Source organism: Capricornis sumatraensis, chromosome 2 (genome assembly GCF_032405125.1).
Source record: "Capricornis sumatraensis isolate serow.1 chromosome 2, serow.2, whole genome shotgun sequence".
NCBI classification, from domain to species: Eukaryota; Metazoa; Chordata; class Mammalia; order Artiodactyla; family Bovidae; genus Capricornis; species Capricornis sumatraensis.
This window is the reverse complement of record NC_091070.1, coordinates 78,874,849-78,979,365: the sequence shown is the minus strand read 5'-3', so window position 1 is coordinate 78,979,365 and position 104,517 is coordinate 78,874,849. Positions and strand designations below refer to the sequence as shown.

Genomic DNA, 104,517 nt, shown 5'->3' with positions numbered 1-104,517 from the left:
GACCTTGAGAAAATTGTTTAACTTCCCTGTGCTTCTCAAAATGGGGTTGCTGCTGCTGCTGCTAAGTCGCTTCAGTCGTGTCCGACTCGGTACGACCCCATAGACGGCAGCCCACCAGGCTCCCCCATCCCTGGGATTCTCCAGGCAAGAACACTGGAGTGGGTTGCCATTTCCCTCTCCAATGCATGAAAGTGAAAAGTGAAAGGGAAGTCACTCAGTCGTGTCCGACTCTTAGCAACCCAATGGACTGCAGCCTACCAGGCTCTTCCATCCATGGGATTTTCCAGGCAAGAGTACTGGAGTGGGGTGCCATTGCCTTCTCCGCAAAATGGGGTTAATAATGTACAATTCCCTCTTAAGGTTATTGTCAACATTTAGGCAGGTAATGGATATCTAGGAAGTGCGTCATACCTGCTAGCCATTATTATTAGTCACAAGAGATATTTCTAATTTATGTGGGCTTGGGATTGCTGATTTCCTGTGGCACTTACAGGTAATAATAGTAAACAATAAGAATAGCAGATAGTTTTTGAGCTTTTTTTGTACATTTCAGCACAGATCTAAGCACTTTTCAAGATTTCCTCTTTTAATCCAGGTGGCCATAGTGGTACAAAAAAAAAAAAAAACCCTCCTGCCAGTTCAGGAGCCATAAGAGATGTGGATTCGATCCCTAGGTTGGGAAGGTCTCCTGGAGGAGGGCATGACAACCCACTCCAGTATTCTTTCCTGGAGAATCCCTTGGACAGAGGAGCCTGGTGGGCTATGGTTCATAGAGTTGCACAGAGTCTGACACGACTGAGGCAACTTAGAACATCTGCATAGTCTTGTGAGGTACTTATTATTGTTACTCCCATGTCACAAGTAAGGAATCTCTGGCACAGACAGGTTTAGTATTGCCCAAGACCGTGGATCTAGTAAATGCTGAGACAAGGGTTTGAACCTAGTGTACATTCAGAACCTCTCTACAAATGGTACAAACAGTTTTCTGTTCGTGACATTTGTTGTTGATATCAGTTTTGATGTATTCAAAACAGACCTCAGCAGGGCCTGAAGCCATAAACTTGGCCATAAAAAGGCCCTTCTTCCACTTGGATCTTGGTCCCATGCCAAGGAACTTGGTTCCTTGGTCTCTCTATGCTCCCTACTGCAACCCTTGGGATTATGATAGGTGAAATTGAAACCTAAATGTGGGAGGATGGTGTTGAACAGCCAGAAGCAGGGCAGAGAGGCTGGGGAAATTAAAAATATTTAAGTTCTGAAAGTGATCATGGAAATTTTAGTTAAATGCTGGCTATGTTCTCTATGCTGGGTACTTGGCAGATGCCTGGAACTTGTAAGACTTCACTTTAATGTCAGGGAACTTACAGTCTAGTTGAAAAAAGAGAGGTCAGACACATAAATTTAAAGTCAGACAGCCATGGTAAGTATCCATGGAGGCATACTTGTGGGGAGTTTAGAAGTTAATTTAGAAGTGAAATAGGAAAAGTGATGGTGAGATGGGTAGTGTTTTAAGGGGGAAGAGGAGGAGGAAGAGAGACCATGGTCTGTGATACTGAATAAGAGTTGGAAAAAAAAAAAATCAAGAGCTAGGCTGTTGGGAGCAGTCATCATCAGAAAGAAAGAAATGGCACCAAGTTAGAACAAACTTTCACTGTAAATATTTATTAGAGTGCCTTCAAAGTGCAAGGCCCTGTGCTAGCCATGAGGATTAATATTTAAGAGTGAATTTGAGCCAAAAGAAGATGAGAAGAAATTAAAGAGAACTTAGGTACTTATAACGGGTTTAAGTTTTGATTTGTTTAGTGAGTTGAAGTGTTCAGGCCCATATAAATCCCCGTAGATCATCAAGTACATTTAGAAATGGATCTTTGTTGGGAGGGAGGTGGGAGGGGGGGTTCAGGATGGGGGAACACAGGTACACCCATGGCTGATTCATGTCAATGTATGGCAAAAACCACTACAATATTGTTAAGTAATTAGCCTCCAATTAAAATAAACTAATTAATTTAAGAAATGAGAGAGAAAAAAAAGAAATGGGTCTTTGAAGATGTTCTTGGAATACTCTGAGAAATTGTGAAAAATAGTGGAAGCACTGAAAAATGGGCAGATTTCTGGTTTTCAAGACGACAGTATCTAACTTTGAAAGAGTACTCACCATATGCTTGGTACTGTTTTCATCATTGCACATGTATCACCTCATTTAATCCTCACCACATCTCCAGGAAGTAAGTATTGTTTTTGTCCTCATTTTATAATTGAGGAAACTGAGTAATAGATAGTCATAAACTAAGCAAGTCATTAGATAACTTGCTCAAGATCAAACTACTAGCATGTGCAGCCGCCAAGATGCTCAGGTCTGAATGTTTGTGTCCCTCCCCCCCATTCATATGTTGATTTCCTACCCTCCAAAGATCATAGTGGACATCTTGGAGATCAAACCAGTCAATCCCAGAGGAAATCAGTCCTGAATATTCATAGGAAGGACTGATGCGGAAGCTGAAGCTCCAGTACTTTGGCCACCTGATACAAAGAATTGACTCATTGGAAAAGACCTTGATGCTGGGAAAGATTGAAGAAGGAGGAGAAGGGGACGACAGAGGATGAGATGGTTGGATGGCATCACCGACTCAATGGACATGAGTTTGAGCAAGCTCCGGGAGCTGGTGATGGACAGGGAAGCCTGGTGTGCTGCAGTCCATGGGGTTGCAAAGAGTCAGACACGACTGAGCTACTGAACTGAACTGAACTGAAAGATGATAGTATTAGGGGTGCGGCTTTGGGGGATGCTTCCTTCCGAAGGTGGAGCCCTCAGAGTGGAACTAGTAAGAAAGGCTCTAGAGAGATCATTAGCCCTTGCCATCATGTGATGAAGTTCTGGCTGTGACGGAATGTCCAGAAAGCACTGGCTGTGAACCAGGAAGAGAGCCCTCACCAGAAGGGGACTATGCTGGCACCTTGATCCTGGTCTTCTCAATCTCCAGAACTGTGAGCAATAAACTTCTGTTATTTATAAGCTACTCGGTTGTATTTTGTGATAGTGGCCTAAGACCAAAACTTGGTACTACAACGCTGGGATGCTGCTGTAACGAGTTCATACGAATGTGGAAGCAGCTTTAGAAGTGAGTGATGGGCAGAGAATGGAAGACTGGAGGTGCATGCTACAGAAAGCCTATATTGCCATAAATGGACTGTTAAAGGTGATTCTTAATGAGGGCTCAGAAAAGAAAAGCTATTGAGAGAGCCTCAATCCCTCAGAGAATACCTAAGTGAACAGGATGTTGGTGGAAATATGGATGTTAAAGGTTGTTCTGATGGGTCTCAGATGGAGATTAGGAACACATGTTGGAAACCGGAGGAAAGACAATCTTTTATAAACAGACAGAGAGCTTGGTTGAGTTGTGCTGTGTCCTAGTGTTTGGTGAAAGTTATTAATAGAACTTGTGAGGAATGAAATTAGATATTTGGCTGAAGAAATTTCTAAGCAAAGTGTTGAAGAAGCATCCTGGTTTCTCTTGGATGCTTATCAGTTCAGTTCAGTTCAGTTCATTTCAGTCGCTCAGTCGTGTCCAACTCTTTCCGACCCCATAAATTGCAGCACGCCAGGCCTCCCGGTCCATCACCAACTCCCAGAGTTCACTAAGACTCACGTCCATCGAGTCAGTGATGCCATCCAGCCATTTCATCCTCTGTTGTCCCCTTCTCCTCCTGCCCTCAATCCCTCCCAGCATCAGAGTCTTTTCCAATGAGTCAACTCTTCACATGAGGTGGCCAAAGTACTGGAGTTTCAGCTTTAGCATCATTCCTTCCAAAGAAATTCCAGGGCTGATCTCCTTCAGAATGGACTGGTTGGATCTCCTTGCAGTCCAAGGGACTCTCAAGAGTCTTCTCCAACACCACCGTTCAAAAGCATCAATTCTTTGGTGCTCAGCCTTCTTCACAGTCCAGCTCTCACATCCATACATGACCACAGGAAAAACCATAACCTTGACTAGACGGACCTTAGTTGGCAAAGTAATGTCTCTGCTTTTGAATATGCTATCTAGATGCTTATAGTAAAAGATGAAAATGATTTAAAGGTGCAATTGTTTATCAAATAGGATTCAGAACTTAAAAATTTGGAAAATTCTTATCATTATCTAACATACTATATTTTACTCATTTATCATGTTTGTTCCCTGCACACTCACAAGAATATAAGTTCCATAGGGGAGACTTCCCTGGTGGTCCAGTGGTTAAGAATCTGCTTTGCAATGCAGGGGACACAGGTTTGGTCCTTGGTCAGGGAGCTAAGATCCCGTGTGCCACAAAGCAATTAAGCCCGTGCCACGACTAGAGAATCCTCCATGTGCCAAAATGAAAGATCCTTCATGACGCCACAAAAATCCTGGATACAACCAAATAAATATGTTTGTTTCTTTTTTAAATTTTATTTATTTATTTATTTGGCTTCTCTGGGTTATGGCACACAGGATCTTCAGTCTTCACTGCGGCATGTGGGATCTAGTTCCCTGACCAGGAATTGAACCCGGGCCCCTGCACTGGGAGCTCAGAGTCTTAGCCACTGGACCACCAGGGAAATCCCCAAATAAATATGTTTTAAAAAGAGAGAATTCTTAAAAAAAAAAAGAAGAAGTAAGTTCCATAGGGGCCAAGGGCCTATTCATTTACTGGTGAATCCCCAGTGCCAAAAGCAATGTCTGGCATAAAACAAATACTCAATAAATGTCTGTTGAATGAATGAATGAGTGAGTCGTGACTGCCAATCGTAGGCATCACATAGATTATGTCTTTTAATTCACTCAACTCCCTTTTGAGTTATTAACCCCATTTTAAAGATGAGGAAATTGTGGGAGGGGGTTTCATGTTTGGGAACACATGTAAGAATTAAAGATTTTAAAATTAAATAAAAAAATTAATTTAAAAAATAAAATAAAATAAAATAAAAATAAAAATAAATTAAAAAAAAAAATAAAGATGAGGAAATTGACGCTCAGGGAAGATACATAACATGCTGAGGGTCACCCGACCAATAAGTCATAAAGGTTGGATCCTCACCTGGATGTAACTCTAGAGTCCTTGTCCTAACTGCTGTGTGGTACCACTTCTCTATGAAGCTATGCTTTTAAAGACTGACTGGTGATGGGAATAGTGAGGGGGGTCTCTAAGCTACTTCATGTGAAAGCTGTTTATGGGACAAGAAAGGCTCTTCACCTATAAAAAGCTTAACTTCAGTGAGCGTTTGTATATATGGAAACTACACCCAAATATTTGAAGAGCTGTAGTGTGGAACAAGAATTTGTTTATTCTGTACAGTCTGAAGGGCAGAAACTGGAATTAACAAATAAAGACAGTCCCTGAGCAAGGTACAGAAGCTGAGGGTGCAGGTAGGGTCGAGGCAGAGGGACACAAGTCTTGGGCTTTCAGGACTCCTTGACAGCAGTGTGATTCATGGACTATAGGATGGCAGAACTTCTCAGAAGACAGAGGCATGGGAGCTTCTTGAAGCAAGTCATGTTAAATGCTGATACAAGGCCAAAGAAAATGAAAGCAGAATAGGCCGGGGGTTAGACGAAAGGGGTCATCATGAGGGCCTCTTCGGGAGATGTTTCAGTATATTCCTGATTGGGATGCAGACGTAGAGGTTGGATTAAAAAGAAATGACAAGGGGGACTTCCCTGGTGGTCCAGTGGTTAAGACTCAGTGCTTCCAACGCAGGGGGTGTAGGTTCAATCCCGGTTCGGGGGACTAAGGTCTCACGAGCCACTAAGATGTCACATGCCACACAGCCAAAACATTAACGAAAGAAAGAAAGAAATGACTGGGGAAGGAATGCAGATAGCTTTTGGAAAACTGGCTTGAGAGAAAAGGGGAAAATGAGAAAAATCATTCAAGGCCGCAGCAGAATCCAGGAGAGCTTTTCAAGATGGGGAAACCTCTGTGTTGGAAGCGAGTAAGGATTAAAGACTCTACCATATGGTGTCAGGAGCAAGTTTCCTTGTGCTTTGGAAAGAATGAGATGCAGGGTTGGGGACACCCCTTGGAGGTTTGAGAGAAACCTCAATCATGTCCATTTAGAGGGCATATTAAAAAATTTAAAAACTAAGATTGTTTTGAAAATATTTGGTGTATTTTAAATGCTTATTTAACAAATGAAAATTTTTAGCATAAACAGACAAGAATAGAGTGATATTCACAATATACCTCCAGGCATTTTTTTTGAACCACAAAATTTAAGACTTTTATCAATGTAAGACAGGGAGTAAAGGAGTCTCCTGGCCCCCGAGTGTGGATGACTTTGGAAGGATGGGTGCAGGTCAGAAACCCCCCTAGAAGGCTTGGGCATGATCTCTAAAAGCCTCAGAGAAGCGGCACAGAAATGGCCCACTCTTACAGGAGTCGCAGAGGCCTGCTTGGCTTGGCCAGAGGCGGTTCTGCCCCAGCATCCTGAGATCCCTGAGTGCAGCTCCACCGGCCGCTAACCTGAAGCGCCCAGGATTCAGGCATCCTGGAGAGGTCAGTGCCTGAGGCGTCCACGGGAGGGCAGTGTGGCAACTCAGAGCCCGGGACTCCAGGGCCCCCTTTACCTCCTCTATCAGAACCCCTCTTCTGCAACCCCTCCCCTCCCCTCTTCCTTCCTGGAGTTATTCCAGGGCTGTTCACCAACCTCCATAAAGGGGCAGACGACGTAAACTCTTGACTTTTCCCTCTCTGCAGGTGGAAGACTAAGGCTTGTCATCCTGTCGCGCCCATAGTCCCACCCGTTTAAGTACAGGTGGCCTGGGTGGAAGTGTGGAAGGTGCGAAGTGGGAAGGGACAGGCCGGCGGTATCCTTGGCCCTGAGCGTGGCAGGCTTTGCCTCCGCCTCTCAGTTCTCCGGGCTTGGTTTGCAGTGCCAACACCTGGCACGAGGGGGCGCTACCACCCTGCAAACCCTGCCCAGCTGGTCTCTGCTGCAGTTTGGGCCGCTCCCAACCTGAGAGGATGGGGTGGGATCCTCTGGTCCCCTTCTCCAGCTTTCCTCCCTCCAGAATTTATGGGCAGTTTGGTGCAGGCGTGAGGTACTTGGGAGGACCTCTGGAGCACAGGCCAGTAGAGTGGAGAAGAGACTCTGAGGACACCTGGGATGAAGCTTAGAGAGATGAAGGGAAGAGAGACCTTCCTGCCGGAGCTACAGGGCCCTGGTGCAGGCTGTCCTGAGTGTGCAGCCTAGAGGACTGGTATTTCCATAAGAGCTGGGCTGACACAACCCAATACCAATCATCTTCCGATTAAGGGTAGGCTGTGGGGTTAGGGCTTCCCTGGTGGCTCAGATGGTAAAGAATCTGCCTGCAATGAAGGAGGACCTGGGTTCGATCCCTGGATTGGGAAGATCCCCTGGAGGAGGGCGTGGCAATCCACTCCAGTATTCCTGCCTGGAGAATCCCTATGGACAGAGGAGCCTGGCCGGCTACAGTTTATGGGTTGCACAGAGTAGGACAGGACTGAGTGACTAAGCACAGCAGTGGGTATGACTGGCACATAAGGAGGAGGTCTATAGGGACAGAGCTGCTGTTGCGGAGTTATGAATCTCTTCCCTCAATACAGTTTCTTTCTTTTTTGAACCTTTTAAAGATTGAGGTGAAATATACAGTAAAATTTCTAAAAATGTAATAAACTTGAGTGCGTATAGCTCATATAGGTTTTTTTAAACCTATATATTTACTATGTCACATACTTCTTGCACATGTATAGAATACTTATGTATTCACAACTACAGCTGATTTTTAAAAATATTTATTTATTGAAAACTTTTAATTTTGTATTGCATGTGCACGTTAGTTGCTCAGTCTTGTCCGACTCTGCAACCCCATGGACTGTAGCCCATCAGGCTCCTCTGTCCATAGAATTCTCCAGGCAAGAATGCTGAAGTGGGTTGTCATTCCCTTCTCCAGGGAATCTTCCTGACTCAGGGATCAAACCTGGGTCTCCTGCATTGCAGGCAGATTGTTTGCCCCGGTAAGCCATTTTGTACTGGGGTATAGCGAGTTAACAATGTTGTGATAGTTTCAAGGGCACAGCAAAGGGACTTAGCCATACATATACAATATTTATTTATTTGACTGTGCTGGATCTTCGTTTCGGCACATGGGATCTTTAGTTGTGGCATGCAGGATATGGTTCACTGACCAGGGATCAAACCTTGGCCCCCTGTACTGGGAGCATGTAGTCTTAGCCTTGGGACCACCAGGGAAGTCCGTAACTACAGCTGTTTATGTATGTACATCACAGCTCTCACTGGCAATTCAAGTCAGCAAACTTTTATTAAGAGGGGCTCTTGTGTACCTAGCACCATCCTACTCTTTTATAAGGAGTGAGAACAGAATGTTTGTCTGGTGGCTGTGATGGGATCAGCTGTGTTAACGAATCTTGGTCATTCCTCCACAGGAAGGGCAATGGCTGGCTGTATGATCTCCCCGCAGTGCCTGGATTCTTGGAATCCAAAATGGGATGACATTTCTGCTGTGTCTGAATATACAAACTCATGGAACCTCAGGAAGATATTGTGGGACCCAGGGTATTGGGTCAGGGCAGCCACGCTCCTAGCACAGAGCCAGGCACTGAGCGGCCCAGGAGAGTGTTTTGAGGCATTGATCCTGCTTGCTGGCCTGATCTTGCTTGCTGGCCTGGGGCTACATGTCTCTGGAAGCTGGGTGCAGGGTGACGTCTTTGACCACAGGCTGGATCGAAATGAGCTGGAGCCTGTCGCGTGTGTGTGAATCTGCTGGGCCCTTCCGAGGCCCCCGTCTTTCCCCTGCTTTGTGGTCAGCCTGGCCTTGCGCTGCCCAGTCCCCATCCTGCCCCAGAGCAGGGAAGTGGCCCTAGCGGGAAATCAAGTGAGGGTGCAGGAAGTGATCCATGGTGAGGCAGCTTCCAGACCTGGCCCGGCCGCTGAGTCAATGAGCTACTTCAGGCTAAGGAAGTGCTTCCTTCAAGTCACTACAGTGTGGCCACCTCTTCTTTCCCCTCTACGGCCCCTCGCTATCCAGGTGTGAGGCTTTGGGCGCAGGAAACTGGTCTTTTCCTCTCTAAGCCACAAAGTCCCGTTGGAGTTAGGGAACCTGGGGAGACCTGGCCTTAGTCCGGAGGCAGAAAATCTGCTCCCTTGGGGTGTGGTGACAGCCCTGGGCCTGGGGTGCCCAGTCCTGTTGTGGAACCGCAGGGTCCAGGTCTGGTGAGGGATAGGGGAGGACAGAGGGGGCCGGGCCTGCCTGGGGAAGGCTGGCCTGGAAGGCACCCAGCCACGGCCCTGGGCCAGGGTGGAAAATATGTGTGTGAGCTCATTTGGAAGGTGGCTTCTGGCCAGTCAGGCCCGCCTCCTTTCCAAGCCCTGGCTGCTCAGCCTCCTCGAAGAAGGCTGCCTCTGGGTCTCCCCAGCCTCCCAAGACTGTTTGAGGGAGGCAAGCAGAGATTTGGGGGGTGGGTTAGATGGGGGTGTGGGGACCACAGGACAATGGAGCAACCTCACCTGGGGTTTCCCTGGAGCCTCAGGGTACGGGAACCACCCTGAAGGCCTCCTCCTCCCCCTAGGCCCCTGCCTCAGACTCTGGCCACCCTCATCCCTCCCCCACCTTCAGCACAGGAGCTTCGGGAAATGTGGGTTCCATCTATCTCTGGGTCAGAAAGATCCCTGGAGGAGGAAATGGCAACCTGCTCCAGCATTCTTACATAGAGAATCCCATGGACCGAGGAGGGCTGCAGTTCATGGGGTCACAGTGAGTCAGACACGACTGTAGTGACTTAGTACACACACTCATCCCTCCCCTAGCTGCCGCCTTTGTCCCATTCAGTTCCTCTGGCTTCTCAGTGCTATGCCTCTTCCGTTCCATCAGAATACCTGTTCTTGCCCCTAGGAAGGACGATGACTCCTGGCCAAGCAGATTCCTTGGAACGGCCCTTCTCTCCTGTGCTCCTGTGACATAGCACAGCAGGCAAGCGCACACATGCTGACAGAGTCCACAGAACACACGCTGCCCTGCCCACGCCCAGCTACGTGGGGGTTCACACTGGAGGGGACCCCAAGAGACATGGTCAGAATCTGCTTGTATAGGAAAAAAAGTCAGACAGGACTGGGTTTTACTTTTGGACTACCAAGCTGGGAGCTTGAGCAAATCTTATCTGGGCCTCAGTTTCCACATCTGTAAAATGGGGGCAATGTCAGTGCCTGTGTCCTTGAGTGTTGTGTGAGGACCTCAGCAGGTATTGGTTTCCCACCACCTCCCTTTAGCTGGAAAAGGGAGTCAGGGGACAGAGTAAAGAGGACTGGGAAGTCCGTCAGACTGTGGGGAGATGAGGGCTGAGGGGAAGGACGGGGAAGGACCAGCACAGCTGCCAGATTGTGGGTGGGGGTCGCTGTGCTCAGTCCCCTCTCCTCTAGAGAGCTCCGCTCCGCTTAGGGCTTCCCCTCTCTTTTCCATCCCATGGACCCAGTACCTGGCTGGCAGCCTTGGAGGCACAGGCCCAGGTGGTGGCAGGAACCCCCAGGAGGGAGGCGAGGCCAAGGGTGTCCGTGGCTCCCCCTGGAAACGTGCGGGGCGCTGTGGTGGGCAGAGCATAGCCTGTGTTCTGTGTTTGCCCCCAGTCCAGTCTCCCGAGAGCCCGCTTCCCTGGGTTTTGCCCAAACCTCCTTGCAGATTCCCCTTGGCTCCCTCCTGGCTGCTCTAACTCACATGTGCTGCTTTCGAATAAAGGAACTTGGAACCATAGAAACTGGGTCAGGCCCAATGGACAAAGCAGGGTAGGGCCAGTGAATGCAGTTTGCAGGTCTCTCGGGAGCCACGGGGCCTCTGGTCTCCCCTCACCCAGCCTAACCTGATGGTTCACTCAGCTGGGGCCGGGTGGGGTCCCCCAGCTGCCTCACTGGGCTGGATCCCTCAGACCCAAGGCACGTCAGAAGCACGGGACTTGTGGCCTCCACCCTGCAATTCTCCCTGCTTGCGAAGCCTCTTCCACCTCTTCCCCCTTTGTCTCTGGTCCTCCATTCCATCTCTCCCCCTTGGCTTCAGAGAGCATCTTGTGATTCCAGAATCAGGGCCAAACAATTTCCTCGTGATGGGGAAACCACAGTCCAGCCACGGGAGCCCCAGGCTCCCCCCGCTCTTCCCTCTGGCAGCCCCCCCTCCCCGTGCTCCTCCGCTGGCTCCAGCTGTGTTTTGCAGAACTCCCACTGGATAACATCTGTAATTGCCTCCAGATGTGAGCCACAAAAACACAAAGGGGCCATGAGCTCATCTTTGAGCTTCTTGCCACACGCATGGGCCCCACTGCCCCCAGACGCCCCTGACTTCTCAGGGTCCCCATCCCCTCTGGTGAGAGTGGCAGGGAGGTGGTATCCAACTCCACGGAGATGCACAGGCTGTGCCAAACAGCTGTTGGCAGGAGAGGCACAGGAGGCCAGGCGTAGGGTCAGGGTTCCTGGCTGGCAGGAAGGTGGGGTACCCCTTCTGCCAAAGCAATCACACCCGCCAGCCCTGAATAGCAGCTGGATAGAACGCCTGGCCTAGGTGGGGCCAGGGCTCTTGGAGGCAGGCCGTGGAGGGGGCCTGGGCTGGAGCCCGGGGAGGGCCGGGCTGAGGCAGGAAGGGAAGGAGGGAAGAATAAGCGCTGCTCCCCTTCAGCTGAGCTGACTCAGCAGCTGATTCTTCCCTCCAGGCTGCTTTGGTGGAAGGGTGGGTCGACAGCCTGGGAACCCTGTCTAGGGCACCAGTTTCTAGGGAAAGAGGAAACAAAGCCTTGTCATCCTGCCCTTCCTACCTGACCATCCTGCCTCTCGTAGGCAGCTGGGGTGAGACTCTCATTTGGCCAGATAGGCTGCTCCTAACCGGCCGTGCGGCAACCTTCTCCCTTCCTGTCTCTTCTGCCCCTGCAGGGGAGCCCCGCGCCTGGTAGAGGCTGAGGTCCTGAGGGCTGGGGAGAGGGGCCTGCCCCCGAGCCTTAGGCCGACTGTGGCAGGGGGATCCCCCAGCAGCCAGCACGTGGCCTGAGGAAGCAGAGGGCCTGCGGCTGGGTCACACGACAGGGTAACGCAATTTAGGAAGATTTTCCGAGTAGCCTCAGCTTGGCCACTTCCTCTTGCCTTTGCAGTCCTGGGCCTCAGAGGCCAGGTTGGGGTACAGTAGCTGGCCTCTGTGGACCACTCCCCTGCCCCCCAAAAGCATGCCCACCTCCCCCCCAGCTCTGGCGCCTGCATCCCTTTCGTCCACTGAGAATAAACATATTCCTTTATGAAAAATACCAAAAACCCACCTCACGGAAAACACTGCAGGGCCCCCTGCTTTCCATTCCCCTCGCAGCCACATCCAGGCACACAAACTGCAGCCACACAAAGAATGTGAAACACTGTTTATTCTTTGTGGAAAGGTTGAACAAGGTCAAAAATGTCCTTAGAGGGCAATGACCCAGCCCCGCCCTGCAGGTTCCTGGGGTCGGATGCCTCTGCCCCCACCCCCACCCCACCCCATGCCCCTTGTTAACAAAAAGGAACGATTTGAAGGGAATTCATATATAATAATTATAATAAAAATATACATTAAACAAAACAAAAACCCCAAACAAGACAACTTTAGCCGAACTGCCAGCACCGTTCACCCCATTTCTCCCACCCCCCCAGCCCCCCCCACCCTGACATCCCTATCCTCTCACTGCCCCCACAGGGCCTCTCACGCTCCCGAGTCTCTGGTACCATGACCACCCTCGGTGGCCGAAGGAGACTTCAAACGGGTGGGCTGGGTGGGAGTGGGGGCAGGACACCTGTAGGAAGGTCTGAGTGGCGGGGGGCATCGGGAAGTGAGGGGCTAACCTGACGCAAATGCCCAGGCAGGTGCCCCTTTGCAGAAGATGGCTGAGGCCGGCTGATCCTCGGCTCCCTAACTAGGTGGCTGCTCTCACCAAAGTCCCGAGCCGCCGATCCCCGACAGGCACCCTCTCTGCCCCTTTCTCTGGCTGCCTGCCTTGCCCTCCACGCTGTCTGATTGAAGCCAGGGCACCCAAACAGGAGCAGGTGTGCCTCTCTCGAGCCCTTCCTGAGAGCGCCAATGAAAAGTGCCCTCCCCCGGGTGCCACAGCCCACTCTGTGGCGTCCCTGCCTGGCCCTCAGCCATCCACTCCTGTTGCGCCTCCCTGGTTTGCCTTTTGGTCCTGCCCTGTCCCCTCTGACTACTCTGCCCCTGGGTCCCTACCCCAGCTGCCTGCATTATGAGCGAGGTTCTTTCTCTGTGGCCTCCAGGCTCACCCCCTGGGGCTCGTGGGCCCCACCCCAGTGGCTGCACCCCTGGTCTCAGCTCTTCCAACCTTGACATCCCCATCCGAGGCTAACGTTTGGGAGGGTAGGGCTGTCAAGGGTTTCTGCAGCCCCAGTTTAGTCCTAATGGCTCAGGCTCCTTCTGTGGAAGTTCTCAGGGGCCGGTGGGGCAGAGGCATATGTTTGTGGAGAGGACTGGCCCTCACTGAGCTTTCCTCCCAGGGTCTTAGGGTGGCTGTGTAACCCACACTCTCTCACTCAGGGTCTCCTCCCACCACAACAGGATTAGATTTCTTTTAGCCAGAGGGAGTGGTGGGAGGCTGCCAACTGGGTACACCTAGGGGATTGCGGAGCTGAAGTGCCCAGAGCCTCCTGAGGTCAGAGTTCAGAGGTTAAAGGTATGTCAGGGAATGGAAAAGGAGCAGATGACCCCATGTGACCTTTACCAGCGAGGTCTGAGGGTCCTGCCTTCAAGTGCAGAGCCCAGACATTCAGATGGGGCTGAACACACACCAAGCCATGGGGGCCCCTGAGGGGCAGGGGCTGGGAGGGCGGCCCCTGCTCAGCCCCCGGGGGGACCCATCTAGGGAAGAAGCAATGCCAGCGTGGAGGGTGGGAGAGGCCAGTCATGGGACAGAGAAAAAGGGACAGGGGGAGGGCTGGGGCTGGGGCCGGGGCCGGGCGGGAGCAGCCCACCCACCACCACCTGCTGCCACTGGCCTTCAGAGGCAAAGTCCTTGTGGTAGGAGTGGGCGGGCGGCAGTGGGGGTCAGACCTTGTCCAGCAGGGAGCGCTGGCAATAGAGCAGTCGCTTGGGGGTCCCGTGCCGTCTGAAGAAGAAGACGGCGAGGCCCACCGCCAGCACCAGCAGCAGCAGCAGCACCGGGAGCACCACGGCGGCCGCGCTCACTGCCCCGCTGCCTTCCTCGTCCACCTCGATGATGATCACCTCCGTCTCCTCCTCAGTCCCCTCATCCGGCTGGCCCCCCGATGACGGGCAGCCCATCCAGTCCCGCAGGGCTGACTTGGGGTAGCCCGGCTCAACCTTCAGCTTCTGGTTGTTGAATTTCCAGTACTTGTTCCCCTTGTAGAAGTAAGTGAAGACTGCAGGGTCAGCAAGAGGGTGGCATGGAAGCCGCGAGGTGGACGCGGTGTCCGGAGCAGAGCCAAAGAGAGAAGCAGAGGGGAAGAAAACCGGTAAGTGTGCGAGGCCACTGAGCTCATCCCCTCACCTTTCTGAGCACCCGTCTCCTCAGCTGTGAAGCCAGGTAACTAGAGCACCAGGCTCAGAGAGTGGGGCAGATCGAAGGGTCTGAAACGCAGGAAGCACTTAGGGCCCGGCACAGGGCTCCCCGGTTCTCAGCATCATCCATTTTCTGCCCAACGCTCTCGGTCTTTCGTCCTGCTCTTCCTTAACTCCCTGTTCCTGTCCTCCCTTCACCGACACCTCCCGTGCCCCTCTCACCTTCGTCGCTGCCCATGAACGACCCTCTGGGAGACTCAGGGATTCCTTCCCAGACCTTGATGTTTTTGGGGTATTCACTTTCCACTATCCTGAGCTCCTCGTTGAAACGGTAGTACCTAGAGGAGAGGTGGGGAAAGGAAGCGGCTTGACACTGGGCACATCCTCCGAGGGGAGTGACCTGGGACTGAATTCACCAGTGAGCGAAGGGTGGGGGACAGGGGTTTTGACTAATGAGGGCCTGGAGCTGAAAGCAGCGGAAGCTGGGGGTGGAAGGGAGGGCCCAGGCTGCAAGGAGCCTCCAGCAGCCCTTAATGACAGTGCCTGGCAGCTGGGGCGGAGGCATGGTGCTGGGGGCAGAAGGCGTCAAATGACCAGGTCTAAAATAATGGTGACCGGGTCATATCCCACTCACTCAGCACCCAATGGAGGCTGCCTGTTGCTAGGCAACAGCGGAGGCTCAGCCAGTGCCTTCTTCAGGGAGACATCTCGGGGGGCAAGTGGGTCTTCCACTAGAATTGAGGGAATCTGGTGGGTGGTGTGTGAGGAGGAAGGCGAGGTCTTACTTGTTTCCTCGGAAGAAATAGGTCTTTCCATTGGGCATCCAGAAGAGAGCAGCATCAATCCTGTCAGTAGGCAGTCCTCGGCCCAGCTCCTTAATGTGCTTGGGGTAGCCAGGCTCCAGGGAAGCTTCGTCAAACACCCAGTGCTTGTCTCCTGGGGCGGGGAGGGGAGGGCAGGATCTCATTCCACCTGGGTCTTTGGAGGAGCCAAGTGGAACATGCTCCTTCAGGGAGCCCCGCCCACACCCAAAGACTACGGTAGAATGTCTGGTTACCTTTGAAGAAGACAAACTTGCCATCCTTCCTCTCATAGGCAGTGTTGATGGATGCGGGCAGGCCCCGCCAGAACTGGCCGATGGGCATGGGGTATCCATCCATCACCTGGTTTTTCCTCACGCGCCAGAACCAACGCTCCTGGGAGGCAGTTCATTCAGTCTTTAGCTTTGTCCTCCAGCTCAGTCCCCAAAACTCCCCCATTGCCTCAGTTTTATAGGTTGACATCCCTGGTGGCTCAGATGGTAAAGCGTCTGCCTACAATGCGGGAGACCCGGGTTCGATCCCTGGGTCAGGAAGATCTCCTGGAGAAGGGAATGGCAACCCACTCCAGTACTCTTGCCTTTAAATCCCAAGGATGGAGGAGCCTGGTAGGCTACAGTCCACGGGGTCGCAGAGAGTCGGACACGACTGAGCGAATTCACTTTCACAGTGTTTCGTCCTCCTGCTTCTGTGCCCACCCTGCCACCCGGTCATAGAGCCCTTTTGTCCCCCACACCAGCCCACCTCTTCCTCTTACCTTGAAGACAAACATCTCCCCTCGAAGCATGGCCACGGTGTCAAAGTTCCCGTCACAGATGTTGGGCCCGTAGGTGGGATTTTTGGGCTTATCAGGGATGGAAGGCCTGGAGGTGGTCCTGGGTTGAGGGGGGATCTTGGTGGGGGATCCTGACTTACTCCCTGGAACATGAGGGGCATTTCAGACTTTGGCAGAGTAGGAGGAAAGGACAGACACATGGGCAGAAAACACCTTGGGGGGAGACTGAAGCAATCAGCTGGGAAAGGACAGAAAGGGTGGGGTCAAAAGTGGGGCCGATGGAGGTGGAGTCATGGGGCAGGGGTGGGGGAACGGGAAGACTGTAGGGCATGAGGGAGGGGGAAATGCCCAGGCCAGAGAGAGCTGGAGGAGACAAGCAGCAGAGAGAAAGGAGCAGATGTGGGCATAGGTTAGTTACCATAAAGTTGCTGGATGCCCCGGCGGTCGTCATCGGGCAGCACGAAGTTCTCTGTGTCCATCCACTGGTAAAAGGGTGCCATGATGGCCGAGGGATCGTTGGAATGCTCAAGGCCCAGGGCATGGCCCAGCTCGTGCACAGCCACCAGAAAGATGTCATTCCCTGGAGGGATGGGGCTGGTTATGATGGCAGCCTAGGTCCCTCCCCTCAGACTCGCTGCTTCCCCATCAGAAGTTTCCCAGTGAAGCCTGCCTGCCAAATTTTCCACCCGAAGTGACCAAACCCTGAGTTCCAGACTCATATCTGGCAAATGAGGCACAAAGCCAGTCAGCAACTCCTCTGGGTAGAGGAGAGACTGGCTGGATCCCAGTTCCAGCGAGGGTTGTGTTAAGAGAAGCCGAGGTCCTATCTGGGCCTCAGTTTCTCCCAGGAGCCAGACATGACATTTGCCTGGAAAAGTGGCTGATGCAGACGCTTCAGAGTCTTTGACTGGGAAGTTAATTATTGGGCGAATGGAGGGACCAGATGTAAATAGGTCAAAACAGGATTCCTGCCTTCCTTGGAAGCCAGACCAGGAGATCTCTGTGGTTCCCAACAAGCCCTGTGATTTGGGGGCAGGGAGTCTGAGTTTTGGGGAGGAGGCCAGAGAACCCGCATGCAAACGACTCTTGACTCTCCGAGGGATAAGAGACCCAGGGCTACCTCGCTCACCATTTAGATCCTCATTCCGGACAGTCCAGGGCTCGGCAGAGTCAAAGTGGGTGTCCCCTCCAATGTTGGGGCCTGGGAAGTAGGCATGGGCCAGGAAGCCGCCCTCGCCATCGAAAGGCGTGCTGTCACCATGGAAGCCCTCAGCAAAGAAGATCATGATGTCGGCCTGCTTCTCGTGGCCCTCACGGATGTAGGCATAGGGTACCTCTCGGAAGCGCAGTGGCGTGGCACTCTCCCACACTCGGAATGCCTTGCGGATGGCCTCAAATGTGGCATACTCGCCCACCTTGGGGGTGTAGTTCTGGATGCTGAGGTCCAGCCACGTGGGGAGAGGATGGGAGTGTGTTAGGGGCAAAACTCTCCTTCCCTGTACTCTCCCAGGTCTGACTGAGCCACCCAGCCATCTTTGTCTGACCCGGCGCTTCCTGCCGTCTCACGATGCCTCTGCCCCAAGAACTGAGGGCCTTCTGGCCCTGGAATATACCCTCCAGGGACTGCACCTCTCTCCAGGACGGGAGCCATTTTCCTCCCTACTCCCAAGGATGCTTTGCAGGAACAGGGGTGAGTAGGGAAGGGGGCCTCTGAGTCTCTAAGCATCCCTGATAGGGAAGGGTAACGTGATGTGAGAAAGGCCACTTGCCTGTTGGACTCACCAGAAAGTGATCTCGTTATGCTGCCATTTGAGTCCCTGGATGGCATAGCGCTTCCTTCGAACATTGGCCTTGATTTCAGCCCCAAACTTGTCTGGAACACCACAGCGGGGGCGCCTCATGGCCCTGGGGTGGGTTGGAGTGTGGGGATTGTGGTCAGGAGAGTACATGAAAGAACGCCGGTCTTCAGAGGAGAGGGGGAATGTCTGGCCCCAGGGTCAGTGTGGGAAAGAGGTAAGATCATGAGGTTCGGGTGAGCAGGAGAGCGTCAGGATCATCTTGTGGGGATGAGGTGCAGGGGCAGGGCTAGGCATTCAGGTGGCAACCTCTCTGCTGTGTCATGTGGGTGGGTGCTGGGCAGAATTCCCGCTAGGTTCTAGCACTTACTTCATGGTGTCTGCATCAGCCTTGCCTGTCACTCGCAGACCGTAGAACCTCTGCATGGCAGCGATGGCAGCTGAGAGGGACTGGGGTGAGCGCTGTGTGTGGGTCCGCAGGTCTCCAGGGGGCAGGTAGCCATACTGCTGCAGCCAGGCCTGTGGTGAAAGGGGTGTGGCTTGGAGCATCCCCACCTGGCCCAAGGGGAGCCCCTGCCTCCTCACGGCACCTGGAACACACGCTTGGCTTGGCGTGGAAAGGGCCATGAGCTCCCAGCCTGGCTCTGGCAATGGGTCTGGAAGAACTCCCAGGCTGGACCCAAACTCTGGCCCAGGTCCTAGTATGGCCGATCCCCTTGGAGGGGTGGAGAGCCACAGCTCCGCGCTTTGGCTGTAACCCTTCTGATGGAAGCCCTGGTGTTTAATTGAGTTCTGGGATGTCTTCTAAGAGCCGAGATCCCTTCCAGCTCTCTCCTCCTCTGTCAGTGTTCTTGTAAATACTGCATGTTCTACCTGAGGCTGGGGTGTGTCCCATGGTAGATGGAGAAGGGAGAGGCTGAGGGGGCTCCACTCTGAGGCCTGGCACGAGGTTCTCCTGGGACAGGCATGCCTCCAGGATATGCACAGCTCTGAGATCTTTTTGGAAGGAGGGCAGAAAAGAAGCTAGGGCTCAGGCTGACTGCTGACAGAGGAAGCTGGGGTCTTTGGAGGTGGTGGGGATGTGACTAGACCAAGAGCCAGGATCCTGCCACTGTCTCTACCCAGGCAGCATGAGACCGAGGACTTGGGACCTAACATCCCATTTAAGGTTCTCAAAAGAGGAGTGGGAGATTGAGGTGGTGGTTAGCATTAGGGTGAGTGTTTTATTTAGTATTTTGGTGACTGTAATTTATTTCAGGTATGATTTGAATTGTTCATAATATAAAGGGTGGCATATTACCTTAACATACATTATATTTTTGGTGTTTGATTGAAAGGTACGCACACTGCAAAACCCTGTTGAGGAAAAAGTCAGCCTTTATTCTAAGAACAATAGAGTGTTTTCCTAAGGTTGGAAAAGTAAAATGAGTCAAGTTATATATGGAACATAAACATGCTCAGAGCCTCGATGGGGAGATACTTCTAACCCTAACTCTAGTCCCTGCTCCAGCTTTGTTCTTAGAAGAGGCCAGGGTAGGGGGGCTGCAGCTTCCTGGGAAAGGAACTTGGAGCAGAGGTGCATCCCCTACTCCAGGTCATTAGGATGGCTCTGCATGTGACCCTTCCCTCCAGGGCCAGGCCTTAGGGATGGAGCAGTGCACTTGCATTGGGGCTGGGGGTGATTCAGGAGCAGCTGACTGGGGACCTGAGCCCGCAGGGACAAGAATTGCAACATGGTTCTGGGAAGTGATCCCCCAAGGCTGATGACGGGGAGTTAGGGATCAAGATGTAAACAACCCAGCTTTTCCTCAGCCAACAGGCCTGGCCAGAACAACCCCAGCACCACCCGCTCTGAGAGCCCCTCCTCGGGGTGGGGGAGGGGGAGCAAAGTTTAACCTCTGGGGAGCAGAGCAGGAGGCTCCTATCCCGGGCTGCTCTCTGGGGAGCTCTAAACCTGCCCTGACCTGTGCTGACTGATGCCACAGCTAGTGCCTGCAGGAGACCTGCGGTGGCCCTGTGCCCAAGTATGCAGGAAACTCCCTCTGCCCCTGGCCTCACCTGTAGGGTAGTCACACCCCTGGGCTTATGCCCTCTGTTAGGGGAGCAGCTGCTTCAACTTTGAGAAAAGATGGGAATGGCCCACTGCTGTTGGAGCTGGCAGGAAGACGGAGGTCAGGCCCTGAAACCCTCAGGGGGGCAAAGCTCCTAGGGCAGGAGGACAGAAGGGAGGGCAGCAGAAAGGTGGGGGAAACCCACATCGGGGAGCTCTGGGATAAATCCCTCACCGTGAAGAGTCTTTCAAGGAGGCAGACAGGTCTGAATATTCACACCCATCAACCTCTACCCTATCCATATCCAGTAGAGAAAGGTGGGGACTTAGTCAAGAAAGGGACTTTCTGGAGTCGAGTGAGCCGCAAGTCCTGGAAAGGAAGTGCCCCCCATTCCTCTCCTCCTCCCAGGCCTAGGCTCTGAGCAAAGCAAGAACCACAGAGGAGACTATGAGGTCTGAACCACAGAAGAGAGGACTCTTGTGTCTGCGGCCTAGTGGGGGAAGGGCCGAGTGCCAGATTGGCCAAGGGGAGGAGAGGGCTGTCCATCCGGGAGCTGGTGCAGGACTCCGGAGGTGCTAGAAGGGAGACGGCGCCTGAGGCCCGGGCCATCCCAGCTCTCTCTCCCTCCAGACAGGCCCGGAGAGAGAGCAACTCAGTAGGATCAGAGAACTCAGTTGGCTGGCTTTGTCTTGAAAATCGAGAGGTGCAAGGTATTCCCCTGGGGGAAGTCAAGGACAAGGAACCCCTTTCCACTCCTGGCCCACTTCTCTGGCCTAAGCATCCTGAAGAGGAGTTGGGGGGATCTCTGGCTCTTCTGCAGGCCCTGGATCCCAGCCTCTGGGCCTGCTCCTCTCTCCTTCTGCCTCCCATCCCTCCATGGCTCAGACGCAAACGGTGGTTCTGGCATCGCGAATGCCCATGATCCACTTAAAACAGAGCCAGGTCTGCCGCCCCTCCTCTGGGGGACCTAGTGGGGCAGGGAAGGGAAGGAAGGCAGGGCTGGCGAAGTTGGCAGCGGGAAGCCCCCCAGACGCCCAGGCTCCTTTTGTTAGGAGCTCTCCCCTTTAGGCCTCTGATGAAGACTCCAGGCCTGGAAACAGGGTGCCTCTTCCTGGACTAAATCAGGCTTAGTCCGGGCAGATTTTCACTCTCCCTGGTCGCCCCCTTCCGAGGGCCACACTTCTGTCAGCCTCAGATCCCTTCAGGACAGAGAGAGTGTGTTCTTTCTGGAGAGGTTTCCTCCGGGGGTGGAACCAGAGCCGGGACAAGGAGGGAGGAAGCCAAGTCCAGATCCCCTCCCCCTGCTCAGGGGCCCTTCCCTGCCCCTCCCGACCGCACCCAGGCCCTGGCCGAGCTGAGTGGGTTGGGATGGCCCAAAATAAGAAACTGATCAAATCCGTCTCCCACCTTCACCCCAAAATAAAAGAGAGGGAGAGGAAAAACTTCCTCAGACAACTCCCACGCGGCTTCCTCCCGGGCCCGGTGGGCCAGCTTCGGGGTGGAGAGGCGGGGGCAACGGAGTCAGCGAAGACCTGTGCGGGCGCCCTGGACCAGGCCCTCACCCCGCTCCCCGTACAACACCCCCAAGTCTCCGTGCAATTAACACAAAAAAGCAATTAACCAAAAAGCCTAAAGGCGCCGAAGGGGGAGCGGGACGAGGAGGCGGCGGCCGGGTCGAGCCCCCAGCTCACAAGGAGAGCTTTGTGTGTCCGGAAACGCGGGCTAGGGCGCCAGCGCCGTGACCCTCGACGCCAGGGCTGCTGCCGGGACGCTGGGGGACCTCTCGCGGAGGCGGGGGTGGGTTGGGGACCAGGGCCGCTCCGCCGTACGCCCCCGACCGCGCCTGGCAGCCGATGTGTCCGAAGAGGGTCGGGACCGCCCGGGAGGCGGCGGCGGAGGGCGCAGCGTGGGGGGCCCGGGCCGCGATCCCCTGAGCCTCGCGGCCGGCCGAGCGCCTGCGAGCTGGAAAGGTGAACAACAACTAGCACAGGACAAGAAACCAGGACAGCGCGGGCTCTGAGCGGAGTCCATGTATTTATCAGGCTCCCGACCCGTTCCGGAACTGAGCTTAGAGCCCAGGGGAGCTGAGGAGGGGTGGGGAGTGGGCTCCGGCTGGAAAGCTCTTCCAAGGAAAGGAACGGGACAGAAAGTCGGCAGCGCGCAGTGGGGTGGGGGGTGGTTGGAGGAGGCAAAGTCGATGGACTTGAAAGTTTGGAGATGAGGACGGAAGGGAGAGGAAGTGGAGAGGAAGGGGTAACCTGCAGGCCGGAGGAGCCGGCATCCCGAGCGCTCGCCCCTCCGATCCGGGGCTGTTCTCTTGGAGACCCCCGGGCTCGCCTCCCCGGGCGCGACTCTGGACAGGGCCGGAGGAGCTCACTTACTTCGGGGCTGAAGCTGCTCTGGGCAGAGCTGAGGGAGGCGAGGGCGGAGGCGAGCGTGAGCACGGGGAGCAGCAGGCTGCAGGCGGGTCGTGGGGCGGGAGACATGGTCCGCGACTGTCCGGGCAGCCGGGCCAAGCGGGCTCCGCGGCCGGGCCCAAGCCCTGGGGTCGCGCCGCCACTCCCTCGGGGCGCCTTTGTCCTCCGTAGGCACTGAATTTGGATGCCCAGAGCGCTGTCCACGTGGAGATGAGGGGATCGGTCTTGAAGACGCCTGTTTGCTCGTCCCCTCTTTCCCGTTTTTTGATCTTTCTTCTGCTTAGTCGGCGAACTGGATTGCGAGCCCTCTCTTGCTCTCTTCTCTGGTCCCTCCCTTCTCCCACAGCCTCCCTCCGCCCCCGCCCCTATGCCCTCCTTTCCCAGTGCGGACGTGGTTGTTTCAGCCTGAATCCAATTACAGCCAAAAGTCGGGTTAAAAAAAAAAAAAAAAAAAAACTCCTAAGTTGCCTTTCTGTGGTGGAGGCTGCCATCTGCAGGGGTTGAGGCCGAGAGCGGGGGGCTTGGGGGGACTCGGGACGGGATGTGGGACACTTTTTCCTTCTAAGCATATTTTGGGTGGCTTGATTCCTCTGCTTTCAGCATTTGTCTCACTTCCGTGGGAAGTGCTAGGCTCAGTAGTGGGGCAAACATGGAGCTCAGTCTGGGATGGTGGTGGTGGGGTCTTCCATGTTCAAGAGACCTGGTTTGGGGGTTTGTCTGCTGGGACCTGTGGCTTGACCATATCGAATTTTTTGCCCCTTATTCTTGACAACCACCTGTCCCTCCCCTGCAGGGGGTTGTTGGGGGGAATGCAACAATAACAAAATGCAACTACCCACTGACAAATCCCACCACACTGGATCTGGGCGTCCTGTCTTTGCAGAAAGACACACGTGCTCCCTTTATTATTGTCCTTTGTGATCTATTGCCCCTTAAACTACAGCGGGAAAGGGGTGCAAGGCCATGGCATCTGGGGAAAGACAAATGAAGTTTGGTAAGATTGCAGACAAGAGGGGCTGGGAGTCAGGACTATGGGGGTTCTACCTCTAAACTGGAAAAGGAGATGGTCCCTTAGAGAGCATACCCTCCTCCTTCAAGGGCAGCCTAGACTCAGAACAAAAGATGGAGGTATGTAGAGAAGGGGGAGGGCCGGCCAGAGCAGGCAGTGGGAATGGGAGACAGATAGGAGGTTGAAGGCTAGATCTGGAAAAGCAACACAACAGAAGCAGGAAAAGTGTGGGAGACAGAAAAGGCGACCATCAGCAAAATCTAAGATCCAAGAATTGCACTGGTCAGCCAGAGAGGAAGGAGGTAGTGGGGGGCAGGGGTGGAGAAGAGGGGAGGGCAAACAAGGGAAGGAATAAAGGAGGCTGGACAGAAATTATTTCAGGTAGAAAGTTCCATAAATCCTAGAGATCCAGGAACTATCACATTTTGTGGCAGGAAATTGGAAAAGTCCAGTACTCTGTACTGTAATGGGTCCTTTTTCTCTCAGAAATCCATGGGGGGAGCCATGACCAATAAAAGGAAAGGTTTCCCGGGGCCTGTGCAGCTAAGGGACTTATGGAAGTACATGGTGGCTACTAGGTGCCCATTACACAGTAACTGTTTGGGGACTGAGCACCTCAGGGCTCCCCTACACAAATGGAAGTCGGGAAATCTGGACCAACCAACCTTTGGAATTCAATCAGAACCACAGAAACCTCAGGATCCAACTCTTCAGCAGAACATGCAACACCCAAGCTGGCTCTTCCCATGTCTGCCTTCCCAGTGGGAGTATCCTCTAGGGCCAGCTATCTGAAGTGTAGGAAAACTGATACTATTTTCTTGCCAAAAAGTAGATCTCAGCTGGAAAGCCTTTTTCATCAAAACATTTATTAAATGCATTTCTGCATGTGGCCTCAACTGTGTATGGGCTGTTAAAGGCTTGAGTGCCTGGCTAAAACCAGGAAAACTGTTGCCCCCTTTTTCATGTTTGCAGAGCAGCTACTACTACTGCTCATAGTTGGGCCAGTATGGCTTGTAAAAGAGGCAGTAAATACTCCAGAGCAAGATTCTGCTGAACTGGAATGGCGCTGGGGGTGAGGGGACTGAGTCAACCCTTCCAGGCAGTGGTTTTATAGCCCGTTCTTCTTGGTATCCATCCTTTTGCCCTGATGGGGAACATAAGGCTTTCTTCTGGCAGGGAAGACACATCCAGGTACTAGAAAAGCAAGCCAGAGACAGGCTTGGGAAGGGAGACAGGAGTTGCTTTTTTATTGACTTGGTCCTGGGTTTTGTAGTAGAGCCCCTTTGGGTTTAAGAGCATTCTGCTGCTTCCTTTTTTCTTCCTGCAATTTCTCCTGCTGTCTGAGCTGCCATGCCTGTAATCCAGCATCCATTTCCTGTGACAGCAGTACAACTCGTCTCTGAAACAGACAGGAAAACAGTGTGGATAACATCTGGGGCTTGAGCTCTGCACCATATATCCTTTCATTCACAGATCAAAGTCAGGTTTCGGCTGGAAAGTGACACCACTGACTGGGGAAGGGGTGGAACAAGGTCCTGGGCTGGCAAGCAGGAGGAAGGAAGCAAAATGGGTGTCTCCCATTGGTTCCTGCCCTAGGAGTGCCCCAGTCTATTCTCCCTTCTCACAGGACTGTTAAAACTTTCAGTGCATAAAACCTCCAAGTCAGCAGTCAGCTTAGGTGCCAACTCAGGACAAATTGCAATTTAAATGTTCTCCAGCCAGTTACAGTTTGTCCTGGCTGGAGATCTAGCCACTCACCGCAAACTTTTCCCTTTGGGCTTTTCTTCGAAGCTGGCCTTTCATTGGAGGAGCAGGGCGGCCATCTGCAGATAGACGTGAAAAGAAAGGCAAGTGTTAAAGCCTACAGTACCCTGGCCAAGTGGCTGTGACAGCAAAAGAGGGAAGAACCAATCTCAAGCTCCTCTCTTCTATTTCATACCCACTATAGCCTCATTCCCGTAGAAAACTTCCTTCGTCTTCAGTGGTGAAGTATGCCAGAACCACCAAGAAGAAACTCCTAGGCATGTTCCCGTTCTACTCTACTCACCCCTCATTAGCCTAGAATTCAAGGTCCTTTGTGATGCTGAATCTCCTGTTTTATCTTCAGAAACCCTCCACTCAAGCAATTGGATTATTATTCTACTCACCACTGAGTCCTTGCTGATTCTATCTCACTCCATAATGAAATATCCTCTTTTCCTTTCCTTTCAGCCAAATTCTCATTCTTAGGCCTACCCCTAGCCCTACTTGTCCCAGAATCCCTTCTCTAACCTCTTCAACTCTGTCACTCTCTTCTGAAACAAATGCATCTCCATCATTTAATATTTATCTATCTGGGGACATTTAAGGGCTATATGCAGGTCAGGAAGCAACAGTTAGAACTGGACATGGAACAACAGACTGGTTCCAAATAGGAAAAGGAGTATGTCAAGGCTGTATATTGTCACACTGCTTATTTAACTTCTATGCAGAGTACATCACGAGAAACGCTGAGCTGGAAGAAGCACAAGCTGGAATCAAGACTGCCGGGAGAAATATCAATAACCTCAGACATGCAGATGATACCACCCTTACGGCAGGAAGTGAAGAGGAACTAAAAAGCCTCTTGATGAAAGTGAAAGAGGAGAGTGAAAAAGTTGGCTTAAAGCTCAGCGTTCAGAAAACTAAGATCATGGCACCTGGTCCCATCACTTCATGGGAACTAGATGGGGAAACAGTGGAAACAGTGTTAGACTTTATTTTTTTGGGCTCCAAAATCACTGCAGATGGTGATTGCAGCCATGAAATTAAAAGATGCTTTCTCCTTGGAAGGAAAGTTATGACCAACCTAGATAGCATATTCAAAAGCAGAGACATTACTTTGCCAACAAAGGTCTGTCTAGTCAAGGCTATGGTTTTTCCAGTGGTCATGTATGGATATGAGAGTTGGAATGTGAAGAAAGCTGAGTGCCAAAGAATTGATGCTTTTGAACTGTGGTGCTGGAGGAGACTCTTGAGAGTCCCTTGGACTGCAAGGAGATCCAACCAGTCCATTCTAAAGGAGATCAGTCCTGGGTGTTCATTGGAAGGACTGATGCTAAAGCTGAAACTCCAATACTGGCCACCTCATGCGAAGAGTTGACTCATTGGAAAAGACTCTGATGCTGGGAGGGATTGGGGGCAGGAGGAGAAGGGGACGACCGAGGATGAGATGGCTGGATGGCATCACCAACTCGATGGACATGAGTTTGAGTGAACTCTGGGAGTTGGTGATGGACAAGGAGCCCTGGCATGCTGCCATTCATGGGGTCGCAAAGAGTTGGACACAACTGAGCGACTGAACTGAATTGAACTGAAGGGCTTCCCTGTAGCTCAGACAGTAAAGAATCTGTCTGCAATGCAGGAGACCTGGGTTTGATCTCTGGCTCAGGAAGATCCCCTGGAGAAAGGAATGGCAATTCACTCCAGTATCCTTGCCTGGAGAATCCCATGGACAGAGGAACCTACTACTTGGGGACATTTACTGTACTACTGATTATTTTTAGTCTTATTTAGCTATCTCAAATTCTTCTGGAAAGGGGCAGAGCATTGAAATATTAATTAATCTTTAAAATGTCATGCTTTGTTTTACCAGCTAAGACTTTAAGTTCCTTGGGATCAAGGACTATATCCCTTTTCACTGTAATATAAATAGTGTAGGCATATAATAAAAATCTCATAATCATCTGCTGATTTGCTGGAAAAAAGAAAAATGCAGTATCTTGATCTCAAGTAGTTTATAACGGAGAATAAAAGGATACTTTCTGCAAAGAAAGAGAGTGAAAACGCTGCCAAAGTTCTAAGGCAAGACAAATAGATATTATTCATCAAGAAAGGGAACCAATGCTGTGTACATCAGGTATTTTACATTGGATGTTTCATTTTCTCCTTACAAGAACTACCTGAGATAGGTATCCTTTCACAGAAGTGGAAACTGAGAGATACAATTAAGTAACTTGTCCAAGACCATAAAGTTAGCAAGTAGAGAAGCAAGCCTGGATTAAGAATCAACTCTAGGACTTTCCTGGTGGTTCAGTGGTTAAGAATCTGATTTCCAATGCAGGGGACATGCTGTGGGGCAACTAAGCCTGTGCTGTGCCACAACAGGAGCTAAGATCCCACGTGTCTTGAGGCCAAAAAACAAAAAGAAAAAAACCACCAAGACATAAAAAAACAGAAACAATACTGTAACAAATTCAATAAAGACTTTAAAAATGGTCCGCATTAAAAAAAATTTTTTTTTAAATCATTTCCAGTCCTTCCAATATTTCAAGAAATCCTAGACTTCCTACAGTAAATAACAACTAGAAAAAATCTTCACCATCCTCCGCAGCCACCACATATCTGATTAACCAGGTTTATATCCCTATAAATGGCAACCCTCTCCAGGACTCTTGCCTGGAGAATTCTAAGGACAGAGGAGCCTGGCGGACTAGAGATCACAAAGAGTGAGACAGGACCGTGTGACTGACTTTCACTATTTTTCTTCACACTCCTATAAACTATACTCCATGCTGTTGAAGGGGGCCTGGTCTCTGCCCAGTTCTAGTCTAGGCTTTGCTATTACCTAGATGTGTGCTCCCAGGCAATTTACTTCTTTAGGCCTCCATTTTCCCACCTCTGAACTGGAGTTCCAGTGGAGTGGGGAACGGCTTCAGCTTTTCTAAGGTCCTTCTTTTTCAGGGCTTTTTTTTTTTTTTTTAAAGGAAGAAAGTTTTCCCAAAGGGAACCCACCATGCTCTGCCCTCACACTTCTAAGCCTCTCTCAGAGAATCATTTAGGCAGCCTTTCAAAGAGCTCTCCCTGCATTTGGTAACAAACTCTCAACAATATACTGCTCACACAGAAGAGCAGTTCTTTGTAACTATCTAAAAATTTTTATTATTTACTTGGCTGTACCAGGTCTTAGTTGTGGGTGGCCCGCCCCATCTTTAGCTCCTGCAAGCAAACTCTCAGTTGTGGCACGTGGGATTTAGTTCCCCGATCAGATCGAACCCAGGCTCCCTGCATTGGGAGCACGGAGTCCTCGCCACTGAATCACCAGTGAAGTCCCCTTCCTAACTTTGAAAAAAATCACGTCCCTCTTTGACAACACAAAGTCTTGTCTCTCGCCGGTGACCCCCTAGATCAGAATTATTTTCTGCTTATCCCCACAAGCCGAGAGGTTCAGTCCAGCTTTCCTTTCCACAGGTGTAGTTTAATTCACAAAGTAAACAGCAGGGCTTCTTTCCTCCCAACGCCAAACTCAAAGTTCAGTAAGTTGTCCGCTCAGACACACCTCCACTTTGACACTCCTTCCCCCCACTCCCCGCTCCGCTACGTCCAGGGGCGTTCCCGCAGGGTGAAAATCTCCGAAGTGGAGTTAACTGTCAGATCAGCGCTCACCCGCGTACGACCAGTCTGGGAGCTCCGTAAGGGGGCCGTAGCCGGAGGGGTTGGCAGCAAGGCCCTGCCTGGATGGAAAAAAACAGTTCGGTGAGGACTCAGGCCAACTTCTGGCCCCCCAGTTTCTTCCAGACGGGCACTCACCGGAGTCGCCACTGGCTGCCTGCCCGAGCCGCGGCGCCGCAGTGCAGCCTCCGGACACCTGCTGGGAAAACGGGGCAGAGCTGGGAGAGAGGCCGCGCAGGCAGCCCAGGGATCCGCGGCCCGCCCCGGCAAACTCCGGAGCCCACCGACCTCACACCCACTTACTAGAGAGCAGCATACCCAAAGCAGCCATGCTGAGGCGCAGGAGCCGGAAGTGGGCGTGGCCTCGTTGGCCACGCGCGACGCTGCGCGGGAAGCAGGAAGTCGCCATCTTGAATCTAGTTTTCAAACACGGGCCCCGCCATCTTGGCTCATCGTACGGAAGAGAGGGGCGAAACTGCTTCCAGGGTGTGTTGGGGGAGAGCGGTTGTTCTGAGTATGTGTTCTTAGTGTTGGGTACGACTTTGTGGAAGTCGCGTCCTCTCAAACGAAACCATTCTGAATTGTTTTCCCACAGCCTTCTATCTCCTCGCTGCGGTCACTAATCCATTGAAATTTATCTCAGTTGAGTAACATCCACGTGACCTTATTCTGTCTTGTAGCATCACTGTAACATGTTTTCCTCAGCCGGAGTGAAATCTACAGTGTAGGGTTTCAGTTTTCACTCATTTATCAAAGTTGAAGAGCTTACATGTGAAGAGCACTGTAGTCAGTGTGGAGAGCAAAGCAAAGGTCCCTATTCGGATACAGCGCCAAGTCTAGAGAAAGAGAGAGGACAGTAATCATACACATTCCAGTAATATTATAGCTGAGATGAGTACTGGGAAGGGAAGTAGGTGTTGCTTGTAAGCATATGAAAACTTGATCTGGAGTATAGTGTCAAAGAAGGCTTTCTAGAGGAAGCCGAATTGGCGCTAAGCTCTGATTCCATTTTTATAAAGCTACCACCGCACATTGTGTAATACCCATGCGAAAGCCTTGTGAGGCAGGTACTAGTAAGCGGCAAACCCAGATCCCGTGGCTTCTTCCCTCTTTCTTTATTTTAAATCACTTACAGACACACTTTTATTGTGCTTTGCAAGTACTGCATTTTTTACAAATTGAAGGTTTGTAGCAACATTGCATAGAACATCTTATAAGTGCCAGATTTTTCAAAGAGCGTTCATTCACTTCTTGCCTCTGTGTCATGTTTTGGTAATTCTTGAAATATTTCAAGTTTTGGCATTACTGTTAAGGGAACTGTGACCAGTGATCTTTGATGTTACACTTGTAATGTGTTTTGACATTTTTTAGCACTTTTTCAATTAAAGTTTTTTTTTTTTTTTTTTAAAGACATAATGATAGGGAGAGAGTGATGGACAGAGAAGCCTGGAGTGCTGTAGTTCATGGAGTTGCAACGAGTCGGACACGACTGAACAATAACAACAAACGCTAGTCACACTTAATAGACCGTAATGTAGTGTAAATGTAATGTTACATGTCCTGGGAGACTGAAAAATTCATGTTATTCTCTTTATTGTGATATTTCTTTTATTATGGTGGTCTGAACCTGAACTATCTTGAGGTATGCCTGTACTTACCCTGGGGAAGTCATTTATCTTTAATTTCTTCATTGACAAGCTGAATATATCACATTTATGAAAACATTTTTAAAATGATAATGTAAGTGAAAGTGCTGTAAAAATGGTGAAGCTTTTACAGAAGTGTCCATTACTCTTGTGCTAGGCTAGACACTTAAATACATGCTGACTGGGGAAACCTGAGGGAGTGGTGTAATGGTCTATCTGGAAGTTTATCATTTCCTTCTGCAAGACTGGGAAGTTTTTCCACAGGAGGTGGCTCTGAACTGCACTTTGAAAGAGGGGAAGGGTGGATCCTGGTTTAAGAAATAAAAGGCAGCTGTTTGGATAACAATAAGAATGGTATAGGGAGGGCTGAACTAGAAAAAAGGATGAGAATAAAATAACCTTGGCTATAAGCCAATGGATGGACCCAAAAACTTAGCAAGGGAAGTAAGAAAATAGAGCACCACTACCATTTTACATTTGTACACTTAATTTTCAGTTATCAAAACTTCTGTATAAATGATATAAGCACTTCTATTTAAAATTTCATAATAAACCTATAAAGTAGAGAATACAGATCAGGAAGCAGTCACTATGGAGATTGCTTGTAATTTTCAGAGATCAGGAAATTGAACCAAAACGTGGCTGTGGATTTATTTTACAGTTGCAACAATGACTGAGTAACACCTTTCCCAAGCCCACCCTCCATGTGTCTTTGGCTGGTTCTGAGAGGCAGCTGAGGCAGACAGCACTGAAATCCCATTACATAATTTACAGTTGGAGAATCAAGTAGTAGAAACCAAGGGCTGGAAAAATAAAGTCAGAGTTAACATTCAAGATTCATAGGAAAGCAGGCTGGTACTACCATCAACACTATATAAAGAAGTTAAACCAGCCTAACTCATACACTATGGGTATAAAATCATAGAAGAGGTCACATGCATTAAGGTGAACTGATAATGTAGATGATAATTTCTCCAAAGACATACGGATAGCTAATAAACACATGAAGAGATGTCACCATCACTCACTAGAGAAATGCAAATCAAAACTACAATGATAAATCATCTCACACCAGACAGAATTGCCATAATCAAAAAATCCACAAACAATAAGTCCTGGACAGTGTGTGAAGAAAAGGGAACCCTCCTGCACTGCTGATGGGAATATAAATTGATATAGTCACTATGGAAGACAGTATGGAAGTGCCTTAAAAAACTAGGAATAAAACCACCATACGACCCAGCAATACCACTTCTAGGTATGTACCCTGAAGAAACCAAAACTGAAAAAGACACATGTACCCCAGTGTTCGTTGCTGCACTATTTACAACAGCTAAGACATGGAAACAACCTAGATGTCCGACAGATGAATGGATAAAGAAGTTGTGGTACATATACACAATGGATTATCACTCACCCATTAAAAGGAACACATTTGAGTCAGGTCTAATGAGGTGGATGAACCTAGAACCTATTATACAGAGTGAAGTAGGTCAGAAAGAGAAAAATATCATATATTAACACATATATATGACTTCTAGATGGATGGTACTGATGAAACGTCTCAGAGCAGCAATGGAGACACAGACAGAGAGAACAGACTTATGGACAAGGGTGGGGAAAAGAGGGAGAAGGTGAGATGAATAGAGTAGTAGGGAAGAATATACACTAACAGGTGTAAGTAGAAAGCCAATGGGAATTTGTTGTATGACTCAGGGAACTCAAACTGGGGCTCTGTAACAACCTAGAGGGGTGGGAATGGGCAGGAGGTGGGAGAGAGATTCAAGAGCGAGGGGGCATATGTACCCCTATGGTTAATTCATGTTAATGTATGACATAAATCAAATTGTAAAGAAATTACCAGAGATAAATAAATGTTAGAAAAAAATGTAGACAGTATGAACTCCACATGCAAAAGTGAACACATGTACTAGTTTAATAGCTGAGGGAGTCGAGGAGCCAGGGCAAGAGGATTTCAGGGCAGGATGGGAAGCTAAATCTGAAAAACTGGGGAATGTGGGAGGGGAAAGGTCTTTGGAAGGAAGATAAGTTCAGCCTTTGACGTGGTTAGAGTGATGTGGCAGGGGGATAATCTGTGGGTTGTAAATAGCAGGAAATAGGTGTTAGGATTTTCAGAGGGAGAGAAAGAGAACTCTAGGTGCTGACAGCTAACATCATCAGCATTCTCAGGGACCTTATGGAACACTGTTGCGGGGGTGGGGGAGGGGTTTGGCACTTGGACAGCACTCCTCAGTGACTTCAACCAGGCTCTAAGCCACAGGAAAGCGGCTTCATCATCCCCTAACTCAAAGTCTTTCAACCTCTGGACTTCATCTGACAAAAGCTGGAGGTAACAATGGTGAAAAATATCAGGAATCTGAGCTCCATGTCTTTCTTTCCCCTTAAAGTCCTTTGCCTCTCAAGGGCGTCACACCATGGCCTGTATTTGGCATTAACATTTTGTTTAACCACTGATGTTTTTGTCCAGCACGTTTATTCGTTTATTCAAATATCGTTCTGTCAGGTCTGTATACAGTAATTTCTGTACAAGTGCACTGAGAATTTTGGTTCTTTTTAAACTGTTGTGATGAATAATGATGACTTTGGAGAAAAAACATAAGTAAGGCTGACTCTGGGTGGCTAATTCCACCTCATTTTGCAACCTCTTCCCCTTTCAGCATTCGGTGACTAAATTCTAAGATTGAAGAAGAGCGAACTATTTAGGAAGTTTCTTGTTTCACATTCCTTCTTAGGACAGCTCAACAAAGATCTAAATCACTGTCACTCTATACAAGAACTGTGGGAACCGACAGTCATAAACCACCCACTCACACAATACATAGCTTTGCATATTATTTCCTTATTGCTTATATAATTTATTGTAATATATTCCTTTTCTTTTACCATGGCTGTTAATTCCTTGCTCATTCAGTATAGGCTAAATTGTGTTAAATGCCCCAGCTTCAACATGGGTAAATTATAACCTCAGGGCTACACTCTTTTTTTCTTGCCTTGTCCCTGGGAAGTCTCTTAAGCTATGTGCTTTTCCACCAGACAGGTCTTGAAGGTGGGTGGTTCGCTATGAATCTCTGCAGCGAATCTTTGGCTTTAAAATATGCCAAAGCTGGACTGTCCATAAGGTATACAAAAGGAAATTGTATTATTTACAAGTCAAGTCATCTTTTAGTTTTAATACGTGGTGAAACATTTCTAGATTCCTTTCCTTGAATTAGCCCAGCAACTCCCTTTTTTATTGGGTCCAAGAAAGGTGCGGTGGGGACTCCAGCCTCCGCTCGGACATGTTTGGTTACGTGCTGCCTCCTGGCGGCGGCTCTACGGCCTGACACCTTCCAGCCGGGTGGAGACCACTTGCTTTAATTTGGGATCTCGAAGCTGACGCAACAGCTTCCCCGAGGGGGCGGAGAGTTGAGTCGCCCTTCCGGGAGACCCCTCCCCTGGCTCCTAGGGGGAAACGTCTCCCTCCCCTCCCCCACGGGGCTTTGCGGTCCAGAGTCCCTCCGGACTTTCAGCCGAGAACGTCTCGGGGCTGGAGGCAGGGTTGCCAGGGTTTGGGGCCCTCGCCCAGACCCTCCTCGGGCCCCAGAGCTCGAGGTGGATTGGGAGGGAGGGAAGAGGAAGCTGAGCTCTCGTGGGGCGGAGGACGCCTCTAAGGGTATCCGCGGTCATTTTCATTTCCCAAGGGCAGCGCAGCTCTGGCTGAGCGAGGACAGGGCAGGGGAGCGGGTTGCGAGGCCTCTCGGTTCCCAACCTTGGCGATCTTCGACTACACCCACCACAATCCCTCCCACCCCCCACCCCCACCCCCACCCCCTCACCCCCCCACCCCCCATTCCCCCCATCTTCTTCTAGCGCCTCCTGCAGCCCGGGGAGGGGCGGGGGCTGCTTGGCCAGGTGGCGGGAACGAAGGGGTCCAGGTGAGGTGAGGCCCTGGTGCCCCAGCGCAGAGCCCGCCTCGGCCTCCGCAGCCAGATCTGGACATCGGGTGCTAACCGAGCTCTCCAGAGGGCTGTGGGGACGGGCGGTGGCTGGGTCGGGGTTGGGAAGGCGAGACCTTGGGGCTGCAGACACGGAACCGTGGGCCGAAAGAGGGAAGTAACGGGCAACGACGGGGACGACGTCAAGGGGCGGGGCCGGCGAGCGAGGTGGGGGGCAGAGTGGGAGACCCGGGCAAAGGTGAGCGCGGCGCGCCGGCCCGGCGGGGGCGGAGGGGGGAGGGGAGGGGCGCGGGGCGCTGCGGGGGCGGGTCTGGGGAAAGAGTTCCCGCTGAAGGGTTTGTGGTTGCACTTTGCTGGAACCCACCTGCATCTGCGTGAACCTGAGCACTCGCCTCACTCCGCCTTCGTCCCCTCTGCCCTTTCACCGCTTCGCGGACGTCGCGCCTTGTTCTCGCCGCGCCCAGACCGGCCACCTGAGCTGGGTGTGGGACAGCAGCACAGAGCTTCCGATCGATCGGGAAGGCGCGTGAATGAGGTGCTTTTTGTTTTTGTTTTCCCATTGATGAAACAGAAAGTCCCTTTCAAATCATTCTAGGCCTTCCAGTAAAACTGAGAAAACTATACTTTTTCCTTCCCTTCAACCCATTACTATCAAAAAGAGTAGATACCTTTCAAAGTTGCTTGGGAGCCAGGCCAGCAGCAGCGTAGAAGGGCCTGAAGAGCAAGTGCAAGACATTCCCGGAGCTCAACTTGGAAACCAGTCTAGGAAGAAAGGCATTATTCATCCAGTTATTCTTCCAGCAAACCCTTTTTTGACTGTCCACACGGACCCTGCGCTGGGGGTACCGGTGAATGAAGAAGCTCTGATGGGGCTGCGTTCTAGTGGGGGAAGTGACAACAGACCAACCCCAGGTGGTAGCCAGTGCCTTTGAAGAAAAGTCAGGCATGGTGAAGGGGATGGAGATTGGCTGAAGGAAGAAGTTACCCCTTCTGAGACTCCTCAGGGAAGGTCTCTTGAGAGTAGTGTTTAAGCACAGACCTGAATGGAATGAGTGAGAGAAGGAGCAATATCATGGGGAAGAATGTTCCAGGCCAAGGGAACAGCAAATGCAGACGCCTTGAGATGTCAGGGCTTGTGTGGCAACAGCAAGGGGGCCCAGCGTGGCTGGAGTGAGGGGAGGGAGGTAGGGGCCAGTGCCAACAGGGGCAGCTTTAGGACTGTCTTCCTAGGATTTCCCTCATTTACAACTTGGACCTGAGTCCATGGTGGAATTAAAGGGCAGGCCAGCTGGGCAAGCAGGCTGGGTCTAAAAGGGCACTAAATTATCCTGGAGTAATTCAGACTTTTGGAGCCAATGAGCTCTGATTTCTGTCCGTGGGTGAACTGTAAGTTGGCTCCCTTCCACTGACAGAATCCTTGATGACTGCTTACCTAGACCACCTGTCTCTAGACTAATTGTGCAACATGCAGGTACAGGTATTAATACAAGTTGCCTGAAGGCAGTGATCACAGCTGGAATTCGGAAAATGCTGCACCTCGCTGTGAAGTGCCACTCCCTGAGACTTGTGCTATTGTCTACATTCAAAGTCATTTGATATGCCCACCAAGAAACTGTCTGCTTCAGAAAACTGCATGTAATGAATTCATGCCTTAAATTCTACTCTTGAAAGAATGAGACTTCCAATTTTTATTCCGTCGGTATTCCCCCACTTCTGCTAAGCAAACATTCAACAGATATTTAAATAATCTTGGTTTGAGGGGGTGCCAACTCATTAGATTGCCCAGGGTGCCAGGGCTTGCTCTGGTCCACTTGCCTGGCTCTTACCTGGGTTGCCACGCATCACCTGAACCAGTTGGGGACCTGAGGTGTGAGTAGGTTTGCTTAGTGTTTGGGTATGCATGTGGCCGTGCCCCCTACAACTGGCCTTCCTTGGCACGTGTTGCCTTATATAGGGACTGAAGTGGCTGAGGCTTTTGAGATGGGAGCACAGAGTTCTAATGCCCTAACCGTGGCTCCTGTGCCCTGCACAGGAGCAAGGATAGTATGTGAGTGGGAGTTGAGCAGGGAACAGAATGAAGGGCTAGGGGAAAAGGGCATCAAGGGGCTTCCCTGGTGGCTCAGTGGTAAAGAATCCACCTGCAATGCAGGAGACGCAGGAGACATGGGTTTGATTCCTGGACTGGGAAAATCCTCTGGAGGAGGGCATGGCAACCCTCTCCAGTATTCTTGCGTGGAGAATCCAATAGACAGAGGAGCCTGGTGGACTACAGTCCATGGGGTCACAAAGAGTCTGAAGCCACTGAGCATGCACACATGCAGAGGGCATCAAGAGAGTACCCTAGGTCACTGGGAGAACTTAAGAACTGAGTAACTGTAGGACAACCAGGTACTTCAGGGACTGAGGCAGGTGGGGGGAGGGACTGAGGCTCTGAGTGGAGAAGGTGCCTGGAGGCAGGCAGCCGTTGAGGTCCTCAGGGTCTGAACAGGCAGTCCCAGCTCCAGCTCGTTCCCTGGCCCCTCCCCACTGCCGGCCAGAGTCACACATGTGTTTTCCTGTTTTCCGTTTCGGTCCCCGGAGTCACCCTCTGCCTTTTCTGCTCCTCAGAGTCAACAGTTACTGGAGCTTGAGCCTTACCCCTTGTTCCCTTTCCCAGCAATGGCCCCTCTTCCAGAGTGCTGGTAGCTCTTCCTTGCATTTGCCCAAAGGTCTCAGACAGGTAAGTGATGGGCTGGGAGGGACAATGGGCAAGAGGGAAAGTGTGTACCAGAGGAGAATGGAGTGAGTCCTGAAAATTGCTTGTTTCCTAGCCTCAGCCCTCCCCAGTCTCAGCCCTCTGCCCTGAGACTTCAGCCCTATGTTAGTGGAAGCCATGGTCATTGAAGTAAATACTTTCTTGCTTGTTGCACTTTTTTTTTGTTTTTAAGGGACTGTTGTAGTGAAATACAGAAAAACAAATGGAGAACTGGGGAGGGAGGAGCTGAGCTTCCAGCTTGGGGAGATGGGGGGAATTCAGCTGTAGCAGAGTGTGTCTGTTTTCTGTTTCTATTGTTTGGGGAGCCAGCCCAGTCCGGCTGGAGCTAGGATGGCAGGAGAGAAAGTACCTGGGGGAGAAAGTACCTTCTCACCTTAGAGAGAAAGTATCTGGGGGAGAAAGTACCTTCTCACCTTAGCAACCTGAGCTTGACTGAAGAACTGTATGCTGGTTCCTGGAGGAAGTGTGTTTCAGTTTTGCCATTCACGGGAGGCGTCAGGGCAAGGGGCTTCACTGGCTGCTGTGCCTGGCACTGCCTGCTTTGAGCCCTGCTTCTTGTGTTCCTTGAACCCCTGAATCTGAAACTTCTTCTGTTGGATGAATGTGTTGTCCTGGAATCTCCACTAGGTCCTCAGAGATGCATGCACCTCAGGAATACTGGTTATCTCCTGAGGTTCTAGACCCTGCAAGATTCTCTTGAAAAGCCTGGGGTAAGAACAGTTCAGGGCAGGTCATGCTGGTCCCAGGGTGCCTGAATGGTTGGAGGCATTACCCTGAGAGCTGGGGTCTTAGGAAGGAATGTGAACCACCAAGGATGTGCCTTCCTGCCCACAGAGCTGGTGCTGGGCAGTAGTTGAGAAAAGATGGGGCATCTTTTCTCTTAAGTCAGCCTCCTCTGTGGAGTTTGAGCAGGTTTATTGAAGAGTAGGCTAAGAAGAGGATTCTACTCTTATAGATATAGCATTTCCTGGTGAGACCACTAGGGTGTGCTGTTTGCTGGAATGTGAGTTTCACCCCCAGTGGGTGATGAAGATTTCACTTTTCAGGTAGGACCAACCAGGAACTAAACCCTGCACACGTCTCTCCCCACTTACTGTCACAGTTTCCTCTTCCCTCGTCTCCTTCATCCCTTTCCACTATGTCCCATAAGGACACATGCCCATCCTTGGTGCCAGGGAATTGATCTTAAAAAGCCTGGCATGATGATGTGTTTCCGTGTGTTTTGTTTGCTTTAGAAGTGGGCACCCTAATAGCAGCACTGCCCGGAGGACTTGTAATTGCCTCTCATCCCTGCAAAGGGATGAGAAAAGGAAGAAGCAATTAGGAAGGAGATGGACAGGCTTTGTTGGAGTCTTTAGCCTGGACTTCAGGCTGAAGGATGGCAGAGACTTTCTTTTATTCTAATCACATCCTCCTGTAGATAATTCATTAGGGAGCCATCTAAAGTGCTTTCTTGCCTAAGAGGAGGGCTAGAGACTGGGCAGGTCAGAGTGGGTGGGGAGGTTGAAGAAACAGAGCTTGGGTTGTGTTGGCTAGCCTGCCCACCTACCTTGCTACTTTGGCATCCTGGGAAGTGATTTAGTGTCTGCCTTTGGGCTGCTGGAGGAATTAAATGAGATAAGGCATGTAGATGTTTAGCAGTGTTTCTGGCTTAGGTAAGTGCTCAATAAATGACAGTTATGGCAATCTACTCAAGCACTATTGCCTGGAAAATCCCATGGACAGAGGAGTCTGGTAGGCTACAGTCCATGGGGTCGCAAAGAGTCGGACACTGAGCGACTTCACTTTCACTTTCACTGTTATAGAAGCATTTAGCGGGGAGCTGGGAGAAAAGGACAGTCTTCTGGATGGATTTCAAGATGTTTTTGTGAGGGTGGCTTGGGAGACACGTGATCTCTGGGGAGGCTAACAGCAGAATCAGCTTCCTGGGGAAAAAAAAAGTTTAAAGGACTAGATTGGGAGGTTGTAGGGTGGAGATAAGGCCCCCTGGGGCTTTTTAGATCTTAGTTCTCTGATAATTGAATAAGGAAAGAGGCTGTGAAAGGGCATGAGAAGGGATAGAAAGACAGTTGCATTTCAAAATGAACACATTTCTATTGGTAAAAGAAACCAGGAATACCAAATTTATTTTAAGTAGCCTGTAAAAAGGGCTTCCCTGGTGGCTCAGAGGTTAAAGCGTCTGCCTAAGAAACAGAATTTTTGCTTTCCCTCAAATGCTCAACTTCCTCTGTTTTGGACCTCTCCAGTATAGCTCTGGAGAGGTTCTTTCCAGAATAAAATTCTGGAAATAAAAATTCTTTCCCCATATTTTAAGGAAATTGGAGTAAACTTGTATTTGGGGAAGGTGTTTGTAGGAATTTATGCAGAGATCCTGGTATATTTTCTCAAGGATGAAAGGACATGCGAGTGGGCCACAGATACAGAGGTTTGAGTCTCATATTTTGATCTTGGAAGCAGCCTGGGCTCAGCCCTCCGGTCATGGCACAAATTTCGGGCAGCCACTGTCACTGTATGTGGGGAAGTGTGCAGAGTTCTCTTAGGACATTCGATCACGAGTTGGACTGTACTTACACTTCTCTAATCTGCATGTGAACAAACCTCTGTTCACAATGTGCCGCCTTCCTGCCTTTCTTGTGGGGGGTGAGAGAAGTCGGGCTAAGGTGGGGCCTGAGGGACCAGGAGAGAGGGCTGTGCCTTCTTTCTCAACGCAGCCCTGTCCTCAGCTGATTTGCTCGGAGTTGGGGGGGAACTTCCCTGGGGTTGCAGAAACTGCACTCAGCTGACCGTCAGTCCTTTCTTCTGGGCCCCCAGTCCTGGAGCAGAGCTGACAAAGGAGATTCCTGAGAGAGCGCCTTCTTATCACAGAAACTGCTGAGCCAAGAGCTCCTAGCCTTCCTCTTCTAGATGTGAAAGGCCAGTGAACCTTGGACCCAGACAGTTGCTTAACACCCCTCTCTCTTCGTCCCTCCTCCCTTCTTGACTTCTTGATTTGACTTAAATCCACAAGCATTTGCCCAGCCTTTCCTTTTACTGGAACGCAGGAGGGATCAGACCACAGCTCCCAGAGGCTGGTCTCTGTGTGGCTGGCTGCTGCCGGGGCCCTGCTTCCTTCAGGGCTGGGGAGTGAGTGTGCTTCCCCGCTTCCGCTCAGCCCTCCTCATCTTGCCCAGTCTCCCTTCACTGCTCTGCCGTGTCCAGTCGCCTCCTTTCCTGAGAGCCTCTAGTCCTAGGATCTATCCACTTGCTTGGCCAGCCTGGCCTGTCTTCCTCCTAGCTTTTGCTGCTCTGAGATGCCTGGCATTTGCTACCCCGTCAGCTGTTTCCTTGCCTCGGCTTTGGTGTTGTCTCTGCAGCGGCAACACCTGGGTGGGGAGTGGTCATCAGCAGCCTCTAGTTGTCTCTAGTTGGGCTGTACATTTGGAGCATCGATTTCTCATCCGTACTTTTTTTGGGTGATGCAACTATGCAGAGTTTTGATGGCTAGAGGCCTGCAGTACTAGGGGTTGTGTTATCTGGGAAAGGAAAAGCATGGAAAAGAGAAGGGCCTGTCTTCTTTCTGGACGGGGCTGGGCTGCTTGGGCTTTGCTGGGACTGAAGAGTTCAGCTGACAGTTGTTAAGGGATGCTCCCTGAGCAGGGGCATGGCTGTGAGTTTCCAGAGAAAGAGATCTCTGAAGCCTTTAGGTTTGCCAGAGCCAGGGTCCTTGGGTGAAAAGGGCAGTGTTGTGTTGAGAACCCACAGGTTTGCTGCTTGCAAGTTTGGTTTCCAAGGTTGCATCTCATCACGTGACAGATGAGGCTGAAATTGGAGGGAAGACAGATTTTTAGGGGGTAAGGCTGAAACACAGGCTGACGTCATGATAGTGACATCTTGGAATTGCCAAATTGCTTGTCTTCCTGTCTCCAGTGAGCTCATAGAACCAGAATTTGGTTTTCTATTTTGTAAATCAGGCGGGAAGCGCCGGCCTAGTGAAAAACATGTTTTCTCTCTGGGGAATGAGTGCCTTTCTTTCAAGATTCAAATTGGAGTCATTTTGATGAGCCAGATGGAGAAGAGATTCCATTCAGAGGCTAAAGGTCCCCGAAATAGTGGGCATGGGTGGATTGCCTATGCTGGCTTCTGGGGCGCAGAGTTCTCTGTAATTGCCAACCTGATATATATCTTCATCTTTCTTCCTTAGAGGGCAATGCCAGGAAGCTGGTGAAGGCTTTCTTCTCCACTATGGTTGACGGCGTTAAATACGAAATGGCCTCCCACCATGAGAAGGATGCCACCCTCTTGGGCAATGAGGCCAGCCCCAAGCCCGAGCAGGTGAAGCTGAAGAAGGAGATCTCGCTGCTGAATGGCGTGTGCCTGATTGTGGGGAACATGATTGGTTCAGGCATCTTTGTCTCCCCCAAAGGCGTGCTCATCTACAGTGCCTCCTTTGGCCTCTCCCTGGTTGTCTGGGCAATGGGGGGCCTCTTCTCTGTCTTCGGGGCACTTTGTTATGCAGAACTGGGCACCACCATTAAGAAATCTGGGGCCAGCTACGCCTACATCCTTGAGGCCTTTGGGGGACTCCTTGCCTTCATCCGTCTCTGGACCTCGCTCCTCATCATCGAGCCCACCAGCCAGGCCGTCATCGCCATCACCTTTGCCAACTACCTGGTGCAGCCCATCTTCCCAAACTGCTTGGCCCCCTATGCTGCTGTCCGCCTGCTGGCTGCTGCCTGCATCTGTAAGTGGGGCTGGGGCAGAGGCTGGGGTGTGAGTCAGCTTAGCTGATAAAGAGCTGGAAAGGAATGCGTCGGACAAACACTTTTGCTGTTGTTCATGTGTGTGCTAAGTGTGAAAATTCAAAGGGCTTCAGTGTCCAAAAAAATAAATCCTTTCTTCCAACTTCTCACTGTAAACATCATTAACAGTCTCTGCCCTTGCTGACCTTTACCTTTAAGAGATATAGTTTTGTTCTGTTTTACAAAAATGGGGTTATAGTACACATATTTCTACAGTTATTTTTTCCCCAGAATTTGTCAGTAGTGTTCTTTTTGACATACAGATCTACTGAAAAAAAAAAGCTTCAAGTTATTCCATGTTAATTTTAAGGCTATATTGTTTATTTAACCAATCAGGCCTCTGTTAATGGCAATTTCAGTTGGTTCCAGTTTTTCAATCTTACCGATAACACTCCCATGAATATCCTATTGTGTTTGCATGAGTTTTTTGTGGGCTAGATTCTTTTCTTTTTTTTTAACTTATTTTATTGAAGTATGATTTATAGGGTTGTGTTAATTTCTGCTGTACAGCAAAGTGATTCAGTTATACATACATATACATTCTTTTTTATATTTATTCCCATTATGGAATATCACAGGATATTGAATATAGTTCCCTGTACTATACAGTGGAGAAGGAAATGGCTACCCACTCCAGTATTCTTGGCCTGGAGAATCCCAGGGACCGGGAGCCTGATGGGCTGCCGTCTATGGGGTTGCACAGAGCCGGACACGACTGAAGCGACCTAGTAGCAGCAGTACTATACAGTAAGACCTTGTTGTTTATCTGTTCTATATATAACAGTTGTGTGGGTGCTAAATTGCTTCAGTTGTGTCCAACTCTTTGCAGCTCTATGGACTATAGCCCACTAGGCTTCTCTGTCCATGGGATTCTCCAAGCAAGAATACTGGAGTGGGTTGCCATGCCCTCCTCCAGGGATTCTTCCCAACCCGGGGGATTGAACCCACATGTCTTACATCTCCTGCATTGGCAGGTGGGTTCTTTACCACTGATGCCACCTGGGAGCCCATCTATAATTGATGTCTGCTAATCCCGAGCTCCCAGTCCTTCCCTCCTCTCCCCCCTCCCTCTTGGCAAGCACAGGTCTTCTCCTTGAGTCTGTATATTTGTGCCATGTTTTGGATTTCATATATAAGTGATTCATATGCTATTTGTCTTTGTTTGACTTCACTTTGTTTGATAACCTCTAGGTCCATCCACGTTGCTGCAAATGGCATTCTTTCATTCTTTTTTTATGGCTGACTAATATTCCATTGTGTATATATGCTGCATCCATTCATCAGTCAATGGACATTTAGTTTGTTTTCATGTCTTGGCAATTGTGAATGGTGCTGCTATGAACACAGGGCTTCACGTATCGTTTTGAATTACAGTTTTGTCCAGGTATCTGCCAGGAGTGGGATTGCTGGATCATATGGCAACTCTGTTTCAGTTTTTTTTTGAAGAACCTCTGTACTGTTCTCCATAGTGGCTGTACCAGTTTACATTCTTTGTGGGCTAGAGTCTTCTTCTTCTTTTTTTTTTTAATATTTATTTATTTGGCTGAGCCAGGTCTTAGTTGCAGCATGTGGGATCTAGTTCCCTGACCAGGAATCAAACCCTGGCCCCCAGTATTAGAAACATGGAGTCTCAGCCACTGGACCACCAGGGAAGTCCTTAGATTCTTAAAACTATCATTTCAACCTACCCTGGCCTTTTCTCTATCTCATAAATATTTTTTAAATTTGTACATTTAGCAAAGCCACGTGGAAGTGCCCAGGAGCTGATCCTCTGCAGCCCCATCCCTCAGCTGCCTCTGCTCTGGAAAAGTGCCCTCCCAGCGTGGGAGGCCCTAGGGCCTTGGAGATCCCTCCCTGCCCCTGCTGTGGGGAAGCTGATTTGGGGCAGCCATGGGGCACAGGCGTTTGTGTCAGGTACAGCTGAGTGTGTAGCTGGTGGGCGTCGGCTTGCTGGATCAAGCCTCTTGTCACCCTCGTGTGCTCTTCCCTTTCAGTTTTTCCACCGCCCCATTTCACTCTTAGCTCCCTCTCCAGCCCCCCTCCTATGGCAGTTGTGCAGAGAGCCGCAGTGCTCCGTGGGCGCCTCCTGTGCTGCGTGTGCCCGTGCGTGGGCTTGGGCTGTGTGTGGGGCTGTGTGTCATGCTGGCACTGCTCAGGGAGGGGCAGAGCCACTGCCCTGTGTTGTAGGAAGGGAATTTTCCCTTGAGGTCTTAAATACGATCTGTAGTTTTCTCTGGCATCATTAACAGATGATTTGGTAGGATGACTTACTAGTGAAACTAATTTTAGGATCTGTTGGTCTTGGAGTCCCCTCAGACGTGGGCATATCGTTACATATGTTGTGTAGGGTAAGGATTATTCCACCTAAGTAAGATTTCCAAGACAGCTGCATTCCTTTAAGCCCTGGAATTCTACTTTAGCTGTCTTGATTGAAATCTCTTTCAAACCAGCGCTATGTATTCTTGCCTGCATAATGTGACTCGTGTGTGTGACTCAGGGTCACCCCGCTGTACATGTCAAAGCTTATATGACTGAGGCCTTTCCAGGCCCCTGGGGTGGGGATAAATATTTGCTTCCTCAGTGGCCTCAGAGGACTGGCTTGACTTCAGGGCCTCAGGTTTTCTCCTTTCATGATTTTGATCTGTGTCTTCTCTGACAGCTGTTTTCCCTTGATTCTGAACTTGGGCCTGCCTTCAGTAGACTTTTTAATTTGCTGCTTCTAGTTTGGGAGTAGGGAGGTACTCAAACTCTTGTGCATTAGGTACCCATAGGCACACATGTGCGTCCTCCTCAGAATATATGTTAAGTAGCCACAGTTATGATTAGTCTGGACAGCTCCCTGGTTAATAAAAGACAGAGCTTTGTGCATGGTTTTATGGCATATATTTGAGATAAGCCCGATAGAGTGAAAAGCATACCAGACTTGTGTTTGAGGCTGGCTCAATAACTGTGTGTAGTGACTTGTTACTTCCAAGGTTCTAGGAGTATGACGTGAGATTCAGTGAAAATCAAAAATCATGACTCAAGTATACCGTTTTAATGATTGTGATGTTTAAAATTGCCCTCTCCCGGTTGCTTGTAGGACTTTGTTCTATCTCTAATAATCTTCAGAGGCACATGGAGATCTGCAAGAAGGTTCAGAAGGGCAACTGAGATTGTAAGTAAGAATTTAGGGGCATATGATTCATGAGTTTCTTCCTTCAGCTTTTATTTAATGAGCACTCAGTACAAGTCAGTGGAGTAGGGAATGGCAACCCACTCCAGTATTATTGCCTGGAGAATCTCATGGATGGAGGACCCTGTCAGGCTACAGTACATGGGGCCACAAAGAATTGGACACAACTGAGCAACTGAACACACACAGTACAAGTCAGATGCTAAGACATTCTGTCCAGATAGCATCTAGGCAGTAATATCTCATTTATCTAACCATAACCCTTCAGGAGTGGCTCCGTAGGTAAAGAATCTGCCTGAAGTGCAGGAGGCCCGAGGTCAATCCCTGGAGCCGGACGATTCCCTGGAGAAGGAAATGGCAACCCACTCCAGCATTCTTGCCTGGGAAACTCCGTGGACAGAGAAGCCTGGCGGGCTACGGTCCATGGGGTCGCAAGAGAGTCAGATACAACTTAGTGACTAAACAACAACAATCCTTCAAGAGAAAACCTGGAAGTAAGGAGAGGAAAAGGTTTACAAGCAGCCAGGAAAGAGACACTCTAGGAGCAGACAAGATGGCTTTCTTCTTGTGGGAGGAGTGCTTAGGAAGATAGCGCAGGGACTGTGATGTCTGCACTGAAATTTGAATATATACATAGCTGTCTCCTCAGACATTTCTCACAGAGGGAACTGCGTGTGAAGGTGCTGGGTGCAAAAAGGCACAGAACCAGTCCAGGTTCAAGAATTCCAGGTGGTTGATGTGGCTGGAATGTGGGTAGGAGAAGGGTGAGAAGGGAGAATCTGGAAATGTAGCCTCAGGGCCAGCTCGGCAGGGGCCTAAACAGGTTAGACTTTATCTTGAGAGCAGGCAAGAATTTTTGACTTTAAGTGGAGACATTAAAAAAAAAAAAAAAAGAAGTGGAGACATGAAGTCAGAGTTGTTTTGAAGAGGAACTCTGACTTTGTGGAGAATGTTTTTGAAAAAAGTGAGGGATAGAAGGTAGGGAGACCAGGTTAGGAGGCTGAAACCTGAAGAGTGGTGAAGGCCTACACTGTAAGGGAGATGAAGGAATAGATAAAGAAATAGGTAGAATTTCTGATTCTGGTTGTGGAGGACATAGGAGCTCTCAGAGATGATGCTAAGGATTCAGGCTGGGACAGATGGAAGGTTGATGGGGTTACCTTCTGAAACAGGGAGGTGGGCAGTCAGTCATGACTGATGAGGTTGAAGGGGGGTGTCTGGGGCTTCTGCTGAGCTGTTCATATGCCCTTTCAGGAGCCATGCCTTTGTTGTGACGCAGAGTTGTCGTTTTCCCACCAAGTCACGCTTACCTGGGTTTCCCTGGTGGCTCAGTGAGTGGTAAAGAATCCCCCTGCCAGTGCAGGAGATGCAGGTTTGATCTCTGGGTTGGGAAGATCCCCTGGAAAAGGAAATGTCAACCTGCTCTTGTATTCTTGCCTGTAAAATCCCATAGACAAAGGAGCCTGTCGGGCTACAGTCCATGGGGTCACAGAGAGTCAGACATGACTTAGTGACTACACCATCACCACCACACTTACCTGGAAAGAGGCTGATGTGTCCATGGTGATGTCAGCCTATTAGTGTACATGGTGAACATACCTGTATGGTTTCTAATGACCAGAAGTCATATGTTCATGATCAAGACACCCCTTTCCTAATACTATAGTCACTGGGGAACCCATCTATTAATTGTAATCCGGGAATTGTTTGCAGGGCATGTAACCAGAACAAAGAAAGTTTTGACTATTTGAGGAAAATTTACTGAATGTGGTGGGTTCTATAAAATATGGAGCTGAAAGGTTAAGAGCCCTCCCTGCAGGGAGCTCACAGTCGGTGGACTAGAAGAGCAAAAGTAGTCAGTTGTATGTGATGAGCGCTGGGAGTGGGTGGGGTGGGCTAATGAGCACTGGGAGCGGGAGATGAGGTCCACTCTCAACACTGAAGGATGGAAAGAAGTCAGGGGGCCCATGAAACACCCACTCACCACAGCCCGCAAGGCCAATGCCATCTGACAGTAAGTAACTTGCCTCAGACCTCTTGCCCCCACTCTCTGCTCCAGCTTCTGACCTTATTGCGTTTCTTCCAGTTTGCCTGGAATGTACCTGCTTCAGGGACTTTGTACTTATTTTTCCCTTTTTCCTGGAAGACTCTTCCCCCAGACACCCTTAGAATTTATTCCCTCACTCCATCATGTCTTTGCACAAACATTACCTTGCTGAAGGCTTGCCTTGTCTAAAATGCTTACTCTCAGTCTTCTAGCTGGTTTATTTTTCTCTGTAGAGGCTTTTTTTTGGTCATGCAGTGAGCCATGCAAGATCTTAGTTCCCTCAAACAAGGGTGGAACCCGTGCCCCCTGCAGTGGAAGTGCAGAGTCTTAACCACGGGGCCGCCAGGGAAGTCTCTTGTCTATAGACTCCTTACCACCTGACATTGATTATGTATTTGCTTATTGTCTCTCTCCCTCTACAGTATAAACATCATGAGAGTAAGGACTCGGTTTTGCTTACTACTGAGTCTCTGGCACCTTGATCAGTGCTGTGTACTGATGTCTGCTAGGTACTTAGTAAATATCTGTTAAGTGGAGAAGGGGCAAGGAATTCTAGGCCCAGGGAAAGGCAATGTTAAGGGACAAGGTGAGAAGAAGTGTGGGGGTGTGGGGTATGTGTGGGGGACTGTGGGATGTGAGGGCACAAGGGGTGTAAGGGGTTAGTGCACAAGGCCAAACCTTCCTAGTAGGTTTAGATTTTCTTCCAAAGCATACAAGGAGCTGTTCCAGGATTTGAAGGAGGAAGGGATGCAGTCGGGGTGGGACATAAGAGCAAGGCTGGAGGCAGAGACACGGGTTAGGAAGCTCTTTTAGGGATCTAGGCAAAACTAGAAAAGCCTGAACTAGGGCAGCAGTAGGTGAGGTGGACAGGATAGATAGGAGAGTATTAAGAGATTATAACTGGTGCAACCAATAACTCTTACTGGAATGTCTGGCGTAAGAGAGGCAGGTGGTGAGGAAAACATCCACAAGCCTGTGAGTCTGTGCCACAGGGGCTGAGCCTGTCTTATGGTCCACTGTACACCCAACAGAGAAACAGAGAGGAGCCTGATACATACTTCTTTCAATGATGAGGTGAGGTTTCTGGTTTGGGCAGCTGGTAGGTAGTGGCATCACTTACGGGGAAGGGGAGGAGAGAATCATGTTGAAGTTGAAATTTACTTGTAGGATGGTAGGTGGAGGTGGATGTGCCCTTTGGGAGCTCAGGGAAGAGATGGGGCTGAGACTGAACATTCAGCAAATATTCACGAAACACTTGCCATTTTCCCAGCGCTGGTCATTGACTTTATGAAGGTTTCAGTGTGTGTTGTGCTTCTGTGTTTGCAGGATGGGTAACTCAAGATTACAGTAGATCACGCTAAGCATTGTGATTTTCAAGGCACAGGGAGATTCAGGAGGAAAACTAAACTAGCCTAGGGGTTTGAAAACTCTCTAAAAGGAAGTTTAAACTGGCACCTAGATGAAGAAGAATTAACCGAGAGTAGAGAGGGAAGAGGAGCATCTCAAGCAGCAAGAACGGATGTATGAAAACCCGAAGACAAGAAGGGACATCTTTGAGACAATGAAAGGAGTTCAGGTTCAAGTTTTCTTGTTTTTGTTTTGGCTGCTTGGCATATGGGAGCTTAGTTCCTTGACCGGGGCTCAAACCTGGTCACCCCCTGCAGTAGAAGCTTGGAGTCTTTTTTTTTTTTTTAATACACTTTATATGTTTACTTTTAAAAGATTTTTATTTATTTATATTTGGCTGCACTGGGTCTTCGTTGCTGCACCCAGGCTCTCTCTAGCTTCTGTAAGTGGGGACTGTTCTTCATTGCTGTGTGCAGGCTTTGCATTGCAGTGGTTTCTCTGCCTGTGGAGCACGGGCTCTCGGTGTGAGGGCTTCAGTTGCCGTGGTGCATGGGCTTAGTTGCCCCGAGGCATGTGGGATCTTCCCAGACCAGGAACTGAACCCATGTTCCCTGCATTGGCAGGCAGATTCTTAACCCCTGCACCACCAGGGGAGTCTCAGGGGTTCAGATATTGAGTTTGAGGTAGGAAATGTTGAGAGTTGGCTTGTAGAGGTAGATGACTGTCTTTCAGATAAGTTGTTCAGGTCTTTATAAACTGTTCTTGTTTTTATCACTGTGTAACAAATCACACAACACTAAGTGACTTCAAACAGTCATTTTATTCTTTCATGGTTCTTCTCAGGAATTTGGAAAGAGCTAAGTGGGGGCAGTTCTGGCTCAGGCTCTTATGTGATTGTAGTTAGATGGTGGCAGGAGCTGTAAAACAGAGGAATGTTGAAGCAGATGGGGACTAGATGGGCATCTTTTTCTCAAGCTGGGTTGCGGCTTTTCCCTGTGGTCTCTCCTTATGGACCATGATGAGCTTCCTCCCGTAATGACAGCCTCAGTGCAGTCAGACTGTTCTACTTGTGACCGAAGGCTTGAAGAATGAATATCCAAGCAAGCAAAGTGGAAGCTGCCTTGCCTTTTATGACCTAGCCTCTGAAGTTGCATGGTATCCCTCCTGCTACAGTACTATGTGGGTAGAAGCATTCACAGAATACAATCCAGTTTCCAAAGAAGAGGCACAGACCCTATCTCTTGATGGGCAGAGTGTTAAAATCACAGTGTATGAAAAGCACATGTGGGATGGGAGATGTTGCCTAGATATCTTTGGAAAACACAATCTATAGCACATGCTTTATTAAGGAGTTTGGTGAGTTGCCTCTTTTTTTTTTTTTTTTGATGTGGGGCATTTTTTAAAGTCTTTATTGAATTTGTTACAATGCTGCTTCTGTTTTATGTTTCGGTTTTTTGGCCATGAGGCTGTGAGGGATCTTAGCTCCCCAACCAGAGACTGAACCCACACCACCTGCATTAGAAAATGAAGTCTTAACCACTGTATCACCAGGGAAGTCCTAAAAGTTAGGGAGAAATTACATTTTTTTCCTGGACCTTAGTTCCCCACCCAGGGATTGAACCCGTGCCCCTTGCATCAGAAGGCAGAGTCTTAACCACTGGACCACCGGCAAAGTCCCTTGGTGGGGTTCTTCTAAGGCAATGAAAAACCTCTTTGGGCTTTCAAAGCAGGGGAGTGATATTTGTGATTTAGATTTTAGAACTTGTGATTTTTACAAAGATTATTCTGACTTTGCAGGATGGAAAGCAGGGAGACCAGTTAGGAAGCTGTTGCCATGATCTTGAGAGAGATGAGAGATGATGAAGTGAGAAATGATGGTGGCTTGGACTGGAGTCATGTTTTAGGGATGAAGGGACTGGTTAAGACTTGGATACCGATTAGATACAGGTAGAGGTTGTCGATGATGATAAGATACTTCGATCTGGCATCTGGCTCGGGCAACTGGGTGAAGGGTGTTGCCATTTACTTATGGGGGAGCACTGGAGGAGCAGTAGGTTTGCTGGAAATTGTTGGGATCAATTGTGCCTGGTGATGCTGAGTAGGTGGTTGGATATTCATATGTGTCTGGAATCATGACAGTTGGGCTGGTGATATACTTTTGGGAATCATCAATGTATAGTTGAAATCATAGTAGGAGATGAGATCATCCTAGGAGAGAATAAGAAAGGGAACAGAAAAGGGCTTAGGATATGCTCTTAGAATTCTTCAAAGAGGAGAGCAATTTGAGAAGTCAGTGGCCGACAGTGTCCAATCTGCTAGGAGGTCAAGCTAGATAGGGCCAAGTGGAGTTGAATTTATCAACATGAAGATCAACTGGTGATTAAAGTCAACTGGTGACTTTAGAGAGGGAACTTTCAGGGCAATGAGGGTAGAGTTAGATTTCAGACAGATGGCTTATTCATCCTGCAAGATTTATTGAGTATCTACTCTATGCCTAGTTCTGGGTTAGGGCCTGGGGATACAAGGGTAAGTGTGACCCAGTGTCGACCTGCACAGAGCTCACAGTTGATGGGAGAGACAGATATGTAAAGCGTTCAGAGGAAAGGCAGCGCTCCCAAGAGAGGTTGGTTTGCACTCAAAATTAGTCTTTTTGGAAGAACTGTTAAGTAAGATCAGGAGCAGAACAGCATTAGACTTGAGAAGAAGGAAGTCAAGGAGCACTTTGGCAGGTTTTTCAGTGGAGTCATGGAGCTGCATTGTGGTGACAAGGGCAGGTGAGGGAATGTAGGTGTGCTTTCTAAAAGATGGACTCTGCAGGCAAGAAGGGCAGTTGTTAGAGGCAGGGACTCAGGCTGAGGGAGGAGCTTATGGGAAAGACAAGCCTGCCTTATGTTGGTTTGGGGATGTATTTCTCAACTTGGATGAAGTATTAGCCTACAATGAGGTCTTCTTCATTGGAATGCTTGGGTGCCCAGAGTCAGCATCTCTGTCCCTTGAATGGTGCAGAGCATCCCCTCACCCCTTTAAGAGGTAGTGGTGCAGGGTGGTTAAGACCATGGAATCAGGCAGGTTGAACTTATTAGCCTTGGTTTCCTCATCTGTAGAAGGGGATTCTACCTCTAGAAGCATGATCTATACTTCTACCATACTTTCATCCTTTTCATCAGTGACAGTTTCGAGAGAGCAAATAAAGATTCTGCTTCTTTCAGGGTGGCATGTATTTCCTTTACAGGCATAATCTTCCTTTAAAGCTGCTGATGAACTAACTAGTATTGCGAGTGGATCTTGGAATCATTGACCGATTATTGCATAAATAAGTTGTTTGTATGCATGGGTGACTCCGCTCTTTGCTGATTTCATTGTTAGGGTAATTACACGGTGCCCCCTCTGCCAGGAATTCCGCCTCCCTTCCCTCAACCCCAGCATATAGCCTCTACACTCAGTCCAGGTAGCAATGGCCCTGGTGTCTGACTGAACCCACTTTGCTGCCCCAGAATGGATGGGTTGCCTCTCAGTGACTTTCACAGCACCTGATTCTTGCAATTGTTCATGTTCACTTTTCTGGGAAGGCTGGAGACGGTTTTTATTTTTAATATTTAGAAAACTTATTTACGTGGCTGTGCCAGGTCTTAGTTGAACCATGTGAAATCTTCAGTCTTCGCTGTAGCATGTGGGATCTTTAGCTGCGCATGCAAACTCTTAGTTACATAGGGCATGTGGGATCTAGTTCCCCAACCAGGGATCGAACCAAGGCCCTCTGCATTGGAGCGTGGAGTCCTAGCCATTGGACCGCCAGGGAAGTCCCAGGGCACTGGGTCTTAAACACAGAGTCTGCACAGAGTCTGGAGTACGGTGGGTTCAGGCTCAACACATGCTTGTTGGATGGGTGGATCCATGGGGGGATGAATGGATGAGTGCATGAATTCTGAGTTCTGAAGGAACCTTGCTGTCCTGTCCAGAGTGCTATAAATGGTTACTTTTCCCAGCCAGAGGGGTATGCATTTGGCCCCTCTTGAAACTAATTACTCTGGCTTCTAGGAGCTCTTTGAGGATTGCTTCAGTTCTTTGCAGCCAGAAGCCCTGATACCCCAGAGGGCAATAGTCCCACTCCCTGGCCCACATCCTTGCATGCAAATAGAGCATATGGTATAGTGCAACGTGTACAAGTCTTGGAGCTGGCCAGTGAGTAGCCTCAGTTCCCTCAATTGTAAGATGAAGATAATAAACCTACTCTGTTTGATTAAATTAGATAATGTATGCAACAGTGTTGGGATTCCTTGGTGGCTCAGACAGTAAAGAATCTGCCCACAATACAGGAGACCTGGGTTTGATCCTTGGGTCAGGAAGATCCCTTGGAGAAGCAGCCCACTCCAGTGTTCTTGCTTGGGAAATCCCATCGACAGGGGAGCCTGGTGAGCTACAGTCCATGGGGTCGCAAAGAGTTGGACACGACTGATCAACTCACATACATACACACACGAAAGAATGTGAGTGACATAATTGTCAGCCAAAAATGGTATCTATTGCTGCAAGTTATACTCACAGTCATATACATCTTGTTAATTTCTAAAACCTTGACTTTCTGTATTCTGTCTTTAGATGATTAAAAGCAGTTTTAATCTTAAGTAGCTTCGAGATCAGCAGGGATGGCTGAGACTCCTCTTCCTCTTTGCGGGGAAGGTGAAGGTGGCGTTGTTAGGACTAGGTGTCCAGAAACCCAGCTGACTGACTGCCCTGACTGACTGCCCTTTCTTTGGAGCCAATGTGCTTTGGTCCATTGTTTATTTATTTATTTTGACGTCTGGCTTTTGGGAGTTCCCCAACCAGGGATTGAACCCGGGCCAGGGCAGTGAAAGCCTGATTCCTAACCACTAGACCCCCAGGGAACTCCCTGCTTTGGCCCACTGTTAGCGGCCCTGGATGCTTCTGCTCCTGTCTTGCCTACACTCACCCTCCCTGTGACCCAGTTTTTTTGGTCTAGATCTTTGCCTTTGGGTAATGGGATGGTTTATCTCCTGTGTGTTCCGTACCAGTCGGCTAGCAGCACACATGTGGGGCTGGAGGGGAGCTGTGAACAGACTGCTCTTTAGTGTCAGATAGTCTTGGTGTTCCTGATCCTTGACCCTTGTGATTTGTATGTAGTAAGTGCTTTTCTCAAGAGGAAAGGGTTATATGTGTGCATATAGTTGATTCCCAGGTGGTGCTAGTGGTAAACGCAGGAGACGTAAGAGATGTGGGTTCGATCCCTGGGTTGGGAAAATCACCTGGAGGAGGGCATGGCAACCCACTCGAGTATTCTTGCCTGGAGAATCCCATGGACAGACGAGCCTGGTGGACTACAGTCCATGGAGTCCCAAAGAGTTGGACACGACTAAAGCGACTTAGCAGCAGCAGGCGCTTTTCAGCGAATGTCGGCTGGAGGAATGAACAGAAGGTCCGGCTCCATGTTCATCTTGGCAGAGAAGGGCATTGTCTGCTCTTGGCTCTCAGGGTGCTGGTGGTGCCGATGGCTGCTGTGGGCTGAGGGGAGGGCAGCTGCTTGAGCTGCTCATGGACTCCGGAGGACCTCAGATCTCTGAGAGCTTTGGCCCCTGCCCTTGGGCAGCTTCTTCTGGTACCAGAACCACTGACTTCATGTCCTTGCGGCTAATGAGGTGGAACAGTGACGCTGGGCCCCCAGCTGCCTATTGCCCTTTGAACTTTCTGCTTGGAAGCTGGTTGCCTCTCCCAGAGGGGTTTTCCATTGTGGATTAGGGGCGAGGAAGCTTACATTTCATGTTCCACATTGACAGCAACACAGGGACTAGTCGTTCTGGGAGGGGGTCACCATGGACCTTGGAACAGACCCGTCACCAGCAGGGAGGGCGGTGGGGCTCTGTGCTGGCCTGAGCCCCAGGGCTTTTCAGGGGTTCACCTTAATCTCTTTTCCTGTTCTCTTTCTCTCTGTCTCAGAAGAGGTTAAGGAAATGGCCTAGAGGAGGCTGGTAAAGGAGCTTGGGCCCCAATCTCAGCTGAACATTGGAGTCACCAAGGGGGTTTAAAAAACATTCATGGCCCCTTCCTCTCCCTCTCTTCTTTGTCAATCAAATAACTCTGAACCACTGGGTAGAAGAATGGGAGTAGACTTGGAGGACAAGGCTTGAGGAAGCAGAAAGTTGCTGCTGAGGAGAACTAACTGGGGCCTTGGGAAGAGAGGTTCTCAACTGGCAGCTTTAGAATCACCTGGGGAGCTTTAAAAATATACTGATGCCTGGGCTCCACCCCAGAGCCTGGCTTCTTTGGCCTGGGCGGGGCCCGAGCACTGGACTTTGTTAAAGCTTGTCAAGTGATGCCTGTGTGGAGCCGGGAGAGCTAAGTGAGGGTTTGGGCTTGCCTTGATCTGGGTAGTTCTGTATGTGAGGATTTTGTTTTGTGATGAACTAAGGTAGCCGGAGGCAAGCAGATAACCAGACTTCCCCAGGGGAGCCCCATCTCAGCCCTTCTGAGAACTGCAGAGGTGGAGGCCCAGAGCTGCAGGTTCACATTCCTTGGGCCATTCTGATGCTGACTTGGGCTTGCTGTCCCGCTTCTTAGAACCTGAACTGGACCTAGCTGAGCAAACCAGTAAGAATCCAGTTAACCAGGACTCGCTAGCTTCAAGATGGGAGCTGATGGAGTGCTTTAATAGGCGAGCCTGCCTGTTTGCTTGCTTCATCTGGGCGGTGTGGAGCCACGGCGACTGAAATGCTGAGTCCAGTAGGCAGAGTGGGAGGGATCTGATCGAGTGACCCACAGGGTTATGCTCTGTGTGTCTTCCTGCCAGATGCTGTCACACATGATGCTACAGTAAGCAAAATTTCTGTAGCCTGTAAAGGTAAAAGAGTCTGAGGGTCATCTGTTATCTGGGCAATACAGCGGCTCCTTGGAAGGAAGAAATAACCCATCAAGGAAGCTAAGAAGAAAAAGGGATTTTTGAGATGCAGAGAGAGTCGTAAACCACCATCAAACAACAAAAACCAAAACAAGCAGTGGTGGGACTTCCCTGGTGGTCTGGGGGTTAGGACGTGGTGCTTCCACCGCCATGGCCCTGGGTTTAATCCCTGGTTGGGAAACTAAGAATCCCGCAAGCCATGTGGCACAACCAGAAAACAAAACAAAAAGCAAGCCGTAGTAGAGAAAGGGGGGGAACACTTGAAATGTCTGGCTTAAGGCAGCAGATCTGAGGTTATTTTGGAGAGCTTACATCTGGCCCTGCTGAGGACCCGCTGTGGTAGTGTACCCTGGAGGCGTCTGGTGTTTGGAGGTCTGAATGTTCCATCTAAGGGGCCAGGCTGCTCCGCAGCCGTTGACTCTGACTACACACAGCCTGGCCTAAAGCAGAGACGGGTGGTTTTTCTTGAGGATCATGTGACAAAGAGCTTGCTCACCCCAGTTAAGCTCAGGGACTGCTATCCTGTTGTTGACCGCTGAGGAATGAATAATGTCACCAGTCAGAAGACATGTGAGACGTGTCATGACTGACTTTGAAGTTTGAGATAGCAAACTGAGTGGCAGGTGGAATCATCATCTCTGTCATTTGAAGGCTGTGAATGTGGAAGAAAAAGAACACAGAACTGAGTGCTGAAATGTAAATGCTAAGACACCCAGAAAGAAACACTCTGGTGAGGAGCAGATTTCATAGAGATTGGGAGAGGTGCATTTAATAAAACTTTAGACTGAAATTTTAGAGGAAAGGAGAAAAATACACAGATAAAAGTATTCATCTGGGTATTTTGGAGGCTATGAGATATTATAGGGAAAGAAGAAGAAAGGTGAAAAGTTGCTCAGTAATGCATTTGTAGAAGCTAGAAGACTGGGAGTGATGCTTTTGGACTCATCAGCATTCAGTGAGGCTAGTAAATACATTTGCTTTTTACTTTTACTGCGGGAAGAAGCAATTTCATATTTGATTAGAATATGACAGTGAAAGAGCAGACATGTATGCTCAGTTGTATCCAATTCTTTGAGACTCAATGGATTGTAGCCCACCAGACTCCTCTGTCCACAGGATTTTTCAGGCAAGAATACTTGGGTTGCCATTTCCTCCTCCAGGGGATCTTCCCGACCCAGGGATCAAGCCCACATCTGCATTGGCAGGAGGTTCTTTACCACTGAGCTACCTGGGATGCATACCTTGTTCAAAAGTGATGGACCTATAGAAGAGCTGAGATTGCTGTAGTGTATCAAAGAGAGGTACTTGTATGAGGATATGCGGTAATAAGGGATGCCTGCTCCCTCTGGGATTGATTGCAGTGAGAGGGAAATTTCAGGACCAAGATTCAGAAACCTGTGGAGAGGATTTTCCCTCTCCTTTTTCACTTTCCCCGCAAATGTGGTGGACAGTACTGTCTGCTACTGCTTCCAGTTCTCTCCCTACAGGAGGGCTGCTTCTCACAAGTAAGCAGCAGAAGTCTCTTCCTTCCTCATTACAGATATGCGGCCCATCTCTTAGAAAGGGTGCCAGGGGCCTACCCTCTGTTAACCCCATCTGCTTACTATGGGACGAATTACTACATGGTGCTGTTAGAGGGCTCTTGGGTTTTACCCAGGGATTTCTGCTGAAGGTTTCCCTTAGTAAAGAGCATGGAAGTAAACCCCTCACCCTAAAGGAAGAAGCGTGGTAAAGAGAACAAGAGGACAAAAGCAAAAAGAAGTGGGAATGATGTAATTATGGGCGTATACTGCACAGCATCAGATGAGAAGAATAAATATTTTACTTTCCTCTTAAGTACAAATCATAAAATTTGTACAAAATGGAAATATGGTAGCAATGGAAACTTCAATTCCCTGAGCTTCTTTGGCTAAAATCAGTTGCTTTCTATCAGAAGCAGTACTTCTCTACATTAAAAAAATGATTTGTTGTGGAAATTTTCATACATACAAAAGTAGAGCAAATTATACGATGAACTCTCAGGGTTCAAACACCAGGTCAATGACTGTCACCACTGGTTTCTCAGTGTCTATGCTCCACCCAGTCTTTCATCACCCACCACTAGATTATTTAAATCAAATCCAAAACATCAAGGTATGTAATCCATAAAGACTTCAGTGTGAATATATAAAGGATAAAGATTAATTATTGTTATTTTCTATAACCAGGGGAAATGTGGAATCCTTGTGAGGAAGTGACTATGCCTTCTCAGAGCTGGTACTTCCCAGGAAAAAAAAATGCTAAATTTCCTCCAAAATGTACTCTAAATTTTAGGCAAAGAGATTGCAGGAAAATTCAGGGCAAGGAATTATATAATTTTATAGCCAGGGATTTAAAAACAACAAAGACCAGGGGTGTCTTCAGAATGAAACTCTGATAAAATAGTGACATTATCTTTTTTTAGGAAGAATAGGAGAATCATCTGAAGAAGATGATGTGGTTGAACTCACTGATTTTTGATGACCTTAGATTTTTAGAAACAAGATATACAAGAGATAATGAGAGATGACATAATCAAGACTAAATAAATATAGGAGTGGCCCAGACCTGTGAGGAGAGTGTCCTGAAGGTTAATAAACTAAGACCTGAAGAAGTGACTAAGGTCAACAAAAGGTTCTGAGAGCAATGTTCAGAGTCAGAGGAACAGGAGAAAGGCTGGATGCCCTAGGGTCACCTAGATCTGTGATAGTAGATGGTAGAGAGAAAGGAGACACCACAGTCCCACTTTTTCTCTAACTTTACTGCAGAAGAATTGCTCACCTCGGAAAGGGTTCAATAAAAACCCAACAAGCCAATAGATCTAGGCCAACAAAGAAACAAGACCAAGAGAGTTGAGGTAGTAATAAAGCATGTCATTGCTTTAAATGTTTTTAACTACCCACTTACAATGGGCATGAACTTGGGCAAACTCTGGGAGATGGTGAGGGACAGGCAAGCCTGAGGTGCTTCTGTTCATGGGGTCGTGAAGAGTCAGACACGATTTGGTGACTAAACAACAACTACCCCCTTCAAGCAAATGGAAAGGATTTATAATTAGTTGTGATGACAGTGACCACTAGGCATCTCCAGGATCTTGGAGAATAGGGTGTAAAAAGGAAGCTATTGAGTGATATATTAGTTTTCTATTGCTGTTGCAGCAAATTGCCACCAATGTAGTGGTTTAAAACAACACAAATTTATTATTTCACAGTTCAGTAGGTCAGAAGTCTGAAATGGGTCCCACTGGGCTAACGTCAAGGTGTCAGTGTTGCTGGGTTCCTTTCTAGAGGCTTTAGGGGAGATTCCATTTTCTCACCTTTTCTAGCTTCTAGGGGCTGCCCAGATTCCTGGGCTCATGACCCCCTTCCATCCTCAAAGCCAGCAGTAGCTAGTCAAGTCTTTCTCACATCAGAAGTCTTTTGCTGACTCTTCTGCTTCTCAGGGTCACTACTATGCCCACCACAAGTGATAACCTGGCTTTCCAAAAAAAGAGAAAGAGGTGGATTCTGAGCATTCTGCGCTGGTAATCTGAGGTTGATTCCTGCCCCGATTCTAGGCTCATCTGTTAAAACTGGTTAGCAAAATATGAAGGGAAGAAAGGAGGATCTTTAATAACCTGGATGGATTTGCTAAAAGCAAGCTAACCTCAATTTTAATTTTTTATCCAAGTGTGTATATAGAGAAGAAACAGTGCGCATTTTATAAGTGTACAGCTTGATGTGTCCTCAGATTGTAGAAAGCAGCCCCCTGAACCTTTCTTGTGTTCAAGTCACTTCCCCCATGCTCACCAGGCACACTTTAAGGAAAATCTGTTCTGATTTCTAGAAGCATAGATTAGCCTGTTTTTATGTAAATAGACACAAAGGGTATGTCCTCTCGTGTCTGGCTTGTTCACTTAATGTTTGTGAAGCGCATTCCAGATTTTGTCTGTGGTTGTAGATGATTCATTTTTATTGCTGTGTAGTATTCCATTGTATTCATTTAGCTACTCTTGATTGGCATTTGAGTTGTTCTGTTCTGGATTAGCCCATGCAGGTACTCTCCTTGCTCTTAGTTCTAGAATTGACGCTGGGCCTTATTGCTGGAACTAGCCTCCTTCTCTAGGTGTCCATGGAGACTAGGTTTCATGCCCATTGAGGAGCATCTCTTTAGAAATTACAGGAGTGACTTCTTCACAGTTGCTTCTTCCTCCAAAGCAGGGGTCAAAGCAGGATTGGAGGTGCACCTGAGTCAAGGGTCCGAGGTGATTTTCAGGCCATCTTCCTGTGGACTTGGCCCAGCACTGGGTGGAGACTGAACTGTATCTAGGAGGGTAGGGCATCCCTGATCCTTGAGGTTAAATGCCCTTGTCCTTATATTATCCTAACCCCAGGCCCTACCCCACCCACTTCCTTGCCTCTGAAGCAGGAGGTCAGGCTCCACTTCAAGAACAGTGCACTTGGCTGGGCTCCAGGGCCACCGGTCAGCTGTATCCGCTGCGGGTGGGGACAAAGAGCTCAGTCAGCACTGCTGCCTGCAGGACCCGTTTCCTGCTCTCACGGCCAAGAGGCCCTGGAGGCAGCTGAGCGCTGGGGAAGATGAGGTCTGGCCCTCTTTCCAGAGGATTCCCTTCTTCATTCAAACGGAGCCTCCCATGCTCAATACAGAGAGCAGATCAGGGGGTGATGGTGGGTCCATGGCTGAGAACAAAGGCTCAGGAGTTGGGGAGGAGGAAACACTGGTGGTCAAAGGAATGGATATGGAAGTAGACTAGAGAAGCTGTAGGGATTAAAATGTAAACGACCCCTGTATTTTCTTTTCAGAATTTGCTGTAGTAAAAGGTAATGGGTCGGCTTTTCCCTGTCCCAGCTCCCTGGACAGAGCTGAGAACAGAACCTTGTGGAACGTGGCTACAGACTGACTCAGAGCTAGAGCCAATCCCTTAAGCCTCCCGCCCATTGATGCTGAGGGCTAACCATGATTTTTTTTTTAAAATTAAAAAAATGCTGTCTGCTTTGGGTCTTCATTGTTGTGTGGGGGCTTCTCTCTAGTTATGGTGCTCGGACTTAATGCCCTGAGGCATGTGGGATCTTAGTTGCCCAACCAGGGATCAAATCCGGAGGCAGATTGTTAACCTCTCGACCACCGGGGAAGTTCCTAACTGTGCATTATAATTATGGGATCCTGTCCTTTGTGAATGAGGCAGCTCCAGTTGTCCTGGTGTTTCTAATCCAGCCTGGCTTAAGTTATATTTGTGTGTCAGCAGCAGAGCCTGAGGGTAAGGGGTGGAGGCACAGGATGCGGAGAAGTGGCAGGAGGGCTGCTGAATGGCTGGAGGCAGAAGCCAGTGGGGAGTGAAGGATGAGTGACTGGTTGAGGAGGATCAGCAGATCTGAAAGATTTGGCCATTTTGTGGGGGTGCTTGTGGCGACTACACACTCGTGTCTTTAATTATTAACTTAACACTGCACTGGCCTGGAGTTATGGGTGCATTTTTGCCCAGCCCTGTGATAAGGTTTGGTTGTTCATTGTCTTGTTTATTAGGCAGAAAGGCCTAATGTTTGTTTGGGACAGGAAAGCCCCCTTTCTGGAAGAACAGGAAGAGACTTGGGCACTGAGGGAGGGGGAGACAGAAGGTGAGACAGCATGGTTGCTCTTTCCTGCCCCTCAGGAGGAAGTAGTCCTGGGCCAGAGTATGTTGAGACCAGGACACAAAAAACCAGGATGGGTGGGAATCCTAAGGGCCACACCCAGCAGAATGGAGGCAGGGAGTCTCTGGGGCTGAGCTGGGGGCCAGAAGCAGGCAGGTGCAGTGCTTTCTCTCTGGGAAGGCAGCCCTCCTCCTGGTGCCCCAGTTGCTGAGCTGGGAAGGAGGGAGCAGTGCCGAGCTCTGTTGTACTGCAGCAGGAAAGCTACGGGGTATGTGCCTGCCTGCTTGTTTAAGAGGTTGGGGGGTGTGGGTTGAGGGACATTCTGCTGAATTTCAGAATTATTTCTTTTTATTTTCTCCCCCCTCCCCCACCAACCCCTGGCGCATCCTCGGGCTACTGGTCGACCTCACAGCCTGTTTGGGCTTCCGCGCTCTTTCTTCTATTGAAGTAGCGGATTATACGTGTTTTTTTTTTTTTTTTTTTTGTGGGAGAGGGATAGTGGATTTCTCTGATATTCTGATGGAAGTTATGGACCCTTTTTCTTAGAAAAATGCATATACTTTGGACACGTAAACATAACACTTTACAGAGGATTTCAGGCCCTGTGGAAGCCCTAGGGTAAGAACCCTGGCTCTAAGGGCAGTCCATGAACTTCGCTGGAGCTCTTCCAGGTAGAGTTTGCCTCTACCCCAGGGTGGCAGGACTTGAGGAACGGCCATGGCTCTGACTTTTGCATTGTCCAGTCAGGAAAAATGCCCCGTTCCCTTTGTATAGGAACCTGTTTCAAGAATCTTTCCAAGTATGAAAACAAGCAGCTGAACAGGCCAGCAGAGGCAGGAAGTCTGGCCTCCAGCCTAATCCTGGTCACAAATCCTGACCTGCTGGGCCAGACACTGGATAAGTTACAGCAGGGCTCATCAAGGTTAACAGTGATCCACAGCATGAGACTGTTTATTCCTGGGCCCACATAAGGGGCTATGGGGCTGGAGATGGGGAGAGACTGTGACTTTTCAGAGCCAACAGCCAGAACACATCACTAATCCTGTTCTGCCGCCAGTTGCCTCCTATTGCTGTGAGCACATTTGTGTGTAAGCAGATCCAGTCACTTTGTATCTCTTATATTAAGTGCTGAGTGTGTGTATGTGTATTGCTGTGCACCCATGTGCTCAGCAAGTGCCTTTGAATGATAATGGTGAGGAAATTCTGGGCAGAGGTTTCTAGTGCAGAGCAGGTCAGAGCCCAGACACCTCTGTCTTTGGCCAAAGGGTCTGTTTTGGTGATGGGTACTAGAAACATTGCTTGCGGGGGGGTGGAGGGGGGTCTAAGGCCCTCTGGATGGTAGGGTCAGTCACCAATCAGCTTTGTTTTTCTTTCAGGTCTCTTAACCTTCATTAACTGTGCCTATGTCAAGTGGGGAACCCTGGTGCAAGATGTTTTCACCTATGCTAAAGTATTGGCACTGATTGCCATCATCATCGCAGGCATTGTTAGACTTGGCCAGGGTAAGAAGTAATAGTAGCAGCAACTCACGTTTGTTAAGCATTTTCCATGAGCTGTACTCTTCTATGTAGCCTTTGTGCATGATTTCACTTAATAGGTACTGTTATTATTCCCTTTTATTTAGGCCATGCCCCAGTGCTTGCGGGATCTTAGTTCCTCCACCAGGGATTGAACCTGTGCCCTCTGCAATGGAAGCCTCAGAGTCCTAACAATTGGACAGCCAAGGAATTCTCTAAAGTCCCTAGTTGTGCATGCTGGGTCCTCAGTCGTGTCTAACTCTTTGTGACCCTATGGATTGTAGCCCAACGGGTTCCTCTGTCCATGGGATTCTCCAGGCAATAATACTGGAGTGGGTTGCCATTTCCTTCTCCAAGGGATCTTCCTGACCCAGGAATTGAACCTGGGTCTCTTGTACTGCAGGGGGATTCTTTACTATCTGAGCTACCAGGGAAGCCCCAGCTTAAATCATGGAGCTGAAATCTGTACCAGGCAGACTGACCCCAAAACCTGTCCTGTTGTGTCTATGCATGCTGCCTCTCAGGGGAGGTTGATCTTGAGCCAGCTTTTGCAGATTGTCGAGCCCAGTGCTGTGGCATTGACTGTTCTCCCCCTGGGAGTGGGCATGGGCAGAAATGAACCTGTGGTACTCACTCCTCTCCTGGTTTCCAGGTGTGAACGCCTGTAACTACTCTGTTGACTGGGCACACTGAACCCTGCCCTTCCTCCACTCCGTGTCAGCTGTGTGGTGTTAGGAGGGGAGCAGACAGAACTGCATCACTCCTGTTCTCTAGCCCTCGTGCTCTGTTGTTCTTTTCCCTAGAAATTCACCAGGGTCCTTCCTGTTAGGATCCGGGTGCTTGGAGAAGGAAATGGCAACCCACTCCAGTATTCTTGTCTGGAGAATCTCAGGGACAGAGGAGCTTGGTGGGCTGCTGTCCATGGGGTCACACAGAGTTGGACACGACTGAGCGACTTCACTTTCACTTTGATGCATTGGAGAAGGAAATGGCAACCCATTCGTGTTCTTGCCTGGAGAATCCCAGGGACGGGGGAGCCTTGTGGGCTGCTGTCTATGGGGTCGCACAGAGGTGGACACGACTGAAGCGACTTAGCAACAGCAGCAGCTGATCCCTGCACTCTGGCCCATTTCTGTCGGTGTCTCTCTTCTGCTCCCCATCCCTTCACTGGTACCCTTACTGCTAAGGTGTTCGAAACCACAGGCATTCTATTATTGTATTCCTCCTCTCCCTTACTGAGTCACCTTGTAGTTGGGGTACAGGCCACTAATCCTTCTGCCTTGCTGTGTTCTCTGGGTTTCAGGAGCCTCGACTCACTTTGAAAATTCCTTTGAGGGTTCATCATTTTCAGCGGGTGACATTGCCCTGGCACTGTACTCGGCTCTGTTCTCCTATTCTGGCTGGGACACCCTCAACTATGTCACTGAAGAGATCCAGAACCCTGAGAGGTAGGCACTTCACTATCAACTTTCCATAGCGATGGCAGCTGTCATTTACTGAACCCCTACTATGTGCTGATGGCATACACCTGGTCAGTTTTGTCTGCATCATTTTGACAGGGCTGAGGCTGGACAAGTAACTGGTCCATGATCACAGTAACAGGGCTAAGAGGTGAACTTTCTTGTACTAAAAAAAAATTTTTACAGGGCTTTTCACATTTATTTGGGCATTTCTGCATTAATCAAAGTAGGGTGTATCATGTGCTTGTTTTTTTTAAATTAAAAAAATTGACTTTCCTTGATAGATTTTCACTTACCCTTATTCCTATAACTTTAGGTCACAGAGTACCAGAAACCTTTTCCTTCTGATCCCATGTTTCTCAAATTCCTAAGTGACTTAGTGGTATTGTTTGTTTCAGGACACCATTGAATTGTCCTGTAGTCACGGAGAGTGAAAAGCACTGCCCAGGGAGTCAGAGGGCCTGGACTTGTCTCTCCACTGATTCGCTGGGTGACCTTGAGGGAATTCACTGCCATCTCTGCCTGCTCCCTATCTATAATTGAGGGGGTTGAACTATATGACTTCAGAGCCTTTCCTGGCTCTAAAATTCAGTGACTCTAGGAACTAAGATTTGCCAGGAAATGAGGTTTCTGAAATTTTTAAGTCAAAATAATAATAAACTCCTCTTGGCTTTGAAAAACAAGAGTATTCTTGATAAACATCTAGTGTTGCAACCCTGGGAGCAGACAATAGCTGATGGGAGGCCTGGGTGGTGCTTCCACCTACTGGACAGAAGCTGAATGACTTGAATATTTGCCCCTCTCTACCCCCACCCTGCTCCAAGTCTCACTGCAAATAACATTTATAAAGATCATGGCTTATTTTTGGCCAGAGGGACTATGAGCTGTCTTTAAGTCTTTCTCTTGGCCAAGGGTTAGGGTAGCACTCAAGGTTCTCTAACTAAGGGAGTGGGGTGGGCATTTCTGATTGCTTGTTCAGGTATACATATTGTTCTTACTGAGGGCCTGTCTTACTCTCTAGAGAGATTAGATTTCACAATTTCCCTCCATAATTTATTTTCTATTTAACCTTAAGACAAATTTTCCAGTGTTGATAATCTTGGGGAAGGAAGCCTGATGCTAAGAAACCTTGAGTAAAACAAAACCTTCCCATGCTATTATCACACTGTGACATGGTTATTTGTTAATCCTTTCCCTTTTGTATGTAGGCCTTTCTCTGAATGTGATACTCTTCCACCTGACGCTCTTTAGTTCTTGAGTATAAGCCACTCTCCAACTTCAAGGCAAAAGCACTGGGTGAATGCCTTAGAGGCCCCGGCCCTGGATTGGTGCGGGCAGTCTAAGAATCACAGGACAATGGGGATGAGACTGGGACTAATGGATCCACTGTTGTGTTTGGCTGCAGGAATCTGCCCCTCTCCATTGGCATTTCCATGCCCATTGTCACCATCATGTACATCTTGACCAATGTGGCCTATTACACTGTGCTCAACATGAGGGACATCCTGGCAAGCGATGCTGTTGCTGTGGTAAAGGATTTTCACTAGCAGAAGGGTGAGGGTGTGTCTGTGGGCTTTGGGGTATGATGTCGCTCCTCAGAGTCCCAGAAATCCGGCAGTCCTTGGAGTATGCTTAGGGCACTGGGCTTGTCAGGTCCCGTTAGCCATGCTCTGTAAGAAGGGCTGGGTTGCCAGCAGAGGGACCAGGGGGCATGCTTGTCCTTGCCTTCCATCTCTGTTGGGTCCTGCTAATGACTCCTCTCCATTTCTTCCCCTTAGACTTTTGCAGACCAGATTTTTGGCATATTCAATTGGACCATTCCATTTGCGGTTGCATTATCCTGCTTCGGTGGCCTCAATGCCTCCATCCTGGCTGCGTCTAGGTATGAGTCTTCTTTTACTAAGGAGTATTGTGAAGAGCTACGGCAGGGCCAGACTTCCAGGACCCACTTGAGTCACCATGCTCCCCAAATGGTAGTCAACCCTTTGGCCTCATTCCCATCAGCAGCCTCCAGTGCTCACACATCTTGGTATTCAACTTCTTTCCAATTAATCAAACCCTTTTGATGGAGGGAAGGACTTGTGGCACATGAACCTGGCCATACCCATGTCCCTCATGGTTTTCAGCCTCTCCTATCGTACCCCAAATAGGCTTTTCTTTGTGGGCTCAAGAGAAGGCCATCTCCCTGATACCATCTGCATGATTCATGTGAAGCGGTTCACACCGGTGCCAGCTCTTCTCTTCAATGTAAGTGATCTCAAGATTGGGCTGAAAGCCAGGTAATGGAGAAACTTTAGTAACAGTAGATACAACTGTTCTGGCTTCCAAGAAGCTCTAAATATTCTAACAGAAAAACTATTAGTGGACCATTCACCACGGGCAAGGCCCTGTGCTAACTGCTGTGGTGGTTCTGAAGAGAATCCATCTTCTCTAAGGAATGGTGGCCTCCTCGTCTAGGGTGAGGCATAATGGTCATGGAATACATTGTAATGACTGCTGTGGCAGATAAAGATGTAGTGTTTATGGGGAGCAATGGTCATTTTTGTAGGGGTAGAAGTGAAAGACTTTGGAGAATTTGAAATGGGTCTTCAAGTTTAGGGTTGCAAATATCGATGGGCTTTAGGTTAGACAAATGGCATCAGCAGTCTGGAGGTGTGGAGTTGGGTAGTAGAAGGTAAAAGCTGGAAGTGTAGGTTGGAGCCATTCTGGAGAGGTTCTGGGGCAAAAGCTATTTGAGGAACTGTTTCGAGTGTGCTGTACAGAGGATTAAGCTGGCAAGGATTTGAAGAACGGGCTGAAAAAGGCTACTGACTTGATAGGAAATGAATGAAGTTAAAGTGGCAAATGGGGTGGGAACAGAAAAGGACAGTTGGAGAAACTGAGGACTTAACAAGGGGGGTGGATCTATGGGATAAAGGGGACTGGAAACTGCTTTGCGTGACAGAGGCTGACAGGAGCTGACGCGGGCTTGTGCCTACAGGGTCTCATGGCGTTGATCTACTTGTGTGTGGAGGACATCTTTCAGCTCATTAACTACTACAGCTTCAGCTACTGGTTCTTCGTGGGGCTCTCTATCATGGGTCAGCTTTATCTGCGCTGGAAGGAGCCCAATAGGCCTCGTCCTCTCAAGGTAGCTCCTCCCCATCCCACCTTTGCTGTACCTGCTCCAGGGATTCTGATACCTTCTCAGAAACCTTGGCCCAGAACTGTGGGTGGTACTCACTGAAATGAAGGGCACAGGAAGGCTCAGCACTCTGCTCTGCAGAAGTGGGGGGTTATCGTGGCTGTCCACCCTGGCCTGTTTAACCTCCAATTGTTTCTTCTGGGCCCTTAGCTCAGCCTGTTCTTCCCCATTGTCTTCTGCCTCTGCACCATCTTCCTGGTGGCTGTTCCACTCTACAGTGATACCGTCAACTCTCTCATCGGCATTGGCATTGCTCTCTCAGGCTTGCCCTTTTACTTCTTCATCATCAGAGTGCCAGAACACAAACGACCTCTTTGCCTCCGCAGGATTGTGGGTAAGCCTTGGATCCTCAAGTCAGCTCAGCCATTGTACAGCTTAGGGCTGGTTTTTTTTGTTTTCTTCTTCTGCAACTCTTAATCTCCCAAGCCACCTCTGCCATAGCCCCTGTTGTTGAGGTTTAACTGAAATTGTCCCCTTGGGCCCAGCCCCATTCAGTGCCACTTGGACTCAGTCCAGTTGACTTGATTTCTCAATTCTTGACTCAAACCTCTCTTTGTAGCTTCTGTCACGTGGTACCTCCAGGTCCTATGTATGTCAGTTGCTGCAGAGATGGATTTGGAAGATGGAGGAGAGCAGTACAAGCAACAGGATCCTAAGTCTAAATAACCACAAGAAATTTCAAGATGTGGAAAGCAGGGGCTTGTATCTCCTGCTGGCTGGAGGCAAGGAAGTTGAAAAGGAAAGCTCACTTCTTTGGAGGCACCTGTCCAGAAGCCTCTTAGGCAGCTTCAGCAACCTCTGAACTTGCTTTCTGAGAGATGGAGAGTAATTTATTTGTTTTGCTACATATTATTACAGGTTTCTTTTAAAGGGACATAAAGCAGACTGTGATGGGAAGCATGTTAGGTGTGAGCTTGGATGTTCCAGTGGCACGTTCCCATGTGTTATGATATCCACTCACCTCCAGTGTGTCTGCCCACTCCTCTTCCACTGGAAAATCCATCAGTGCTTTAACTTCCTGTCTCTTTTAGAGACATGAAACTGTCACAGGTGCTAGACAATAAAAGGGTATGCTTCTGAACTCTGAGTGGCTTCATCATTTTTATATAATGTCTTACAGACAGTTTCCATGAACCAGGCAGGGAGACTAAAAACAATCTTATGTTAGAAAGAATCTGAGCATTTCTTCCCTCTTAAGCCAGCTGCTGAAGGCTGATGCAACCAGCCTCTACACGAGAAAACCTATGCTGCTGTAGCAAAATGCTAGGTTATTTGATAAAAGCTGTATCAACTTCTGTTCCTCTTATCACTAAGAACTTGAGCACATCTACTTCTTGAAGGATATTTTATAAGTAATCTTGGGATAAGTGAATGTGGTTCCTCCATATACATTCGCCACTTATCAGGCACACAACTCTGACTACAAGGCAAATATGGGTGTGCAACACATCTAGCCCTTAATGCCAGGTTACAACACTGAGATGCCTCCTAAGACTGCGGGCCAGCAAGAGCAATCATCACCCAAGCTATTCTCTCTGAAGCACACAATCCATGTCCCTTTTTAGTAAGTGTTAGGAAGCAGTGTGTAGCACAGAGGTTTACTAACTCTGCGGATGGGAAGACCACCTGGCTCCCAGGGTTCTTTCACACTTAGGTGGAAGAGTCTGTAGTGGAATCCAATTTTAAAATGAACATCAACATGTCCCACAGTTTCTAGGTCTGGCGCAAAGACCCAGCATGAAATCGTGTTCGAAGGCTGAGTCTCTGAAGAGACAGAGTTCCTGCCAGTGTGAGCAGGCAGCAGAGGTCAGCCAAGCGTGTCACGCCAGGGCTGCTTTGACTTTGCTTTGTTGCTGCTGCTGCTGCTGGGGGTGTTGGGAGGGTCATTCTTTCCATGCTGCAGCAGAGGGTTGTGGGCAAACGTCTGTCGTAATGGACCTGGGGAAGAAGAGAAAACAAATCCTGATGAACGAAGAAAAGGAAGAAACAAATGACAGAATTTAGCCCGCAAGGGTTATTTACCCCTGGCAGCGAGCTCCAAGTGGTTCTGCATACGTCGTTCCCGCTCCTGTAGCTGATGGGCCATTTCGGCATTCTTCCAGCCTGTGTAAAGGGGAGGAAGACCATTGGTCCTGCACCCATTTCAAGACCATGTCCCCCCTGTCCTTGTCACAGAGGACGGGCCCTTACCTTGTTTGAAGCTCTTTATGAAGCCTTCTCGTGGAGGTAACTTGTCTGGGTCGTGCACAACACGTTGGGGAATTTTCAGTACAGTGCGTACAGCAGGAATACGGAGACAGGCCACCTGGCCCAGGGAAAACATGTTGGAGGAGAGCCAGTACATGAACACTGCCTGGATGAGAAGAGAAGGCGCTCAGAAGCTGCGTCTCTGGGCAGCTTGCCAGGAGACTTGGAGCCAGCCCCTAAGCCATCACCTACCGTGGGGAAATGGATAGTTATGGGCAAGACTGCCAGGGGCATTAGTCTGATAAAATTTCTCATCCACTGAAGGTCAGAACTTTGCATGCCAGTTTCAGCACCTAACTGGGGAAAAAAAGAAAAGGCAAAGGAAGAACATGCATTTGACAAGCAACATGTCCCACACAAGCAAATGCATGTCGTTGATCCTGGCTCAGATCTCTTACCCATCAGTTCTGTCTCTCCAGGGAGTGAAGAATGACCATTCTACACAACTGCTTTCCTTTCACTCCCCACTCTGCAGGACAGGCACTTGGCGGACCCGGGCTTACCTCAAGGACACCCCACATCGTAGCTGTGACCACCAGAGGTAATACGTAGATGGGGTCAGATAGAGTGAGATCCTGGAACCACCAGAGACCACCTGTCTGCAGGCTGGGCACGGGAAGGTTGGCCATTTCTCTCAAGGCAATGAAGAAGGAGATGAAGATCGGGGCCTGTGACACAGGATAAACAGTGTCAGGACCCTTTAACAGAGGGGACATTTTAATTACTCCGTTATTGAAACCCATAATGGGTTTATGTAGCATAATATCACCACCAACCTGCTTTTAGGGTCTAGGGTATGGGAAACAGAGGAGATAATCTGATTTTTAACTTTTGTTGTTGTTTCTCTTAATCTGATTGTTTCTGAAGTTAGAGGGGAAATGTTTTTTGCTCACCTGAGTCAGTGGTAGAATGAGAGGTCTAAAGAGTTTAATATCATGCTTTTTCTGGTAGAATGTCATCTCCGAGGAGGCCCTGTAAACTGGGAAGGGAGTAGAAGGTAATGGTTGGGCTAACAGCTAGGTTGGTGGAGGTGACCATCCTCATCACCTGGCCCATGAGTCAAATCTAACTGACCCTGGCCAGGCACTGGAAGCATGAGGCCCAAGAAGCAGGTATATCTTAGCACTTGCCCAACTGTAGTAACTCCCAATTTGAGTTGTTCCCCCTCCTACCCACTGCCCCCTCCCCGCCCCCAGCTGCATGTAGGGAAAACAGGTCCTCTCCCACGCTCGTTCTGCAACTGACTCACATTCTGTGTGGTTTCCTGTCAACTTGGCCTCTCTGATTCGAGCGGAAAACTTCTGAATCTCTGGCAAGTGATTGTGAATCTTGGCTGCCTCTCGCTGGCCCTTCACGATGAGAGGAAACACCAGGCAGCGGGCAAGGACTGTGCCTGGAAACACAAACCAGGAGTGGAGTGACATTCTGCATTCTCCATCACGCCATTCTGCAGCTAGACAGTTAAACGTTTCTAGGTCTCCCTAAGAGGGTCTCTTGTCCAGACCTTCCCTCCCTGTGGCTCATGCCCACAGGCCCCAAAGGGCGCGGTGTGACTCAGTTCCTTCGAGGCTCAGTCCTCTGCTTTGACATCGAAAGTCTGGCATTAACTTCTCCAAACAAATGACCAGCAATCTTATTTCCTCAAAAAGGTGACAGAAGCTACTTTTATAGATCAATGGTTTCCAAATTTTCTATGATTAATGGACTCCTTTTTTCCTCAATTCTAAGTGTAACCACAATATACATAACAAATAAAATCAAGCTGCCCTGGGTGAGGAGGCTGTCTGACTGTTAAGACTGTTCAATCTCTGGAATTTGCTTTGCTCAGAAGCACTTTCACAGAACTCTGGGGCTCCCAGGAATGAAGTTTGAAAAATGCTGTCCTAGAAATGTCTGGAATAGGAGGTAATCTGGCGGCCTACTACTTTAACTCCTTCCTATTTCTTTCCTTACATTTCAAATTTCCTGATCATTTCAACAAATATTTAGTTGATGGTATCTGTGATAAGCAAGTGGGCCTGGGCTGAGAAGAGACGAGGGGGAGGTAACACATTTAGGCTTTATCACCATAATGATAAATGGTGTGAAGTGGACGGAGAAGGGAGCTAAGGACAGAACCGGGAACACCAGCACTGAAGGGGCAGGTAGAGGACTGAGGAATGGAGATGGGAAGATATGGACAGAAAGCTGCAAAAGCCAAGGGGCAGGTTCCACACTCTACTGTGTCTAATGCAGAAAGGACAAGTATGAAAAGTGGACTAAGAAATGATATCACTGGCAGTTAGAACGAGGTGGTGTAAGTCAGACTCCTGAGGGTCACAGAACAGAAAGAGAGAAAAGCCTACTGGGTGTAGAATAGAAGAGAAGGAGAAAGGGTAGTAGTTACAAGTGAATTAACAATGAGGGGAAGGAATTTACCAAGGAACACATGGTATGCTTGCACACACCTATATGTTCAGAGTAGGCAATAAAGATGGAGAAGCTGAAGACACGGGGGACAGAAGGGGGATCACTGGAGCAATGTATGGGGAGAAACAGAATTTAAAGCAGTTTTAACCTTATAAGAGGAGCAATGTCAGTGTCTTCCCATCTGACCTGACCTTCTGCTCTCCTGAGTCAGGCTTCATCACTTCTACGGAGGTCCCCATACTTAAACCCTACCCTCACATTCAAAAACTTACACTTCTTAAATCCTAGGTGTCTAGTGGTTTTAAAATGCCCCTCAAGAAATACAGTGGAGTGCATCTAAGTGTTATGAATCTCTACCACTCATTTGCATCATCGGCTTTTCTCAGCTATAAACTTCTGCAACTATTTCCTCTATCCACGCAGAGCTGCTATCTTTAAAGTTCTACCCCAAACCCCCATTTCCTCTACCCTTGTACAGACATGTTCCCTTACATGCAGCAATGGCTCCCCACCATGGTAGGCCTAGGTTAACATGCATAAATTCAAGTAAGTTCTGGATCAGTCCCACTGGGGTGTAGGACCCCAGCCCAAGTTCAGCAAAGCTCTGCTCTGCAGCAGCTTGGATGATATCTGCGGCCTCTCCAGAAGCCACTTCAGGTACTGCTGTGGGTGGGGGAGTTGCAGGAATGACTGGAGGGGCCGGAACCTGTGGGGGACAAGAGCCATGTGTTATATTCGGTTCCTAGAGGAGGAAATGGCAACCCACACTAGTATTCTTGTCTGAAAAATCCCATGGACAGAGGAGCCTGGTATGTTACTGTCCAAAGGGTCACACAGAGTCAGATATGGTTGAGCGACTAAGCACATTATATTCAGCAGGGGGCAGATACGTAGAAAACGAGGTCCCTCTTACAATAACCAACACTGAGGTGCTCTCTGGACTCCCTATTTCTTGTTCTCCCATGGTAGCCTATACTGTCCAAAGAATTCAAAGCTTAAAAAGGACATTTAATGTCAGGAAGTCAATTAAAAAATTTATTATTTTTCTGGGTTTTATGATGCTTATGGTATTGGTCAGTTTTTCAAAAAACATTACTTTGTAAAGGTTTATTTTAAATATATTCCTGTTCATGATTTTTAAAAAAGGATATTTTATTTTCCTCTCTAAGCAGGAAGATAAGTTACTCAGAATAAGACTTCATGACTCTCCTTCATGTTAGGAAGTTATTTCTTGTATTAGTATTTTCCAAATTTCAGTTGCATCAGTATCACTGGCACGATTTTGCATACACTTAAGCTATTATAATTTTTCTTTAAACAACTCAGTTTTTTTTTTTTTTTTTACAACTCAGTTTTTAAGATGATATCTACTTGGTGCTGAGAAATACTCAGTTCAGTTCAGTTCAGTCACTCAGTCGTGTCCAACTCTTTGTGACCCCATGAATCACAGCACACCAGGCCTCCCTGTCCATCACCAACTCCCGGAGTTCACTCAGACTCATGTCCATCGAGTCTGTGATGCTATCCAGCCATCTCATCCTCTGTCATCCCCTTCTCCTCCTGCCCCCAATCCCTGCCAGCATCAGAGTCTTTTCCAATAAGTCAACTCTTTGCATGAGGTGGCCAAAGTACTGGAGTTTCAGCTTCAGCATCATTCCCTCTAAAGAAATCCCAGGGCTGATCTCCTTCAGAATGGACTGGTTGGATCTCCTTGTAGTCCAAGGGAGTCTCAAGAGTCTTCTCCAACACCACAGTTCAAAAGCATCAATTCTTTGGCGCTCAGCCTTAAATCAGGGACATGCAAGTTGTAATTGTGTCAACTGAAAAAATGCACAACCTCAAAGTTGAGAATTGTGTTTTATTTGGGACATTACTAAGGACTTGAGCCCAGGACACAGCCTCTCAGCTCTGAGGAAGACGCCAGGATATGCAAGAATTTTTGCAAAACAAACAAACATCCCCAAAAAACCAGGTAGTCAAACACCAAAAGATTACTGCTAATTAAAAGAAAAACCAGGTAGGTGTCTCAAGTTAATGAATTTAGTGCTTTTCTATGCATGGAAAGCTACAAGAGCCTGGGTTTATTGAAATCATTCCTTTGATATACACCTTAACTTTCTAGGGCCAGTAGGGCCAGTATTCTGCTTCTCCATCCTGAATCCCCTCAGGATGCACTACAGGGGTGGCTGCAGTGGCTGATGGCCCCAATATACTTTGTTTGCTGACGTGGCAGGTGACATTCTTTGGTCATAAATTTTTTTTTTTTTTCTCTTTTCAGGTCATAAATTTGACCAAAAGTTGGGAGGCATTATGACTAGTTTTGTCCCATGGCACTAGAAAGGCTGATGTGTAGATCTGGCAAAGATTCTGCTGATAGGCCTGCTACTTTTGGATTAGGGCCTGTTGATAATCTAAAATTCTCTAGATTGCCTGTGAAAGACCGCTATGTGGAAGAAAAATGTTGCCTGCCATATGAGTAAACAACGGAGCAGCAGCCATCAGCCACCCTCGACTGTATACCCCGAGGGGATCCAGGATGGAGAAACACAGAATACTGGTGCTGTATACTGGTGGCTCAGACTGTAAAGTGGCTGTCTACAATGCGGGAGACCCAGGTTCAATCCCTGGGTCGGGAAGATCCGCTGGAGAAGGAAATGGAAATCCACTCCAGTACTATTGCCTGGAAAATCCTATGGACAGAGGAGCCTGGTGGCTACAGTCCATGGAGTCGCAAAGAGTCGGACACGACTGAGCGACTTCACTTACTTATTTACTTATACTTAAGGTGCTTATCAAAGGAATGATCTCAACAAGCCCAGACTCTTACATCAGTCTATACACAGAAAAGTGCTAAACTCATCAACTTGAGATATCTAGTTTTCCTTTAATACTTTTTTTTTTTTTTAAATCTTTTGATATTCTAACTACCTGTTCCCTGCCACCTCTCCAAACTTCCATGTATCCTGGCTCTTCCCTTACCTCTTTGGAACAGTCCCTCAGAGCTTATCTGAGAGGCAGTCTTCCAGGCTTAAGTCCTTAGCAAGTTCACTGAATAAAACAGAATCTTCAACTTTTGGGTTGTACACTTTTTACAGTTAACGATTTTGGTGACTACAAAAGGATCCAGAGTATACCTCTCTCCTTCACCTGAACTCTAGGAGGACTTAGGGCCTCATATTAGCAGAGGCCTCTTGGGGCTGTCTGCCTCCTTGGAGAGTCCAGACAAATCAGGGGAATTCTTGGATCTCCTGACTACTGGCTGATGATTCTGAGTTTCATTTGGCAGTATTTAACTGGTACCTGGCTGCCCAGCTGAAAGATACTAGGGGAGCCCAGATGAAAGATGGGGAGTTGCTCAGTAGAGACACTGAGCAGTCTAAACTGGGTGATTAGATGAGAGGCTGGCCTAACATCTTTGCCTCCAGCTAACACTCTAGCCAAGTCTATGTATGTACAAAACTTACAAGTACTCACTTAATTGGGAACTAAAGGAAATCTTGCCCTGAAAATGGCCAATATGGGGGTCTTTTATTGCATTTGCAGTTAAGTTTGACGAACCTGGATAACCACGATGGTGTGATCACTCATCTAAAGCCAGACATCCTGGAGTTTGAAGTCAAATGGGCCTTAGGAAGCATTACTACAAACAAAGCTAGTGGAAGTGATGGAATTCCATCTGAGTTCTTTCAAATCCTAAAAGATGGTCGCAAAGAGTCGGACATGACTGAGCGACTGAACCGAACTGAACTGAAATGAAAAGATGATGTTGTGAAAGTACTGCACTCAATATGCCAGCAAATTTGGAAAAACTCAGCAGTGGCCAAAGGACTGGAAAAGGTCAGTTTTTATTCCAATCCCAAAGAAAGGCAATGCCAAAGAATGTTCAAACTGCACAACTGCACCTATTTCACACGCTAGCAAGGCAACAAGCTGGATTTAGAAAAGGCAGAGGAACCAGATGTCAAATTGCCAACATATGCTGAATCACAGAAAAAGCAAGGGAATTCCAGAGAGACATCTACTTCTGCTTCACTGACTATGTTAACTGCAGAAAATTCTTAAAGAGACAGGAATACCAGAACATCTTACCTGCCTCCTGTAAGAAAGGAGAAACCTATATACAAGTCAGGAAGCAATAGTTAGAACGGGTCATGGAACAACAGACTGGTTCCAAACTGGGAAAGGAGTACGTCAAGGCTGTATATTGTCACCCTGCTTATTTAACTTCTATGCAGAATACATCATGTGAAATGCCGAACTGGACAAAGCTCAAGCTGGAATCAAGACTGCAGGGAGAAATGTCAATAACCTCAGATATGCAGATGACTCGACTCTAATGGTAGAAAGAGGAACTAAAGAGCCTCTTGATACAGGTCGAAGAGGAGAGTGAAAAAGCTGGCTCAAAACTCAACATTCAAAAAAACTAAGATCATGGCATCCGGTTCCACTACTTCATAGCAAATAGATGAGGAAACAATGGAAACAGTGACAGACTTTATTTTCTTAGGCTCCAAAATCACTGTGGACAGTGGCGGCAGCCATTAAATTAAAAGACACTTGCTCCTTGGAAGAAAAACTATGACAAATCTAACAACGTATTAAAAAGCAGAGACATCACTTTGCCAACAAAGGTCCGTATAGTCAAAGCTATGGTTTTTGCAGTAGTCATGTACAGATGAGATCATAAAGGAGGCTGAGTGCTGAAGAATTGGTGCTTTTGAACTGTGGTGCTACAGAAGACACTTGAGAGTCCCTTGGACTGCAAGGAGATCAAAGGAGTCAATTCTAAAGGACATCAACACTGAATATTCATTGGAAGCACTGATGCTGAAGTTCCGATACTTTGGCTATCTGATGTGAAGAGTCAACTCACTGGAAAAGACCCTGATGCTGGGAAAGACTGAGGGCAAGAGGAAGAGGGGGTGACAAACGATGAGATGGTTGGATGGCATCATCGACTCAATGGATATGAGTCTGAGCAAACTCCAGGAGATAGTGAAGGACAGGGAAGCCTGGCATGGTGCAGTTCATGGGGTCACAAAGAGGTGGACACCACTGAGCACCTGGACAAAAGACTCCTGTATCTTTCCTTACACAGAAAAGTGCTAAACTCATTAACTTGAGACACTTGGTTTTTCTTTAACAGTAATCCTTTGATGTTTCAACTACCTTTTTGTTTGTTTTGCAAAACTCCTATATACCTTGGCTCCTCCCTCACCTCTTTGGAACAATCCCTCAGAGCTGAGAGCCTGCATCCTAGTTAAGTCCTCAGTAATGCCCCAAATTCTCCAAGCCAGGCTTCAACAATACAGGAACCGTGAACTTCCAGATGTTCAAGCTGGACTTAGAAAAGGCAGAGGAACCAGAGATCAGATTGCCAATATCCATTGGGTCATCGAAAAAGCAAGAGAGTTCCAGAAAAACATCTACTTCTGCTTTATTGACTACACCAAAGCCTTTGACTGTTTGGATCACAAAAAACTGTGGAAAATTCTTAAAGAGATGGAAATACCAGACAACCTTACCTGCCTAATGAGAAATCTGTATGCAGGTCAAGAAACAAGTCAGAACTGGACATGGAAAAACAGACTGGTTCCAAATTGGGAAAGGAGTATGTCAAAGCTGTATATTGTCACCCTGCTTATTTATCTTCTATGCAGAGTCCATCATGAGAAATGCTGGGCTGGATGAAGCACAAGCTGGAATCAAGATTGCCAGGAGAAATGTCAATAACATCAGATATGCAGATGACACCACCCTGATGGCAGAAAGTGAAGAAGAACTAAAGAATCTCTTGAAAGTGAAAGAGGAGAGTGAAAAAGTTGGCTTAAAGCTCAACATTCAGAAAACTAAGATCATGGCATCTGGTCCCATCACTTCAGGCAAATAGATGGGGAAACAATGGAAACAGTGAGAGACTTTATTTGGGGGGGCTCCGAAATCACTGCAGATGATAACTGCAGCCATGAAATTAAGACGGTTGCTCCTTGAAAGAAAAGCTCCAACCTAGACAGCATATTAAAAAGCAGAGACATCACTTTGCCAACAAAAGTCCGTCTAGTCAAAGCTATGGTTTTTCCAGTAGTCATGTACGGATGTGAGAGTTGGACTATAAAGAAAGATGAGTGCCAAAGAATCGATGCCTTTGAACTGTGGTGTTGGTGAAGACTCCTGAGAGTCTCTTGGACTGCAAGGAGATCCAACCAGTTTATCCTAAAGGAAATCAGTCCTGAATATTCATTGGAAAGACTGATGCTGAAGCTGAAACTCCAGTACTTTGGCCACCTGATGCGAAGAGCTGACTCATTTGAAAAGACCCTGATGCTGGGAAAGACTGAAGGCAGGAGAAGGGGCCGACAGTGGATGAGATAGCTGGATAGCATCACTGACTCGATGGATATGAATTTGAGTAAGCTCCCAGAGTTGGTGATGGACAGGGAAGCCTGGCGTGCTGCAGTTCATTGGTGTTGCAAAGAGTCGAACACGACTGAGTGACTGAACTGAACTGAATGCCCCAAATAAGACACAACTCTCAACCTTTATGTTGTGCCTTTATGTTGTGCCCCCCAGTTGACAACTCATCTATTTTGCCACACCATGTGGGTTGTGGATTTCCTAACTTATGAAAATAACACCAAGTTATTATTTTTTCTTGCTGAAAACTCTGCCAAAGAATATGAACTTACTGACTTCTTTAACACCAGATATTAATTTACTATTTCCTAGATCACATGAACCTGAAATTTATTCTGGCCAGTTTCCTTTATATTTAGAAAGAGTTAATTTGTAAGCACTTAAAATCAATTAAATAAAGGCATTTTATAAATTTAATTTTGAAAGTATATCAGAGGTAGTGACATCTTATGTATAATATATATACAGACATACAAACAGACAATACTAAAGATCTCATAGTTTCATTAAAATATTTAGTTATGTGGAAAAGGAAATGGCAACCTACTCCAGTATTCTTGCCTGAGAAATCTCATTGACAGAGAAGTCTGGGGGGACTACAATCCATGGGATCACAAAGAGCTGGACACAACTTAGCAACCAACAACAACAAAAATTTAAGTTATGAATCAAGTATTAATAAACTTACTAGTTTAGCGGCTATATTTACATTTCTGATTTGTAGAGATTTTCAAGACAAAAATAGTTGCTTTTAATTTCCCAAAGAACTGGTCAATTGCCTAAGTGATACTAAGACTGATTTGCCGAACTAAATTTTGTTTTCTTTTTTAATCACTGACTTCTAACTAAACTGAAAATCAAGATTTCTACATTATAGAACTTTAGGGTTCAATTTACTATGTCTTCAAAATTTTTATAAGGCATTCAACAAAGGCCCTCTTTCTGAGTGCACCGGTTAGACCCAGAGCAAATCTCTATGACTATTTTTGCTAGCCCTGGAACATCAGCTCCCAGTTTTTACGTTATGTCGTGTGTGCTCTAGTAACCTTACTGGTTTCCTTTAGTATGCTTAATTACTATAGTCTGAGGAGCAGATTTATATGCCCTGTCTTATAATAATAACAGGCCGGGGAGTGAGACACAATGTCTATCCCACAATAAGGCAAAAGAGATATCATCATCTTACATAAAGCCCATTTAAATATACCAGTTTTGATAAATTTTTATCTCATTTCTATCAACTTCTATAACTTTAACTTTAGTCTCTGTCAGGATCACATCAAGTCTTGGTCTTAGAAGGAGTCCAGAAACTTCCTTTTTAATCAAATCATTTGATCTATTTTTGTATAAAAGGCTCTGGGTTCCCAGTGAGAGGTTGAGCCAAGGGACTCAGGCTCTTTTATCAATTTTTTAAAACTTAATCAATTGCCCTAATTGTTGTCCCAAGCAACTGTTAGTCAGATATCTCTGTGTAAGTTTCTTCTAGCCTTTAGGGGGAAGAAAATCTAATACTGGGGACCAATAATGTTGGTCCATCAAACCTCAGGTAATGTGTTGAAACCTTTTGTTTTAATCGTATTACCATCTGTTTTATATTTCTTATTTCTTAATATAACCACTTAAAGATTTCCTTATCCATTTGGTACACGAGTTCTTTAACATTTCCACTTTTGTGGGAAGAAGTTTCTAGACTTTCTCTTCATTTTTTAAACCTCCGCTAATCAGCCTAATCAACATTAATTATCTTCATGTTTTTATTAGCATCTGTAAGACCCACTCACTGAAGGGAAACAGAAACCACAAATAAGGTTTCCCAAACCTTTTTAAAAAAAACAAAAAACCTAACAGAATTCCTAGGTTAACTACTGTGTGTGTGAGTGTGTGTGTAGTCAGCTTCTGCTTTTTTTTTCCCATAGGTATCAATAAAACAGCTGTATATAATGAGAGCTCTGTAAAAATGTATCTTTTAAGACATTTTTCCAATTTAAACAATCAGTGGTTATTGACAGGTGGCATTTTAATTATAACTCAAATCAGTAAGAGAAAAGAGGTACCCCTACAAGAAAGTCCAAAGGATGTAGCCTTCAGAAGATCTATAAAGTTTACTCAAAACAGTATAAGAAAGTAAAGATCGTTATTGTATAGGCTGATGCAACCAAGATTAAGATGACTCAAGTCCCTGAGAATTGTCACGGTCAGACAAAAGACTGCCGAGAAGCTCAGTCTATTTGACTGGCTGCCATATGTACACCATACGTGTACTTACTTTCTGGATAGCAGAAATCAACTTCTCAAAACACACACACAACGAGGCGCCTAAGATCAGGTAGGACATTTACATCTCAAAGACACAGAAAATGGAAGTTCCCTCTAGAAGGGGTTTTGTTTCTTTGTAAGGTCAGAATTCTGAAAAGATGTTTTATCAAGCTGGCTTCCTCTTACTGCATACAAAATAAAAAAGCCCCATACTGGCCATTTTCAGGGCAAGATTTTCTTTAATTCCCAATTAAGTACATACTTGTAAGTGTAAGTACAGAAATCCAGCTGGCTTCTTGAAAAAACGTTAGACCAGCTTCTCATCTAATCACCCAGTTCAGATGGCTCAGAGTCTCTCAACTGAGCAAATCCTAGTATATTTCACATGGGGAGCCAGGTATCTGTTCAGTTCAGTCGCTCAGTCATGTCCGACTGTGACCCCATGAATCACAGCACTCCAGGCCTCCCTGTCCATCACCATCTCCCGGAGTTCACTCAGACTCATGTCCATCGAGTCAGTGATGACATCCAGCCATCTCATCCTCTGTCGTCCCCTTGTCCTCTTGCCCCCAATCCCTCCCAGCATCAGAGTCTTTTCCAATGAGTCAGCTCTTCGCATGAGGTGGCCAAAGTACTGGAGTTTCAGCTTTAGCATCATTCCTTCCAAAGAAATCCCAGGGCTGATCTCCTTCAGAATGGACTGGTTGGATCTCCTTGCAGTCCAAGGGACTCTCAAGAGTCTTCTCCAACACCACAGTTCAAAAGCATCAATTCTTCAGCGCTTAGCCTTCTTCACAGTCCAACTCTCACATCTATACATGATCATAGGAAAAACCATAGTCTTGACTAGACGGACCTTAGTCGGCAAAGTAATGTCTCTGCTTTTGAATATACTATCTAAGTTGGTCATAACTTTTCTTCCAAGGAGTAAGCGTCTTTTAATCTCATGGCGGCAATCACCAAGGATTATCAACCAGTAATTGGGAGATCCGAGAACCAGGACAGACTCACCCACACTTGTCTGGACTCTCTGAGGAGGCAGATAGGCACAAGAGGCCCCTGCTTGTACCACGGCCCCAGTTCAGGGGAAGGGGGAAATGCTACTCTGGGCCCCTTCACTGGTAGCCCAAACTGCCCACTGGAAAAAAAAAAAAACCAAGACCTAAAAGTTGAGAATTGTGTTTTATTTGGGGCATTACTGAGGGGCTTCCCTGGTGGCTCAGATGGTAAAGAATCACCCTGCAAAGCAGGAGACCAGGGTTTGATCCCTGGGTGGGGAAGATCCCCTGGAGAAGGGAAGGGCTATCCACTCCAGTATTCTTGCCTGGAGAATTCCATGCACAGAGAAGCCTGGCAAGCTATAGTCCATGAAGTTGCAAAGAGTTGACTGAAGGACTAATACTTATTATTATTACTACTCGGGTCTTAAGCCTAGGACACAGCCTCTCAGCTCTGAGGAACTGTTCAGAAGAGGTAAGGGAGGAGCCAGGATATACAGGAGTTTGCCAAACAACACCCCTCACCCCCAGCCCAACCAGGTAATTACAACACCAAAAAATTACTGCTAATAAAAACCAGAAGTCTCAAGTTAATGAATTTAGTATTTTTTACGTATGGAAAGATGCAAGAGTTTGGGCATACTAAAATCATTCCTTTGACATGTACCCTAACTAGCTACTGCTAATATTCTGTTTCTCCATCCTCAATTCCCTCAGGGCGCACCTGTTGGGGGTGGCCACTGGGACTGTTGGCCTCAACGTCCTTTGTTTATTGATATGGTAGGTGACATTCTTTATCCACATTTGACATGCAAATTATAATTTTTCCAATATACAAACAGAATTGCATCTTATTTCACCATCAGTGGCTTGCCACCATTCTGGCCAACAACACCTTGTTTACAACATAAACTTTTCCTCCTGTGCTCTCAATAATTTTACCACTGACGTGAATATCTATCCCAAGCAGAGATGCTATCATTTGGGGAGTTGGGTGGTGTGTGGACAAGAACACAGCTCCATATTCCCCTCCTCCCAGTCAAAGCAAAATAAAAATAAAATCTGCAAGAAGCACCATTCCTAACATTTCAGGGACGAAATGTCTCTTACCTGCGCTTCTCCAAAAGAGACGGCAGAGGTACTGAGGCCGCGGGGGCCTGGGGCCATGAGCAGGACATAGCGCGGGTGCCCGCGGCACCGGTCGGCTGGGGACCCGAGCCCAGCTGTCAGCGGTTTCCGGGGCCACTGGCAGGGCCCTGCGACGCTGTGGAACTGAGTGGGTAAAAGGGAGATGGAGTCCTTTTATCAGGTAAAATCGCTTATTATGCTCACCCCTCCCCTCAAGAGACAGGCAGCCAATTTCCACAGGTCAGGACTCTTCTACTCCCCGCGCTCAGACTGCGAGCCTGAAAGCATGCAAGCAGTGAGTCCTGCTTCTCAGCTACCGCAGACCCACCCCGGGGCCCAGAAGTGGAGGCTGAGGTTTCTCTAGACGAGGTGACGCTTGTCCCAGGAACAGACTAAGATACGAGGCTGCTGACCCCGCGGTGTCTGGGACGTAACCCTTCCGCGCCCTCATATGACCCCAGGCCACGAGAAGGAGGTCCGGGTGAGCAGGTCAGCGTCTGCTCATGCCCGTCTGCACAAGCCACTCCTGGCTCGGCTCACAGGGACAGTGCGGCATCCTGGCGCTCGGCCCCGGGGTATCCTTACCTGACGCCGGGGCCCTAGTAAGCGCAGAAGCTGCCGGCGCCCGCACATCAACGCCAGCGCCATCTTGCCGGGAAGAGGACATAAGTTCGCGTCTGCGCACTGAAAACCGCAGCCTCGCGGGAGGAAGCCCTTTTGGAAATGGGCGTGAAGTCAGAGCTTTACCACACTCAGGAGGTAAAGGAAACTGGCGCTTGGCGGCCATATTTGAAGTGGGTAAGAAGGCGCAGGGGGAAATTAACGAGATTGCGCTGTTACTGTTTTCAGGAGATTGAAGTTCAGAGCCTTATAACTGGCTTTTGTTAGTGACTGTAAATCCTGAGCGGGTTTCCCTCTATCCTTTAAATCCGCTATTCTCTAAGAAATACTCTCCAGAGGGTCTTGGCTGTCCTCGGTGTGGGTTTTCTGTACCCGGTGATGTTTGATTTTTTGTTGCTAGGTAATATTGTAATGTACCGGGAAGCCTGGAGTGCTGCAGGCAGTCCGTGGGGTCTCAAGAGTCAGACGCAACTGAACTACAACAAATTACAGTGCGTGCTAAGTTACTTTAATCGTGTCCAACTCTTTGCGACACCATGGACTGTAGCCCACCAGGTTCCTCTGTCCATGGGATTCTTCAGGCGAGAATATTGGTGTGGGTTGTTATTTCCTCCTCCAGGGAATCTTCCCAATTCAGGGATCGAACCGGTGTCTCTTATGTCTCCTGCATTGGCAGGCAAGTTCTTTACCACTGGAGCCACCTGGGAAGCCCCTGTAATCACTGATCCAGTGAAATTTGAGAATGGTATGGAATTAGACAGAAATTGAAGGAAGGCAGCTTCTAGGAAATTCTTTCCTTCCAGATAAAAAGAGAAAGCTTCAAGAGGAGGCTTTATCTTGCGCTTTCCTTAGGAACTGATTGAGGAGCCTCTTGTGACAAATCTTTTTTAAAAAATGTATTTAGTTGCAGCATGTGAACTCTCACTCAGGACATGTGGGATCTAGCTCCCTGACCAGGGATGAACCTTGGCCTTCTGCCTTGGGAGCAAGGAGTCTTAGCCATTGGACCACCAGCGAAGTCCCCTAGGGGACAAATCTTTAAAGATGAGAAGTGATCGTGCTGAAGATGGTTGTATGGAAAGATAGAAAATCCCCTGGAAAATCCCCTGAATACTTGATGATGTCATTGAGCTGTTGCTGCATCAGAGTTAGACCTACCTGTCTCTAGATTTTGTTGTCTAAGATAACTGATGGTCTTTATTGTCGAAATCTTTATGACATATTAATAACTTGTTGGATTTCATTGTAAACAAGATTTTAAAAGTTGCTTTGAAAAATTAATAGAGGTAATGACAAATATACAGCTATAGAACACTTGGCAAAAAATCGAAAACCAGAAAACCAAAAACCAAACAACAGTTCAGTAGCTCAGTCTTGTCCGACTCTTTGTGACCCCATGGACTGCAGCACGCCAGGCCTCCCTGTCCATCATCAAACTCCAGGAGCTTGCTCAAACTCATGTCCATCGAGTCAGTGATGCTATCCAACCATCTCATCCTCTGAAGTCCCCTTCTCCTCCTGCCTTCAATCTTTCCCAGCATCAGGGTCTTTTCCAGTGACTCAGTTCTTTGCATCAGGTGGCCAAAGTATTGGAGTTTCAGCTTCAGCAGCAGTCTTTCCAATGAATATTCAGGACTGATTTCCTTTAGGATGAACTGGTTGGATCTCCTTGAAGTCCAAGGGACTCTTAAAAGTCTTCTCCAATACCAACCACAGTTCAAAAGCAACAATTCTTCTGTGGTCAGCTTTCTTTATAGTCCAACTCTCACATCCATACATGACAACTGGAAAAACCATAGCCCTGAGTAGATGGACCTTTGTTGGCAAAGTAATGTCTCTGCTTTTTAATATGCTGTCTAGGTTGGTTATAACTTTCCTTCCAAGGAGCAAGCGTCTTTTAATTTCATGGCTGCAGTCACTATCTGCAGTGATTTTGGAGCCCAAAAAAGTAAAATCTGCCACTGTTGCCACTGTTCCCCATCTATTTGCCTGAAGTAATGGGACCAGATGCCATGATCTTAGTTTTCTGAATGTTGAGCTTTAAGCCAACTTTTTCACTCTCCTCTTTCACTTTCATCAAGAGGCTTTTGAGTTCCTCTTCACTTTCTGCCATCAGGGTGGTGTCATCTGCATATCTGAGGTTATTGATATTTCTACCAGCAATCTTAATTCCACCTTGTGCTTCATCCAGCCCAGCATTTCTCATGATGTACTCTGCATATAAGTTAAATAAGCAGGGTGACAATATACTGCCTTGACGTACTCCTTCTCCTATTTGGAACCAATCTGTTGTTCCATGTCCTGGTCTAACTATTGCTTCCTGACCTGCATATAGGTTTCTCAAGAGGCAGGTCAGGTGGTCTGGTATTTCCATCTCTTTAAGAATTTTCCATAGTTTATTGTGATCCACACAGTCAAAGGCTTTGGCATAGTCAATAAAGCAGAAATAGATGTTTTTCTGGAACTCTCTTGCATTTTCAGTGACCCAGCAGATGTTGGTAATTTGATCTCTCGTTCTTCTGCCTTTTCTAAAATCAGCCTGAACATCTGGAAGTTCATTGTTCACATATTGTTGAAGCCTGGATTGGAGAATTTTGAGCATTACTTTACTAGCATGTGAGATGAGTGCAATTGTGCGGTACTTTGAGCATTCTTTGGCATTGCCTTTCTTTGGGATTGGAATGAAAACTGACCTTTTCCAGTCCTGTGGCCACTGCTGAGTTTTCCAAATTTGCTGGCATATTGAGTACAGTACTTTCACAGCATCATCTTTTAGGATTTGAAATAACTCAACTGGAATTCTGTCACCTCCACTAGCTTTGTTTTTAGTGATGCATTTTGGTAGTCCCAGATGAATCTTCCCTCTCAGTTTTGCACCATTGATAGTTCACGTCTCTTGAATCTGAGCTGGCCTATGGCTTGCTTTGGTCCTTAGAATTCATCCTAGGGCTATGCCTTTTGTGTGTGTGTGTGTGTGTGTGTGTGTGTTAGTTGCTCAGTCGTGTCTGACTCTTTGTGCCGTGTGTGTGTGTTTGTGTGTGTGTGTTAGTCACTCTGTGTGTGTGTGTTAGTCGCTCTGTCATGCCTTACTCTTTGTGACCCCATGGACTGTAGCTGGCCAGGCTCCTCTGTCCAAGGAATTCTCTAGGCAAGAATACTGGAGTGGGTTGCCATTCCCTTCTCCAGGGACCGTCTCCACCCAGAGATCAAACTTGGGTCTCCCGCATTGCAGTCAGATTCTTTACCGACTGTATGCCTTAAGAAAGCTTAATAGCTTCTACTTTACATTCAAGGGGAAGTGGCATTGGACTTCCATGCTGTGTAAAGTGTAAAGCCCAACCTAACCACGTGGAGGAACCCTGGCTGAGGGCTCGGCTAACAGCACCCACTGAGCTCCCAGCCAACAGTCACAACCAACTCTCCAGCCATGTGAAGAAGGTCATTTTGCAAGCGGCTTCTTCAGCCTCTACTGTAGCTGTTGATACTTTGGATGACTCTGTGGGGGGCAGAGATAGGCTGCTCAGCTCTGCCCAAGCTGCAGAGTACAAGCAAATACAATGATTGTGGTTTTAGCCACTAAGTTTTAGAGTACTTTTTTGTGTGGCAGTAGATAACTGAAATGAATTAAAATGTTATGTGAATAGGTTTTTGTACTTCAGAAAACATTTCATTACTACTAAAGCCAAATGAGGTCTGCTTATATTAGTTTGCACTGGTTCTGACTTTTTTTCTGTGTTTTTTATTGCGTTTCATGAAAATTAGCCCTGTTTCCCCCTCTAGATAATGCAATTCTAGAGGCAGGGAGCAAGTCTCCTATCTTTTGCACTTTTTCTCTCTCATCAAGCTTTGTTTTAGGACTTCTCTGGTGGTTCAGTGGCTAAGAATCTGCCTTCCAGTGTGGGGGACTCAGGTTTGATCCCTGATTGGGGAACTGAGATCTCATATGCAAAACCTGTACACTAGAGTCCGCATCCTCTGGAGCCCATTCTCTGCAACTAGAGAAGCCCTTGTGACTAGAGAAAACTCTTCCTTGAGCTGCAACAAAGACCCAGCATGACCAAAAATAAATCAAAGTTAAATAAAAGGTTTGTTTTAATGGAACGCAAAATTCTGTGACAGACTTTTGGTCAAGTTGTTTCCATTAAAAAGTGCTGATTTTCATACATGCTGCTATATTTAAATAGATAAACAGCAAGCACCTACTGTATAGCATAGGGAACGCTGCTCAGTATTCTGTAGTAATCTAAATGGGAAAGGGAATTTGAAAAAGAATAGATACATGTATAAGAATAACTGAATCACTTTGCTGTATACCTGAAACTAACACAGCATTGTTAATCAACTATGCTCAAATATAAAATAAAAATAAAAAAATGTTCAAATAAAAAATTGCCGATTTTAAAAACTAGTAACTTTAAACTGCCCATACAAAACAAATGGTCCACAAAACATTCTCCTTTCCTTCTGAAGGTTTTGTGATGCAGTGTTATCATTAACCCTGTCTTTTATTATTGAATGTAAATGGCCAATTGAGAGAAACAGTTCTGAGACTATTCTTCCACCACTGATTAAGACTGGGGTGGCAGGTATTGGGGATAATATTCATTTAGTCTTCTGAGCTTTCTGGGAAGACTTGGTGACCTTGCCAGCTCCAGCTGTGTTCTTGTCCACTATTTTGATGACACTCACAGCCATCTATTTCATGTCATAAACAGTAAAAAGTGACCCAGAGGAGAATAATCAGAGAAGCTCTCAAAACACTTGGGCTTACCAGAAACCATATCAATGATGGCAGCAACACCTGCTTCAAGAATTAGGGGCCACTTCCAGCTTTTCCTTAGAATGACCATCAATCTTCAGCTCAGTAAACTTGCAAGTGATGTGAGCTGTGTGACAGTCCAGCACAGGTGTATATCCAGCACTGATTTAGCCAGATTGGTTCAAGATAATCACCTTGAGCTGTGAAGCCAGCTCCATTGGTGAGTCATTTTTGCTGTCACCAGCTGCATTGCCACAATGAATATTTTGACATCAAAATCCACGTTGTCCCCAGGAAGGGAGTCACTCAAAGGTTCATGATGCATTTCGGTAGACTTTAGTTCAGTTTGCCTTCAGAAGGAAAGGAGAATGTTTTGTGGACCATTTGTTTTATATGGGCAGTTTAAGTTACCTTACTTTACTTCAGTGTAACATTAACTGGAGAACACCAGTCTGCATTGGACATACAGGGACAGTACCAGTGCCACCAATTTTATAGATGTCTTAGAGGGGCAGATGCAAGGGCTGGTCAGTTGGAAAAACTGGTGGCAGGAGGCAGTCCAGAGCTTCAAGCAGCGTGGTTCCACTGTCTTTGCAGTCTTTACAGGTGAATTTCCAGTCCTTGAACCAAGGTGTGTTAGCACTTGGCTCCAGCATGTTGTCACCAGCCCAACCAGAAATTGGCACAAATGCTACTGTGTCACGGTTGTAGCCAATTTTCTTAATGTAGGTGCTGGCTTCCTTAATGATTTCCTTGTAGTATCCCTTCTGGCTCTAGGGTGGTTCAGTAGAATCCATTTTGTTAACACTAATGATTAGTTGTTTCGCACTCAGAATATAGGCCAGAAGGGCATGCTCACAGTTCTGCCCATTCTTGGAGATGACTGCTTCAAATTCATCAACACCAGCAACAACAATCGGGACAGCGCAGTCAGACTGAGATATATCTGCAATCGTGTTGTTGATAAGTCTTTGTGTTCTGGGGCATCAATGTTGGTCACATAGTACTTGCTGGCCTCGAATTTCCTTGGGGAGATATTAATGGTGATATCTCACATTCAGCTTTCAGTTTATCCAAGACTCAGACATACTTGAAGGAGACCTCTCCCATCTCAGCAGCCTCTCTCTCAAACTTTTTGATGGTTCTTTGTCAATTCCACCACATTTGTAGATCAGATGGCCAGTAGTGGTACACTTGCCTGAATCTATTCTGTCCAATGACAGAAATGTGGATATGAGTCTTTTCCTTTCCCATTTTGGCTTAGATTTAGTGATGGTTTTTATGACACATGTTCCTGGTGGCAAACCCATTGTTCAAAAGCCTTTTGTGCCTGCTTTTAAAAAAATGTTAAAGTTGCCTTTCATTTCATTTATTTACTAAGAATAATTCTCTGTATTGTTTATTAATTTATTCTTTGGCTGTGCTGGGTCTTTGTTGCTGCTTATGGGCTTTCTCTTCATTGTGGTTTGAGGGCTTCTCACTGATGGCTTCTCTTGTTTGGGAGCACAAGCTCTGCACTAGGGCTTCGGTAGTTGTGGCGTGGATTTAGTTGCCCCAAGGTATGTGGAATCTTCCTGGACCTGGGATTGAAACTATATTCCCTGCATTGGCAGGTGGATTCTTAGCCACTGGACCACCAGGGAAGTCCTAACTTGAGAACTTTTAATTTTTCTTCTCTCCTCTGCTTGTGTACATAATCTTTCTTCCCTGTGCTGAACAGACACACACACACACCAAAAACCTTTGTTTGACTTCACTGGAATGCTGAGCCTCTTTTCTGATCCTTTTATTGTTGCTGGTTTAAGAATCAAACTCCGTTTTCTAAATGCACAGTCACTCCTAGTTCTACTCTCTTGGCTCCTCCTGCTCCTCCAACTTCTGTCCCTGTGATTCAAATTGCTCATTGAATAGCAGTCCTGGCTTCTTAATCACAAGGCAAAAGTTGTTTTTTCCCAGCCCTCCCTGTTTTAGCCTCTCTGTGGTATTTGACACTGTTGATCTCCCTTTTTTCTAAAACTCTCTTCTCTTGATTTTCATAGCACGACATATGATTTTCTTCTCATCTTTTTGTTCTAAACTTTTCAAAACAGTTTGGATGACTAAATGTCATTGAGCCTAATTTCCATTTCCATTTTGCAGTTTGAAGGGGTCTTGAAGTGGTTGTGGGTGTTACCAGAAGCCAGTTGTGGTTCATTAGGCTTTGTGGGATGATGTGCAGTGATGTCAAAGCTTCCTCACTTGGAAGTCTAGGTATTTGATTGTGTCCAAGGCTGGTTAAAGTAACCAATCCTATAAGAGATTAATGTTCCCTATGTAGTGTTTTCCCTAAACAGAGCTTACCTTTCCAATTCTATAATTCTCTGTTGCAGTCTTTCGATTTCTAATGTCTCTGATAGATTAATTCCATTACTGGGGCAATGGTCAAACTCTCTCTTCTGATTTTTGCTTTTCATTTGCTAATGGTGTGTGTTGATTTTACTTGTCGGGTTTTTAGAGTGCTGGAGGTGTTTGCTGCCAACTCCCAATGTTCAATGTGAGAAAAAAGCCCCACTTTCTTTGACAGGCTTTTATCCGTAAATGTAGGAGTTATTTAACATAATCTAGATTTTGAAAGGTAAAATGCGTCTTAGAGATTTTGTTTGTTGTTCAAGATGCAGAAAATAGAGCTTGTTGACTGAGAAGAATTGTCTCTCCATAAATAAAGAGTGATCACTTAAAAACATCCTACTGAGACAAAACAACCTGGTCTTATAAACAATTTCTTTTTGTATTGTGCTGAGTTATAGGTGAACTTCTAGTTCTTTCTATTGTTAGTTGATACTTATCATGAAGCCTTTTGTGTTAGTCGCTCAGTTGTGTCAGACAAATGAAAATGGAAAAGGGAGCTTTTACAACAAAGAAAATAGAAGCCTGAAGTTATTTCTCTGTGAACTTTAACTACTATTTATTCCTGATTTCAAAAATGGCATATTTTAACAGAGCCTTAAAAACCCATCCCTGTTCCTGTCATTTACTTTGAGCTAACCGTTTATTACTGAAACTTAAAGATAAAAACTAGGGAGATTTCTCAACTTATGCTTCATAGCCTTGCTCTAATTTTCCCTCTTTCTTTTCTTATGTTGTACTGCCTTTCCCCTATACATTTGTTGTACATTGTAAAGTCCAAACCCACAATCTACTTTTATTACATTATGAGGGAATTTCAGAATATAAGGTCACTTGGCTGGTAATAAGTAAATCAGCTTAGATCTTAGCTTAGATCTCTGAATAGGCAAATGGAGAACAATTAGAATCTCAGAATTAAGGATAGTAACATAATAATCCACTAACTAGAATAAGAATCTGTGAATGCATACTGATGTATACAAGTTAATGAATAAATATATAAAAGTGAGGATTTTCCCAGCAAGAATACTGGTGTGGGTTGCCACGCCTGTGTCCAGTGAATCTTTTCAACCTAGAGATCAAACCTGAGTCTCCTGCATTTCCTGCATTATAGACGGGTTCTTTATCATTGAGCCACCATCATTCTTTACCACTTCTTACCACTGGGAAGTCCGATAAATGTATGTAGTGGAAAGTAAATATTTAAAAGAAAGAATAATAAAGCAAATGGAGCAAAATGTAAACACTTGGTGAATCTTGGTGAATTTGGAGTGCTTTGCATGAGTCTTGCAAATTTCCTGCAAACTTAAAATTATATCAAAATAAAAAGTTACCAAATAAATACAATTCTGAATTTTGAGGGGTTAATTTTTTAAAGTAAAACCTTTAAATGAAGTATTGTAAGCATACAGAAGATTGCAGACACCAAAAGTATACAGGCAGATTCTTCAGTTTTATGAAATGAACCACCCCCACCCCCAACCCGCCACGTAGTCATGATCCATTACTGACATTCTGGAAGCAACTTTCCTAGTCATTAGGCCATCTTTCCTCTGCAAGTGAGTGAGTGAGTGAAAGTTGCCCAGATGTGTTCGACTTTTTGTGACCCTGTGGACTATACAGTCCATGGAATTTTCCCTGTCATAATATTGGAGTAGGTAGCCTTTCCCTTCTCCAGGGTATCTTCCCAACCCAGGAATCAAACCAGGGTCCCCTACATTGCAGGCGGATTCGTTACCAAATGAGCCATCAGGGAAGCCCTTCCTCTGCAAAGGCAACCTTTATACAATTTATATTGTCACAGATTAGTTTTGCCTCTTTTTCCATGTTGTATAATTAGAATCATACCATGTGATTATTTTTGTGTGTGTGCTTATTTTTTTCCCAGCATTTTGTCTGTGAGTCATTTCTTGATGCAAGTAGCTATAATTAGTTTTCTTTACTATTTCACTGTATTTAAATAGACCATAATCTATTTACCTGTTATACCACTGTTGGACACTTGAGTTGTGTGATAGGCAGTCCCTAAGATGGCTGCTAGTAATCCTTACCTCCTGTTATTTATCTCCTTGTGTAATCCTCTCTCCCTGAGCGTGAGCTAGATCCAGCGACTGGCTTCTAGTGAATAGGAAAAAAGTGATAGAATTTCACTTTTAAGATTAAGTTATGAAACGACTTGGCTTCCATAATGGGTTCTCTCTCTTAGTCTGCTTCAGTTCAGTTCAGTTGCTCAGTCGTGTCCGACTCTTTGTGACCCCATGGACTATAGCATGCCAGGCCTCCCTGTCCATCACCAACTCCTGGAGTTTACTCAAACACATGTCCATTGAGTCGGTGATGCCATCCAACCATCTCATCCTCTGTTGGCCCCTTCTCCTCTTGCCTTCAATCTTTCCCATCAGAGTCTTTTCAAATGAGTCAGCTTTTCACATCAGGTGGCCAAAGTATTGGAGTTTCAGCTTCAGCATCAGTCTTTCCAATGAATATTCAGGACTGATTTCCTTTAGGATGGACTGGTTGAATCTCCTTGCAGTCCAAGGAACTCTCAAGAGTCTTCTCCAACATCACAGTTCAAAAGCATCAATTCTTTGGCACTCATTTTTCTTTATAGTCCAACTCTCACATCCATACAGGATTACTGGAAAAACCATAGCCTAGATAGCATATTGAAAAGCAGAGATATTACTTTGCCGACTAAGGTCCGTCTAGTCAAGGCTATGGTTTTTCCTGTGGTCATGTATGGATGTGAGAGTTGAACTGTGAAGAAAGCTGACTGCCGAAGAATTGATGCTTTTGAACTGTGGTGTTGGAGGAGACTCTTGAGAGTCCCTTGGACTGCAAGGAGATCCAACCAATCCATTCTGAAGGAGATCGGCCCTGGGATTTCTTTGGAAGGAATGATGCTAAAGCTGAAACTCCAGTACTTTGGCCACCTCATGCGAAGAGTTGACTCATTGGAAAAGACTCTGATGCTGTGAGGGATTGGGGGCAGGAGGAGAAGGGGACGACAGAGGATGAGATGGCTGGATGGCATCACTGACTCGATGGATGTGAGTCTGAGTGAACTCCGGGAGTTGGTGATGGACAGGGAGGCCTGGCGTGCTGCGATTCATGGGGACGCAAAGAGTCGGACACGACTGAGCGACTGAACTGAACTGAACTGACTAGACGGACCTTTGTTGGCAAAGTAATGTCTCTGCTTTTTAATATGCTGTCTAGGTTGGTCATAACTTTCCTTCCAAGGAGCAAGCATCTTTTAATTTCATGGCTGCAGTCACTATCTGCAGTGATTTTGGAGCCCAAAAAAGTAACGTCAGCCACTGTTTCCACCGTTTCCCCATCTATTTGCCATGAGGTGATGGGACCAGATGCCATGATCTTCATTTTCTGAATGTTGAGCTTTAAGCCAACTTTTTCACTCTCCTCTTTACTTTCATCAAGAGGCTCTTAAGTTCTTCACTTTCTGCCATCAGGGTGGTGTCATCTGCATATCTGAGGTTATTGATATTTCTCCCAGCAACCTTGATTCTAGCTTGGGCTTCTTTCAGCCCAGCATTTCTCATGATGTACTCTGCATATAAGTTAAATAAGCAGGGTGACAATATACAGCCTTGACATACTCCTTTTCCTATTTGGAACCAGTCTGTTGTTCCATGTCCAGTTCTAACTGCTGCTTCCTGACCTGCATACAGATTTCTCAAGAGGCAGGTCAGGTGGTCTGCTATTCCCATCTCTTTAAGAATTTTCCATTGTTTATTGTGATCCACACAGTCAAAGTCTTTGGCATAGTCAATAAAACAGAAGTAGATGTTTTTCTGGAACTCTCTTGCTTTTTCAATGATCCAGCAGATATTGGCAATTTGATCTCTCATTCCTCTGCCTTTTCTAAAACCAGCTTGAACATCTGGAAGTTCACAGTTCATTTACTGTTGAAGCCTAGCTTGGAGAATTTTGAGTATTACTTTACTAGCGTGTGAGATGAGTGCAATTGTGTGGTAGTTTGAGCATTCTTTGGCATTTCATTTCTTTGGGACTGGAATGAAAACTGACCTTTTGGAAAACTGCTAAGTTTTCCAAATTTGCTGGCATACTGAGTGCAGCACTTTCACAGCATCATCTTTTAGGATTTGAAATAGCTCAACTGGAATTCTATCACCTCCACTAGCTTTGTTCGTAGTGATGCTTCCTAAGGCCCACTTGACTTCACATTCCAGGATGTCTGGCTGCTTACCTGGGGGAAATCAATGCCATGACTTGAGGTAGCTCTCTCCAGAAGTCCAAGTGATAAGAGATGAGTGAGTTTGGAAGTACATTCTTCAGCCCCAGGCAAACCTTGAGATGACTGCAGCCCTGGTTGACACCTTGACTGCAACATCATGACAGACTGAGCTAAGAAGCCACACTGGATTCCTGAGTTGTGAAATCTGCAAGATATTAATGTCTATGTTGTTGTTGTTGTTCAGTTGCTAAGTCGAGTCTGACTCTTTGCAACCCCATGGACTGCACCACGCCAGGCTCCTCTGTCCTCCACTGTCTCCTGGAGTTTGCTCAAATTCATGTCCATTGAGTCAGTGATACTATCTAACCATCTTATCCTCTGCTGTCTCTTTCTTCTTCTTTTGCCTTCAATCCTTCTTAGTATCAGAGTCTTTTTCAATAAGTTGCTGATTCAGGACTGATTTCTGTTAGGATTGACTGGTTTGATCTCCTTGCAGTCAAAGGAACTCTTAAGAGTCTTCTTCAGAACCACAATTCAAAAGCATCAATTCTTTGATGCTCAGCCGTCTTTAGTATCTAGCTCTCACATCTGTATATGACTACTAGAAAAACCATAGCTTTAAAAAAAAAAAAAGAAAAACCATAGCTTTGACTAGATGGAGCTTTGTTGGCAAAGTAATGACTCTGCTTTTTAATACACTGCCTAGGTTTGTCATAGCTGAAGGGTTACAGTTAGATAAATGAGATATTGCTGCTATGTTAATTAGCTTCTAACTTTTGGGGTAATTTTGGGGGCAGTTATTAATATTTGATGGAGATTTTTTTTTCTAGTTTTTGACTATCACAAATAGTGCTGGCTGAATCTTCTTATATGTGTGATGTGCTTATGTGGTCATCTCTTTTGGGGAATATACATAGGAATAGAATTACTGGGTCATGAGGGGCTTCCTAGGTGGCTCAGTGATATAGAATCCAGCTGCCAATGTAGGGGACATGGGGTTCAATCCCTCAGTTGGAAAGATCCCCTGGAGTAGAAAATGGCAACTCACTCCAGTATTCTTACCTGGAAAGTTCCATGAACAGAGGAGCCTGGCAGGCTGCAAGTTCATGGGGTCTCATCAGAGTCACACGCGACTGAGCGTGCATACACAGGGTATATTATGACAACTTCAGTGGATACCGCCTTATAGTTTTCCACAGTGGTTGTCGCAGTATATACCTCTGTCAGTAATATATGTTCTTCTACAGGTTCGGCAGCGCTAGGCATCATCAGTCTTTTTAATTTAGTCATTATGGCATCTCATTTGAAAATATTTTATTTTGAGATAATTTCAAATTGAGAGAAAAGGTGCAAGAGCAGCATACAAATCTTCCATTTTCTCTTTTCCTAGAGTCCCTAATTTTTAACATTTTACCACATTTCTCTCTCTGTTTAATGTATGTGATGATTCTTTTTCTGAGAACAAGTTGGAGGACAATGACCCATCCCTTAAATACCACAGTGCAAATAAAAGTACTTTCTGATATAATTATAACTAACCAGAGTCAGAAAATCAACACTGATACAGCACAATTATTCAATCCATAGACCCTGTTAAAATTTTGACAACTATCCCATTCTCTCCCTCTTTTTTCTGGTCTAGAGTCCAATCCAGTATAATGTTGCATTTATTTGTCATGTCTGTTTAGGGTCCTGCAACCTAGAATAGTTCCTTAATATTTCGCTGTTTTTTATGGCCTTGACAGTTTTAAAGTCTATACTTGTTTCATTCTGTTAGCACCATTGACTGGGGCTTGTCTGATGCTTCCTCATGTCCAGACTCGCCATGCGTTCTTGGCAGGAGAAACGTCTGAACTGGTGCTGTGCTCATCTCAGTGAATCACATCAGGAAACATGTGATGTCAACCTGTCCCATTGCTAATGAAGTTAACCATAAGCACCCAGTTAAGTTGCTACAGTACTATTAAATTTCTCTACTGTGAAGTCATCGTTTTCCCGTTTGTAATTTAATAGTGTTTTCTGGGGAGAGAGTCCCAAGACTATTCCAATATCCTGTTCCTCATCATACCTTACCAATCTTAGTATCCATTGATGACTCCTGCCTAAATCAGCCACCAATATCATGGTTGCCACATGTTGATTTTTAAAAGTCCATCATTCTTTCTATGTGATTAGATAAGATTAAATTGTCAGAAAGCTCTTTCCCTTCTTTCTTATTCATTCATTCATTTATTTATATCGGTGTGGAATGAATCACGGATGTATTACGTTAGTCAATGCATTAGGATCTGGTACTGTCATTATTATAATGATCAGCGTGTTCCAGTTTTGGCGAGTGAGAACCCGCTCAAGCTGACTCCCAAGTCCTTTGGACATATCAAAGTGTTCTTCGAGCACTTCCTTATTTTCTGATACGATAGAATGTTCTAAACTCTATGCCCTAGTCCTGGAATCAGTTATTTCTTCGAGGAGTCCTGGTTCCCTTTATTTATTTTTTATTATTTTAGAGTTAATTTTTGTTGGGAGTGTAGTTGATTTACAGTGTTAGTTTATGCTGTGAAATGAATCATTACATCTATATCTGTATCTCCACTCTGTTTTAGATGCTATTCTCATATAGGTCATTACAAGTACTGAGTAGAGTTCCCCGTGCTATATAATAGGTTCTTATTAGATGTCTTTTATATCTAATAGTGTTTACCTGTCGGTCCCAATCTCCTAATTTATCCCTCCCCTGCTCTGGTTTCTCTTAGTGGAGAATGGTATTTAGAAACCAAGATCTTGGTGTTTAGTATGCTTAGAACTATGTATCACAGGCATCCACTGATTATTTCTGTCTGTCTATCCATCCAGTCTTCTTTCATCTATTTATTGTCAGTATGAGTTCACACCAACATCTCCAATTCCTATCCAATACCTCCAGTTTTTTTCTAGTGTTCCTCCATTCCAAATGTGTAAATTCCTCCTCAGGCTCTGTAAACGGGGCTCTTATCATTATATATTTGCTTATTTCTCATTGTTTATAACCAATCTCCCAACCACAAAGACTGCCTTCTTGGCTGACCTTCTTCTTGGTCCTGCCAGCTTCTCAGTCCCAGCTCTGATGCCATCTCCTTGGCCAGCATCTGCTTTGGTTTGTACTTTCCCCGGTGGCTATTTTGGCAGCCACACTGCCACCTTCAAAGGATCAGTAAGGAAGGGCAGGGAAGAACGGAGAGGAAGAGCCATCCTGTTATTTTAACTCTTAGGCCAACATTTGATTGATATAGCTCCTTAATAAGAATTCAACTCTCTTTAGGAACTTATACCCACTGGGTTTAGCCCCTTAAGAATCCCAGGGTGCTGGGTTATTTAAGGATTTAAAGTGACTAACTGAACTGAACTGAACAGTTGCAGGATTAAGCATTGTTTACTGAGAATAGGGGAAAGAGAAACAGCAGCAGCAGGTGGGGAAGAAAATGTGGCGAAGGATAAACAATCACCACTCCTGTTGGGCCTTAGATAGAGCTCAAGTCAGTTTTACAGCGAGAATGGGGCAGGAGCACTGATAGGAACCAGAGTGTGAGCTTGCCATAGGAAGGCTGGGTTTGGTTGGAGTGGGTTGGAAGATAGGTTTTCAGGTCTATCCTGAAGTGGAATGTACATTTTAGGATGGTTTTGGAATCAGCTTGGTCTTCCCAGATGCCTTGTGGTCAGGCTAGAATTCGCAAGCTGCTTGAAATTCCCAAGCCCCTGAGCCAGGCTGGAGTCAGAATGGCCTCTGGAGGGCAGAGGAGCACTGTGTGATCTTCCTCAACTTAAACCTGGTCTAACCACTTTCATCGCCTTGTTTGCTTATTAGCAAACTTAGAGAACTCCTTGGCAGATTCCCTTCCACATTTTTGTCTAATAAACTAGAAAGAATAAGAGTTGGATGGTCTGGGATCAAACTCAGAGAAGTGACGTTTATCTAATGTTATACAGTTTCATACATGAGATGCTTTGGTTCATATGTGTAAACAGGTGATAGTAATTAACAAGTTCATGAAGCAGAGTAATGTTAAGTACAGTGACGTGTTTGGCATAGTCATTACTGACAGTCTGAAAGATGTAGTTTGAATTTCTAACCGTGGGAGATAACTGGCCAGGTCCCACATTTCTGGCTGCGTAGAACAGTGGCTAGGCCTGAGAAGCATCTCAGATTGCCTGGATGTGTATCCTGATAACACTGCTTACTAGATGTGTGTCTTTAGGCATGTCAGTTACCTTTTCTGCGCTTTAGTTCCCTCAGCTGTAGAAGTACTACCTGGGGCTCTCATGAGGTTTTTATTTTATTTAATAAGAACAATTATTTATTTGGCTGTGCTGGGTCTTAGTTGCTGCACATGGGGTCTGCAGTCTTCGTCATGGTGTGCAGGTTCCTTAGGTGCAGCTTGTCAGATTTAGTTCCTTGGCCAGGAACAGAACCTGGGGCCCCCTGCGTTGGGAGCACGGAGTCTTAGCCACTGGACCACCAGGAAAGTCCCCAACACACAATTCTTAGATTGGTTCCTGCATATGAGAAGCACCCAATAAAGATCAGTTTGCAGTTGTGATTGTTGTTATCATCTTAAGCTGCAGATTCATTCTTAACTAAAAAATTCCGTAACAAATCTAATCAGCTTTTTTGTCTTGATTCTCCTATTGTGAGCTTATTATTTGCTACTAAAAATGTAGAGAGATCACTTCTATTTGCTTCTCCATTAATTTGAGATAGATAAGATTGAGTTAGTCTATTTTAGAAAAATAGCTGGTTGGGTTTAGCTGCTGTTTTCTTCAGTTCCATTTATGTTTCCATCATTACCTCCCCAGGAAGCTTGAATTGCTTTCATAGGTACCAATGTTCCACTCATCTGAACCAGTGTCTGCTGACAGCTTTTCATCATTGTGGTCTATTCAGTTCTTTTTACTCTGGAGGAATTTCTCTGCCAGGCAAAACTGAACCAAGCAATCTCAAACTTGTACTTAACACCCATTAAAAAAATCCTCTTGTTAATGAAGAAAGAGTGAGTGTTGTTGGGTGGAACTCTGAATTGGGAGCCAGAAGGTCAAAATTCAAGTTTCAACTCCGCAGCTACTTGCAAATATGTATTGTGTGTCTTCCCGAACGTGAAGCAATATGCCTGCCAAGCATTGAGGGGATTCAAAGAAAGGATTCAAACAAGAGGACTTTCTTCTCAGAGTCTTACAACCTGGCTGGGTATAACAAAGCAGCTGTGATAGGAGGCTGAATGAAATACATGCAGAATCCAGCATCCTGAAGTACCCTGGAGGAAAGAACAAAATTGTAATAACGGCTTGGGGGAAGGGTGCCCTGGGCAGTCAGTGCCTCTTCCGCCCATTTTTTTTTTTGTATCAGTAAGTCTAGAAACCCGGGAACAGTGTTCACCAAATGCCCTTGCTCTCATGGTTCTTGCTGCAGTTTATGTTCTGCCAATGATGGCACTTGGCAAGAGTGGAAAGAGAAGCCCAAGGCATCTACCCCCTTCTCTTTTGGCAGCGTTGGTAAGTGGATGGATGAGCTTCCTCGACGTGAGTGTTCACACTATAGTGGTGCTCCCCAACTGATTCTGGGCTATGAGGTCTGTATGAGTAGTAGCTTCTAGCAGATTCCTAGAAGCAGCAGTTCTGGGAAGAGCAGTTCCTCATTCAGCACTCACTTGCTAATAAAACTAGGTCTCTGGAATGACATGCTGTTTTCCACCTCTGAGTCTTTACTCATCTGACACCGATGCTGTCCTCCTTCCTACCTCCTTAGTATTTTATTCATCTTTATGGTCCGGCAACTCGTCATTGATTGTTGCACATCAAGTAACCAATCAACATTTTTTGTATGAATAGATGAAGGAATGAATGAAAGAAAAGGAGAAGTTGCAGGCTTAGGCAGATTATAAATGGAATGGGGTGGTGAACATGGTGGAGAGGCTAGGCTATGAAGAGACAAAGCAGAGTAATGATGGAAAGGGTTGGGAAAAGAATAAATGGAAACGTGACCCTTCACTAGAATAGTATCATTGGGTTTTTAATAATCTATAATATATGGAAAAAAACTCTATTAGCCTTTGCCCTGCTTCATTCTGTATTCCAAGGCCAAATTTGCCTGTTACCCCAGGTGTTTCTTGACATCCTACTTTTGCATTCCAGTCCCCTATAATGAAAAGGACATCTTTTTTGGGTGTTAGTTCTAAAAGGTCTTGTAGGTTTTCATAGAACTGTTCAACTTCAGCTTCTTCAGCGTTCCTGGTTGGGGCATAGGCTTGGATTACCGTGATATTGAATGGTTTGCCTTGGAAATGAACAGAGATCATTCTGTCATTTTTGAGATTGCATCCAAGTACTGCATTTTGGACTCTTTTGTTGACCGTGATGGCTACTCCATTTCTTCTAAGGGATTCCTGCCCACATAGTAGATATAATGTTCATCTGAGTTAAATTCACCCGTTCCAGCCCATTTTAGTTCGCTGATTCCTAGAATGTCGACGTTCACTCTTGCCATCTCCTGTTTGACCACTTCCAATTTGCCTTGATTCATGGACCTGACATTCCAGGTTCTTATGCAATATTGCTCTTTACAGCATCGGACCTTGCTTCTATCACCAGTCACATCCACAAATGGGTATTGTTTTTGTTTTGGCTCCATCCCTTCATTCTTTCTGGAGTTACTTCTCCACTGATCTCCAGTAGCATATTGGGCAACTACCGACCCGGGGAGTTCCCCTATCAGTATCCTATAATTTTGCCTTTTCATACTGTTCATGGGGTTCTCAAGGCAAGAATACTGAAGTGGTTTGCCATTCCCTTCTCCAGTGGACCACATTCTCTCAGACCTCTCCACCATGACCCACCCATCGTGGGTGGCCCCACATGGCATGGCTTAGTTTCATTGAGTTAGACAAGGCTGTGGTCCATGTGATCAGACTGGCCAGTTTTCTGTGATTATAGTTTCAGTGTGTCTGCCCTCTGATGCCCTCTTGCAATACCTACTGTCTTACTTGGGTTTCTCTTACCTTGGTTGTGGGGTATCTCTTCATGGCTGCTCCAGCAAAGCGCAGCCGCTGCTCCTTACCTTGGACAAAGGGTATCTCCTCACGGCTGCCCTTCCTGACCTTGAACATGGAGTAGCTCCTCTCCGCTCTCCTTTGCCTGAGCAGCCGCTGCTCCTTGGACAGCCGCCGCCCCTGACCTTGGGCGTGTGGTAGCTCCTCCCGGCTGCCGCCCTGACCTCAGGCGTGCGGTAGCTCGTCTTGGCTGCCGCCCCGACCTCGGATGTGGGGTAGCTTGTCTCAGCTGCTGCCCCTGACCTCGGACGTGGGGTAGCTCCTCTCGGCCGTTCCTGGTCAAGCAAACACTACACTGGTCATTGGAAACACCCTCTTCCAACAACACAAGAGAAGACTACACATGGACATCACTGAAATCAGACTGATTATATTCTTTGTAGCCAAAGATGGAGAAGCTCTATACAGTAGGCAAAAACAAGACCAGGAGCTGACTGTAGCTCAGATCATGAACTCCTTATTGCCAAATTCAGACTCAAATTGAAGAAAGTGGGGAAAACCACTAGACCATTTAAATCAAATCCCTTATGATTTTACAGTGGAAGTGAGAAATAGATTTAAGGGCCTAGATTTGATAGAGTGCCTGATGAACTATGGACGGAGGTTTGTGACATTGTACAGGAGACAGAGATCAAGACCATCCCCATGGAAAAGAAATGCAAAAAAGCAAAATGGCTGTCTGAGGAGGCCTTACAAATAGCGGTGAAAAGAAGAGAGGTGAAAAGCAAAGGAGAAAAGGAAAGATATAAGCATCTGAATGCAGAGTTCCAAAGAATAGCAAGGAGAGATAAGAAAGCCTTCCTCAGCGATCAATGCAAAGAAATAGAGGAAAACAACAGAATGGGAAAGACTAGAAATCTCTTCAAGAAAATTAAAGATACCAAGGGAACATTTCATGCAAAGATGGGCTCGATAAAGGACAGAAATGGTATGGACCTAACAGAAGCAGAAGATATTAAGAAGAGGTGGCAAGAATACACTGAAGAACTGTATAAAAAAGAGCTTCATGACCCAGATAATCACGATGGTGTGATCAGTCACCTAGAGGCAGACATCCTGGAATGTGAAGTCAAGTGGGCCTTAGAAAGCATCACTATGAACAAAGCTAGTGGAGGTGATGGAATTCCAGTTGAGCTATTTCAAATCCTGAAAGATGATGCTGTGAAAGTGCTGCACTCAATATGCCAGCACATTTGGAAAACTCAGCAGTGGCCACAGGACTGGAAAAGGTCAGTTTTCATTCCAATCCCAAAGAAAGGCAATGCCAAAGAATGCTCAAACTACCGCACAATTGCAGTCATCTCACATGCTAGGAAAGTAATACTCAAAATACTCCAAGCCAGGCTTCAGCAGTCCATGAACTGTGAACTTCCAGATGTTCAAGTTGGTTTTAGAAAAGGCAGAGGAACCCGAGATCAAATTGCCAATATCTGCTGGATCATGAAAAAGCAAGAGAGTTCCAGAAAAACATCTATTTCTGCTTTATTCAGTTCAGTTCAGTCGCTCAATCGTGTCCGACTCTTTGCGACCCCATGAATCGCAGCATGCCAGGCCTCCCTGTCCATCACCATCTCCCGGAGTTCACTCAGACTCATGTCCATCGAGTCAGTGATGCCATCCAGCCATCTCATCCTCTGTCGTCCCTTTGTCCTCCTGCCCCCAATCCCTCCCAGCATCAGAGTCTTTTCCAATGAGTCAACTCTTTGCATGAGGTGGCCAAAGTACTGGAGCTTCAGCTTTAGCATCATTCCTTCCAAAGAAATCCCAAGGTTGATCTCCTTCAGAATGGACTGGTTGGATCTCCTTGCAGTCCAAGGGACTCTCAAGAGTCTTCTCCAACACCACAGTTCAAAAGCATCAGTTCTTCAGTGCTCAGCCTTCTTCATAGTCCAACTCTCACATCCATACAGGACCACTGGAAAAACCATAGCCTTGACTAGATGGACTTTTGTTGACAAAGTAATGTCTCTGCTTTTGAATATACTATCTAGGTTGGTCATAACTCTTCTTCTAAGGAGTAAGTGTCTTTTAATTTCATGGCTGAAGTCACCATCTGCAGTGATTTTGGAGCCCCCCAAAATAAAGTCTGACACTGTTTCTACTGTTTCCCCATCTATTTCCCATGAAGTGATGGGACTGGATGCCATGATCTTAGTTTTCTGAATGTTGAGCTTTAAGCCAACTTTTTCACTCTCCTCTTTTACTTTGATCAAGAGGCTTTTTAGTTCCTCTTCACTTTCTGCCATAAGGGTGGTATCATCTGCATATCTGAAGTAATTGATATTTCTCCTGGCAATCTTGATTCCAGCTTGTGTTTCTTCCAGTCCAGCATTTCTCATGATGTACTCTGCATAGAAGTTAAATAAGCAGGGTGACAACATACAGCCTTGACGTACTCCTTTTCCTATTTGGAACCAGTCTGTTGTTCCATGTCCAGTTCTAACTGTTGCTTCCTGACCTGCATACAGATTTCTCAAGAGGAAGGTCAGGTGGTCTGGTATTTGCATCTGTCTCAGAATTTTCCACAGTTTATTGTGATCCACACAGTCAAAGTCTTTGGCATAGGCAATAAAGCAGAAGTAGATGTTTTTCTGGAACTCTCTTGCTTTTTCCATGATCCAGCGGATGTTGGCAATTTGATCTCTGGTTCCTCTGCCTTTTCTAAAACCAGCTTGAACATCAGGGAGTTCATGGTTCACATATTGCTGAAGTCTGGCTTGGAGAATTTTGAGCATTACTTTCCTAGCATGTGAGATGAGTGCAATTGTGTGGTAGTTTGAGCATTCTT

General features: G+C 47.0%; 4 protein-coding genes and 1 pseudogene across 9 annotated transcripts; 1 reads left to right on the top strand and 4 right to left on the bottom strand.

The window, feature by feature from the left end:
• Positions 1-12,641: 12,641 nt before the first annotated feature.
• MMP14 (matrix metallopeptidase 14) lies at positions 12,642-22,696 on the bottom strand. Its single transcript, XM_068966168.1, has 10 exons — positions 22,341-22,696; positions 18,279-18,427; positions 17,895-18,017; positions 17,242-17,549; positions 16,531-16,692; positions 16,095-16,255; positions 15,577-15,715; positions 15,305-15,455; positions 14,742-14,857; positions 12,642-14,380 (listed from the first exon to the last, which is right to left on the bottom strand). The coding sequence occupies exons 1-10, from the start codon at positions 22,443-22,445 to the stop codon at positions 14,046-14,048; spliced, it is 1,749 nt and encodes a 582-aa protein (XP_068822269.1). The 5' UTR covers positions 22,446-22,696; the 3' UTR covers positions 12,642-14,045.
• A 1,568-nt stretch (positions 22,697-24,264) lies between these two features.
• Positions 24,265-29,178, bottom strand: MRPL52 (mitochondrial ribosomal protein L52). 5 transcript variants are annotated; one of them, XM_068965566.1, is made up of 5 exons: positions 29,098-29,148; positions 28,933-28,993; positions 28,789-28,856; positions 25,144-25,208; positions 24,265-24,784 (listed from the first exon to the last, which is right to left on the bottom strand). In XM_068965566.1, the coding sequence occupies exons 1-5, from the start codon at positions 29,123-29,125 to the stop codon at positions 24,632-24,634; spliced, it is 375 nt and encodes a 124-aa protein (XP_068821667.1). In that variant the 5' UTR covers positions 29,126-29,148; the 3' UTR covers positions 24,265-24,631. The 5 variants fall into 5 exon arrangements, with proteins under 5 accessions (XP_068821667.1, XP_068821668.1, XP_068821671.1 ...); XM_068965567.1 differs by having other exon boundaries at positions 29,113-29,141; XM_068965570.1 differs by having other exon boundaries at positions 25,137-25,208; positions 28,933-28,990; positions 29,098-29,125.
• Positions 29,179-37,003: 7,825 nt separating this feature from the next.
• On the top strand, positions 37,004-68,288 carry SLC7A7 (solute carrier family 7 member 7). 2 transcript variants are annotated; one of them, XM_068963534.1, is made up of 10 exons: positions 37,004-37,115; positions 41,332-41,871; positions 62,433-62,558; positions 63,877-64,021; positions 65,439-65,562; positions 65,812-65,915; positions 66,184-66,280; positions 67,014-67,163; positions 67,368-67,551; positions 67,777-68,288. In XM_068963534.1, exons 2-10 carry the CDS (start codon positions 41,373-41,375, stop codon positions 67,881-67,883), a joined length of 1,536 nt encoding a protein of 511 aa, XP_068819635.1. In that variant the 5' UTR covers positions 37,004-37,115; positions 41,332-41,372; the 3' UTR covers positions 67,884-68,288. The 2 variants fall into 2 exon arrangements, with proteins under 2 accessions (XP_068819635.1, XP_068819629.1); XM_068963528.1 differs by lacking the exon at positions 37,004-37,115 and adding an exon at positions 40,203-40,274.
• On the bottom strand, positions 68,056-83,324 carry OXA1L (OXA1L mitochondrial inner membrane protein). The gene is made up of 10 exons (XM_068963539.1): positions 83,255-83,324; positions 82,652-82,813; positions 72,366-72,579; positions 70,714-70,857; positions 70,358-70,443; positions 69,968-70,132; positions 69,657-69,761; positions 69,408-69,570; positions 69,240-69,320; positions 68,056-69,155 (listed from the first exon to the last, which is right to left on the bottom strand). Exons 1-10 carry the CDS (start codon positions 83,315-83,317, stop codon positions 69,025-69,027), a joined length of 1,314 nt encoding a protein of 437 aa, XP_068819640.1. The 5' UTR covers positions 83,318-83,324; the 3' UTR covers positions 68,056-69,024.
• A 4,568-nt stretch (positions 83,325-87,892) lies between these two features.
• LOC138073751 (elongation factor 1-alpha 1-like) lies at positions 87,893-89,303 on the bottom strand (annotated as a pseudogene).
• Between the last annotated feature and the right edge of the window lie 15,214 nt (positions 89,304-104,517).

Bases quoted from the DNA above. Each gene is read 5' to 3' on its own strand.
- OXA1L (XM_068963539.1), bottom strand. From the start codon at position 83,317: ATGGCGCTGGCGTTGATGTGCGGGCGCCGGCAGCTTCTGCGCTTACTA. The intron at 82,814-83,254 runs GTAAGGATACCC...TTACCCACTCAG, and splicing joins TACTAGGGCCCCGGCGTCAG to TTCCACAGCGTCGCAGGGCC. The intron at 69,321-69,407 runs GTAAGGGCCCGT...CCCTTTACACAG, and splicing joins CATAAAGAGCTTCAAACAAG to GCTGGAAGAATGCCGAAATG.
- MRPL52 (XM_068965566.1), bottom strand. From the start codon at position 29,125: ATGGCTGCTTTGGGTATGCTGCTCTCTA. The intron at 28,994-29,097 runs GTAAGTGGGTGT...CCGTTTTCCCAG, and splicing joins TTTGGGTATGCTGCTCTCTA to CAGGTGTCCGGAGGCTGCAC. The intron at 28,857-28,932 runs GTGAGTGCCCGT...TTTTCCATCCAG, and splicing joins GGCAGCCAGTGGCGACTCCG to GCAGGGCCTTGCTGCCAACC.
- MMP14 (XM_068966168.1), bottom strand. From the start codon at position 22,445: ATGTCTCCCGCCCCACGACCCGCCTGCAGCCTGCTGCTCCCCGTGCTC. The intron at 17,550-17,894 runs GTGAGTCCAACA...GCTGGACCTCAG, and splicing joins CATAACGAGATCACTTTCTG to CATCCAGAACTACACCCCCA. The intron at 16,256-16,530 runs GTAACTAACCTA...CTCATGTTCCAG, and splicing joins GGGCATCCAGCAACTTTATG to GGAGTAAGTCAGGATCCCCC.
- SLC7A7 (XM_068963534.1), top strand. From the start codon at position 41,373: ATGGTTGACGGCGTTAAATACGAAATGGCCTCCCACCATGAGAAGGAT. The intron at 66,281-67,013 runs GTAAGTGATCTC...TTGTGCCTACAG, and splicing joins TGCCAGCTCTTCTCTTCAAT to GGTCTCATGGCGTTGATCTA. The intron at 67,552-67,776 runs GTAAGCCTTGGA...CTCTCTTTGTAG, and splicing joins TTGCCTCCGCAGGATTGTGG to CTTCTGTCACGTGGTACCTC.